Genomic DNA, 125,981 nt, shown 5'->3' with positions numbered 1-125,981 from the left:
AATAGAAAATGCAGCAGCAGGAAGGGGGAATGTTTTGTCTTGCAAAGTTCAGAGTTTGTACTCATAATTTAATTTATATTTCTTTGGGGGGAATTCACAAAAATGTTGGTAAAAATGTTTGTGCGCCGGCTTATTCACAGACCAATTTTCCGCCTCTACTGACAATTTTCAAAAAATGTCTTTTAAAAGTGGATGTAGCTATTATATACAACCCTTTTTGAGAATTAGTTGTAGCCACTTTTTTACAGAAATTTTATACACCAAAATATCTCCCCCATAACAAAAATTTCAGGGAAAAAATGTTGATTTGGCTTAAGTCTGTATAAAGAAAATGTATTGGTGCACAAACTACAGAGCACAATAAAAATTTTTAACCATGTATACATCACTTTTTAAAATTTGGCTGCATTACAACAAATACTTTCTGCGAATTTGCCGTGCTTACAACATTTTTACAGTTTGGCAACCGACAATTTGGGGGGAATTCCCAAAAAGTGGTGGTCTTTTAGATCACATTTTACTGACATTTTTTATGAATTTGTCTTTAGCTCTTATTAAATCTGTTGTTCTGCCATCAAACCCAGTCCCACATCTACATGAGCCTCGCAATATGACTGATTTAGAAATCTACATGTTTCATGAATGTGCCAATTCCAAATATGTATAGTCTTATTGAGATTTCTGACTTGTATGTATCAGAACTCAGTACACTACCAAAACCTTAAAGCACCACCACAGAAATAGGCATCCTGTACTGCAGATTCCAAGGCCAAAAATTCTCTAACAGTAGGTTCACCACAGGAAACCATATATTTTTGCCACCGCACTACATCTCTACTGCCACTAATTACTGGCCAACAACAATTGGCCCCAACATGCCCAGTGAAAAGAGGGCCCAACAGTTTTTTGTCAGTGCCCTGTTGGGCCAGTCCAACCTTGAATTTACAGTACCCCAATATCCCAGTTTGGGTGCCAGTGTGGATGCGCTGCTTGCTGATCACCAAGATGGCGGCTGGGAACAGAGGTGACAAAGCTAAAGGTGGGGTGGGGAGGTTATGCTGTCAAGGAACTTTGTAGTTCCGGACATGCTATGGGGCACGGATAAGTTTGGGCAAGTGTCAGTGAAGTGATTAAAGAGGTGATAATGCCCCTACAAGAGGTGTCACATGAAGACAGTGTAAAGCAGCGCAAAACAAGCACTTAGAATTGATCTGACAGAGATAATCTTCTGTCCTTCCATCCATCTATTTTTCAGGGAGGGGGCCGCATTGCACTAGAAGAGCCAAAATTCCGTTTTATTTGACCGACCATGCAAAAGCATGAGATTTTGTAGGATCCAATAAAATCTGATCTCCAATAGGCTGTAATGTAATGTCTTATCAGATAAAGTTGTCAATCTGAGATGCTCCAACAAAATCCCCTGTGAAGTTTAGCGTTTAAGGCAAATGTATGCAACATTTTACATTGTTCTGTCATTATTACCACTCTCAGTCGCTTCATTTTTAGTTTTAGTCTCCATAACTCCAATCATTTCACCTCAATACAAATAATGGGAAATCCAAAAATATTGGTCTTTTGGGGAGCATTTCATTTAACTCAGATCTACCCAAGAAAGCTACCACATTTTTTATTTCCACAAGTTTTATTTATTTATTTTTTTTGCGCCCCCCCCCCCACCCCCATTTGGGACTTTTTTTTAAAGTTATTTTAGGTAACTGATCTGGCAACACAATGCTTTTTATTCTCAGGAACTGACTTTGGGGAAATCTTTGGTGACCTCTGGTGGGGGAAAACTGGTTGACAAGAGCAGATAGAGCTGATGTTGGGAATGGACTAATGCAGAATACCTGCTTGTATGTACTTTGTTGTGAAGTCAAACATTTCACGCATCACAGGCACTTTTTCCAAGGCCCCATATTTTGTTGAGATTGCCGGTCCCATGCTGGTAATGAATTGCCGCTTTGTACTGCTGTGCTGTCAGTAGATATACCTGACTTCTGTGACATAATTAATGTATAGTTTGATTTCTAAATGCCTGGGGGTAACATCAGGTTCAAAATCATTTTAAGCACAGACACATGCATATTTCTGCCACCAGCATTGCCCTGACTCTTCTTTATAGAACCATATTGTATTGTATGTTCCTTGTCCATATGAATAATGTGGCAGAGGACCAGCGGCAAAGGGCTGTGGGTGATGAGGTTTTATAGAAATTTGAAACAAAAATATACCTTTTGAAAATATTAACCCAAAAAAAATATCACCTTTTTTGTCAGTAAGGCAAACTAAAGGGAAGCTATGACCATAATTCATGAGAAATAACTCTAATGGTGGAGCCCACCCTACAGTGAGAATACAGTGGGATCCACACAGATGTGCATAAGAACCTTTCCACCCAGAAGTCAAAGGGAGCCATGGGAAGTATCTGGAGGCAGAGCCAGATTTAAGCTAATGCCAGACGAGGCATAGGGTGGATATTTTCGGCAAGTGGAAAAGTGCTTGCCAAAAATACCGCTCTACGTCTCGTACATGTGCCTGCACCCAAACGAATGGAATACGCTCAGGTGCAGGCACATGTAGCTGAAATACGCATAAAAACACAAGACTTTCAAACTCTTGCGTTTTTATGCGTATTTCTGCTACATGTGCCTGCACCCAAGCGTATCTCATTCATTCGGATGCAGGCACATGTAGGAGGCGTAGAGCGGAATTTTCAGCAAGCGTTTTTCCGCTTGCCAAAAATATCCGCCCTACGCCTCGTCTGACATCAGCCTAAGACTTAATTGGGCCCTAGGCATTGTACTGCTTTTGGGGTGCTCACCTTACACCAGCTGAGTGCCCAACCGCAGGACCACAGTCCTTGCTGCTACAGTGTAGCTGGTAGAGATATGCAAGCAGTGCAGGCTAGGCACACCCTGGAGAGGGGGTGGTCTCTAAAAATTGATTAAAACTACATGATCAGATCCAATCACATCCATATTCTGACATGCAGAAATTGTGTGCCTAACATTTGGTACCCCCAATGATTTTACGTTTCCTTGTCCTTTAAAGGACATGTAAACCCCACACACAAAAATCAGTGAACAGCCTCTTTGAAATCTTTCAATACCTGCCACACTGGTTGTCCAGAGGTTAATAGTAAGGCTGCAACATCTACTTAATCACTTAGATTTCCTTCTCCTCCTGTAACCCACTTGGCCCCCTCCCTCAGAAATTTGCTTTGACTTCTGGCTTGTGGGCATGCTCAGTTGTTCTAAACTCAGATTACTAAACACGCCCTTCAGTCTAGCAGCCAGTAAAGAGATGGTATTGTTGATTCTCATAGAAACTCAGCTATAGCTGTCTGCTTCAATTTTTTCCTCCTGAGCTCCGCTCAAACAAAGCAGAACTTTTATCAGACAGTTCTGCCTGTGTGAGCCTGTATTCTTGATGAAATATATGCTGAATAAGGGTCTGTGTGTATGCTGTTTGCAGATTTAAATGTATCCAATTATGTATCAGAGGAAAATGGCCAACAGGTGAAAGCTGCTATTTGCTTTAGGAAAATGTGATGGTGCTGGCAAGCGGAGGGGATATATGCAGTACAAATGATGCCATTTGGGTGGGGGAGATGTGCCCAACTGATATACATTGTAGGCAAATGTAGGCTTTACATGTCCTTTAAGGCAGTGTTTTTCAACCTTTTTTGGGCAAAGGCACACTTGTTTCATGAAAAAAATCACGAGGCACACCACCATTAGAAAATGTTAAAAAATTTAACTCTGTGCCCAGCAGCAGTGCCCCCCTAGTACACTGGTGCCCAGCAGCAGTGCCCCCCTAGTACATTGGTGCCCAGCAGCAGTGCCCCCCTAGTACATTGGTGCCCAGCAGCAGTGCCCCCCTAGTACATTGGTGCCAAGAGCAGTGCCCCCCTAGTACACTGGTGCCCAGCAGCAGTGCCCCCCTAGTACATTGGTGCCAAGAGCAGTGCCCCCCTAGTACATTGGTGCCCAGCAGCAGTGCCCCCTAGTACATTGGTGCCAATAGCAGCGCCCCCCTAGTACATTGGTGCCCAGCAGCAGTGCCCCCCAGTACATTGGTGCCAAGAGCCAGCCCCCCTAGTACATTGGTGCCCAGCAGCCGTGCCCCCATAAGTCAGTGTGCCCCGTGGCCCTCCCTAATACATTGGTGCCCAGCAGCATTTTACTCTTCGGCGGCTTCAGCAGCATCTTCCCCTCACGCGCGCCGCCTCTGCACTTCTGCCTACACGCGACCGCACACAGGCCCTTTTATAACGTTGCGCTCCGTGCGTACTGACGTCACCCGTACACACGGGGCGCAACCAATGACAGGGCCCAGATTTATTTATTTTTTTTTTTTTTGAAAGTAAAAATTGCGGCCCTGCCTACGGCACACCAGGCAACATCTAGTGTGCCGCGGAACAGCGGTTGAAAAACGCTGCTTTAAGGTAATGAATCCATAGTCTTTATTATTGATCTGTTTTGTTTCTCTACCTTACAATTCATAACTTGTGGATTGTATGGTAGAGAGGAGGTCCCGATAATAACCTCCTTTTGAGAGCAACGCTGGCTCCTAGTCTTCAATTGTTTGTATGTAGAAGAAATACGATACTTAGGTGTTAAACGAAGACCTTGTGTGTGCCACAGTGTTAGTATCTAGAGCCCAATTGTGTTCTCTGCACTAAAATAGATGAATTTTATCCCCTTAAGTTACCATGGGTGGCTGTTGCTAACCGTGGTCAAGTGCCACATGATGCAAAGTTACCTCTTTAAATTGCATAAATTCTGGACAGTGAGGAGAGCCCAAAACCACTTCTTGTACCATGGGGCTTAAAGCCGTGCCGTTAGAAATTGAAAATGCAAAAGAAAACCAGGGAACATTAATTTTAATTTGTATTATCACATTTGAGATTTCTTGTGTTTATCCCTTGTGCCATATATAGGTTTAAGTTTGCTTGCCAATGCAGATTTGTTAACCTTTTAAGAGCCAATTTTATTTGCACACGGTGCTATTTTTTTTCTTGAATATCTCTTTAAAGGCATTTTATGGGAAGATTTATTTTACCCAGGAAACCTACATATTGTTTTTGTGTAACTTTACTTATGTTACAAGATATAAGGCTCAAAATACCTATATGATATGGCATATGTCTTATGACAGACATATATTGTGAACATGTATTTAATATGTGACAAATACAGCCGACTTTGAAATCCCCATCTGTCCTGAATTTTCAATAATATGTATTGTTTTATGGAGATACCTCCCAAACACTGCTCCAGAAATTAGCATACTTTGGATTTCAAGGCCAAAAACACCATTACATTTAGCCCAGAAAACAGTGTATTTTTTTCTACATGCAAAGTATCTAAAATGGGTATATATGTATTTCGGCTCCAAACCATTAAAAACCATACATTTTAGCAAACTTAATAGAAATGTATAAAATTGCTTCACACCTACTAAGATGAAAACCATTTTATGAATGACAGGAGTCTTCTAATCAGAGCTCTATTGGGCAGGGCTCTCTTCACCTCTTGTATCGGTTATTGGTTGCTTTATATGTTACTCTGTCTGTCCATGTATGTAACCCACTTATTGTACAGCGCTGCGGAATATGTTGCCACTTTATAAATAAATGTTAATAATAATAATCAGATGTCTATAGTTACCCAAGTGGACTGCTGGTAGAGACCCCCATACAAAAATATTGCATAAAGTTTTCAAGGCTTACACTTTGGCTGCTGCAAAATAAGCACCCTACTTGTGTTTTGAAAGTCATAAAGGACAAGGTCTTAAAGGACAAGTAAACCTTAAAAACTTTAAATTCAGTGTTCTATAGCTCAGGTTGCTTTTCCAAGCACTTTTTTTTTGCAATTTACATTCATCATCAATTTCAGCACACCACCTGCTGGTCAGTTCCTGTAACTGTACAAAGACAAAAGATATACGCCAGAGGGAAAACAGGGAAAAGTGTTCTGATGTTGCTCTGCTCAGTAAGGAGATGGGAAAGGGCTTCTGAGGCTTCTAATCTAATTTCTAAGCAGAGCAACATAAGAACATTTCTCAGCTTTCCTTCTGAGTGTATATCTTTGTATTTGTTACTGGAAATGACCAAGTAGGTGGTTACAAAATTCACTATATTAGCAGTTAATATTTTTATAAATAAATATTTCACACACAATGTTCCCTTTTATGTCTGTGCTCATGCACACAAGAATTTTTTTTTTTTTTTGCAGAAACACATTCTGACCTGCCCAAATCTTTGCCCAGTTTTTTTTTTTTTTTTTTTTTTTTTTTTTTTTAAGGTGGCCATACATGCTACCATTTCAATCTTTTCCACGACCATTGGTCATAGGAAAGATTGGTCATCCACTCTAATTTTACGAGCTAAATCGTTAGATATGCAGTAAAAACAATTCTTTACACCTATCGGACCATTCAGCATTAACGTTACAATATTCGGGCACCTTAAAGATACACACAATCAAAATTTTTAGGCCTGCCCGATTGATGCGATGACTGATGCTGGTGCGTGTATGGCCCAAATTAAGCCTTCACACACATCTTAAAAAGAGATGGAGGAATGATGGTGTGGCTTTAAAAGCTGTCCCTCTGCTTCCCAAATCAGAACTGAGTGTTTTTAGATATTTTAGAAAAGCTGCTAGCAAAGCTTCGGTAAAATGTGTACTTTCCATAAATGTAGTTTTCTGAATTCAGCTTACTTGTACAGTCTGCTATACACCTAAAATGCATGATGTGTTGGTTCTGCAGCAGATAAAGTATCAGCCATGAAAATTCTTGCCACATACTTTCTATGGATACCAGTACTCAAACTGTTTAGAAGACCCCCAGACATTCATATATGTTGTATCCTCTCTCCTGATATATATGAGAAATACAATGCTGGAATGCAAAAGATTATAAAAATTTTGGAATTTAGCCATTAAACAAGCAAATGTAGATTTGCAGTTTGGTTGCTTGGAATGTCCAAAAATATATGGTTTTCTAAAGTCAATAAAACATTTGCAGAGAGCAGGACTTTTTTTTGCCTATTTATGTATATATTTTAACTGTGAATGGCCTAAAATGCAGTCTACCTGCTTTGCACCCAATAAAAATCAATATATTGTTCCATTAGTTTAACAGGAATTCACACATTATGTCTTGCTGTATTTTACAAATAGTTTTACAGTGTAGGATAAAGGCAAGTTCCTATACAGAAGAATATGGTCTGACATATTCTTAAAAGGCATTTTGCGTATTAAGTTTTAACTATTCTGCCAAGCTTCTTTGAAGGCATGTTCCATGTTGACTTGCATAATCTTATTACGAGAAGTCACTGTAGATATGACCGGGCAGGCAAGAGGTGAGGCGAGATAACAGATGTAGCTAGCAAAACTCGATGGTAAATTGCAGGGCAACTTTTTTTCCAATCGCGTTAATGTACTGTGCAAGACTTATATATTAAAACACACTAGTGTGGCCAATGCCACACAGGGCCGTTGTTTGGCCTGTGTATAAGCCCAGGCAAAGAAAACAGCCCCATCTCCTATTCGCAGGACCCTGTCTACCCCTAGAACCCTTACTTCGGCCCGGGTGCTACACAAAGCAGATTTTGGCAGCAAAATGCTTACGCACGCCACGTGTGTGTACCCGGTCAACACAGCAGCTCTGGGTGCAGACAGAGATGGAGCTGAAATGTAAGATTTAAGTGTAACCATAGAACAACCCAAAATCCCTGTAAAAGTGTACAGTGTTTAAAAAACAAAAAAAAAACCAAACAGTACTTTCATTAACTATATTATATCTCTAGGGCTGTAAACTAGCGGATGTGGAAAAAAACGAGAGATGTGGCATTTGCTGCAGGTCATGACTTTAATGTGTAACTACAGAAACCATACATACATGTGGGAGAAACTGGAGGCCCAGATAAAAACTAGAAAGCCTACAAAATACAACACAGGACCAATACATTTACAAAACATTCAAAATTCTTACAAAAATGGCCTGTATTGGTCCAGAAGATTGTGAATTATTATTTTTACTACAAACTCAAGGCTGGGAATGAAAGGGCAGCAGCTCATACCTCTCGTGGACTATTTCCTGGATAAATTATTTACAAGTGTCAAAAATAAAAGATTCTTTCTTTACAACGGTTGAAATGCCAAGGAAACAGTCTTTACATGAGAAGTTTTGCTCGGCAATGTCTTGCAAAGTATGGACTGTACACTTTCTCTAGCATTACTGTATTTAGCCACTAGAAGAATGGCAGCATCAAACTTTCCTGTAACAAGCAGATTGTAAACAAAGAGCAGAGAAATGTAAGGTAAAAATCACTTTATGTTCATAATGCTTTGCACAGACTTGAGCCGTGACCTTTCAGTAACCATGAGTTATGACAGCTGTTCCCTATCCCACCCTGCTTCCACACAAGTGCTCGGTATCCAGAAGCCCTACCCATTGTCAGACACTTCATCTGCTATTAAAGAACCAAGAATCCCACAACAGTAGCTAATACCCTTAACAGCCCACCCAGTTCAAACTGACATGTACACCAATGAAAAATACAAGGCCAGACTAGGATTTTTTTTTTTTTTTTTTTCTTTTTTTGGAGTTGCATTTCAGATCAGTATTTACAAGAGATCCAGAAAAAAATATAATATATATTCACATGTTCTTTGTGTTTTGGCCAAATGTAGAGCTGGAAAAAAAAAATCCCCAAAATTTGCCAAATTTATGACATCTCCCTTCAAAACAAACAAGATATGTTAAAACATTATGCTCCCAGCCGGGAATTTGTGCCATGAACTGATACAGCTGTTGGGCAAGAAAAAAAAAATCCAAGAGGGATTCTTCACATTGCAGAAATTGGTTCCTTGGGCTTGCTTTATAAGTATAAAGCCAGATAAAAGTCAATGATCGCTGGCTTCTTAGCTGGCTCCTGTGCCTTCCATAACTTGCTGGGCCTGTTTTTGCCCCATGCAGCACTGTGCAACAGACTGGAACAACCTGGTTACAGAAAAGCGCAGGTTAAAAGGGAATACATCTGACAACAGGAAATTGTGTAACAATTAAGAGGCCTTGGAGATATAATCAAGCCAGCCGCTAGTCTCAGTTGAATGTGTCTCAAATTTAAGTAAAAATGTACAATGCTCAATGATTAGGTGCAGTAGAACTGAAGAGATTATGTATAGGAGAACTATAATTAAAAAATAATTCAATTTACAAATTGATTTTAAACTTAAATACCACCATTTTAAAGTGATTTATCCATTCTATAATAGTGGAAGAATGCCCATGTGCTTCAACTTTAAAATCTATAGCTAATTAATGGGTTAAGATTATGTCATGCATGCAGCTGCTTCAAATTAAGCTCTCTTCCATATGTTAATTTATACTCTGGGATCCTCTTCAGTTCCACCCTTGTTCTATATCTTCAGCTTTCTATATTCTTTCCATTTTCTTGGGTATTTTGTTAACCAAAATCTATTGAAATTTTACTTGCTGGCATTTAAGTTGTAGTGTATGCTCAGTAGGGGCTAAAGCTGTAGATAATTACATTTACACAGATAATGGACGTGTAATGAACTTCTAGCAAAACAATAAGGGCAATGACACATGGGTGATTAGTCGCCGGGTGACTAATCTTCCCTGCAATGCCATCCCTCCAGCTAGAATGTAAATCGGCGGCGGGATGGCATATGTGGCGCCGCGATTTGCCGAAGTCGCCCGAAGTTTCCTCTTAAGGCAACTTCGGCAAATCGCAGCGCCGCGTATGCCATCCCACTGAGAATTTACATTCTAGCCGGTGGGATGGCATGGAGTGGAGATTAGTTGCCCAGCGACTAATCTCCTAGTGTGTCACTGCCATAACAGTGGGTGAAGGAAGGGGGTTGTGTACTGTAATCTACCTTGCAAATACTAGACATGGAGTAGCCTTAATTTCCCTGTTTACATTTTTTTTAAAAAAAATATCAGATTTGTGATTGAAAGAATAAGCAAAAAGTAGGTTTGGCACAAGAGCTGCTCAATGCTAGGTGGTACACTGCTCCTGTAATACAGACTTAATGCTGAAATAAAACATGGAGCACAGACAGCTTGAAAATTAGACCACATTTTACAAGATTGTAGTGGTTGAGGGGGAATATGATTAAAGAATAAAAATTGTGCATTTCTTTAAAGCAGACAAAACAGCTGGAAAACAAGCTAGTTTGTTAGCTAACAGTTATATATTATAGAAATAGTTGGGTCTCTGGTCACAACTGTGGTACTTACTTTTCAATTTCTGGTGCACAATGTACAAACTCATGGTTCCAGAACTTGAATGCAGGGTTTTTAATAAGCTCGATGAATGTTATGAGGAGTCCCCAAGGATGTGGTCTATTCACAATCAGTCGCTCAAGAAGAACCCTAAGTACAAAATGCAGAGATAACACTGACAATTTAGATTTCAAAGAAAAAAATGTTTACTCTCCATACACACAATTATATATATAATGCCAATGCCAGGTAGAACCCACTTAGGTATACTCTTACTCCTGGGCAAATCCGGTCTGGCACCACTACTAAAGCTTAGTGGACTCAAAATACAGGTTTTTAAAACTTAACGTTTTTCACTCCCACATAAAAGAATAATTCTTGAAACATTACCTTGTAATTTGTTCCTGTATCGCCTCAGTGTTTGCTTCAGCAAAGAGATAAAGCATTGTGCAGCTAAAGTAGTGAGTATGGCTGTTGGGATACCGTAGTTGATTGGCAATAGCATTCAAAAAGAGGTAGCGTCCTGGAAAAGGTAGACACAGTATGACATGGTTAAAGATATTCTGCAGGTCAGTTCTAAATAAAAGCAGTTTCATGTAAGTATCTGTTATTACACTAGCACATGGGTCCTGCCTCTTAGTGGAAGCTGTACCCCGCAGCTCCAAAGTCTCCCAAGGTGATGCTGGAAAAGTTTGTTTATATTAATTTAAAGAGATTTATATAAACTACATCAAATTATAAAGCACAGGAAATGGGTTATTACGTTTATTGGCTTTAAATGGCTGTATTCTTATTATAATATTTGCTTTCATCTCACCTTCAGTGTCTAAGTCCACAGCCAGGTTCTGGAAGATGTCCATATGTGCAGAGTGGGTAATGGTGCTCATGGAGGGTGTGCTACCCTTGTTGTGAATATGAGCAATAGCCTGAGTCCCCACATAGAGTACTAATGCATTAATCAACTGGATATTGTAGCGATTACCAGGCTCATTTGAAACCTAATGGTAGCCGGGGAGGGGGGAAACGAGAACAGGAAAAAAACAATTATCAGAGCCTAAAACTTATCACTTATGACTTAGAGTCATGCTTATGCAAAACTTTTTTTTTTTTTTATATAGTAGATTCAGCATATTATAAGGACTTACCTGCAAGTTGCTGCGGAGCTCTGAGAGAAATGTGACAGGTGAACGAGTCTTTAGATAAGAATCCAAATCCTTTTTGAACTGTGGAGGCATTACTCCAGTGAAATTTGTAAGAATACGGGGAGCAATGTTTATCTCACTTAACATATCCACCTGTTGATGAAATGAATTAATTGGAAACAATGTAAAATAAAGTTAGAATGGAAATGGAATCATATGTAGGACTTTCAAGGGCTAAGTGATTTATCTTCACCGGTCATATATAGCTACCACAGACAGCATGGGGAGCAATTATCTGGCTCAAGACTAAACAGTATCTAAAGGCAGATGTAAAATACAAAAAGTCCTTTGCTGATATTGGGGAAAAAAATAACTGTTGGTTAAAAGGGACCTGTCACACGAAGAAATAATTCCAAATTGTTTGTTTGTGGTCTCAAGCAAAATAAACGTTACTTACAACAAACAAGTTAATTAAATTGTGTCTATCAGTCTTGCATTTATAGAGTAGGTATAGAGGCAGGGCAGGCAATAAAGGATTGGCAGCTGGGATTTTTAAATGCCTTTATAATAAAAAAAAGGACCTTTTAATATAACTGTGTGCATCTGGGTGACAGGTCCCCTTTTAAATGCACGAAGGGCCACATGCCACTCCTGTATATGGTGGTAATTAATCCTAGATAACCAGAGAAAGGTGAGTAATTATTACTATAATGTAAAAGCTCCAGAAAGCTACACACATAGCAATTTCAGCCACACATCCAAATGCATTTTTAGTTCATATTTCCATACACATGAAGTACCTTAAGATTGGGTGTGAAGGGATCTGGCAGTCTCATATTACGTGGGAAGGCACTCAGAATCAGATTCCTCAGCTGTATGCAGTTTGGTGGAATCACGTCACAAAACCCATAATGATAATCACAAAGGAACTCTGGAAAGTCATGAAGCAAAACTAGAAGCACACGAAGCGTGCCCTGGATAGCAAACAAAGCAATTTTCATTAGACTCCTAAACATGAATTTAAGATATTTAAACATTTTTTACACAACAAAAGTGAATAAAAAAATATGATGACATAAGCTGCACAGCTGAAACCAGAAGGGAATTTTATCACAATTGATGGTGTGCATTCTCCTACTCATGGTTCAGAACCAGGAACTAAAAGTGACACAGGAAGACATGGTGGCTCTAGGAGTCTAGATACTGCAGTTAGAGACTGCTGCACTTCCCCCCCCCCCCTTAAAGGAACAGTAACACCAAAAAATGAAAGAGCTTTAAAGTAATAAAAATATAATGCACAGTTGCCCTGCACTGGTAAAACTGGTGTGTTTGCTACAGTAACACTACTATAATTTATATAATAAGCTGCTGTGTAGCCACGGGGGCAGCCATTCAAGCTGGAAAAAAGGAGAATAGGCACAGGTTACATAGCAGATAACAGATAAGTTCTGTAGAATACAATAGTGTTTTATCTGTTATCTGCTATGTGCCTGTGCCTTTTCTCCTTTGAATGGCTGCCTCCATGGCTACATAGCAGCTTATTTATATAAATTATAGTAGACTTTCTGAAGTAAACTCACAACTTTTACCAGTGCAACCAGAGAAAGCAAATGTCAGTTTTGTAGGAAAAGGTTCTAGTCTTTAAATAAGCCAACAAAAAGTAGAAAAGGGCACAGTAACTGTATAGAAGCACTTCACACAACCAGTATTACTCATAACCCTAACTCCTAATTACATTGCTATTATTAATAAACATAACAATTAACAACATCCGACAAGATCTAACGTTTGATAGATTATAGAAATAATCGTATGCTAACTTTTAAGATGCCAGGATACAGAAAATGCCATAATACAGGCGATAGCGACATCCAATGTAGTTTATACAGATATGAAGCCATTTTAATTCACAGCATAAACTCATTAACAATTTACATTTCATACATGCAACTCCAAATCACTGTATACCACCATAACATACTTTTGTCAAAGCCTCAGCCCCTGTGCCCCAAAGGAGGAGCTTGCTTGACAAAGCTAAAAGAGAACCGACTTACAGCCACTCCCCATTTTCCCGTGGTGGTTACTCATGGGATTTTAAAGCTGTACAAATTTTTAAAATTGGAATATGAAAATTAGAGTCTTTATCCAGTGTTCCCCAACCAGTGGCTCGTGAGCAACATGTTGCTCCCCAATCCCTTGGATGTATAATGCCAAACAAAACCTTATGTAGGCTGCCAGTCCACATAGGGGCTACTAAAAAGCCAATTATAGTTCTTATTTGCACCCCAGGAACATTTTTCTGCTTGTGTTGCTCCCCAACACTTTTTCCATTTAAATGTGGCTCACTGATATAAAAGGTTGGGGATATCTGATTTAGACTAACATTTTTGGTGTGTGCCACGATTCTGCCCAAGTTACCCAGCCTTCTATTTCTACATGAACTGCATGCATACTGTAGTGTAGGGTAGAAATATCAATTCTGCAGTCTTATAAATGTGGCCCCAAGTGTCTAACAGAAAATTCTAACTAACCATCTTGTACCTGTTTACAGGTAAATGCTTTTTCAAAGCTTGCAAATAAACCTACCTTGTAAAGAATCTGCATAGGTTTTGTCAATTCCACATTCCTTAAAAAAGGTGCCAAGTACTTGAAAAGATCAATTAATAGCTGTGCATACATTGGCCAGCCCTGTATTAAAAAAAAAACAAAAAAAACCAACAGCATTTAAATTTCTTCCACAAAAAACGAAAAACTAACCCAATCATAGAATGCGCATCACAGGCTGACTCACCTTTTGTTGGGGTGTGTGAGCCAACATTCGGGCAATAAATATTCGATGGGAAATCAGTTCAAGCCATGCATAGACAAAGCCTGGTGCTTTAGTTGGTCTAAGAATGTGAAAAGTATTGCTAAAGAAATATAAAAAAAAAAAAAAAAGAACAAAGTGATTCAGACTAAATATTTTGGGATTACTTGTTGAATTATTGATACAAAAACTATTTTCACATAGCAATCTCTCCCATAAGCAATAAATGGTCTAACTATTGACTTTAAACAGAAGCTTACAATAAAGCAAAATATTTAAAAACTATTGTACTATCTGTTAAAGAGAAACATACCAAAATGCTGTCAGTGTCTGAAAATTTATTGTTTCTAGCACATGTTCAGGGGCATTTAATTCCAACAACAACATAATAAAGATGCGATGGTAAGGTAACTGCTGAAACTCGCTCTGTCGCACTTCATGGTCCTGTAGAAGTACTCCAACAACAATACCAAGTACCTGCAGCAAAATACATACAGATTAACCTTTTAGAGCCGACATTCTGCAGAGCTTTACAGAGATAATACAACATTCCCCTCAGTCTTGCCCCAGTCCTTGTTGCTACTATATTCACACACACTATGATTAAACATATTAAGAGGGCTACTGGTAGATATGATTGTAAACTCAAGTAGGGCACATATTACTTTTAGTTTTAAACATGCGGTTAAAACCAATAAAATGGTGTCTGAACTGACTTGGGTAAGAACTAAAATGTGCATAATAAATTACATATTGCTTATGTAATTATATGCCATATAAAATTGCAGCGTCGCCTTTCTCTCCACAGTACCATTCCTTCCACATTTATTAGCCAAGCATTTATACATTTAGTAAAACACACATTATAATCTTTAGGAGTTAGAGGTATGAAATATGCCTAATGAAAGACATAACAGCATAACCACAGCAGAAATAACAGTTTGACTTTTTTTTTTTTTTAATTAGAATCTTAAGAGAAGGTTTGCAAGTATGAAATAAGTACCATATACATAAAATTGTTGCTCACCTTGTTCAAAAGATTTATTTTTGTCACTGTGTTTGTAGCTTCTCCAGAATGTTTGACCAACAGAGCTATAAGACGCACAAAAGCATCTAAATTGTGGTAACATTTTGCTCGAATCATTGTGGGATTTGCAGCTGGGTTGTGTTGTTGCTCAGCTTGAGCCCGGTAACTTATCTCCACACACATCTCCGTGCACAAGCGAAAGAACCGTGTGATCAGGTCATCAGTCTTCAGAATCCCTTGCTGATGCATCTAAGCACAAACAAAAGCTAATTCTTTACACAAATTACATAGTGGATGGACATAAACACACAAATGCTAAGGTCCCACAGCCTAGCAACCATGAAGTGGACTAAATACAGACTGGAAGATAGAGTCTAAATATAAGAAAAGTTTAACTACAGGTCAGCAGATATAGGACTGGCAGAAGGAAGCCTCACTTTAGCCAATCACATTCCTTCATCTTGCACCAGGACATATATGTGGGGGGAAAAAATAATCAAAATAGAAGTTTGTAAGTACAGCCCTCTTTTGAGGGATGTACTTACTTTCTGGGTTTTTCAAAGGAAGAAGCAGGGCCACCATGGTGGGGGAAAACCCGTAAGTGGAAGGTTATGATAAAGCAGAAAACCCATATTGGGTTGCTAAATGGGTGGGGCAAGAGTTTTACAGAGGGCATAAAATCTAATTATCTCTAGTCAGTGTCTGCACTCTTAAGGGCTCTGGCACACGGGGAGATTAGTCGCCCGCGACAAATCTCCCTTGTCACGGGCGACTAATCTCCAGAAATAGTCTGCGCAGTGTGCGCCATCCCACCGGCGACTTACATTTTCACCGGTGGGATGGTAGTTCGGGGAGATTAGTCGCCCGCGAACAGAGAGATTTGTCGCGGGCGACTAATCTCCCCGTGTGCCAGAGCCCTTTAACAACCTCTTGAGGTGCAAGTTCAGTTTAGTGTATGTACATCTTATAGTAAGCAACAACATTTAGGACCTTTATCAAGGATCTTGATAAAGACAAATGTAAGTATTCTAAAATAACCAATAAAAATATTGCCCCTTTATATACATAACTTATTGTTTCCAACCCCCCAGTATGACGCTGCTAAGTTGAAGCAAATCAATCTGGGAAGAAGGTAATTCTTTAGCACCACAGCGTAACCTCTGCCTAAAATGACACAGGTTTAAAAGATGGTGCAAATACACAGCAGGGTTAAGACAAACTAGTCATGGAAAGACTACTTTAGAGTTATGCAGCACTGAAAGTGTTAGGCATGCACTTCACAGAGAATGACAAAAAACCCACACAAATAAAAGGAGTACACACACTTTATGTACAGGATGCACTGGTGAGAATGAAGCCCTACTTGGTAGAAATTGGATTATAATTTGTAGCAAAACATATTTGACCTCAATGTGGCAGACTTTTATTCAAGTCCACTATATTTAAGATTTGCAATGACACTTGCCAATACTCTCAGTATTTCCCACAGTTCAAATCCATCTATACTTACTTGGCCAACAAATGCAGAGAAAGCTTTGGTACTATCACGTCCAGCAGCAGCAGAATGGTATAGATTAACCCACTCTCTTAATAGGTACTCTGCCTTCTCCCTCAGGCCAGGTGGGTCATCATACTCTGAAGCTTGGGAGATACCAGAATGCATCATGAAGTTAGGACCTCCATGTGCCCGTTCCATCATTGCATCAAAATTGGAGCGTAGAACATCCATTAGTTGAGGAAGTCTGAAAATTGGAATGTTAAGAGATGTCTAGTAAACCTATCAATTCATGCAAGCATTAATAAATAATGACCAACAAGCCTACTAAGACCAGAGTTTGCAGCTAGCTCTGAATTATGGAAGAGCCATAAACTGCATTTTAAAAATACAATGCAAATTTATAAAAAAAAAAAAAAATTTATTTTCTTCTGTAATCTATTTACACCACCTCTCTTAAATAGTGTTCTTTAGCAATGAATTTAATAGGTATGGGACCTGGCGTTTTCTGGATCTTCATTGTAATTTAGATATCCATACCTTAAGTCTACAACATGATTAAGGTATTAAACTTATTAGATCTTAGTTGGAATCAAGTACGAGGTACTAATAAGTTTAATGTCTTAATCTTTTTGTAGACTTAAGGTATGGAGATCTAAATTATAATTAAGATCCAGAAAACGCCATTGCTAACAAACTTTATTTAAGAGAGGTGGGTCATATAAATAGATACAGCGAGAAATTCAACACTCTTTAAAATTGATCTTTAAGCAGTTTTTAACTGCCACTCCACAACCAAATTTTACACATACAGGTGAGATAAAGGCCACTTAGCAACTCTTCTTGTCTGCCATTTAAAAAGGCAATATAAAACACAAGGAGCCCACCTTCCAGAAAGTGCAAGACTGGTCACCACCTCTTTGATCCTTAAGCGGGGAAAACCCCCCAGAGAGGTGTGAGTCATATAGGCCAATTTTACTGCTCTAATGTTAAACTGGCTTCATGTCCAATAAGGCAACAGATGTCAACATTAGGCTGATGTCAGACGAGGCGTAGGGGGGATATTTTCAACAAGCAGAAAACCGCTTGCCGAAAATTCTGCCCTACGCCTCCTACTTGTGCCGGCACCCGAATGAATGCTCGGGTGCAGGCACATGTAGCAGAAATCCGCATAAAAACGCGAGAGTTTGAAAGCGTTTTTCGCTTGCCAATATCCACCCTACGCCTCGTCTGACATTAGCCTAAGGCACCTGTTTACCAACCAACTAAAAAATAAGGAGATTTTGTGATAACGCACCGTTAAATCCTTTTCTCTTAGGACGTCTGTGGGACACAGGGACCATGGGGTATAGTATCTACCAGCAGGAGGCAGGACACTAGAAGAAGAAGCCCCTCCTCCCTGCTACTATACCCCCTGTAGCTTCCTTAGAGAGCCAGTTTTGTCAACAAGAAGAGACAGTATAACATAACTATATACAGAAGCATAGAACTTTCCAGAAGAACCGATTCAGGGGGGGAAGCCCTGTGTCCCACAGACGTCCTAAGAGAAAAGGATTTAACAGTGAGTTATCACAAAATCTCCTTTTCTCTTACAGGTGTCTGTGGGACACAGGGACCATGGGGACATACCAAAGCTGCCCCAATAGAACAAAGGATGGGAGAAGTGGTTCTTAGGCAACTGCGGCTTGCAGCACCTTTCTCCCGAAATGGGCATCAGATGCCGCAAAAATCTCAAGTCTGTAAAACTTAGTAAAGGAATGGATAGAGGACCAAGTAGCGGCCCTACAAACCTGCTCGGCTGAGGCCCTGTTTCTAAAGGCCCAAGAGGTGCTAATTCCCCGAGTAGAGTGAGCTCAAAGGTGAAGAGGTGGCTGTTTTCCCTTGGCAATGTATGCTCTGCGGATGGCTTCCCTAATCCAACGGGATATGGTAGCCTTGGAGAATTTTAGCGCCCGGACCAGGTCCAAGGAATGCAGGGCTACCTCCTTGGGAGAGACTGGCCGGGGGCAAAAGGACGGGATAGTAATGTCCTGGTTGATTTGAAAGGAAGAACCGACCTTAGGCACAAAGGAGGGTACAGTTCTGAGGACAGCACGGTCCGAATGGAAAACGAGGTATGGCTGGAGATGCAAAAGAGCTGAAATCTCGGACACCCTTCGTGCCGAGGAGATGGCCAGCAGAAAGACTGTCTTCCAGGTAAGCCATGCCAGAGGTATGCTGACCAGGGGCTCGAAGGGGGGCCTCTGAAGGACCGTGAGGACAAGGTTGAGATCCCAAGGAGGGATGGGATCGCGAAAGGGAGGGTGAAGCCGAGAGACTCCCTGCAGAAAAGTGGCTATGTCCGGCAGAGTGGCCAGACGGCGTTGGAAAAGAATGGACAGGGCTGAAATCTGGGATTTAAGGGATCCCAGTGAGAGGCCCTTGGAGAGTCCGGACTGCAGGAAGGAGAGGAGACGGGGTAAGGAGAAGGTCTGGAAGGGATGGCCTTCAGCGTCACACCAGTCCTTGAATATCCTCCAAACGCGGTGGTAGGTCTTAGAGGAGACCGGCCTCCGGGCTGCCATCATAGTGCGGACGACTTCGGGAGAGAAGCCCATACGCTGGAGCACTAGGGACTCAATAGCCAAGCCGTCAAACTCAGGAATGCTGGGTCCGGGTGGCGGATTGGGCCCTGGGTGAGAAGGTCGGGAGCCAAGGGAAGGCTCCAGGGCCTGCTGCCCTGAGGTAGTCATGTGGATGAGGACTTGTCGGCAGGCTTGGATTGAGGGCACCTACCCTGCCAGGAGTACCTGGACCGCGCTTGAAGCTTGGGTTTGCCCTAAGGATTCTGCGTGGCGGAGTCCCTGGAAGAGGAGACCTTGGAGCCCCTGGGGCGAAAAAAGCGTCCTCTGCGAAAGGAAGAGCAGGTCCGAGGCTGGGGGAGGAAGGTGCTCTTTCCTCCCGTAGCTTGGCTAATGATCTTTTCAAGCTCTGGCCCGAATAAGAGCTTAACCTTGAAGGGAAGAGTAGTAAGAGATTTCTTGGAGGACATGTCGGCTGACCAGAGTTTGAGCCAGAGCGGACATACGGCTGATGGCCTGAGCTGAATCCAGAGAGGCTTCGCAGAGATATTCGTTGGCATCACGAATCTGAGAGGCTAAGAGGGACAGCTCCTGTCTGGAAGAGCCCGAGGATAGGCCTTCAAGAAGGGAATTAGCGAGAGACCCAGGCCGAGGCCAAGGCCGGGCGGAGACTTTCTTCAGCGGAGGTAAACGTGGCTCTGAGGAAACCCTCCATCTTCTTATCCATTGGATCCTTAAAGGAAGAGGAGTCCGGGACAGGGAGGGCGGTGTTCTTAGATAGGCGGGACACCGGAGCGTCCACCAGCGGAGGGGTGGACCATTTCTCTAGGGTCTCTTGTGGAAAAGGATAAGAGCGCTGGAAACGTCTCTCAGGGTGATCCCACTCCGCCTGGATATGGGAGTCCAGTTGGTCATGGGAAGGAAAGACCGAGGCGGTCCTTTTCTGACGTTTGAAGAGAGGAGGAAGACTCTAGAGAGGATTCTGGAGTCTTGAGGTCAAGGCAGGTCATGACTGACGCAATGAGAGAATCAATGGCCTCAGGGGAGGCTTTAGATATGCCGTCCGGGTCGTCAGGCCCATCGGAAGAGATCTCCCCTTCGCTTAGGGAGTGATCCTCCCAAGTGGCAGAGGCGTGTAGAGACTCTGAGTCGCTATAGTCATCCAAGCGGAGTAAAGCCTGCCGCTTGAGGGATTTGGTAGGTTGTGGTTCCTCCCTATCCAGCCTGTCCATGAGTTTATCAAGACAGGCTGCAAGCTTGGGAATGCCGGACAACAGCTGGGGAGGGAGCCTGCGCTAGAGCATCCAGTGCCGGTGCTGGAGTAGGGTCCCCCCCTGTTAATTCAGAACTGGGGGGAGCTGGCACGTCCGGAGCCTGGGACTGGGTCTCAGCCGGGATTTTGGAGCAAGAGGAACAAAGAGGTTCCTTTCTGCCAGATGGGAGACGTTTGCAGCATCTGGCGCATGCTAGGTATTTTACCTTTGAGGAGCTAGAAGCCCCCCTAGAAAAGGGGCCTTCTGGAATGCCCTCTGCCATGACAGAAAAGAATATGACGGTGCAGTCTTGAACAAACAGTCAGCAGATAATAGCAAAAAAGACAGGTAGGCTTTAATGCAGGTCAATGCAAGGGAGTAAGGAATTTTCCCCTTTTTACACTTTTTTTTTTTTGTGTGTGTGTGTGTGTGTATAGGAGAATATAAAAAAAACAAGTAATGCACAATATATGTGTAATATATTACTACCCAAGCAGACAATCACCCTCGCAGTACTCAGCAAAAGAATACAGTCCCCCCAACCCTGTAAGGGGTTGCCTGATCAGACAGACCCAGCCACGCTACCAGCCCAGCTTTGCCCTTCCTAATGTTCCCCTAATAGTGCCCCCTCTGCCAAGATACTGTCCCTGTGTCCGAAGGAACCGAGGAGAGTCCCAGGATGCGACCGTTCCTTATTGGGATTCCCAAATATTCAGACACCTGCATATTGCCTACTGGGATACAGTGAAGGCCTTACTCTACCCTCCAGCGACAGTCTCTGCCTGCAACAACTCCTGCACTTTGCCAAAAAGACCATTCTATTGACTTGGAAAGCCACAGAACCACCTACGCTGGGATTCTGGATCAAGTTGGTGGATGACACTTCCACAGCAGAAACTCACCTACTTGGCAGGAGGGTGTCCTGCCAAGTTTGAGAAAATATGGAACCTTTAGCTAGCAGACCCACGAACGGCGCATTGCCATAGCCCAGTTGGTTGGCTAAGAAATCTTAGTTATGTAGCCATGTAATGCTACCTGTGAAATAAGAACACCCACCAAGCCCATTTTTCCTCTTTTCTATTCTTTCACTTCTTACTTTATTTCCTTGTTTGCATAAAATCAATTAAAAAAAAAAAGGCTATATAATCTTTGTGAAAAACATTACAGACCTCTTTCAGTTGGCTGCTAAAATGTATCTACCATTTTAATGTGATGCTTCACCAAAATGTTTATGCTCTTCTATAGCCCAAAACAGTTTTTAGCAATGTTGTGTCAGGCTGCTGCAACAACTCTTGAAGCAACATTACCCAGAAACTAAAGATCCCTTAGCTGAAATGACCAATTTTGGATGTACAATGCTGTGTGAGCATGCACAAAATTTACAAATTTTAAAGATATTGTATTTAAAATAAATATTACACATAACAATGGCAACACGTAACTCACCCTTCAGGGGCATTGCCTCTTGAGTGTGCATTAATACGCATCAGTGTCTCAATAGTGTGAAAAAATTCAGCCTCGGTCACATGGCTCACACTTCGTTCATCCACAAGCAGTATCTTAACTAACTGCATGGCAAAGGCCACAGCCATGTAATTCAAGCCATTCTCCATGGACTACAAAAACACAAGAAATAGTGTAGTCAAGCAAATAAAGAGGACACATCTCTCATTTTAAAAACATTTTCTGAATATTTGATTTGTTTATGGAAACTAAAACTAAGTAGCTTGTAAAGAAGCACATTGGGGTCATCAGCTATGCCAAAAGGCATGAAAAGTGCAAGATATGCAAACGGATAATCTACAATCTAAACATATTAAGCTGCATTACCTGAGCCAAATGGAGGTCATATTGCTGCATGTTCACCAGGTGATTTCGGATCAGAAGCTCTACAGCCTCCACATTATATTTATATTCATCGCGGCACTCTATTAAACACCTGAGCAGAATGCCCAAACAAGAAAAGATCAGTGAAATATTTTAAAATTCATATACATAACAGCTAAACAGTTTCAGCTTTTACAAACCTGGTTATTTGTTTGTTGCACCAAGGAGAACCATAGGCACGTCCATCCTGCAGAGCCTTTAATACCAGAAGGTGACATTCCCGATAACGGAGAAGAAGGTCTGCATCTGCCCCACTTGTGGCATCTAGCAGCCCTTCAACAGCCTACCCAAACATGAGAGGATCAATGTCCAATCAATAGATCAAAAGAATCACCACAGTAAATTCCTTTTTATAGTATATATTAAAAAGTTTACTTCACAACTTATTCTTGAAGCCTATTTTCTCTAGTATACCTTACTTTATATAAATCATTTCATATGCAAGAGGTAATTTAAATATAACCATGACATGTTCCTATAACTGGATAGTCTGGATAGTGGACTACCCAGGTGAGTTTAAAGGAGCATCACATGTTTGAAACAATTTTATTTATTCACAATTTTGAAAGGGTGCCAATAATTTTGTCCAGCCCATTTTTGGAGTTTTGTGTGACATTATGTCCAATTTGCTTTTTTTCCTCCCTTTTTTGTTCTGTTCCAATACACACAAAGGGAAACTGGAAATAACTTTCCAGTAAACAATACATATGTTTAATGGGTTTAAAGCTGCTCAGAATTCTAACCTTTTGCAGGAGTCCTAGTGCAGCTATGGCATCCCTTGAATTCCGGGCAACTGCTACAGCTTCCAGTAGACTTCGCAGGGCTTGGGACTGCGGATTCATGGACAGTGCTGGTGGTATTGCATGTAAATGTTGCTCTAACTCAGTTATACACTTATCATAGATCTGTGCAACGTCATCTGTGGCCCAGGCTTGTTGCTTGAAAAGAGATGGTGAAATTTTATAACACCAGTTACCCAAAAAAGCAGGGTTTTTTTGTTTTTAAATTAAAAAAAAAACAAAAAAAAAACAAACCTAGTACTAATTTTTATTACCTTCATAGGCTGTGCCAGAAATCCTGTGGGCTGCGTTAGGTCATTTGTGGGAAGGAATCCAGGAACATTACGTGCAAATTCCTCATAAACAGCCAGCTGTTTAGGGTCCACACCCCCAACCTGATGGAAAGTGACTGGTAAGTAAAGTCGACAGGTACTTGCAATAACCAACAAAGTCATGGATTACATGCATCCCTGAAGGCACAAGGGACAAACTGGCATATATGCAATATGCTAAAATGTAACAGTGGTAACTACGGGCACACATTGTCATACACACAAGGATGTAAAGATTCTCAGAAAAGCTTTTTAAATAAGGTCTTGAAGACAAACATTAGGCAACCACTGCCCACATGGATAGATTTTGAAGAGTTTCTCTTGGCCCCCATTACGATCACATCAATAGGATCACCACAATTTGGCCTGGATATTGGTGGTAAATATCTGGTGATAAGTTCTGCCTGCTGAAAGCTTTAGAGGACAGGGAAATCCTCCTTCAACAGGTGTCAATTAGTCTTTGCATTTTTGTATTTTGTTTGTCTAGCTGTTTGCAGTGTTAATGTACTGTAAAAAATGTAAAAAGCAGTATGCATATGTACAGATATTTAGTAAAAATCTTCCATCACCTAGAATACCTTTACACCACTACAATTAAACACATTACCTTACATTTTTGTCAATTAATGCAGTTCATCATATTTTTATATGTATGTGTGGGTTTTAAACAATGACAAGTTACATAAGATATGATTTCCATAATGCTTATTAAATGAAAGCTTAACAATTCACTAAGAGAAATCGTACACCTTCTATGTCAGCTGCAGTTTCCGATTCTGGCAAATAAAACTTATTACCCTATGGCATACACAATGCAGACATCACATTAATACAGTCTAAATGGGAAGGTGAGCTATTCTTAAGTCTTTCTATTCAACAGAATGGTAATTTTGAGCAACAAGAAGGCTGCACCTCAAACACCAAGGTGTTATGAAACAACAACATTCAAGTAGGTGGCACATTTTAATGGTTTCTGACCTTCAAACGTATCTGCTCTGGCATACGTTCTGCCTGGTAAGTTAATACTACAGGATCACAGTAACGTCTCCCTTCTTGCCTTGCATGCTTTCGCAGTTCAAATTCCTGTTTAAAGGAAAAAAGAAAGAACACATGAGGTTTTCTTAAACCAAAAGTCATTTTAGCTGTTAAGAAAACAGAGACATCTATAGACATGAAAGCTGCCATAAGGAACACAGATATACAAACAAAAACTTTAAAGATATGAAAACTATAAATTATTAAAAGAAAAACATACAGTTGCTAGTCTCTTGTCCATTTCAGGTCCAGCCTTTTCCACTGCAGTCTTCTGTATAAAACAGCAGGCTAATTCACAGTTGTCCTGAGCAAGCTGTGCAGCAGCCTGCTCCATCATTTCCCGCTGCTGAGGGGAAGCAGCCTTAAAAGTAACAAAAATTACCAAATTAGAGTAAGTAACTCTTATCTGTATAAAATGAATATTTATGAGAGGAGAGCATTTGTTTTGCAATTTAAATTATCAATTTATAAAATAAGCAGCATTTAACAGCTTAAAATAAAAATTCACTGAATCTTTAATTTTTCGATTTTGCCCAATAATTAACCTAATCCAAACCATACTGCAGATGCATTTTTATTAATAAAGACTACAGAAACACAGACTGCATACTAAATTTACTGAGGATGTCCTTATAACAGACTCCACATATAAATGTGTTTTGTTCTTAGTTTAAATTTAGATTTATAAGTTTTAAAGGGCCTGTTCTTTGAAAGCTTGATAAAAGCTTTCCACGTTTCAGTAATACCAGTCACATAATTCTTACCCGCATAGCTGTTGCAAAGCTATTCTTCAGGTTGGTGGCAATGCTCATGAGCAGGGGCTCACGGCATGTAATCATAGCCATACCAGCAGTCAGGTTACGCATCATATGATGAGCGGCAATTCTCATACGAGACTCTTCAGAATCTAAAGCAAAGTCTTTGCGCACAATCTGCTCACAGGTTGTCATTGCAATCTTGATGGACCGATCGACAACAGGGTGAACAAGTTCCTGTACTGCCCTCTCAATTGCCTGTCGCACACACTGCTTCAGTTGTGGGTGGGCTTGAAACAGAGGAATCTGAGGGGGAAATATGGGAATGTTTAGCATTACAAATAGCCCCCTGTGAAAATCTGCACTATGTATGGATACAAAAAAGTTAAATAAAACACCTTATTACAATAGGCACTTTTAAAATAGTAGTTCTGTTGTGCAGAGCTGAAAGATGCAAGCTATAGCATACTTTGCCTAACAGCCCTCAGCTATGCCAAGCCCAGTGTGCAGGTGCTGCAGAATGTTGCCATAAGCATGACAAAAGTCTGCCATCCATTAACATCTACTAATGTTATATTGTTAGATGGTGTATGGTGAACATCTCTATCCACTCACAATAATAATGCTAAACGCTAGAGTTTTACTGCCAGAAAATATGAACCAGAGCTTTTTCGAGCTGACAAAAACTAGTAATTGTGGTGTTTTGCGATAACCAATAAAAGGGAGGCAGCAGGCACAATGTAGGACATTTCTGTCATATCTCACTTACTGAAAGGGCAAGAGGAAAAGGGAAAGGATGGGGTCAGGGCCTGGTCCCTTACTGTTACTAGATGACAGACCTTTCATGGTCTCATATTACCACTTGAGAATTACTGCAATAAGTACATTTAATCAGCATAATTAAGTTACATGCTTTAAACAGAGAACATAAAGGCAAAAACAGGAACAAAACAAAAGGGCGTCTCCTAAAGTTAAGCGGAGACTGGCATAGAACTGAATGAAAACATCCCTTTTATGGATACACAAAACTTGGCCATGGCAAGGAATACTTAAGTTAGAAAAAAGTCCCTAGTAAAGCTGCAGACCATGCTTTAGTTAGGAGAGAGAGGTTTCAAAATGACACCTGTAAAGTAATTGGCAGGCTGGCTAAAAACAGCATTTTAATAGGAGAGGAGGACTAATACTAAAACATCACTATAACCCAGAACTGAAGGAAAAAAAAAAGTGGCAACTAAATCAGAGGCAGCCAAGGCAACCCGGCCAGCCAGCTCTCCCCCGCACCCTCCCACTCTGATGCGTGTTTGCAATGGTAAGCAGAAAGAGCGCAGGCAGACGAGGTACCCCTACCCCTAGTTCCGCCCCTGATATGGCGGTCAAAATTTTTGACCACAACCATTTTTGTGGCCACACCGACTAAATACCACTCCAATTTTACAAAGTTTGGCAGGTTATTTAAAGTATAAATACATTTCTGGGGTCTTATTTTATGTGTCATTAGAGTTCTTTTGTCCTTAAAGCTGCAAGTTTCAGTTAGCCCAAGAGACCTGTTTAGCCTAGCTTAGTTTCAATTGTATCCAAGTACAGATGTTGCCTTTTAAGTATTCTGGGCCAAAAACCTACTTATCCTGCACCAAAATGCCCCCCAAAAAAAATATATAAAGGTAAATGAGTGACTTTTTAATAAGAATCCTGTGGGCTGAGCTGAAATTGGGAAGTATGTACATATCATAAAATGATTAGAATATATGTAACTATGAAGGGGAAAATACTTGTAAATTTAACCTTGTAGCCAAAAAAAGATTATTCACACATTATGTTGACAGGTAATTATGAGCTATTAAATCAGCATACTTACTGTGGGATTAAGTGTGATATGAGGAGCAAGGCCTGCCAGTGAGTAAACATGAATATCATGGTAGCTATACTGAGGCTGTGGCGGAACAGTTGTGGTGCATGTTGTGCTTGGTGGTGGAGCAGTAGCTGTTGCTGAAAAATCAAACACATTGAGTTAGAACAGGGATCCCAAACCTTTTTTACCCATGAGCCACACAAAGCACAAAAAATTTCAATGAGGGTGCCAAATAAGGTCTGTGATTGGCTATTTGGTAGCTCCTATATGGACTGCAGCCTAAATGAGGCCAAAAACTTGCCTCCAATCCAGGAATTCATTATAGTAACCCCAAAGCAGGTGCTTATTTTTGAACAGCTGCCTCTGTGTAGAATGTAGCAATGCTCTCAGCATACCAAAAAGGTACTTTTTTTTTTTTTAACCGCATAGCTCTATTGCAGGCCTATACAGACCTTTTAAGAGCTCTTAACACTTGTATTTGATACAAGATAGCCTATATTTGGTTTTTAAAAAGTGAGTGAAATACTACCATGGGTTTTCTGATCCTGGACTTTTGTGCATTTTTACTGTTCAAATACAGAAAATTACCTGTAAAAACTGCATCAGATTCCTGCTTTTCCACTGACGCCCAAAGTTTGCCAGCAGTTCGAATGGCGTATTCGCTGGCACTAGTCATTGGAGGTAGTTCCTCCGGCTGTTTTACATCCTTTTTGGGAGCAGAAAGTTGTTCGTCCAAGCTTTTCAGTCGATCTTTGTCTTTCAATAGGGTGCCAGGCTTTAAGTCATTGATGTCCAACACCAGATTTTTACATAAGACTTCAATTTCAAACTTCAGATTTAGCTGATAAAATAATTATAATTTTAATTCATGACAGAAATACCAGACGGGACCAACATTTTCATGATCCAATAATGGCAGTTAACCCTTATACCTTTATATATAAGAGAAATTGCATATTATCAGAAAATAAACATTAGTAAGTAAACCATTAAGTAAGCAAACTAAAATAGTCCGCACTGTCAATATTTAAAATTACACAATTTACATCAAAAAGATAGACTTAATGTTATCTAACTTGCCAGTGGACAGCTGGCCAAACATACCTATACAGCTACTAAGAATATATACCTTTAAATCATGTTCTTGATGAAGCTCAGCTAACACATTCATTATGGCCATTGTCCAGGGATTTGGGGGCCGGAAAACCTGAAAACAATTACAAGTTAAAACAGAATGCCAACAGAATCAAGAATTTGCTTTCACTGTCTAGCAGCTGACTGATCAAGTAGTGATGTGCAGGCAACAAAAAGTTTGCCCCGTCTGACCCTAACCTGCCCTTTGCCAATGTAAAACCAAACCAACCCAGCATTGTTACCGATAAACCCATAAGTATATAAATAAGCAATGTTGGACAGAAAAAGGACGAATCAGACCACATAAGCACATTACTGAAAACACGTTGACCCAATTTTCTAACTTACTTGCTAATTAGAAGATTCTGTCCCAGAAACCAGCATCACACTAGACAACTGCCATACTTACCACACTTCTAACACTAGACTCCAAGACTTTGGCAACAAAAGGCACAACATAGAGAAGTTCCTGCTGTCCCTTCACATAAGCTTCTAGCAGCAACGACTTTAAATCCAAGTCCTAAGGAGTGGAAGGAGAAGGAAGAAAATCATAAGCCATAAATGTTTGACTTTTCTTTAAAATGGAACATAATGGAAGAGGAGGTTCCCCTTTGGAGAGACCCTTTATTATTTCCATACTGCCTTCTAGTCGGAAGGGTAACCCATGGGTAACGTGTCTGCCTAGGTAGGGAGAACTCCAGAAACAAGGTTTATTTTAAAGGGATACCGTCAATTTTTATGGTATACTTTATAATTTCTAAATTACACTATTTAAATAGCAAATAATTCACCCCACCATTTAAAATTAGATTCTTGAACCAACAAAAGTATATACAGTGGCTTGCAAAAGTATTCGGCCCCCTTGAACTTTTCCACATTTTGTCACATTACAGCCACAAACATGAATCAATTTTATTGGAATTCCACGTGAAAGACCAATACAAAGTGCTGTACACGTGAGAAGTGGAACGAAAATCATACATGATTCCAAACATTTTTTTACAAATAAATAACTGCAAAGTGGGGTGTGCGTAATTATTCAGCCCCCTGAGTCAATACTTTGTAGAACCACCTTTTGCTGCAATTACAGCTGCCAGTCTTTTAGGGTACGTCTCTACCAGCTTTGCACATCTAGAGACTGAAATCCTTGCCCATTCTTCTTTGCAAAACAGCTCCAGCTCAGTCAGATTAGATGGACAGCGTTTGTGAACAGCAATTTTCAAATCTTGCCACAAAGTCCAGATTTAGATCTGGACTTTGACTGGGCCATTCTAACACATGGATATGTTTTGTTTTAAACCATTCCAATGTTGCCCTGGCTTTATGTTTAGGGTTGTTGTCCTGCTGGAAGGTGAACCGCCGCCCCAGTCTCAAGTCTTTTGCAGACTCCAAGAGGTTTTCTTCCAAGATTGCCCTGTATTTGGCTCCATCCATCTTCCCATCAACTCTGACCAGGTTCCCTGCCCCTGCTGAAGAGAAGCACCCCCAGAGCATGATGCTGCCACCACCATATTTGACAGTGGGGATGGTGTGTTCATAGTGATGTGCAGTGTTAGTTTTCCTCTACACAGAGTTTTGCATTTTGGCCAAAAAGTTCCATTTTGGTCTCATCTGACCAGAGCACCTTCTTTCACATGTTTGCTGTGTCCCCCACATGGCTTGTGGCAAACTGCAAACGGGACTTCTTATGGTTTTCTGTTAACAATGGCTTTCTTCTTACACTCTTCCATAAAGGCCAACTTTGTGCAGTGCACGACTAATAGTTGTCCTATGGACAGATTCCCCCACCTGAGCTGTAGATCTCTGCAGCTCGTCCAGAGTCACCATGGGCCTCTTGGCTGCATTTCTGATCAGCGCTCTCCTTGTTCGGCCTGTGAGTTTAGGTGGACGGCCTTGTCTTGGTAGGTTTACAGATGTGCCATACTCCTTCCATTTCTGAATGATCGCTTGAACAGTGCTCCGTGGGATGTTCAAGGCTTTGGAAATCTTTTTGTAGCCTAAGCCTGCTTTAAATTTCTCAATAACTTTATCCCTGACCTGTCTGGTGTGTTCTTTGGACTTCATGGTGTTGTTGCTCCCAATATTCTCTTAGACAACCTCTGAGGCCGTCACAGAGCAGCTGTATTTGTACTGACATTAGATTACACACAGGTGCACTCTATTTAGTCATTAGCACTCATCAGGCAATGTCTATGGGCAACTGACTGATTTTCGTTCCACTTCTCACGTGTACACCACTTTGTATTGGTCTTTCACGTGGAATTCCAATAAAATTGATTCATCTGAGCCCGAAGTCAGACTTGGATTTCTTACTATTGAATTCTATTCTAATATCTACTGGGAGCTGCTATATTGCTACCTTCCCATTGTTCTGCTGATTGGCTGCTGAAATGGTGGGGGGGGGATATAAAAATAAAACTTAAAAATCTGTGTTCTTTAAAAATGGATTATAAGTTCTATTAAAGAAGGAAAGGTTAAGTCACTTGGGGTGCCAGGTAGCGCTTCTTTCCGTTGTCAAAGTCCTTGCGCCGGCGCATGCGCAGTAGAGTGAAAAGCAGACTTTTTTTGTTAAAGTTCGGCTTTTCATTCTACTGTGCAAGACCATGAAGAAGGAATAGGAGACATGCTGGGCTGGTGCAGTTTTCTCCTGATAGGAGCACCAGCCGGGGTAAAAGGGAAGCGATAAGTCACTTGGGGGTGCCTAACATTTTGGCACCCCCAAGTGACATAGCCTTTCCTTCTCCTTTAACTGATGTGTTAATAGAAAAAAATATTTTCCCATGACAGTATTCCTTTAAGAGGTGGTGTGTTAACAGCCATATTCTGCCTCATCAAAAGTTGTAGTAACATATGTCAAGGTTCACATCCTTTTTCTGCAGGAATCCCTAGTGCATCTATTGTGGAAGAGGCGTTCCTACTAAATGGCATAGTGCACGAGATTCTAGGTTTTAATTTGTTGACCTTAACTTAAGATTTACACATATTGCTTTAAAGTGTATGTCATAGGACAATTAGGTTTCCCCAGATATCATTGCCCTAACTAATAGAAATAAAATAAATAAAAATAGAAATAAAAGATAAGTGACAAATCGCTTACCTTGTACCCCGGGCTGGTGCCCCTGCACGGAGAAAACAGCACCAGCCTGGGCTACATGGAATGCATGCGCAGTAGAGTGAAAAGCCAACTTCTCTGTTAAAGTTCGGCTTTTCACTCCACTGCGCATGCGCGCACGAGCAAACCTGGAAGTAGGAAGCGCTGCAGGTACCCCGGGCTGGTGCGGCATGTGCCGCTTCTGCAGAGAGTTTTTAGCGTTGACAGCCCCCTGGGAAACGAGACAGCGGGGCTGTCATGTCGGCCCTGTGATGCGATTGGCACAGGGCCGACCCCCCAAGCAGCAGACGCGATCGCACTGCGTCTGCTGCTTGGTCTTCACCACTTCCTCCTTCCTGTTTCTCCCCCCACCACCAAGCGCCGGCCCTGGATGAAAACTGCAGCGGGAGGACCAGGACTGCGGTCCCTGCTTCAGGACAGGTAAGGTGGGGTTTTTTTGCACTTACACACACACACACACACACACACACACACACACACTTACATACATTTACACACACTTACAGCACACAATTTAGCAGTTTTTTTTTTTCATTTTGCACACTTATATACACACTGTCACACAACTTTTACACTATATTTTGACAGCATGACTATTGGATCACGTATTCTAACCACTAATCACACACTGTCTTGTGACTTATTTTGTCGTTTCACTAATTTGCACAATTTTTGCGGTTTTATTGCATTTTTATCCCTGTATTAGTATTCCTGATCTGTTTTTAGCATAGCTTTGCCATGAGTAACTTTGCTGTAGAAACATAACTTTACCTATTTTGAATTTATCAGAATGTGTACTTTCTAAAAATATATGGTTTTCTGGGGGGGGGGGGTCTCTGTATAGTTAGGGGGTGTTACAGCACATAATATGCCGACAGGGGGCTCTGTATGCAAAAACTGAGTTGGCAGGCGAGAAATCCATATGCGCTATTTTGATTTTGGGGTCGGTACATACCACAGACTTTGGTATATCAACGCATATTGGGCATCAAACTGTTCAGTAGACCGTAGGTGTTTCTATTTGGGGTGATTTGCCTCTGTATGCAAGAAACAGATTTTTGTACTCACTGTTAAATCTTTTTCTCTTGTCCTACGATTGGGGAACACAGGCACCATGGGGATGAAGATCCTGCAGCTTGGAGAATGGACACTAAAAGGTTAATGTAGCTCCTCCTGCTCAGGGCTTCATCCCCCGCCTACTCCCTCTACTTGTCAGTTTTTTACCGAAGAAGGATAAGGAAAGGACCGAGACTAGAAGAAACCCTCTTAGGAGAAGGAGCTCCCCCAAGGAGACCCCCAACCAGGTAAGATTAACTGGATTGAACTTTAACTGTAACCGTTAAACTGTAGTAACACTTATTAACAGTAAGGAGGGAGGGCCTGCGTTCCCCAATCGTAGGACAAGAGAAAGATTTAACCGAGTACAAAAATCTCTCTCGTCTACATTGGGGAACACAGGCACCATGGGGACGTCCCAAAGATTCCCATGAGGGTGGGACATTCACTTAACTCTAATGTTCAAGGAATAACCGCATGCAATACCTTCCTTCCGAAAACGGCTTCGGCCGAAGAGTATGTGTGGATCCTGTAGAACTTTGAAAAGGTATGTAACTAAGACCATACCGCGGCCCTACAAACCTGTTCAGCGGAGGCCTGATTTTGCATGGCCCACGAAGTGCTTAGTGAACGTGTAGAGTGGGCACAGACCTGAAACGGAGGCGGCTTCCCTCTGATGGCGTAGCCTCTACATATGGTATCCCTGATCCATTTGGCAACAGTGGCCTTGGAGGCCTTCAGACCTTTCTGGGGCCCTCCGGTATGACGAAGAGGTTGTCCACCCTTCTGACCTTACTTGTTGCTTCTATGTAGGACCTAAGGGAGCGTACCACGTCTAGAGTGTGCAGCTTCTTCTCCTAAAGTTTCTTGGGGTTAGGACAGAGGGAGGGCACAACTATGTCCTGATTAAGGTGGAACTCTGATACCACCTTCGGCATGAAATCCGGGGTTGTTCGCAATACTACCTTGTCAGCGTGGAAGATGGTGAACGGAGACTTGTAGGACAGTGCTGATAGCTCAGATACCCTTCTGGCCGAGGTGATTGCCAGTAGGAAAACAGTCTTGGCTGTCAGAGTTGGAAGAGGTATGGACTCCAGTGGTTCGAACGGGTTCTCCTGTAGCACAGATAGCACTAAATTCAGATCCCATGGTGGGATAGGGTGTCTATAGGGAGGGGCGATCCTCAGAGCCCCCTGTAGGAAGGTCCTTATGTTAGGTCGTAGGGCCAGCTGTTGTTGGTATAGTATGGAGAGGGCTGACACCTGTACCTTTAAGGAGCTAAGGACGAGCCCTTTTTGGAGTCCCTCTTGGAAAAAGACGAGAAGATTGCCCTCGTCCAGGGTCTGTGGGTCCCTATGGTTGGTCTCACACCAGTCTATGAATGTTCTCCATACCCTGTGGTAAATGCGGGATTCCTTGCTCGCAACATGGTTGGTATGGCTTCTTGCGGAACTCCTGCGCTGGATAGCACTAGGGCCTCAAGAGCCACGCCGTTAAAGCCCACGACTGTAAATTCGGGTGGACACAGGGAACCTGTGTTAGAAGATTCTCCCTGACTGGAAGATGGAAGGGATCTTCTGCAGACAGCTCTAACAGGTCTGTGAAACATGGGCGGCGAGGCCAGTAGGGGGCCACCAGGATGGTGCTGATGTTTTCTCTTTTTATTTTCTTTATGACTCTTGGTAGAAAGGCCAAGGGTGGGAACACAATGCTAGTTCGAAGGGCCACGGTACTACCATGGCATCTGCTGCCAGAGCTGATGGGTCCCTGCTTCTTGCTATGAATTGTGGCACCTTCCGGTTGTCTTGACGCCATCAGGTCTACTTCTGGTAGTCCCCATCTTGCCACAATTTCTTGAAAAACCTCTGGATGTAGACTCCACTCTCCCTGATCTAGAGTTTGACGACTCAGGAAGTCCGCTGTCCAGTTTTCTACTCCCGGAATGTGAACCACGGAGATTGCTGGGACAGTCTGTTCGGCCCAGAGGAGGATTCTTTGAGCCTCTGCTAAGGCTCTTTGGCTGATTGTGCCTCCTTGATGGTTTATGTAGGCCACCGCTGATTGTCTGTTTGGACTCTGATCGGGTGGCCCTGTAGGAGGTTTGTCCATGAACCAGGGAGAGGAAAATTGCCCCGAGTTCTAGGATATTCATGGGGAGAGATTGTTCTTCCTTTTTCCAAAGGCCCTGAACTGTTCAACTTGCCAGGACACCTCCCCAGCCCTGTAGGCTGGCATCTGTTGTCACCACTGTCCACTCGTGATTGGGAAGGGGTCTCCCTAACTGTAACCTGGGCAGGTGTAGCCACCAGGAGAGGGAATTCTTGACCTGTGGTGGGACTGGTATCCTTCTGTCCAGATTTAGTCGATACCGCCTCTGGTGTACGATAATCAGTCTCTGGAGTGGTCTGGTGTGTACTTGCGCGTAGGGTAACGCTGGGAAGGCTGTGACCATAGTTCCCAGAGTCTGCATGCAAATGTGTAATGGTAAGTTGTCTGCCCGCTGGATTGTAGCTATCCTGCTGCACAGGGTAGTTACTCTGTCCTGTGGCAGGAAGGCTCTCTTTGCAGCTGTGTCCAGGGTGAGACCCAGGTACTCCACCTTTGTGCTGGGGTGAGGACCGACTTCCGGTAGTTGATCAGCCATCCCAGGTGGAAGAGTGACTGGATCAGAATCGTCAGTTGATGAGTGGCTGTTGGTGCGGACGGGGCCTTCACCAACAGATCATCCAGGTATGGGATGACCCTGACACCCTGAAGTCTGAGGCTTGCCAGGGCCGCTGCCATTACCTTCGTGAAGATGCGCGGCGCGGATGAAAGGCCAAAGGGCAGGGCCAAGAACTGCCAGTGTTCCCCTGCCACACAGAATCTTAGGAAACGGTGGTGGTTGGGGTGAATAGGTACGTGTAAGTACGCGTCCTTGATGTCTACCATCGCCGTGAATTCCCCTGGTTCCAGGGACATTAAAACAGACTGCACGGACTCCATCTTGAAGTGATGTCTTTGGACAAATTGGTTGACGGCCTTCAGGTCTAACACCAGGCGATAGGAGCCGTCCCTCTTGGGTACTATAAAGAGGTTTGAATAGAACCCCCTGCCTTTTTCTGATGTGGGGACCGGGTGAACCACTCCGGAAGCAACCAGATTGCTTAAGACCTCTCTGTAGGCAGAGCGTCTGGGTTCCCATGGTGGAAGGCGCGACAGGAAGAAGCGTTGGGGGGGGGGGGGTTGGGAGAATTCGATTAGGTAGCCGTTGGATACGATTTGTGTAGACCTGGTGTAGCCACACCTCCCGAAAGTGTCTTAGGCGGCCGCCTAAGGAGATGCCTTCGGGGGTGGGCACCCCTTCAGGCGGAGGTAGACTTGTCGTGGGGGGAACTTGGTGGTGTTCTTGGTAGTAGACCATGAGGTGCCCTGCTTGGCAGGATATCTGGGTCAGAAGTTTCCCCCTGACGAAGTCTGTTGCTCCTTGGAGGATGTCTTTTGTCTTTGGCCCTGACGAAAGGGGCGAAAGAATGGTCTGCATCTGAATGTAGGTCTCTTGTGCTTGTTTTGGGGAAGTAGGGTACTCTTTCCCCCCGTGGCTTGTGAGATGATCTTTTCAAGTTCAGCGCTGAAGAAGGCTGACGAGAGATCTCTTAGATGTAAGGTCCGCTGACCGGCGGCGAAAGACTTTAGCAATGAGCTTGGCCGCATCTAATGCTACATCACAGATATATGGAGTTGGCATCCGCTATTTGTGAAAGCAGAAGCTCTGTGTGTGGGTCATCGGATCCTAACAGTTGGGAGATCTGTTCCACCCACACCTCCATGGCCTTGGACACCCATGCTGTTGCGAAGATGGGGCATAGGGCTGCCCCTGAGGCGGTAAATATGGCCTTGCAGAAGCCCTCCAGGCGCTCGTCTATGGGGTCCTTGAACGAGGCTGCGTCCGCCACCGGAATGGTGGTAGTCTTGGAAAGGCGAGAGACCAGAGGGTGTACGGTCGGTGGGGAAGCCCACGTATCAATGCATTCCTGTGGGAAGGGGTAATTCTGTGTGAATCACTTGGAGAGCTGTACTCTGTGATCCGGGGTCTTCCACTGTGCCTTAACGATTTTGTCAAGCTGTTCGTAGGCTGGGAAGATGCAGGCTTTCTTCTGGCGCAAAAGCGGCGTTCCAAAATGGCCGCCGGCGACCGGTGGAACGCAACAAGGGTGTTGCAAGATGGCCGCCGGATGTGGATGACGCGCGGCGGGTGGAACGCAAGACGGCGTTCCAAGATGGCCGCTGGAAGATGAGTGACGCGCGGCACAGCATGGCGCGACGGAAGGTGGAACGCACAGACAGCGACACAAGATGGCCGCGCGCCTGTAAGGAGAATGGCATGCGGAGATGGAAGGGGCCGGTTGGGTTAGCCCCTGCGGCGGCGGCGGGTGCGGGGGGCTGTGGGGCTCTAGAAAGTAAACATTGGCCCCAATGTAGCATGGCACTAGACCATAGTCTGCACCACTGCTCCCAGCCACTAAGTGTCCGTCCTCCTTCTGAGGACACTAAAAGAAAACGGACAAGTAGAGGGAGTAGGCGGGGGGACGAAGCCCTGAGCAGGAGGAGGAGCTACATTAACCTTTTAGTGTCCATTCTCCAATCTGCAGGATCGTGTTCCCCATGGTGCCCGTGTTCCCCATGGTGCCCGTGTTCCCCAATGTAGACAAGAGAAAAATGCAGCAAATTGTAACATTTTTAGGCGATTTTCTGAAACGTCATAAAAACCAATAAATTTAGGAAAGCTTTGCAGATTGGTACTTTGGTGTAGAAATGATTCTTTACCGATGTTAGATTTGTCAGAATGTGTACTTTCCAAAACTATATGGTTTTCTGGGTTTATCTGTATAGTTAGGGAGTGTTACAGCACATAATATGCTGTCAGGCGGCTCTGTATGCAAAAGCTGAGTTGGAGAAAGTCCTTAAGCGCTATTTTCATTTTGGGGTCAGTACATACCAGACTTTGGTATATCTATGCATATTGGGCATCAAACTGTTCAGTAGACCGTAGGTGTTTCTATTGGGGGTGATTTTCCTCTGTATGCAAGAAATTGTGTGAGATAAATGTGGCAAATTGCAACATTTTTAGGCGATTTTCTGAAATGTCATAAAAACCGGCAAACAGGAAACCTTTACGACTTGGTACTTAGGAGTAAAAAGAAATGTGTACCCATTATAGATTCAGGGGAATGTGTACTTTCCAAAAATATATGGCTTTCTGGGGTGAGTACTTTTTTTGTACCATTATCCCAGATAAAGGATATAAATGTGTTGATTTTGCAGGAGCTGAAATGACAGATCATATGGGGGTATGTTCCCATTGGGGCCCCTACATGACCTATTGGAGATAAGATACTATAGACTGGAAGCTTTGAAGTGATTTTTTAAAAGACATTTTTTTAAAATTTCACAAATTGATAAAAACCAATAACTTTAGGAAAGCATTGCGACTTAATAGTTTGAAGTAGACAGTTGTGCCTATTCTGGATTCCCCAGAATCTGTGCTTTGGAAATTTGGTAGTGTACTGCTGGGAGTTTTTGACCTATACAAGTGAGAAAACTTAAAAAAACTATATATATTCGGTATTGGCACATTCAGGAGACATGGGACTTTCCAAATCAGTTGTATTTTTGTGCATAAAATAATTTTTGTTTCTGGTATGTGTTTATATTATGGAAAATGTGATTTTTCTTAAAATTTTTTAGATGTTTAGAAGCCTATATCTTGCAACAGAATTGGAATTACACCAAAATGTCCTGAAAAAAAAACAATATATTGTTTTCCTGGGTAAACTAAAAGTGCCCCCAAGGAAAGGCCCCTAAAGTGCAAAATGTTCAAAAACTGTCTGGCAGTAGAAGTTCCGCTTTGACCAAAACGTCTAGCAGTGAAAGGGTTAAATAGGGCAAACCTCCTTCAAAATGTTGAGTAACAATGTTCTAATCATGTGAACCTGATGTGATCCACCTGTGTGCGATTTAAAGGAGACATATTGGATAAATGGGAAAAACTCTAATTTTGTAGGCAATTATGAATAATATACGGTGCTGGTTTCACTTTGTGCTAAAAATTAATCCTCTCTGTAAAAATGGCCCCTTTATTGGAGCTCCCTATAGATCGTATCGCTTCTCCGTCCAGTGTGAAATGAAGAGTGGGCGTGTCCTAACAGTACCTGCCAGAAGCACAGTAGGAGGGGGATAGCCAATCACAGCCCTGCACTCAGACAAGCAAAGACTGGCTTCAGTTCCCTATCAGGTCAGCCTAGCTGCTGGTTCCTATCCTACAGTGCAGTGTACGGAGGGCCGCCGGCTCCCCAGCTCATCCAGAGAATTCAGCCAGCAAAAAGTGGAACAGATGGGCGGGGCTAGTGAGTTTTTGTGGAATTTCTCAATAAATCAGTCTGAAACAACTTTTTTAAGCACAATCGTTCTATATCTAGGAGTATAATTCACTGGTACATTCATAATTTTTATAGGATATGTCTCCTTTAAGCCATTTCAAGTGGGACTAAATGTGGGGATGCCCTGATTTATTCCTCACCAGAAATTGCATTTTTGTAGAATTAAAGTTTACAGAAGATTTTGAAGTCTTTTCTTCAGTTTTAATTGTTTAGTTATATTACTTGAATCTCCCAGTTTTGTTAAAATTGAGTTTACCATGTCCAAGAATTTTACAAAAACCCACAGGCTTCCATAGGGTGTCCTAATTTTTTAACATGACTAAATAGGTTCACAGTAGCTGGTATTATGGAATCAGATCCTGTAAAAATACCGTATAGTGCCTTACCCAGACCTGGAGGCACCTTATAGTTAATAAAGAACATTTCTTAGTTATCATTACCCCCGTTACAGCAGCAGACCAACAGCCTGTCATAGTAAAGACAATAACCACTGAAAGGGGCTTAGGCATGCATAGACTCTGTATATTTCATCACCTCAGCATGTCTTCTATATCCAGTAAGCGATGTGTACGTTTCTTCTATGCATTTTACAATTAACAAAAAAAAACAATACAACAAAGTCTAAAGCAGGAGTCCCCAACCTTTCTTATTTGTGAGCCACAGTCAAATGTAAAAAGACTTGGAGAGCAACACAAGCACCATAAAAATTCATGGAGGTGTCAAATAAGGGCTAAGATTGGCTATTTGGCAGTCTCTATGCTCACTATCAGCTTACAGGGGATTTATTTGGTAGTAAATCTTGTTTTTATTCAACCAAAACTTGCCCCCAAGTCAGGAATTCAAAGATAACTACCCGGTTTGGGGGCACTGAGAGCAACATCCAAGGGGTTGGGGAGCAACATGTTGCCCCCAAGCCACTGGTTGGGGATCACTGGCCTAAAACATGCAAATTGTTCTCTTGATAACATACAGTTGAACTATACAGAGTATACAGAGAAATGGAAAATTTCCCAGAAAAAAAAAAAAAGCCTGTTCTGTGATCCGTGCAGGATGAAATTTTCCTGATATACCTTATTTGAAACAAGAAGTTTTATTCAATTCTGTGCTGCAAAGAAAGTCCATGTGGGCTGTCTCTAGCAATAGTCACAAGGTTGGAGAAGTAGATTATGGGATATGAAGTGAGAGTGGTTTACAAATTAACTTTGGGTACATTATCACAGCGTTTTTCAACCGCTGTTCCGAGATGTTGCCTGGTGTGCCGTAGGCAGGGCCGCAATTTTTACTTTAAAAAAAAAAAAAATCCGGGCCCTGTCATTGGTTGCGCCCCGTGTGTACGGGCGACGTCAGTACGCACGGGGCGCAACGTTATAAAAGGGCCTGTGTGCGGTCGCGTGTAGGCAGAAGTGCAGAGGCGGCGCGCGTGAGGGGAAGATGCTGCTGAAGCCGCCGAAGAGTAAAATGCTGCTGGGCACCAATGTATTAGGGGGGGCCACAGGGCACACTGACTTATGGGGGCACTGCTGCTGGGCACCAATGTACTAGGGGGGCTGGCTCTTGGCACCAATGTACCTGGGGGCACTGCTGCTGGGCACCAATGTACCTGGGGGGCACTGCTCTTGGCACCAATGTACTAGGGGGGCACTGCTCTTGGCACCAATGTACTAGGGGGGCACTGCTCTTGGCACCAATGTACTAGGGGGGCACTGCTCTTGGCACCAATGTACTAGGGGGGCACTGCTCTTGGCACCAATGTACTAGGGGGGCACTGCTCTTGGCACCAATGTACTAGGGGGGCACTGCTCTTTGCACCAATGTACTAGGGGGCACTGCTGCTGGGCACCAATGTACTAGGGGCAATGCTCTTGGCACCAATGTACTAGGGGGCAATGCTGCTGGGCACCAATGTACTAGGGGGGCACTGCTCTTGGCACCAATGTACTAGGGGGGCACTGCTCTTGGCACCAATGTACTAGGGGGGCACTGCTGCTGGGCACCAATGTACTAGGGGGGCACTGCTCTTGGCACCAATTTACTAGGGGGCACTGCTGCTGGGCACCAGTGTACTAGGGGGGCACTGCTGCTGGGCACAGAGTTACATTTTTTAACATTTTCTAATGGTGGTGTGCCTCGTGATTTTTTTCATGAAACAAGTGTGCCTTTGCCCAAAAAAGGTTGAAAAACACTGCATTATCAGATTTAAACAGACTGGGTCTGACATAGTGAAGCACCATGCAGAAAAGCTACTGTGTAGATTATACACTTCTTGACAATGGTTCAAAAATGAGTTACATACTATATAAGAAAGTGGATTCATTTTGAATGCTGCAATGGCAAACTTTTATTTGCGAGTTAAAAGTATCCTTAGGTGAAGATACGTGAAGCTACTTTGTCATGGCTACTAAATGCCAGAAAATAACTTGCATTAGTTATGTAATGCAGGGTTTGCATTTTGTTTTGATGCCTCAAAACCTTTTATCTATACTTTAAACAGGCACCCATTCATTCATTCTCAAATAATTGAAAGTTTCTCAAGATACAGAGGGCTCTAAGTATCCTTCAAGAAGCTCAACATATGGATTCAAACAAAAAAAAGCCTGACTAAATATTGCAGTACATGAACCATATACTATCTGAATAGGTAGCACGCTCCCAAACTAGGTAACTAGGTAGTTTTAATGCAGTGTACAAGAAGTCACTCACCGTGTGCAGAATTGGCTTGTTCTTTGCCAGTGTAATCATGCCTAACCAATGTCCCAAGTTCTTCAGCAAGGAGCGGTCAGAAAAATTTGCAGCAGCTTTATCGGATGTCAAAAGCACCTGGACGAAAGGCAAAATTAAAAAAAAAAAAAAAAAAACCACACACCCACACACTTGTGTCTGTTAGCACCTGTGCGCAAGTACAGTGTAAGTGTTTTTGTTTTTTTAAATTTGTGAACCCTTTTAAATACTTTTGCATAAATATGACCAAAAACATGGATTTGTTTTTAAAGAAACAGTAACACCAAAAAATGAAAGTGTTTTAAATTAATTGAAATATAACGTACTGTTGCCCTGCAATGGTAAAACCGGTGTGCGCGCGTCAGGAACACTACTATAGTTTATATAAATACACTGCTGTGTAGCCATGGGGGCAGCCATTCAAGCTGGAAAAAAGGAGAAAAGGGACAGGGTACATAGCAGATAACAGATAAGACACCATTGTATTCTACAGGGTTTATCTGTTAGCTGCTATTTAACCTGTGCCTTTTCTTTTGAATGGCTTCCCCCATGGCTACACAGCAGGGTTTATATAAACTCTAGTAATGTTTCTGAGGCAAATACACAACTTTTACCAGTGCAGGGCAGCAGTACATTATAGTTTCATTTTTTTTTAAATATATACATTTTTTGGTGTTACTGTGTTACTGTTTCTTTAACTAAAGCACTAAAACTAGATATTTTTATAAATGAACAAGCATTAACTTTATATTGCTTTAATCATTCTTTGGTAGACCAACTGGTGTGTCCTGTGCAGGCTTGTTGCATGACCCACTTTGAGCTTCAGTTCATGGACAGAAACTCTAATATTTCATGTAGAAGTTGCTGGTACAATTTAGAATTCATAGTTTAATCAATTATAGCAATCTGTCTTAGTCTAAAGGCAGCAAAACAGCCCAAACCAAGACACCACATGTTGCATTTGAAAAGCGTTACATATTGGCACCTAACTGCACACAAATTAGCTTCTAACTAGAAATTAGTTGTTTGAAGCTCCAAAACAAATGTCTAAATCTTCTGTTCAAATGAACCGAGCATTAGAGGTAAGGTACATATTAATGAAATCAAAGAATAAAATCAGCACCTTGATATTTCTGTAGGTCTCAGCTAGAACCATTTTGTTGAATTCCAAATGCTTAAGCGCGTCCAGAAAGTTGGAATACAGGCTGTGGAAATTGAGCTCGATGCTGACCCTTTTCATTACTAAATACTGCGATACCCAAGGCATGTAGTCATCCTTTACAGTCTCTTTCAGCTCCTCTACCTAAAAATACAATTACAAGTATTCTAGAGCAGGAAGTGGCAGGTATATGTTTTTTTAAACCAAAGTATTTTGCAAGGAACACTTGAATGTAAAACAAAAAATATTTGTGTAATTGGTTTTATCTTACAAAATTAGTTTACAATTCATAATATGTAACACCTTTTGAACAGTAATACTTAGCGTCCTGATTTTTCTGTATACCTTTATAACAGCGGCCTTGCAAAAAGCTGCTAGTCTGCTTTGAAAGGAAGCAGAGCCAAAATTAGTGTGCGCCACCAATAACTTGCAATAAGGACTCCCATAGGTGCTCCTGTGATTCATATGCCTTACTCTGATTTTAACGGGATACTGACACTAAAGAAACTAGACTTCAAAATATTAGTGTACATTAAGTTACCTATAGGGTCATGTTGATCTTTTTTTCACTGGTAGGCTTTTTTTGTAAGTAAGTTTAATTTCTGGTGTCAGTGTATATCTTTAATATCCAAAATCAAACACACTGTGGCACACAATGCTATATAAAACCAAATTGTGTGACCTGTAGTAACACTCGTTACTGCAGGTCACAGAAGCCAGTGACATCAGGAACATTCTGTAAAATTAGCAAACACTGCAAATTAAAATAGACTTATGTATTACATTGTCTGCCCAATAACAGTCTTTACATTCACTGTGCACCTAATGGATGGCATCCTTTGTGACAGTTTAAGTTAAAGGAGAAGGAAAGTCATTTTGGCATTTTACTGCCAATAGATTTGGCACATTAGTGCCACCTATAATGCTATATTTATTCTGCAGAAAGTTTTATCACACCTAAGTAAAAAGCCCTAGAAGCTTTCTCTGTTTGTTTAAAATTGCAGCTGCCATTTTAGCCTGGTCTTCATAGCTTCCTGCTTGCAGCTTAGCAGTTATAGCTCAGATTACGCATTCCTAAGGGTGGGGGGGGGGGGGGGGGGGGTTAAGAATTCTTAAGGGAGAGGGAAGAAAGGAGAGAACTGCTCAGACTCTGGCCCCAGGAATGAAGGATGTTTACAAAACAGCAAACAATAAATCCCGTGTTTCTTTTGACAGAGGGCTCAGTGCAGCTTTTCTGTGAGTGTTTATGGCTGTATTTACTTAGACCTTTCTGATAAAGCTTACTTAGTTTTTACATTTCCCTCTCTTTTAAAGGGGTTTATAAATCTTACCTTCTGAGTCATATTGGACTGGGACAAATTGTTAAAGATGAAAGCAATCTTCTCTTGAACGTTCTCTGGTGGTTCAACAATCTGTCCCGCAAGATCTGTAGCAACCAGGAGTGTGTCTATGTTGGTTGTGTTGATGGAAGGCTAAAAAAAAAAAAGGGATGGTGGTCCAAAGAAATCAATAGACACAGCGCAGATGTTATTCTATGACTCTAGTGCAAGGGGTATTCTGTCTTCATGTATAAACTAAAAAATATTTAGTTAAGAAGGTTAGTGCATCCATTAACATTTTCTCAATTTAGCCTCCCAAAGGCTCATTGACCATTTGCACAGGCTCAAGTTGGAATACAAAGAGCATATGCAAGTGTTAATGGCATGGAGCTACAGGAAAAAAACAACCTAAAGTATACGGTCATGATTTTTTTTTTTTAAACATTTTAAAAATGTGTGAGCAACTTTCTTAGATCATTATGCATGCTGTGCTTGCAAACAGCGAGTGCCTTAGCGATTAAATTCATATATCACCGTAGTTGCATATTGAGCAGTCCAGATAGTAAGGAGGTGTAGGGATTTTAGGGAGCCAGGACCCCTTACCTCTTACTTTGTACAATGTATTTAGGAAACTGATATTAGTAGAAGCTGTGAGGCAGATGGACAGCAGGTTAGTCAAACCCATCCCTTGTGTGGTAGCCCTTAAAGCAAACAGAATGTAGCATGGACAGAACTTGGCACTTTGAAGGTAATCCTGGAGTACCTAGGTTGTTTGTGCTTTTCTAAGCTATCCCACCCCAACATCTTTTTATGGCACCAGTCCAGTCCAAGCACCCCAATTTTTCAATTGAATGAAAGGGAAGATTTTAAACTGCTGCCACACTTACAGCTTTAAAGCCACACTCCCCAAACTCGAACGACATAATCATGGGTTCGCTACGAATGAAACAGCAACATTTGTTGGACAACCAAATGGGAGGAGCCAACAGCCAATCAAATTTCACCCTCGACTTTCAACGAGGGAAATTTAAATTGCTGCAGCTTTGAGGTTATACTCACCAAACTGAATCACAGTCATGGTGAAGGTCATCCTGAAGGAAAAGATATTTGTTGGATGTCCAACAAACAGCTGCAAACAGCCAATTAGATGTCACCCATTAACTTACAATGGGGGGATTTAACCTGCTGCAATTCTTACAGTATTAAAGCCAGGGTATCCAAATTTTTCACAGTCATTGGTGTACTCAAGGTTAGTAAAAGTGGATGGAGCCACCAACAGCCATAATGAATGCACTGAATTTTAATGTTTCACATTTAAAACATTCCCATTCCCACGCTATTTATGCCATGGTTCCCAAATTTTACAGTAGGTCACTGGGTGATTACATATTCAAGGTTAGAAAAAGTGGGCAGTGTCACCAACAGCCAATCACACTTCTTTCATTGATTTCAGTGGGAAAATTTTAACTGCTGCCATTCTTACACATTTAACATCAGGATCCCCAAACTTTGCCTAGTTTGTCGCTGGCTAACTACGGTTCAAGTTTAGAAAAGCTGCCAGAGCCAACAGTCAATTATATTTCACCTATAGACTTTCATATAAATATAATTTGCTGCCATTCTTTAAATATTAGTACTAGGGATAACACAGGAATTTTATAATTTCTATAAAGAACTCTATAAAGCACCTCCTCCGCCTGCAAAAACCAAATACGAAGCTTTCTTTCGAGACATTAATCTACCAACCCTTACCTTACCACAACATCAAATTCTCGATGCTATAACAACAGAGGAAGAGGTGGGTATAGCAATTAAGTTTCTTAAACTCCCTAAAACGCCCGGCCCTGACGGCTTTCCGGCCCTCTACTATAAGAAATTTTCCCATATTCTTATTCCACATCTGACAAATATGTTTAACCACCTCCTGACAGGTGATAAATTTCAGGCCCAAACACTAATGGCATCAATAATACCTATCCCTAAGCCAGATACAGATCTGACAGAATGTAAAAATTATCGCCCAATTTCGATTCTAAACTTAGACGTTAAGATACTGGCTAAAGTGTTAGCAAACCGTCTAAGTGTAATCTTACCAAGTTTGATCCAAAGGGACCAGGTAGGATTTGTTCGAGGGAGACCGGCAACGGACGCCATAAGGAGATTAATTCTCCTTACGGCTTGGGCCAACAAAACCAAAACTCCATCACTGCTTCTGAAATTAGATGTCAAAAAAGCTTTTGATTCCCTAGCTTGGCCTTACTTAAAATATACGTTACAAAAATGGGGAGTTGGTGCAAACTTTATGAGATGGATACAAACGTTATATGACGACCCTACAGCTAAGATCCATATTGGATCATATACATCCCCTCCGTTCACTATCAAGAGAGGCACACGACAGGGGTGCCCTCTATCCCCATTACTCTTCGACTTAGCACTAGAACCACTGGCCATAGCAATACGGAACAATCAGGATATCTGTGGCTGTAACCAAGATGACCAACATCACAAACTCAATATGTTCGCTGATGATATCACGCTATTTATCACTCGGCCACTACTATCATTACCTAATTTATACTTGATTTTACAAAACTTTGGCGTCATCTCAGGCCTCACGATAAACCACACTAAAACGGAGGCATTAAGTATCAATCTACCACACGAATTAACAAAACTGTTATCCCTTAACTTCGAATTTCAGTGGAACAAAAATCATATAACGGTTTTAGGAATTCAGTTGACTAAATCCTTTGAACAATTATATCAGGCTAATTACCCCAAGGTATATAGTAAAATAAGTAAACTCTTGGAAGACTGGGGCAAATATCATATATCATGGATAGGTAGAATAACGGCAATAAAGATGGTGTTACTTCCTAAACTTTTGTATCTATTTAGAGTGCTCCCTATTCCACTCAAACGTATAGACCTTAAAAAACTAGAAGCTAATCTCTCTGCATTTATTTGGGCTAAAAAAAAACCTAGAATACGGGTCAATATACTACAGAGGTCCAAAAGGGATGGAGGTCTGGGTCTTCCAAATCTTTGGAAATATTATATAGCAGCTCAATTGACACATATTCCTTTTTTACATATCAATAATACCTCTCCTCTATGGGTGTACCTGGAAAACAGTATGGCAGCACCTTATACAGCAGAGTCTTTGCTCTGGACGCAAATGAAACACAGACCAATTATCAATAGCCCTACGTTGAGACACACACTGGCAATTTGGGACACCTATGCGGCCCTATATAACTTGCAATCGCCCCACACTCCGGTATTGCCGATATTTAAGCACCCGCAATTCATACCAGGCCAACAAATACGCGCATTTCAATGGTGGAGGGACCAGAACCTGGGGAGAGTTGGGAACCTGCTTACAGTGAGAGGCCCCTTCACAATTGATTACCTAAAAGAGAACTATAAGCTCCCAAATTCGGAATACTTTCGGGCATCTCAGATCCTTCATTTTGTATCACAATGTTGGAAACAAAATACTACCCGATCAACAAAACAAACTTATTTTGAGAAATGGTGTGTAGATGGTATTCCCCCCTTGAAAGCTATTACGATTATATATCAATATATAAATTCCCCTAAAGACATATTAAACCTTCAATATATTAAGTCATGGAGTAAAGAACTAAATAAAACCTTAGGAGAATCTGACTGGAAGAAAATATGGGACAATACACGGAATAGCTCAAATAATACAATTCTACTGGAAGCAGGTTATAAAGTCCTTTTTAGATGGTACCTCACTCCTAAGAAACTTGCGCATATTTATCCCAACACTAACGAAAACTGCTTTAGAGGGTGCTCCATACCAGGTACTATGGGCCATATTTGGTGGACATGCCCGAAAGCAATTAGATATTGGATACGGGTATATAATATGATATTTGCGGTCTTAAATGTGAATTTACAAAAAAACCCATATGAGGCATTATTGGGAGCGCCAGTACAAGGGGTGACCAGGACACAGCAGAAATTAATCAACCAGATATTTTTAGCCGCAAGGCAAGTATTGGCGAGGTCCTGGAAGTCCCCTGCTATTAACTATAATCTACTTAAACCTAAGATCGACTGGATATTTGTAAATGAGAAGTTAACTAGTATTGCCCTAGATAAATACCCACTGTTCCTTAAAATTTGGCAACCGTGGATTGACTATAGGTTTGGAGGATTGCTTTCCACTTCGATATTATCTACCTGATTGTAGTGAAATGTTATTGAAGCGATATATGGCCAATACCATACCCCTCGGTTACTAATTACCCCCTTGTTTCCCCGGTTCTTTTCTGAAACTGAGTAATACATAAGGTTTTATATGCGTATGGAAATATATTTACACTGTTACCAATTGATGGATAATGTCTTTGCAATCTGTAATATCTAGAAGTTACTTCATATCTATAGACTATTGTAAAGAACAAAAAAGAATGCAATTTTCTGTTTAAAACGTGAACTATTGTAATGATTGCTATAAAACAATAAAAAAAAAAAAATTAATGAAAACATTAGTACTAGGGTCCCCCAAACTGTCAAATAAATTTGTCCAAGTTTTGGAAAACTGGGTGGAGCCAACAGTCAAATTTTACCTACAAACTTTCAATGGGGAAATTCAACCTGCTGCCATAGGGGACTACAGTTTTAGGTTTGAAAAAGTTGGCAGAGCCACCAACAGCCAATCATATTTCACCTTGAATTTTATTAATTTTGAATGCCGCCACTCTCATACTGTGTGTCAAGGTCTCTAAACTTTGCAGAGTATTGTCACTCTGTGACAATAATTCAAGGTTTCAAAAAAAAGTGTGTGGAGCCACCAACAGCCAATCAGAATTATCGCATTCTCACGATAGTGAGTGAATAGTTAAATCACCCACCACAAACCATTCATCTTCATAAACCATAAACCAGACAAGTGCTTCTCAGGCAGCTGGAATGCAAGTCTATGGGGGCTACCTGAAGCACCATCAGTCCAGTGTGCCATTTTCCTATAACTAAATGAGTTTCAAAACTGCAGTAGAACAGACTACGTTTTTTAAAAAGCAAAAAGTTAAACAAAATTCTCATTTTAATCTGAACACAAATATCCATATAAAAGGGAACAAGGTCACTTACTGGTACATCCTTCTTGAAGCTAACACCAGTAGGCCTAGTTATTGTGATGGTTTTCGCTGGGGTGGTAGTAGTAGGGGTTGTGACAGCACTGCTGCTAGCTGGTTTGGCAGGAGTCTGTGCTTGAGAGAGTGCAATGCTTCCTGGAGTTGTAATAGAGCCCTGCATCTTTACCGGGGGATCTCTTGATTGTTGTCCGTATTCTATATACTGAGTATTAAAGACAAAAAAAAAAATTAAAGACGGTCAGATACTGTGGTTAAGCAAGGAGCCCATAATGTACTAATGTACCAAAAATACTGCTGCCCACAGGAAACAGTTTAGCAACTTTGGGGAGGAGAAGGAAAAAAAAAAGTGGTAGAATTATCTTGAACCCATAAGCACACCTCAATTTCAGTATTCCTAAACTGTAGAAGTAACTGGATGCAGTGGCATAGTTTCCCACTCAAGCTGTTATGTTGTCATCTCCTCTCATTCTATGGTAACTTGAAAGCAGAATAAAGCTTTTCAACCTTGAAAGCAGAATAAAGGTTGGCCCACCAATGGCACTCTACAGCACAAAGAATCACAATATAGGGTCACCTCCCTAAATTACAATACCTAAAATATCCTAAAACGTCTCCCTCTATTTTAAATTTGCCAACAAATTCTGAAGTACCGTGCTCTACCAAGTAGGACACTCACCTCCTGCAAGTGATGGGGGAATTGCATAAAGTGACTAATAGAAGCCAAGTGCTGACAATACTGAGGATAATCCTTCAATCTAAAATAAAAAAAAATAGTTAAATACATGTTAATGACAATACATAACCATTACAAAATGTAATACAAAAATAGGATCAGTTATCCTTAAACCTATTATCCAGATAGCTCCGAATTACAAGAAGGCCATATCCCATAGACTCCATTTTACTTTTTCTCTGTAAGGGCTGTGGAACACGGGGAGATAAGTCGCCAGTGACAAATCTCCCTTGTCACGGGCGACTAATCTCCCTGAAATGCCATCCCACTGGCGAAAATGTAAATCGTCAGTGGAATATCATACGCGGCGCCACGATTTCCCGAAGTTGCCTTGAGAGAAAAATTCATCGATTTCGGGAAATCGCAGCGCCGTGTATGCCATCCCACCGCCGATTTACATTTTCGGCGGTGGGATGGCATTTCGGGGAGATTAGTCGCCCACGACAAGGGAGATTTATCGTGGGCAACTAATCTCCCTGTGTGTCACAGCCCTAAGAGTAAAACGGTACCTTGTGCTTGATCCAAACCAACATTGCTGAAGACAAAACAAGCCTATTGGGTTTATTTAATGTTTAAATTACTTTTTAGTAGACTTAAGGGCTCTGGCACACAGGGAGATTAGTCGCCCACAACAAATCTCCATTGTCGCGGGCTACTAATCTCCCCGAAATGCCATCCCACCGGCGAAAATGTGCCAGAGCCCTAAAAGTATGGCGATCCAAATAAAGATTTCTTATCTGGAAAACCCTAGGTCCCAAGCATTTTAGATAACAGGTACCATACTTGTATATGCATTACACATAAGATTCTCTTATATTAATTATATAGATGCCAGAGAAAAAGAAAAAAAAAAAAAGCACAAGCAAGAATGCTATATATAATGCTTTATCATACATGGGTTAACAGACCTAGAAGCTTCATCTGTTTAAGATGCAGCTGCCATTTTAGCTTGGTCTCAGAAACGTTCCTGCTGCATCTCTAAGCTGCTGGTAGCTTAGTTTACAGCAAAGTTGGGAGGGGGAGAGAGTAGCAAACTGAGCAGACAAGTCCTGAGATGCCCTGAAAGATTTTTCTGAGAGGAGGAAGTCTGACAGAGGACTCAGTGCAGCTTTTCTGTGAGTGCTTATGGATGTATTTACAGACCTTTCTGATAAGGTTTACTTTTTACCTTTCCTTCTCCTTTAAAGGACAAGGAAAGGCTAAGTCACTTGGGGGTGCTAAAATGTTAGGCACCCACTTGGCCAGGTCTTTGGAAAAGCTGAACATCCACTCCTTAACATAAAAAAAACCCCAATGGATTCAAGCAGCTTAGTTACCAAGTACAAGGTACACGTTTAAATTTATATATTAAATGTATTTTGTACCTTAGCCATAAGGAACATTTGGAGTCAGAAGCCACCATTATAAGCATAGTGGATTATAGTTGTTAACAGTAGTAGTGGAGGCTTTGGAAATAACTTTCTAATAAACTTTCTAATAAATAGTTTCATTTTTCAGCCAACTCTTTAACCAGTTCTAACATGATATATTAGTTGATACATTTCTTCAGCCCTACTGGCACTGAAGTTATAATTGATATATTTGTTAACATTATTCAGATTAATGAGCTGCCCAGACTAAAACACCAGAAAGGAACATTAAAATGTTTTCACAAAAACGGTCAAAAAAAAAAAAAAAAACAGTCAATGTGTGCTATTTGAGAACCAATTTGCTAAAAAACATGAAGAACAAGAACATGATCTGCCCCTTTAACTTCCAATAACATGCAAAAACTATAGTGAAGTACTCCCAAAATACGAATAAAATTACATGGAACGATAATTAAATTTTCACACTTACATCTTAACAAATTGCTCTTACACACAGTATTGAATACAATAACAGGGAAAAAGGTTTTCAGATAGTAATGAAAGCCAAAATATACATACCTATTTTTAAAGCGATCTAGTGCAGCTATGCCAAAGAAGTACATTTTGGATTGATAAGGTTTACGCAGTGCTTCAAGTACATAGCGTAGGGCCAAGCCAAGAGCCATGTAGGTAACCAGCCCTTTTTCAATTATGCCACCAAAAAGGCAAGCAGTTATGTGCAGTTCTTTGTCTGGGTACTGAGGAAAAAAACGATATTCTTCAAACAAATTCCTCAGCATACAGTTGAAAACTTCACGTTCCCGTTTTATGTTAGAGTCTTTGAACCTCTGCAGCATTTCCAACACCTGCAATAACAGATCACCAAAATCAATATATTGCTATATAACTATGGGAAAAAACCCATATGAATATAACCCCCCCCCTAAAAAAAACACAGACTACCAAACCAAATAAGGTACACCCTGCATGGGACAACTTTTGTCTATGCAAGTAAGCTGTTTGGTAGCCATGCAACATGCCCGCCATGTTTCTGCTTAAAGTTCTGCTCTCCACCTACCTCATCCACAGACATAGTTGGGTGTGGAGGTTGATTGTAGATGCGCTGGAAGTAGCTGTTTGCTTCATCATCTATTTCTTTACTAAAGTGCTGGTTTGCCTCTGGCCACACCTGAGACAAGTCCGCTAGTAAAGAAAAACAAACATTACACAATTTCTAAAGGTCAAAATGCAGCACACACAAGATTAGCTACGTTGTAAGTAACATTCAACAGCAGTTGCAATACTGCAATGCCTACCTGCTTGGGGTAATTTCCACCATGCTAAAATCTGGGGAAAAAAGCAGGCCAAACATGGGCAAGTCCACCAATCCACTGAACAGCAGTACAAGACATTCACAGTGGCAAAGGTGGCGGCACACAGTAGGCCAAAATATTCAAAGTGGTAGTCAACCTTACAACTACATTTTTAGGATGACGTAGCGTTTTTTGAAATTTTAACTTTTTTTTTGTTCTACAATTCTCATCTCTAGAATCGTAACTGCAATCTGGTTGCTAGGGATTATTTAACCTAGCAATCAGGCAGCAGTTTGCGAATATACAGATAGACAATGCATTTAATTCAGTTCAATAGCATAACTAGTCTTTTTGGCCAAAGCACATTTCTGAGTGAACATCTGAATGATTTTCATTAAAAAAAATTGAGAGGGGGTACCCTTGCTTCCATCTGCAGGGACCAGAGAAACAGGAGCAATAGGCCAGAACCACAACAAGCTCCTGGATCCTTGCTGGCCTGCAACCCAGATCTGTAGTGCTGATCTACACTTGGGGAGATGGCACAGGGTCACAAGACAAAAGTACAAATTGTACACTCTAAAGTGAGACAAGCTCAGCAGCCCAATTCACACCCCTGTCTCTGTTACCCTTCCTATATTGTGGAGCTGCAAGTTTCCTTCAAATTGCCTTTGTGTCCCAACATCAGCTGTGAGATCTCATTCCCGGCACTTCTGTGTATAACAGTCTTCTTTAAAGCACTAGCACAAAGTTTGTTTAATCTGAGGTTAAAAGGATTTGTTGCTAGCAGCAGGAGGGTGCTTTAATGAAGATTGTTATACCTAGTAGAAATTGAGCAACTAAAAGTGCTGGGGATGAGATGTAACAGCTGGTAATGGGGCACAATCGAACTTTAACTTCATGTAAAAAGTGCAGCTTCTCTAACTGACATGAACAAAGTTTAATCAGGCTGGGGAGAGGGAGAAACAGGTAGGTGGTTTTTTTTATTGAGAAACTGGATCTCAAAAAGGTATGCTAAAAGTGCAGTAAAGGCATTTTTAACAAGTAAAATCATATAGGGATAAGTAAAAATCAAGGTATTTGTCCCCTGAAGAAAAACTTTTTAATGTGTAAAATTTAGTTGAGCAAATTAAGACTACATAGAGGTTTTTAATTAAAAAAAAAAAAAACAAACATCTGAATAAAGAAGATTATTAATACACTTACTTTGCTGAAAAGTGGGCTGGTTAAGTCCAGATGTACTCAGTTTCCTTTGCCCAAAGGGATCACTATTCACCGTAGGAAGACTAAGTCCACCTGTTCCCATACCAGTCAAGCTACCTGTTCCAAGTCCACCTGTATGTGAAAGAGAAAAACATTTAGTGAAAGAAATGTAAAAATACAAGGAATACGATGTGTACTGAACAAAATGCTCATTCATACCAGCAGGATATTCTGACAGCATATTCTCAGTCCCGATTATTTAAAATATTAGCATGACTGTGAGCACATTTTACAAATAAATAGATTAGCCAAAAGAAGTGTTACCTGGAAGTTGTGAAGTTAACCCACCAAGGCCACTGAAAGCAGTGGATTGGTTTGGAGCAGTAAGAGGTGGGAATGCCTTTGCTGGAGACTGTGGGGTACTAAAAGCAGACCCCAAATTTGGAGGGAAAACTGGCATACTTTGAGTGTGAGGTGCAGCAGATCCACCAATGCTGAGAGAGGCCATGGCTGCAATAGGATCAATCTTTAAAAAAAAAAAAAAAAAGTTGGAACATAGTTTTGAATTAAAAAACCTTCCATGTAAACTATGCAAGGCTACCAGTATTTAGCATTTTAAATAAATACAGGTTTATCACTCCTAATACATCAAAGCTTTTGCAGGGTTATAAATGCCCCTGTAAATGAGAACTATGCTGACATCATGTTACGGCTACTGTTTGGGCACCACAAAGGGCCTACCTGAACGGCGTCTGGCCTATGATTGGCCTATGTCTGCCTCTACCCTAGGGCCAAACAACCAAATTAGCTCGATATTGCAACCTTGCCAAACGAGTGGATCACAAAATGTATGGCAACCTTAAGGAGGATGACATCAGCCAAATGATCAAATTAAAACGGTTGGCATAGGTGCCAGTGGACCACATTGGCAAGTTCCCAATCAAAGGGAAAATCAGTCGCCAGCTGAAATCTGCCCATGAATGGCCACCTTTAAAGGACATGTAAAGCCTACATTTACCTACAATGTATATCAGTTGGGCACATCTCCCTCATCCAAATGGCATCATTTGTACTGCATATATCCCCCTCCGTTTGCCAGCACCATCACATTTTCCTAAAGCAAATAGCAGCTTTCACCTGGTGGCCATTTTTCCCAATACATAGATACATTTAAATCTGCAAACAGCATACACACCCAGACCCTTATTCAGCATACATTTCATCAAGTATACAGGCTCAAAAAGGCAGAACTGTCTTTGATAAAATTTCTGCTTTGTTTGAGCCCTGTAATGGTAAAGCTGAGCTCAGGACAAAAAAAAAAAAAAAAATGCGGCAGGCAGCTAGATCTGAGTTTCTATGGGAACCAGCAATGCCATCTCTTCACTGGCTGGAAAAATTGAATATATAAATGCTCAGCCTTACTGCTCACACGGCACGATGCGTCAATCCCCAATAGCCCACCGCCTGGCTTTTTGGAATATCACAGAAAAAGAGGAGAGCACCTTCACGCAGATGAACTGCTTCAGCCTTTATTCAAACCCCAGCACACAACATGTTTCGGGCTTACACCCTTTCTCCTTCTCTCCTTCCTCTTCACTGGCTGCTAGACTGGAGGACGTGTTTAGTAATCTGAGCTTAGAACTGAGCATGCCCACAAGCCAACAGCCAAAGCAAGTTCCTGAGGGAGGAGGCCGAGTGGGTTAAAGGAGGAGAAGGAAATCTAAGTGATAAAGGGGATGCTGCAGCCTTACTATTAACCTCTGGACAACCAGTGTGGCAGGTATTGAAAGATTTCAAAGAGGCTGTTCACGGATTAAATTTGTGTGTGTGGGGTTTACATGTCCTTTAAACCATTAAATGTTTAAGAGTGCAAAATATATGTCATGATGTAACAAAAAGCCTCCACATCGTGTGTGTGATTCCCTACTCTAAGCTTAAAAGAAAACTATACCCCCTTAAACAACAGATAATTTAAATTATGTTTAGTGGCCTATTTACATGCCCTTTTACATACTTTTCCTTGAGCCACCATTTTGTGATGGTCTGTGCGCTCTCTCAGAGATCACCTGACAGGAAATAATGCAGCTAAGTGTAACAGGAAGTAGTGTGCAAGCGAGAGAGCTAACTCTGTCCATTATTTGGCTAATGTGGCCTAGCATGTATGTGTGCCTTGGCTTGTTTGTGTGCACGGTGAATCCTATGAGCCCTTAATTCTTAAAATGGCAATTTTCTATTCAGGATTACCCAATAGCATATACTACTAAAAAGTATATTTTTATGAAAGTGGTTTATTTAAATGAAGCAGGGTGTTACATATAAGCTTGTTTATGCAATATACTTTTAGAGAGACCTACATTGCTTGGAGGTATAGTTTTCCTTTAAGACATTTACAAATTAATGAGCAATTACAAGGTAAATACTACAAGTGAATGGCGGGGCGAGGGAAAATATGAGAAAAGTGCATTACCTGAACAGGTGAGATTGCATCCAGGCTGCTAGTGCTTGGAGGACGGCCTTTTGGCATAACCCCAGGAGGAGGCTGTCTTGCTTTGTTTACAACATTACTGCAGTTTGCAACCATGGTAAGTATGGTTTCCGAAAGTTCCTGAGAAACGCTTCTACATGACAAAAGACAGTAAAATTACTACACCCCCTCCTCTTTATTTATTTTGTAACCAAAGTTTATTTTTTTTTTTATACACTTCAGAAATAAAAAGGATCAATAAGAACTATAGAGAGCAACACGTTAACTATTTTGTACTGTGTGATATACATTCCTTACTGTTTATGCTCGATTTACTAACAACTGATGCTATGTGCTTAAATCACAAAACTATATTCACTTTGTATGTAGTGACTGGGAGTTATGAATAAGCTGGTATAAGATGGGACACACAAAAAAAAAAAATATATAAAAAAACTGACAATATCTGATATAATTGATGGAGAATGTGGAGGCCTACCCAGCACAGGCTTGTAAACATGCCAACATTGTTGCCAAAGTCTCAGGTGGCAGCTGGGCACTTTTAGGCTGATCTTTCTCTGGTGCAAGACCACCCAGTATAGAAGGACACCGTCTCTTTAAAAAGGTCATACAAGCCTGGATGAATGGTTCCTGAAAAAATGGGAATTAAATCATACATTTAATTTTTATTTATTTTTTTTTTTTGAGAGGTGGGAGAAAAAGAAAAATCGGCTTTACCCCATGCTCTCGTATTTTATCTGTGAGCCACTTGTCAAGTTTGAGGTACTCCCGGCGAGAGGCAAGTGCAGCAAGATCAATAACAAAGGCAAATGGAGTGCCATTTAACAGCATTGACAACGCCTAAAACAAAAAAACAAAAAACGAATGCTATACATTAGAAAAGGGAAAAATAATAGATGCTTTCGGACAATAACATACTTAACATCTACTGAAAGCAATATTTAACTTATTTGTTTGTAAAACTGTATTTATACCTCACTGGGTCTGAACTATGTCTACCATAAACCAGATGTAGCCTAGTTTAACCCTTCACCAATCAAATGCTTTAAAGACTGTGGTTGGCAGGTCCAGTTAAAACACTAATCTAAATTAATAGGAAGGCTTAAGTGCAGGAAATCATTGTTTAGCTTGATAGCCCAATTACTACTATTGGAGGAAAAGAGCAGCAACTTACCTTTAAGTCCTGGGCCACATCAAGAATACGAGAGAGCCTTGCTTGATCGTACTGCTCACCACGCATGTACCACTCTGCCATTGCATGCATGATAAGCTGCCGTATTGATGGTGACTGTCCCTATTGTGGGGAAGAAAAAAAAACCCACAAAATTTCAGGGAAGGTTTACATCCTCTTTATAACCTAATCTAGATCTAAACTAGCATTTCAAATTAAAAAAAAATAAAAAAAATTAATTCTATTTCCTCTATTCACGACTTTATGATTTTGCTACACCTGCCTCAAATGCATGTACAAACACTATAGAACATTTTTAGACTACAGTGTGGAAACTGCCAGTGCTGGTTGTTTGAAAGCCTTTCTATGCAACACAAAGGGGAGGAGGGTAGGGGGCTACTTGTGGATATTTTTTTTTTTTTTGCGAGCACTCAAATGCACAGCTAGTAAAAACAAACAGACCCCACCACATTACTAATGCTGGAGAGCAACCCAGGTGTGTCTACTGCAGCAGAACGTAGAAGAGGAGCCCACCCAATTAAAGCTGGTTATTCATGTACATATGTAATATGGAACCATAAAAAAAAATTAACAAGAAATATTGTATAAAGCGTGGTTGGACTTTTCTGAAACCATCATCAAGCTGAGTAGGCAAATGGAAGGTATACAGAGGTTTCAGTTTAAAAGAAGCCATGTTGTATTTCTACTTACTATACATCCATAATATTTTTTAAAAATGTACATTTAACCATTAAGAAAAATCTGAAACTTGTACAATATATTCCTAGTATGCCGTTTTTTTCTTAACATCCTATAAAAATGTTCACAGCCCCCTCTGTCAAACTGCTCACTATAAGCAAATATGAATTTGGGAAGCTGTGAAGTCCCTTTAGCACCACAGCGTAACCTCTGCCAACAATATGACACAGGTTTAAAAGATGGTGCAAATACATAGGGAAGAAAAAGCAAAGTATATAGACAAGCCAGCCATAGATAATATTTTAAAGACGGTCATTCCTGCAAGTTCACTGAAATTAATAATAGAAATATTTAAATTCATACAGTAATTCATTCTACTTAAGTGGGTGAATAGACCAGGTTATTATTTAATAACATCCTTCCATCAATTAGAAAGGATACAGCAGTAATAAAAAACCCTTTGACATTTTAAAGGCAAAGTAAAGGTAAAAACTTTTTCAGATGGTCAATGTAAATACAGCCATAAGCACTCACAGAAAAGCTGCACTGAGTCCTCTATAAAAAGGAAAAAACAGGATTTCTTGTCTCCTTTTTTGTAAACATGTTCGACAGTATCTGACTTCCTCTCCTGGGACACCTCCACCCCCCCCCTCCCCCCATATTGAGGAATGTGTATTCTGAGCTACCAGCCTACAGCAGGATTATAGGGGGATTATAGGTCACATGGTTGTGGCATCCTGGGAAATGAAGAATATGGCTAGGCCCTTGTGAAATAAAAAAAAAAAAAAAAAATAGATTTCAATGCAGAATTCTGCTGGAAAAGCTCTATAAACTGATGCGTTTTGAAAAAAACATGTTTTCCCATGACAGTATTAGTTTAAGACACCTTCTTTTAATGTGGTTGTTCCTTTAAATGTAATGTAAAGTCACCCCAGTATTTAAGGGTCATGGCAGACGGGGAGATTAGTCGCCGCGCAACAAAGGGAGATTTATGTACTTACGGTTAAATCCTTTTCTCTCCAGTCGTAAGGGGGACACAGGAACAGTGGGGTAAAGGGCCCCTCCCACCAGGAGGCAGGACACTGTAGTGATGTAAGAATTGCAGCCACCCCTTCTCCCTTTATCCCTCCTTGCTTAGCGAGCAGCATTCAGTTAGTAACAAACTCAAACAGGAACATAACTTAGTAAACTATGCTACAGATACGGCTGAAAGTTTGAACATAAGAGTTCCGGGTGGGGAGTCCTGTGTCCCCCTTACAACTGAAGAGAAAAGGATTTAACCGTAAGTACATAAATCTCCCTTTTTCTCATGTCTAAGGGGGACACAGGAACAGTGGGGACATACCAAAAGATGCTCCAGGCAAGGGAGGGAGGAACTCCTTAGGAAATTACCGCTTGGAGGATTTTTCGGCCTAAGGATGCCTCTGCGGAAAGCTAGGTATTGAATTGATAAAATTGTGTAAAAGTATGTAAGGAGGACCAGGTAGCCGCTTTGCAAATCTGGTCAGCTGATGCAAAATTTCTATGAGCCCAAGAAGCTCCTAAGGCTCTGGTCGAGTGAGCTCGCAGTCTTAAGGGTGGCGTTCTCTTTTGAGCCAGATTGGACCGCCTAACTGTCTCTTTGATCCAGCGAGCTAGTGTGGTTTTGGTAGCAGAAAGCCCTTTTCTAGGGCCTGAAGGTAAAACGAATAGAGGCTCGGTTTTCCTGAATGATTTGGTGCGGGAGGTATAGATTTTTAGAGCTCTCACCACGTCCAAACGGTGGAGTTTCAACTCTGTCGTTCTGAGGGTTTCTGCGTTAATGTGGAATGATGATGTCACCTTGGGGAAAAACTGGGAACTGTGCGTAAAACTGCTCTATCTTCCTGAAAGATTAGGAATGGCGGGGAGCAAGACAATGCGCCTAGTTCTGAAACACGTCTAATGGAGGCTATCGCCACCAATAATATGGTCTTCCACGTGAGAAAGTGAAGCTCAACCGACTCCAGTGGTTCAAATGGAGGCTCCAGGAGGGCCTTGAGGACCAGGTTGAGGTCCCAGGGGGGAATAGGATGTCGAAAGGGAGGGACCACCCGAGAAACCCCCTGGAGAAAGATGCGAATATCTTCCTGAAGGGCCAAAGTTCCTGGAACAGGATGGAAAGGGCAGATACCTGTGCCTTCAGAGATCCTAAGCGGAGTCCCTTGGCCAGTCCCGCTTGTAGAAAGTCTAGGACCGTCAGAATGTCGCATTCCCTAAATTCTAGATTCTGTTGGTCACACCAGGAGTGGTAACAATCCCATGTTCTATGGTAGGCCTTGGATGTTGATGGTTTTCGTGCTTTCAGCATGGTCAGAATTACTTCTTCGGATAATCCTTTCTCCATTAGAATTGTGGCTTCAAGAGCCATCCCGTTAAGGCGAATAGATGAGGGTTCCGATGACGAATGGGACCTTGAGAGAGAAGATCGTCCCGTCGTGGAAGCGGTAACGGAGGTTCCAGGGAGAGGCTCAGAAGATCTGAGTACCAGGATCTCCTTGGCCAGCATGGGGCGACCACGATGACCAGGGCCTTTTCCCTGCGAATCTTTGAGAACTCGAGGAAGCATCGGAAGAGGTGGGAAGAGGTAAACCAGGTGGAAGCGCCAGGGTATTGTCATGGCATCTATCCTGTCTGCCAGAGGATCTAGACACCTTGCAAAGAATTTGGCCACCTTGCGATTGTGCCTTGTGGCCATCAGATCCACCTGGGGTTCCCCCCACTTGCGAACTAGCAGTTGAAAGGCGTCTTGTTGCAGTTCCCATTCCCCGGGATCCACTCTGTGCCTGCTGAGATAATCCGCTTTCCAGTTGGCTATCCCGGGAATGTGGATGGCGGAGAGCCGTGGAACGTAGTCTTCCGCCCAGTGCAGAATGGGTGTTACTTCTGTTTGCCGCCCTGATGGTTTATGTAGGCCACGGCGGTGGCGTTGTCTGTCTGGATGCGCACTGGTTTGTGTTGCAGCAGGGACTGCCAAGACTGTAGGGCTAGGCGAATTGCTCTTATTTCGAGGAGGTTGATCGGAGCTTCTTTTCGGGACCACTGACCCTGGACTGACCTCCCTTGAAAGGTCGCCCCCGCAGCCCAGTGTGCTGGAACTCGAGACGATAACCGAAGGATTGTGTGTCTAAGATCCAGGGGTCCGCGGTGTGCAGTGCCCAGGTTTCTGCAAAGAAACGAAGTCGGCCCCCCGAGAGCCTGCACCTCCAAGGTTCCCCCCTTGTAGTCAGGAAGAGATGTTTTTGGGGCTTCTTAGCCTGCCATGTGGATTTGCCCTTGTTGGGAAAACGTTGCTTGAATGAGGTAGATGCGCGAGAGGGATAACTACTCTTGAAATTGCGGAAGGTTTGGCCTCGAAAGGAGCTGCTTCTCTTAGAGCCAAAGCTGGGTTTTGGTTTGTTCTGGGGGAGTGAGATGATCTTCTCTAGCTCCTCCCCAAAAAGTCTAGATCCTTTGAAGGGAATGGAAATTAGAGATTTTTTAGAGCTAAGGTCGGCCGACCAGAGCTTGAGCCAAAGCGATCTACGGGATGTCACAGAGAGCGCTGATGAACGAGCCACTAATTTGGCCCCGTCCAAGACAGCTTCGCCTACAAAGCAATTGGCTTTAAATATGTAAGATACTAACTGAGAAATTTGGGCTGGCGTACCTTCTTCCTGTGTTAGGTGAAGAAGGGTGTTGGCCCAGGCCTCAATGGCTCTGCTAACCCAGGCAGAAGCCAGGATTGGGGAGTAGTGCTGACCCCGAAGCAGAAAATGAAGCCTTGAGAAAACCTTTAAGCTTCTTATCTGTGGGGTCTTTAAAGGCCGATGCGTCTGTGACAAGAAGGGTTGCGGCTTTTGATAACCTGGACACAGGAGCATCAACCACCGGAGGGGTGCTCCATTTGTCCACAAACTCCTTTGGGAAGGGATATTGTTTAGTGAAACGTTTGGTAGCCCAAAATCTTCTCAGGGGTCTGCCATTCATCCTGAATGACTGCTTGGAGTTGCTCGTGGGCTGGAAAAACCACCGAGACCTTACTATGTCTCTTAAATAGGCCTTTAGCTTTCCCTGCGGCAGAATCTGGTTCCTCAACCTGCAATACCTCAAGAACTGCTCTTATGAGGTGGTCTACATTAGACGTAGAGTCTGTGGAAGAATCCCCCCCTTCGGAGTCTGAATGTTCTGATGAAAATACCTCCCCTTCACTGGCCTCACCTTCAGAAAGGAGGGACTGGAGGAAAGTAGTTTTAGGGGGGCTTCCTTCCTACCAAAAATCACGCTTGCGCTTATTTGAGGTAGATGGTGCTTCAGCTAATTTGCCAAGCATTTTATCAATAGAGGAAGCAAGCTGTGGTATGGATTGTAGCGATTGAGAAAGGCAGATGGCCCAAGCTGGCGCATCAGAGGAGGCCTGTGGAGCTAGTACTCCAGACTGCAAGGAGCCCGTCTGTGATTGATCAGAGGTACCTGCTGACTGAGATTCAGGGGGCTCTGAAGTTGTGGCAACCCTAGTGCTGCAAGAAGAGCAAATGGGATTAGCCTGGGCCTCCTTGAATTTTGTAAGGCACTTGGTGCAGGCAAAAAAGGTAACTACCGTTGGGAGTTGCCTGCTTCCCCAGGTAAATAAGTCCCCCCTACCTTCAGCCATAATGTAGAGCGGATGCCAGAGAGCTAATGCGTACCGAATACTTGCTGGAGCAAGGAGGGCACAGGAGAGGGAGAAGCTGCGGACTTGCGTTCCCTGGGAGCAGAGTGATTAGGCGCGAAAGGAAGGAGGTGTGTTTTGCAGAGGCGCGCCAAGACCTGCTTGTGTGCACTCGGCGCGAACCAATGGCGTCACTCGGATTCGCACGTACGCGCGCCTACGTATGCTCGCGCGCTTGCGTCGGCGGTATACTATAAGGCTGAGGTAGTGGGTCTCGGGATGCACACTAGCTGCGGTAGCTTACCCGGTACAAGAGCTGGTGCAATACACGTGTCTTGTATGCTCCCCAAATGGGAAGCCTTCCTGCTCCATATCGCCAAGTGAGGGGGAAATCCATCGGAGGGGGCTGACACTTCGAGCACAGGCAGGAGACTGGCTCAGGTCTCACCCCAGGTGTCGGTGCTAATCACCAACCGATGTTGTCCTTTTGTAGGGCCCTCTAAGGGCCAGTCCTAACCTCCTGTGATGAGGACACAGAAAAAACTGAATGCTGCTCGCTGAGCAAGGGGTAATAAAGGGAGGAGTGGCTGCAATTCTTACATCACTACAGTGTCCTGCCTCCTGGTGGGAGGGGCCCTTAACCCCACTTTTCCTGTGTCCCCCTTAGACGTGAGAGAAATCTCCCTTGTCGCGGGCGACTAATCTACCCAATATACCTTTCCACTGGCTACAATGTAAATCGCCGGTGGGATGGCATACGCGGGCCAAAATCGCAGAAGTTTCCTCTCAAGGCAACTTTGGCAAATTGTTGCGCTGCGTATGCCATCCCACCGGCGAGATTAGTCGCCCGCGACTAATCTCACCGTCTGTCACGGCTCTAAAGGGATTCTATTTGAGTCCTTAAGGTCAGGGGTACACGGGGAGATTAGTCGCGGCCAGGCGTCACAGGCCAGGCGACTAATTTACCTGCAATGCCATCCCACCGGCTAGAATATAAATCGCCGGTGTGGTGGCAAACACGGCACCACGATTTGCCAAAGTTGCCTTGAGAGGAAACTTCGGACAACTTAGGCAAATCGCGGCGCCGCGTATGCCACCCCACCGGCGATTTACATTCTAGCTGGTTGGATGGCATTGTGGGGAGATTTGTTGCCGCGGCAACTAATCTCCCCGTGTGTCACTGCCCTAAAAAGGTTATTAATCATTTCTTGCTGTTACCAAGTTATAAAAAACAGTTTTACCCTGGCCAACTTAGGCAACCTTCCAAAGCAGAAGATATCAAAATTGGCCTCTGGGGCATTTTTCTGTATAGCAGGAGACAATTAAAACAATGTTTACATGCACCATGTACACTGTTCTCAATTCACCGAAAGTAATTTGAAAGCGTGTATCTACGGAAAAAAAACTACAACAGCATCACTTACCTGTCCATGCCAAGCATAGTGCAAAATTATGGCAGAGTTGGGGTGGTTTCCAAGGAATATTGGCATAAGTGTAGAGATTAGTTCATGGCGCAAGGTATGCCACGTGGTATTAATTTGTAGCAAGGCCAACACTAACATATCTGGGCAGTGCTTTATTGGGTAGGCAAAGAGCTGTTTTACTTGCTCATACTGTCCCAACTCGGCCAGTCGAAGCAGAGACTCAATCAAATCCAAACTCTTCCTATTTGAAGAAAAGAAACACACTTGTTTGAAAAAGATTAAAAGGGAATAATAAAGTTTTTATAATATTGAAAATACAAAGTCTAGACAAACATCGTGACAATTTATAGCTTTTAAAAATATTGCACAGTTACAAAAAGTTATGGCTAATTACTGAAGCAACCGTCAACCCTCCAGAATCTCAGGCTCCCTGGTCTGCGTCAGTGACACAGAGCAGAGTGAAAGCTAATTTGTTGTGGCATGTCATGAGGCCACAACGCTCAACGGTGCCCTGCACAGGCACATATCCCTGTATGTTGAATTGAGACACCTCTCTCTCTCTCATTCAGAGCTCTCCTGACTCCTGGCTAGGCTTTCAGTCTTCTTGATTAGCCGTCTGAGCCTAATCAATCAGTCCCATCAGGTCAGTCTGTAGCATTCACTCTGCTATAGGGATTGCTTAGCAATCTGCACAATTGGGTATGAGCTGTATATAACCTAGCTTGTAACCTATATATATCCAGTGGCGTAACTATAGATCAACAGACCCCATGGTCATGGGGGCCAGACCACAGGGTCTGCTTCCTATATAGTCACTGACTACTAGCAAGCACGTGCGTGTCTCCTGCCTACAGCAAGGGGAGCATAGTTATGCCACTGTTTATATTTCTAATGGATTTTTGTTTTCCCCTGACCTGGATGATCTGTCTTTTGTGTAAATGCTTTTTTTGAATTTGTGGTTCCCAGTTTGTTTAGAAACAGAGCTGAAAAAAGATACTTTTTAGCAAATAATAGACTATAACCCTGCCTGAAGCCAGTTCCTGTATTCTGAAAAAATGGCCATGTATTCTGCTATTGATCAGCTTGCATAAATATAAAGAGGGACTACAGTATTATTGCACAAACTGTAATGCAAGTTATTATTCCTACAACATTTATTTATAAGTTATACAAAAGGCAATTTGCAGTTTTATAGGAATGTGCAAGTTGATGCCCTAAAGATATTATTTAACTAAAACTCACAGAATTATTTGGCATGTATGCTTCAAACTGCTGAGCCTTTGCGCTAATAACTGCTGCTCAGCATTTTACAGTACAGAAGATTAAGCACTTACACACTGGTATGCATTAAAAAGAAAGAAAGTTTAAGTCACTGGGGGTGTCAAACATTAGGCACCCCCACTGACTGACCAAGGACCACAGATACAGGATCTTTTCCATTGGAAGAAACATCCTTAAAGATAATGAATCAGACTGCATCACAAGGAAGATCATGGACTGAACTGAAGACTGAAGGCTGGTGTTGATTTGTTTGGGCTGAGTGTACAACCCAGCTCCTACAGAGTTTCTATAGAGGTATGCAGACCCATCAAGGCTTCCAAAAAGGAGCCGTCAAGAACTGACCTGGATGCAAATTGGAAATGACACTAAACTTTTTTGGTCAAATGAAAAAAAAATAAAAAAAAAAAAATGTATCTCCAAATATAAGAGTGCATCTTCCTATTTCCCAATTACTAGAAAGTAATGAAACCTAATGCATAAAACATGACATTTAATTTATTGTATTAAAACTTAAATTCAAAAAGTAAATTCAGTGCAGGTTCAATTGATTCATAGTTCTTTTGCACAAGATTTAAAATAGCTCAAGTTCAAATAGTAAGAGTTAAGTTAAATCTAACTACCTAGCTAAAGCCTATTAAATGGAAAAAAATTGTAACGAGTGGCACAATGTTAATTCAGGGAGCACATCCTGCTATGAGACCAACGGGTTACATCAGCTACTAAAATTTCTTTGTGCTCACAACATTCACAGCCACCACAAATAACTATACATACCATGTAGCAATTTCACGATTATCATCTTCTGGTGGAGCCTTTAAAATATCGGTAGCAACAGCATGGCAGGCGTAGTCAGCAAAGCAAAAAACATCAGGGTTCACTAATGAGTGCTGAATAAAGGAAAGCTGTAAAAAGAAAAAGAAGGCAATACAATATTAATAATCAGAAGAGAGGGGCATACAGGTTGACTGCTATAAAACAGCACACAAATACCTGTCCCTCTGCATTTTTCCAAGGTCTATAGACGAGATCAACTGGAAACGCCTCTATACCAAGACCTCTTTGGATGCCATATACGACAGTTTGAAGACCTTTACTGTCACGGATCTGAAAACTTGGGTTATCAAGTTCATATGTCACCTCTTTGAAGTTTAGAGTGGGATTCTATTGGAAAATAAGAAAATCATAGATATGATACAGGGCATCCAGTTACAAGTTATTCTCAGAATGCCTAGATAATTTACTCCAAATTAATAAAATAATAAATAAAATTATACATACTGCCCCAAAGATTGAATAATGAGTAAATAGTTAAAAGGTAATTTTGGCATTTTACTGCTGAAAGATTCGCCACATTTGTGCCACCTAGAATGCTATATTTATGCTGCAGAAAGCTTTACCATACCTGAGTAAACAGCTCTAGAAGCTTCCTCTGTTTGCTTAAGATAGCAGCTGCCATTTTAAGTAGCTTCCTGCTGCAGCTCTAGCTATTATAGCCCAGATCACACATTCGTAAGGGAGGGGGGAGGAAGTTCTTTGCATTCTTGGGGGGGGGGGGGGGGGGGCAGAAGAGGGGAGAGAGCTGCCAGACTCTGGCCCCTGGAATTAATGAAGTTGGACACCCGAACTACATGTTTACAAAAAAAAGGAGGTGAGAAATCCTATGTTTTTTTTTGATAAAGGACTTATTGCAGATTTTCCGAGTGCTTATTGGCTGTATTAACAGACCTTTCTGATAAAGCTTACTTAGTTTTTACCATTCCTTCTCCTTTAAAGGAGAATGCAAGTCAAAATTTAAAAACTTACTGCCCAATAGTCCTCCTATTGTTAAGTAAAAGCGCCACACTTTTGGCTCACCTAATCAAATATTTACTCAGTCACTTACTTCACATTTTCTAGAACAGGCAGCCATCTCTAAAAAGGTATTCTTCCTTCCTTTCCCTCCTTGCTTCATACTGCACATGTGTTTCATTCCCTCCCCCCCTCCCCTCTGCTAGATCCGCTTCTGCTTGGCTGGTGGGCATGTGTAGCTCAGAACAGGAGACAGGATCAAGTTACACACATGCTCAGAGAATAGGAAGGCTGCCGCTGGCAGCCTACAGGAAGGGAAGAGAGATTTTAGTGATGTCACTGTAGTCTTCACACTGCTGTAGGCTGCCAGCACCATATCTCAGAGAAGCAAGCAGGGATATGGGAATTTAGATATGCAGTAAGTACTTAAAAAGAATGCCTTTAGACTTTTAATTTATATTAACCTTTCATTGTCCTTTAAGCTTTCTGCTAGACCCACTGGGCTTGATGGCTAGCACTTCTACTATGCAGTGCTGGGGTCCCGAGTTTGCTGTGTGTCCGCATCAAATTAACCATAACCCTCTAATCAAAACATTGACAGCATATCATTGTTTTGGTCCGATTTGAACAACCACAACTCAAAAACAACCCTGATCCACTTGTTCAGCCGACGGCTGATTATTAAAAATAATATTCTGCAACAATCTTGTTTAACTTACTGTTCCTAGACACATCCTTGCCCCCCCATCAGTGGTTCTCAACCTTCCTAATGCCTCGATCCTTTAATACAGTTCATGTTGTGGTGACCCCCCAACCATAAAATTATTCCTAAGACCATCGGAAAAGGAGATTTTGTGTTACTCACCGTTAAATCTCTTTCTCCTCAATGGCTTGGGGGACACAGGGACAATGGGGTATAGCTCCACCTGCAGGAGGCAGGACACTAGGGAAAAAAAAAAAAAAGGAATGCTCCTCCCTCTCCAGCTATACCCCACAGCGCAGCCAAATGTAGATCAGTTTTGTCTAACAAAGAGGTAACCAGAGTAACCAATGAACAATATAACAATGTAACATAAATAACATGGCAAAGGGCGCAGAAAGGATTCCGCTTCCGGGGAAGGGAAGCCCTGTGTCCCCCAACCCATTGAGGAGAAAGAGATTTAACGGTGAGTAACACAAAATCTCCTTTTCTCACACAATAGCTTGGGGGACACAGGGACAATGGGGACATACCAAAGCAGTCCCCTGAGCTCAATAAGAGGTGGGCAGGAAGCGGAGTTAGACTGCCGCTGCTTGCAGCACCTTGCGACCAAAGCGTGCGTCAGATGCAGCAAAGGCGTCAAATTTGTAGAACTTAACAAAAGAGTGGATGGAGGTCCACGTGGCAGCTTTGCACAGTTGCTCAGCTGAGGCCTGGTTTCTGAAAGCCCAAGAGGTACTGACAGATCTAGTGGAATGGGCCTTGATTAATTGAGGGGCCTGTTTCCCCTTGGCTATGTATGCTCTCCGAATAGTTTCTCTGAGCCACCGGGAGATGGTGGTCTTAGAGGCAGGTTGCCCAAGACGGGTGCCCGTGGGAATGACCAGGAGGGCATCAGACTTGCGGATTCCCTCCGTGCGGTGGACGTAGTATTTGAGAGCACGTACTGCATCTAATGAGTGGAGAGCGACTTCCTTTGGCGATTTAGGATTAGGGCAGAAGGAGGGAATGGTGAGTTCCTGGTTGATGTGAAACTTGGTCACCACCTTAGGAAGGAAGGACGGTACGGTACGCAGTACTGCCTTGTCCAGGTGGAAGATGAGAAAGGGGGACTTGCAGGAGAGCGCACTCAGCTCGGACACGCGTCGAGCTGATGAGATGGCCAGAAGGAAGGCTACCTTACGAGTGAGCCAAATGATGGGAATGGAGGCGAGGGGCTCAAATGGGGGCTACTGTAGTGCGCTTAGGACGATGTTCAGGTCCCACGGAGCGCAAGGATAGCGAAAGGGAGGTCTGATGTGCGTGACGCCCTGCATGAAGGTCCTGATGTCCGGCAGGAGGGCAAGGCGCTCCTGGAAGAGAACCGAAAGAGCCGAAATTTGAGCCTTGAGCGAACCCAGGGCTAGGCCCTTGTCAAGGCCAGCTTGAAGGAAGCTCAGTATGGCTGGTAGCGAAAGGGTCTGAAATGGAACATGTTCCTGGGAACACCAGTCCCGGTAGGTTCTCCAGACCCTGTGGTAGGCCTGAGAGGATACAGGCTTCCGTGCCGCTAGAAGGGTTTTGATCACGGGTTCTGAGAACCCTTTTCTTCTGAGGATCAGGGATTCAGTAGCCACGCCGTCAAATGCAGAGACCTTGGGTTTGGGTGGAGGAAGGGGCCCTGGGAAAGAATGTCCGGATCGTGAGGTAGATGCCACGGTTCTTCTTGAGACAGAGACAGAAGGTCTGAGAACCAGGTCCGGCGCGGCCAGTAGGGGGCGATGAGAATGGTCCTCACTCTTTCCCGTTTGATCTTTTTGATGACTCGGGGAAGCATGGGCAGTGGAGGAAAGATGTACGCCAGGTTGAAGGACCATGGTGTCGTCATGGCATCCGTTGCCTCGGCCCGAGGGTCCCTTGATCGCGACAGGTATCGAGGTAGTTGGTGGTTGATACGAGAGGCCATCAGGTCCACCTCTGGTGTGCCCCACCTCTGCGTGAGTGCTAGGAACACACTGGTCTTGAGTGACCACTCCCCCGGGTCCATCGTTTGCCGACTGAGGTAGTCGGCCTCCCAGTTGTCCACACCGGGAATGTAAATGGCCGAGAGGAGTGTGTGATGAAGTTCCGCCCACCTGAAGATGGCTCCTCGTCCCACCCTGGTGGTTGATGTAGGCCACTGCGGTGGCATTGTCCGTTTGGACGCGGATCGACTGCCCGTTGAGGAGAGTCTGCCAGTGTATCAGTGCAAGACGGATGGCCCGAAGTTCAAGGATATTGATGGAGAGCAGGGATTCCGACGGGACCAGGAGCCCTGGGCTATCTGTCCCTCCAGGACTGCTCCCCAGCCGGATAGGCTGGCATCGGTCGTGAGGATGCGCCAGGTAGGGTCTGCAAGTGAGCGGCCGCGTGCGAGATTGTCGGTGTTGAGCCACCACCGCAGGGAAGCCCTGGTCTTTGAGGAGAGCGGGGGTCTGCTGGGAGAGGCTCCTGTTCCTGTGCCATACCGAGAGAATATTCCACTGTAGCGGTCGGAGATGGAATTGGGCGAATGGTACGGCCTCGATGGAGGACACCATCGATCCGAGTACCTTCATGCAGAACCGGAGAGATGGTTGAGGTAGCGAAAGAAGCAGCCGAACCAGGGTCTGAATGCGAAGGACCTTCTCTTGGGGAAGGAAGAGTCTCTGCGCTCTGGTATCGAATGTCAATCCTAGAAAGGTCATCACCTGGCTCGGACGGAGAGATGATTTGGCAAGGTTTATCTTCCAGCCGAAATCCTGTAAGATGTTCATGGACAGTCGGAGGTGCTCCTCCGCTGTCTGGAAGGACGGGGCTTTTATGAGCAGGTCGTCCAAGTAGGGGGTGATCGAGATCCCCCTGGACCTGATGACTGCTGCAGTGACCGCCATGATCTTCGTGAAGACACGTGGGGCTGACGAGAGGCCGAACGGCAGAGCCGTGAATTGGAAGTGGAGGTTGCGGTAGGCAAATCGCAAGTATCTCTGATGGCGAGGGGCGATGGGGACGTGAAGATAGGCATCTTTTACGTCCAACACGGTGAGAAATTCCTGTGGTCCCATGGCCGCAATAACCGATCGCAGAGATTCCATTTTGAACTTGGTGTAACGGATTAATTTGTTTATGCCCTTGAGATCGAGAATCGGTCGGAAGGACCGGTCCTTCTTGGGAACGAGGAACAGGTTGGAATAATATCCCTGAAATCTCTCTGCCTGGGGGACCGGAGAGATTACTGCGGCCGCCAGTAGGTCTTGGATTGCCGTCTGGAAGGCCTGGAGTAGAAGAGGGTCCCCGGGAGTTCTGGACATGAAAAAGCGGTGAGGAGGGGGGGCTGTGAACTCGAGGTGGTAACCTCGTGTTATGACCTCGCAGACCCAGGAGTCTTGAGCATGAGCCTGCCAATGTGCACGGAAGTGCTGCAATCTGCCGCTGACGGGGGCTTGCAGCAACGGTACTGACGGACAGTCATGCAGAGGTGGACTTGTCCGTCTGCTTGTGAGTGGGTTTTCGGGGCTGCCAGGCGGGGCGAGGCTTGTTGTTGAATTTACCGCGGGAGGATGATGATTGTGAGGAATCGGAAGGCTTGGTGGATCTGTATCCGGAGCCACGAAAAAATCTCCCCCTGCGAAAGGAAGGCCGGGACTTGTTCTGTGGGAGGAAGGTACTCTTCCCACCTGTGGCCTGGCTTATGATTTTGTCCAATTCTGGACCGAAAAGTAACTTACCCTTGAAGGGGAGGGAAGTTAGGGATTTTTTGGAAGAGAGGTCCGCGGACCAAAGTTTTAGCCAAAGTGATCTGCGAGCGGCTACTGTAAGGGCTGAAGCCCTACAGGTTAGTTGGGCAGCATCAAGTGTTGCTTCGCAGATGAAGGAGTTAGCTTCCTTGATCTGGGAGATCATAGGGATGAGTTCCTGTCTAGGGACTCCCGAGAGGATGCTGTCCAGAAGTGTTTGGGACCAGGACTGAATTGCCCTGCTGACCCAGGCGGCGGCGAAGGTAGGACGCAAGGCTGTCCCAGAAGCCGTGAAGGCAGAGCGCAGAAAACCCTCGATTTTCTTGTCCATGGCGTCCTTAAAGGAAGACGCATCAGGGACAGGAAGGGCCGTGTTTTTGGAAAGGCGTGACACCAGAGCATCAACGACCGGAGGTGAAGACCAGGTGTCCATGGTTTCCTGCGGAAAGGGATAGAGACGTTGGAAGCGTTTGTTGGACTGTGAACGTCTCTCGGGATTATCCCATTCAGATTGCACAATATTATCTAATTGTGCGTGTGAAGGGAAGCATACAGATTGTTTCTTGTGCCTCTTGAAAAGAAGCTTGGAAGTGTCGGAAGGATTATTGGAATCCCCTAGGTTGAGAGTTTCTATTACTGAGGCAATAAGGGCCTCAATTTCCTCAGATGAAGATTTGGGTAGGTCTTCGCCTAACGTATCGGAGTCTCCAGAAAGCTCTCCCTCACTTAGGGATAGATCTGGCTGAGTGGGAGAATCTGCCGTGAAGGGATTGTCACTCTCCTCATCAGATGAAGGAGGTGCATGACGCTTGTGTGAAGAGGATTTAGGAGCGTCTAGCTTAGCCAATAACTTATTAAGGGAATCCGCGAGTCTGGGAATACCGCTAGAAAGTTGTAGGGCCCAATCAGGGGCAAACTGGTTAGTGGTAGGGGGGCCCGGCTGGGTTTGGTCTGTTGGCTGAGGGATGGCAGAGCCTGAGGGCTCAGCAGAATCCAAGGCCTGGGGCTGAGGGGCTGTAGAAGCAGATTCAGGGGGCTTACATGCCTCACAAACTGGTTCCTTGTGCCCAGAGGGCAAACGCTTTCTGCATTTGGCGCAGGCCAGGAACTTGATATTAGCCGAAGAGGCTGGGCCCCGGGGGAATAGCTGTTTGCTGCCCTCCGCCATATTAGCCTCAATATTAGGCTGAATGATGCCCCAGTAGTGCCCAGAAGTAGAAAAAATCCCCCCTGTGAAACTGCGCTGCGGGGAAAAGCAGGAGAAAAGGAGAGCCTACCTACAGGTGGAGGCACCCGCTGTCCGCAGAGCAAGTGAGGAGTCGCAAGGCCTGCGACACTGTGTTCTCCCCGAGAGCTGCGCCAGTGCAGAGCAGAAGGGCACGAAGAGAGGCGGCGAAAGTGGGCGGGCGGTATTTCGGAGGGCGCGAAACGGCTCCTGTTCCTGAGAGAGCAGGAAGTATTGGCCAATGGGAGCGCAGTATCCTGTGTGCGCCTATTTTCAAAAGCGGAAGTGGGGGCCCCCGGCACTTCAGGTTAGAGATACCCGGTTGGCCGCATGGTGAGGGGGGGGGGGGGGACGACAACCCGAGGGTCCCGCCGGCGCTGTTCCGGACCTGGGCGCCTACTTACCGTGCGGTCCGTAGCAGTGCTGAGCGCTCCTCTGGCTAGCCTTCTATCCCTCAAGAGGGTAGGAATGCGCTAGGTGGCCCGCACCGAAGTGACTTAGTGGCCCCAGGGGAATCCAGCGGTGGGGGGAGATCTGTAAGGGACCTACTTCCTGAGGTCTTCAGTCAGCCCCCGAGTATCCAGGCTAATCCTGGACTTTTAAACCTAGATGCAGGCATACTAAGCCTGGTCCTACCTCCTAACACTAGGAGAAAAAACTGATCTACATTTGGCTGCGCTGTGGGGTATAGCTGGAGAGGGAGGAGCATTTTTTTTTTCCCTAGTGTCCTGCCTCCTGCAGGTGGAGCTATACCCCATTGTCCCTGTGTCCCCCAAGCTATTGTGTGAGAAATGTGTGTTTTCCAATGGTCTTAAGCGACCCCTGTGAAAAAGGGTCCCGACCCACAGGTTGAGAACCGTTGAATTTTATTACAAAATATGAAGGAACATTACAGACCTCAACGTTTCAGTCCCCCACAGGGACTTTCGTCAGGAGGCAGAGAAAAGACAGTAAAAACAACTCTCACTCACACGACCTTTAGATTTACTCACTAAAGGTCATGTGAGTGAGAGTTGTTTGTACTGTCTTTTCTCTGCCACCTGACGAAAGTCCCTGTGGGGGACTGAAACATTGAGGTCTTTAATGTTCCTTTTTCATATTTTGTAATAAAATTTATCCTTTTTCAAATAATTTAAATCCTGTGAGTGCTGACACTTTTTTGTTAGATATCTATATATCTATATATCTATCTTCTGTCCTAAGAACTGAACATTACATTAAAGAAAAAAAATATGTTCATCAGCCTCTTAGCTTCCTTTCTTTCTTCCTGAGGTTTCTTCTTACCCACTTTGTAATCAATATCCTTTACTCATGCCTTACACCACATCAAAAACGATAAAAACAGGTAAAAATGTATATGACAAATTACCAGCTCTTTGACAACATCTATCAAAACTTCAACATTCCAGGTATGTGGCTGAACAGCATCATTTTTATCCTTCCCATCACTCCAAATTCCACTGCCAGGGGAAGTGATAGACTGCAAAAGAAGAGACAGGTTATTAAGGAATTCTCTGAAAGACTAAAAATTAGCATATGAACAGTAACAAATTTTGTACTAAAGCATTCAGCTTTACCTGTAAAGGAATGCCATCAGTTAGACCAGAGTGTGTTCGAGCCATCATCCCAAGCACTCTTGCAACTTGTACAGCTGTAACCTCTCGGACACCAAACTGAACAATTACATTGCGACATTCTTCCACACTTCATTTTTTTTTTTATGGGTGGGGTTGGGGGGGAAAAAAAAAAAAAAAACAACAAGATTAGCAAACTTATTCAGGACTTAACTTACACAGTTTAGTAGCAAGGTTACAACAGGCAAAATTCTAGGACTATACTTAATTTATATCAATGACATATGCCCATGGCCTTTTAGCTGAAAAGTGATCTGGCTTCAAAATCTAACAAAACTTATTAAACAGATTTCCACAAGAGATTTTAGAAGATTCTACTTAACGCAAACACTGGAAATTGCTAAAACAGATAAAACATCTACATTTCCCATTGCCCCTTAATGTGATGGTACATGTTTTTATACATGGAAACTTTGGAAAACCAAGTGCCATGTATGTTTTTTCCCACTGGCAATTGACTTTATTGCCAGTGGAAAAGCATTCTGGGGAGATATGATGCCTGTGGCAGCACAGATTTAATCGTGGCCAACAAATCTTCCCTTGTGCCATCATCCTTAACGGAACAGAACATCAAAATAAATAGTATTTTAAAGTAAGTTAATTCTGAAGAAAAAAAAAAAAAAAAAAAGCAAGCACAGGTAACAAAGCAAATCTGAATACAACAGGTAAAGATTTGCAAGTATAAACTAAACCCACTGTATTCTACAAAGTTTATTTGCTATTAGTCCTATTTCACCTTGGATGGCTACCCCTATGGCTACACAGCAGCTTATTTATAAAACTATACTGGTATTTCTACCAATTTTGCCATTGCAGGGCAACAGTACAGTCTCAATTTAAAATACAGATGTTGCTGTTCCTTTAACATTTGCACATCTGACTAGATACTTTATTAATATATTGTACAGTAATTTAGAATTACAATTTGTTTACTACACAAAAAAGTTTTTGCGTAGAGGACAGATGAGACAAAACCCAATATGGATTAAAGAACAAACCTGGCACAGAAGCTGTAGCCCACTTCCTGCATAAAGTCAGCCAGAGAACTATCCATCATGGTTTTGGTGATCCCTCCAGAATCAGCTAAGATTCGGTCCATTAGAATGTCCCGTTTTTCAGGATAAAGCAGTGGTGCAAGCACCACCGGGCAGCGTTCCTGTGGGAAATCTAATAAAAAAAAAATATATATTTACCATAGGTGTATTGCAGTGATCCCCAACCAGTGGCTCGGGGGCAACATGTTGCTCACCAACCCCTTGGAGGTTGCTCTCAGTGCCCCCAAACCAGGTAGTTATTTTTGAATTCCTAACTTGGTGGCAAGTTTTGGTTTAATATAAACAAGATTTACTACCAAATAAAGCCTCCTGTAAGCTGATAGTGTGCATAGAGGCTACTTAATAGCCAATCTTAGTCCTTATTTGGCACCTCCATGAACTTTTATGATGCTTGTATTGCTCTCCAAGTCTTTTTACATTTGACTGTAGCTCACGAGTAAGAAAGGTTAGGGACCCCTGGTGTATTGAAACATCTACCACTAACAGAAACATTATACATTTAGCATCAGTACAATTCGCTGGAAAATAAATCCTTACCTCTGCGTAGAGTCTTGAGAAATGCTACAATCTGCTCCTGTCCCACCCCAAAAGCTCCTTTCTGGCCAAAAAGGAGGTTGGAGAGGAGGAGGTGCAGGACCTCTATGGCAATGTCCTGGAATCCACCTTCTTGACTGCCACTAACGTCCACGTCAACGTAAGAACGCAGTAGGTCCGGAAGTTTTTGTTTCACAAACTGGGCAGCTTGAAAGAAAAATCAATATTCTTAACCATCAAATGTAAGGTGTGTATATCTATATATTACATAACCTGGAACAGTAAGCAACAGGCCCTATATGTTTAGTGACAACATCATGGATTATCACCATTTTAGTAACCATTCAAATAGCAAATAAAAGAAATAAACCCAAAAGTCTTGTGGGGTCCAAAGTCCAGACACAAGACAGATTTTAATAAAGGAATATCTACCCCCTTTGCAAAAAAACATTTAGAATGCTGATGCTTCACTTTCTTTAGCAAGGGATAAAACCAGTAGGTTCGAAGTTTTTAAATCCCATATTTTATTAAGCAAATTATGTCTAGCATATGTCTCAGGTATGTCAGATCCATATTAGTGTTATAAACTTAGTTTTATATTTTAATCGTAACATAACACTTGGACTTAGGGCAAAACAACTGGTTTGATAAAGGTCCAAAACCATTGCCACTTATGTGCATATGTATATGTGCTACACAAAAACCTTTTACACCAAGCAATCTACTGGTGTGCTACTGGATTTTCTCTACTAGTGTTACTGGCCACTCTGCAAGAGAATGGTCTTCTGGATAACCACCTAAAACTTAAAATTGTATGCTATTCGATGTGTTGAGCTCTCAGTCATAAAAGAACCAACAGACTGTTAATTTGATCAAGTGCAGCAGTGTCAGCAACAACTCTAAGCCCCTGCATGTACTTTTAACTGCCTGCATTTAAATGTTCAAAGAGCATAAGAATAACAATTTCTTACCAAATCCCCGTAGTTCACAGCTAGAAGAGTTAAGAAGGGCAAGGCCAAAGATAACCTAAAATAAAACATATGAATACTTAAATTGTTAAGTAATTGAAACTTAGCAAAATATATTTAAAAGTTAAAATCATGTAATAATGCTGATATTCTTACCTCTTGAACCTTGCTAAGCTTCAGAACTTTACTTAGCTGGGCAAAAAGATGGGGAGAAGGCTTCAGACTCTAAAGAAGAAAGGAGAGATGCATAAGAAATTAAAGAATATATGTACCCAAGTTACAATGTTGCAAATGTCAGTCTCCTCCAGCAAGACAGGTCTGTGAACCTGCTGGCTTTTGTTACATTGTTTCAAGAGTCAGAGCCACCAAGGCAGAGAATTGAAAAGGACAAACACTGCTTTTAATAGCAGTTATTTATAAAAATAACTCAAAATCCATTACAGATTTGTAATTAATGTTTATTGCAAAATTGGTTAGAATTGTTTTTTTATATTAGGAAAAAAAATATTTTCTGGGTTGGCTTGTCCTTTAATCGGGACCTGTTACAGCAAACCGCAAAATTTCACTTCTGCACTTCCTTGATGTAACTGCCCTTCTTATATTTCCCCTCCCCCTCACTGAATTACTGGGTAGCCTACATATAGGCAGGTGCATCAGTACCACTTTCTGGCATATAGTAGATTTTGGGATGACCCAAAGCCTAGCTTGAAAACATTTTCCACAAAATGGTGCCCATGTGTTCTGTATATTCCAAAGGATGTATATCAAAGGAAACAAGATTTAAAATATTTAGTGTAATTAGATTTTATTTTACTTTGATTAACATAATAGTATTTGGAATTGCTTTTTAGGAAACTGGTCTTCTTTAACTAAAGTAATTTTCAACACTTCGTGTTCACAAATAGTATCTGCAAAAGTAGCAGACTACTGTTGCAAATCAACAGTAGAGATATAAACAGTGAGATATAAGGATTGCAATATGCCTAATTTCTTTGCTTTTCCTAAGATTTCTCCTGGTTGGCTTTTCAAAAGATATTCTGTTCACCACTGACAGGTCAAAAATGCATTAAGTAAAAGCAAAGATACAGAAAGGAAACTAAGGAAAGTAAACTAATGGTAATGTGCATTTTATAAAATCGGCAATGCTGTCAATTGTGTCTTCTTGCTGACCGATCTCCGTTTAGTGTAGCAGCACTCAGGCCGACACTGTCAGTGTAGCTATAGAGAGCTGCGACCCTATGCAACATATGAGTTTGCTTTTAGTGCTACAGAAAATGCTATTGTTTCATTCTTACTTTAATACTTAAGTGATGTGAGATTTCAAGAAAAAAAGTCAGTTTTTAATTAAATGTCTTTGTACAAAACTACTTTAAGAACGGCCATTGTTATTTGGTGAAACTGATATTTGGTAAAACTTGCTATTTGTTAAGACTCTGTAGAATAACCTGTGCCAATTGGTATTCTAAAATGTAAACTCGCCCCCCATTATTTTCTCCATCTAAACTTGCTGACATACCTTTTGGTAGTGCAAAGGATTGTCAATGGCATATGACAGTGTAGAGATGAAATTCGGCTTGGTGATCAGAGATGCACACTCCTGAATTAAAAACTGTGTCTGGTGGGAAAAATAAGATGTTTTTAAAAAATAAATTGCTTTAAGCCAGAAATAGTTTAAAATACCAATCAAGCATGCTAGTAGCAAGATGCACATCTACATATTTTCTAAGAGGGTATGCCCCCACTAAGTTAGATTGCCCAAGAATCTTACACACAATACCCCATCCAATCACCCACAAGAACACTCCTGCCCTTCAGAGTCTTTCAGGGCAATGGCACACAGATATTAGTCACCAATGGCTGCAGAGATTTAACCACTTCCCTCTCACCCTTAGGACAAACCTTTTTACAGTTAAAATCTCTCTACAATGGTATTATACCAGTTTATAAGCACTACAGAAAATCAAGCTGCACCTGGCTTCTACTAGCACTAATCAGACAAACCCCTAGTTAGGGCTATAATTTTTTTTAAAATTTTTTTAATTGTCTTGAAAGAAATACCTGATGAAAATCCTTGCCACTGCTTTTACCATCTCCACTGAAATCCACATGTGAGAATAGACAGCGTAACAAGTGCCTGTCTGCCTCAGGACCGTGTCGATTCACAATCTAGGAATGAAAGACAAAAAAAAGAAAAAGTTTTGTTTTGGTGTTGTGTTGGATTTAGGTTTACCAACTCAAACATAGCCACATATTTGAAGAAAAGAAAAAAAATTTTTTTTTTTAATGGTAAGGCCAGTGACACGTGGCAGATTCTCAGCCTGCAGATAAATGCAGGCCGAGATTCTGCCCTACACTCAAAACAACCCTTTTGGTTGCACCTGCTCCCAAAGCCATTTTGTTAGCCCAGGTGCAGGCACAGAATTTAGCACGAAACTGCACGAGAGCAGTTTTGTACCAAATTTTGCTGTGTGTCCGCATGCATCCTGGCCAACAATGGCTCCGTGTGCAACACAAGCAAAAGGTTTTGGGGGTTTTTTTGTTTGCTTTTTGTTCGAGGGTAGAGAAGGATTCTCTGCCTGCGTTTATCCATGTGGCACTGGCCTAAACTATGATTCAATTTGCTCTAACTAGACTACAGATACTTTTCACGCCTTTTTTTTTTTTTATGAGTTAGGGAAACATCAACCACCAGAGGTTAAGGGTACAAAAGACATTCTGTGCATATTTAAGAATGGCGACATTTGACTGATATTTGGCTTGAAGGGGAAGGCAAGCACTTTTTTAAGCAGCCACTTTAGCTCATATAGAGAAAACACTGCTGACATAGCCATTTAGCTGCCTTACTTCAAGAACATTAGGTCGACCATGTTACACCCTACAGGTTTCCCAATCTTTAGAACTGTAGTGATTATACCAGCACTACTGAAGAAGCCACAATAAAGAGTGTTCTTTTCAGGTATTATTATTAACATTTATTTATAAAGCGCCAACATTCCACAGTGCTCTACAATAAGTAGGTTTCATACATTGGACATACAGAGTAACATATAAAGCAATCAATAACCGATACAAGAGGTAAAAGAGGTATGAGCATTAAGTTACCATCTCTCCCTTTTGCAGGCACCCAGGAAAGTCATTACACCACTGGGCACTAGATAATTATCTAGAAATTCTGACTTTAACTCTGCTTAAAAACAGTTAGGATGTCCAGAGAAACCCCTTAAAGGAGAACGAAAGGCTAATGAAGAGTTAATCTCAAGCTGCAGAGATACCTTCAGTTGTCTCAATAGCGCCCTTAAAGGACATGTAAACCCCACATGCAAAAATGTAATCAGTGAACAGCCTCTTTGAAATCTTTCAATACCTGCCACACTGGTTGTCCTTAATCACTTAGATTGCCTACTCCTCCTGTAACCCACTCATCCCACTCCCTCAGGAATTTGCTTTGGCTGTTGGCTTAAGAGCATGCTCGGTTGATCTAAGCTTAGATTACTAAACATCTAGCAGCCAGTGAAGAGATGGCATTGCTGGTTCCCATAGAAATTCAGCTCTAGCTGTCTGCTTCAATTTTTTTCCCCTTTCTCTCCTGAGCTCAACTCAAACAAAGCAGAACTTTAATCAAAGACAGTTCTGCTTGTTTGAGCCTCTATTCTTGATGAAACATATGCTGAATAGAGCTTACTTAGTTTTTACCTTTCCTTCTCCTTTAAAGCTATAGCACACATTTTGCCCATCATCAGATTAGAACATTAGAATATACTACGTGTGACATTAGCCTAAAGATCTGCGTCCCTGTGCAGGAGACAGATCAACTTGATTATTGCATTTTCTAAAGTGATTTTTCATCAAGTGGCAAAGTACCGTTACCTACAATTTAAGTGAACCAACATATTCCAGAGATATAACTTTATGTGGATTCAATAACTTTAGAATTGGGAAACAGCAGAGATTCTTTGGTTAAACACCTAATTAAAACTGAAGGGTAACGGGAAGCCTTGTGTTTCTCTGTTGGCTGGCTTATTAGGGAACATAGTTACATAGTTCAGTTATGCAAACCCATACTGATCTATCTATACTCCCTTATATAAACTATACTAAATTGTAATGCAATTGTTAGGCTATAACCCATAACACTAAGGTAACTGTGTCCAGCAACCATAGAGGATTGACTATGAAACTATTATTAGAAGAGAAAGGCAAATAATGATCAAGAATAAATAACGAAGACCAACTCAACTCCCCAGGAAAAGAACACCACACTTAAATGTGAACCACTCCAATAAAGCATTTAATGCACTGTTAATTTCAGTCATTATCTGTTATTTCAGACATTTAAAGGAGAAAGAAAGGTAAAAATCCCTGGGGGGTGCCAAAATTTTAGGTACCCCACCCAGTGAGTATTCACTTACTATATAACATCGGTTAGGAGATAACTACACCAGCCCCGAGTAGCTGCAAGAGTGCAATCCTCTTCGTCCGTCTTCTTTATCTATGATTGAAGGGCCAACGAATGAATGCTTTTTTGATAAAGTTCGGCTTTTCACTTTACTGCTCATACGCAAGCAGTGAAGACAGAAGGAAGAGGATTGTGCTCTCGCAGCTACCCAGGGCTGGTGCAGTCTTCTCCTAACAGGAGCACCAGCCAAGGGTATAAGGTAAATAAATCAGCAACAGATAAATACAATGACACTCCCTGATCTGTTGCAGCCTGTTTAGACTGTGGTCTACTACTGCAGATTCACTTACATGTTGTATTTCCAGCTGGCTGGCTCTGTAGTTTTTCTTCGTCAAATTGTCCACAAGGTAGCTGATTTGAGACAAGGCCAGCGAGAGCGAGTCAAGATTCATTGCTGGTCGGGGCGGAAGCAGGCGGCCGGGCCCGGCGCAAAATCACCATTATTCCCCTTTAGTCACCTCAGAGACAGGTTAATTTATTTAAAGTTAGCCTATTATGAGATGCTTACAGATTCTTCAGTCACCTTTCTTGTCAAGGAACATGGTACCTGAAAGAAAGGAAGTAAAAAGTTTAGTGTAGAGTGCAAAAAGTCCATGTCTTACTTTTATCCGTAGTGATTTTTCTTTTTGCTTTTTTTTTTTTTTTAATTTTGCATTTTTACAAAACAAAAATCAGAAAACCAAACAACCAAATTTGGCACTTACATCACAATTGGATAGTATTTACATCACATAATCAGTGACAGTTTCAGATTAAACAATGTAACATCTAGTTATTAGAGTGTACATAAAATTATATTCAGGGTTTAATCATCCAGTAAAGATACACTGGAGTTGGCATCTAGCCATGGTTCCCATGTGTACCTCAAGCATTTTATGTCAATTTGATCACGGATAATACACCCAGGAATGGGGCTAATCCACTTCATTATTACTAACTTTTTTTTTTGCATAGAGCATGACAGAGCATAACAATGCTCTTGATTTTGGTAGAGGCACTATGTAGTCTATTATGCATGGTGAGAAAGCGTCAGGAGACCTAATGCCAGGGAGAAATAAGCATTAATGTTGTCAGTGAATTCTGTCCAGTACGTTTTTCCTCTAGTGGGGGCAATCCAAAATCAAGTCCCACATTTTACCCCTACAAATCTTCTCATGTACTTAAGTCTAAAGGGCATGATTCTGTAGTGATCGTTTATGTACTAGAAGTGATCTACCTTAAAATCAGGAAGAAATGCGAAGATTAAGGCAGATAGCTAGCAAATAGTTTACAACTGCCAATAATTGCCCTTATAGCTACAATACACAGAAGATGTCAACCACATTGTGGGTCAGATTTTATCTAATGTTGGAGTTGTATGCAAATGCAGCAGCTCCTTCCAACAAGAACGTCCCGTTGGATGGCAAACCATTCATGTAGTTTACACATCAGATTTTTCTCTGTCCCATTATTTTTTTAACCCAGGCAACTACTTCTGACTTGTAGGATGCAATATGTTGATTCAACACCATACTACAAAATCTCCCTACATGATAGGGAGGAGTAAACTAATCCTTGTGGGGATACAGGATAGGATAGCGGGAGAAAAAAATATTACAGAAAAACAAGTGTTGCAAGGCAGTTGGCTGGTAGAACCTCAATCCTAATTAGCATATGCTAATTACATCATGGAAGGGTTAAAAGGTACGCACCTGGCAAAAAAATATTCAACTTCTGTGTTTACATGACAAAACATCACGTGATTTTTAGGATGTGGATTCTGTTCCCCAGAAGCATGGATTTGGGCACACCCGAATCCTGCCAACAAAGGTTGAATTTTGGCCTAATCCCAAACCAAATCCTGGATTTGGGGCATCACAATTTTGCACTGGGGTTACAAATTCACATGAGAATCCTTAGAATATTACTGTCCTATTTATAAAAAGGTGTGCAGAATATTTTACACCTAATCATGTAAAAAGTGGTGTGAAATAAACAGCGCTGGATTTCTAATCGGGGCACCCCCCACCACCCGCAAGCGCAAACAGATACCACTCCTCCTCCCCCCCTCCCTCGTACACTCGCATACGGAGCAGTGGGGAGATGTTCCAATTGCTCTATATGGGAGCAAAATGTCAACACTTTGGTGCCGCCCTAGGCCCGGGGCTTTCCACAAATCCAGGGCTGGAAATAAATGGCATGTTTATAAAGATCCATGATTGCCTTATAGGTTGAACGTCATACACCACAGTCTAATTTTGTAACCTTTTCCAACCAAAGGTCGCACGTAAGATCGTTCCCACCCTCCACTGACGGTGAGGGCTGAATCATCAGATATGGAGGTAGAAATAATAGGGAGTCTACCTCTATCTAACAATTCAGCCCTAAACGCAGATTTTGCTTGGGCGCCATCAACAGAGCCTGATAAAAATCATTTGTCTGACAAGATGACCGATTCGAGGCTTTTGCGATATCAGCCGTCGGACATACAATGTTTATGTATTTTTAACGGGTTATTCCTGTGGCAGTCAAGATACCAGTCACATATTTCAACGGAAAAAAAAGTCACAAGAAACAATTTGCTAAGTCAGAAACCACTCAAGAACACTCTAGACTCTAAGCAGTTTACCTGTTGGTCAGTGCCACACAGATTTAAAGATCAAGATATTTTTCTCTATTTTCAGCATTTCATCAATACGTCCCTAAACATTATATACAAGCTTAGGAACAGCAAAACATTCCTCTGGCCAGCTCTATTTGATAAGTGGTCTAGGCGACAGGGCATACTTATGTAAAATTGCCATTTGCTACTTGTCTGCAACAGTGAATATAAGGAATACCATACCATCGCTAATACAGTGGTTGCATGACACAGTTGAGCTTAAACCCTATTGCACATGATAATTAAAGTAATGACTTTCAAGTCAACAACAGTAAGCTATGAGCACAGCTGAGTGCACAGGCTGAGAGATAAATACTAACTACCAGGCAGCTGGAAATATGGATCAATAATGAGCGAGAGTGGTTGTGTTCAGAGCCCTATGCCTTTTATACCATTTCAGTTGTGCTTTCAAAGAAAGTACACAAATTGCTTCCTGCGCCCTAGCTCATCTGCTCAGATGTGCTGAGGTTCCCTCAACGGTAATAAAACTTTTTATTGTAGGTGGATGAGCCTAAATTCTTCTAAATACATACTCTGTCTAGCACATTCAATGTATGATGAAAAAAAAAAAAAACAAGATAAATGTTTAATAAGCACCAGTTTTAAAGGTGGACCTGTCACCCTAAGAAATAATTCCAAATTGTTTTCTATTGCGTTTGTCAAGCAAAATAAATTTCACTTACACTACAGAAATTATTTGAATATTATTTTCTGCAGCCTTGGAATTCACAATTGCAGCAAGCAGGCAGGCGCCATTTTGTGAACACTGTTAATAAGGAAAGCTCTGCATCCTACCAAAATCTTGTTTCTGTGCCAGTATGGGGGGACCTAATACTCAAGTCCATGCACTTGTTACAAAATTAGATGGTGAGGAGGGAGGGGAAATGTAAGGAGTGCAGCAACATCCAAGACGTTCTGAATTGAAAGTGAAAGTAACTGTTTGACCCACCTCTGTGCCTACGACATAGAGGCAACATATGATTGACAGTTGAGATTTTTAAAAGTTTTCATAATGGGTATTTATGTATTAAAAAAAAAATAAGTTTGGGTGTCATGTTTTATTTGAAAAAGGCTTTTATTATAAAGGGTTTTTTATGTGTGGATGACAGATCCACATTGAGAAGCTGCTTGTATACAAGAGCATAAGGGCTGTGGCACACAGGGAGATGAGTTGCCCACAACAAAATGTCCCTTGTCGCGGGCGACTAGTCTCCCCGAAATACCATCCCACCGGCGAGTATGTAAATCGCCACTGGGATGGCACACGCAGCGCTGCAATTTCACCGGCGCCGTGTATGCCATCCCACCAGCGATTTACATTTTCGCCAGTGGGATGGCATTTCGGGGAGATTAGCTTGATTTGTTTTAGTGAAGGTAGCAATTCTTAACCCCAGGGTTGGGACCCAAAATTGTGCCTCCATGCTCATTAATGTGGTTTGCCATAATACCCATTAACACAGCGAAATTTCCTTATACAACATATTACAGTAATTAACATAATTCTACACTAAGGGGCTGATTTACTAATCCATGAATCCAAATCCCAAACGAACATTTTGCGACTTTTTCGTATTTTTTGCGATTTTTTCATCAACGTCGCAACTTTTTCGTAGTTGTTACGACTTGCAAGAATTGTCGCGACTTTTGCATAGCCATTACGACTTTCGCGAATTGTCGCGACTTTTTCGTATTGAGCTCGAAAAAGTCTCAAAATACCGATCACTACGAAAAAAACGCATTTGGACGTTCGTGGATTAGTAAATGTGCCCCTAAATCTTGGGTCCTTATTGAAAATCACAAAATCATGAGGGTCCTATTCTAAAAAGGTTAAACTACGAGTTGTACCCACGTGGGGGTCTGTGATCAAAATTACCATTTTTGAAGGAAATTTCACAGAATCTCTCTGGTTGCACTTAATCTTTGAGATAAGGTTAACCCTAAAAATGTAATCTATAAGGCTGTAGTAAACAGATGGATAATTGAATAGTCAGAACACAACGTCTCTCTAACCTGTTAGTCAGGCAGTGACTTTTGTCAACATGGATTATGACCACCTTGATCAATGTTTCGGGGGGGATACACCCTCCCTTCGTCAGGATGCATATGTTTGTGTGTGCAGCTCTGTTACAGAAACAGTTCGATAGAGGATGAGGACCTGTCAGTCCTGCGGAAGGCTTGCACCACTATTGCAGTGAGTATAGCAATGCGCCTTTAACAAGTGTTTTTGTCAACATGGGACATAACTATTTAGTTAGTTTGCATTTGATCCTGTGCACTCCGGATCAAATCTGGGTAAACTAATGTAAGCCTCTATGTAGACCAGCAGCACATGGGTACTTTAGTTCAAGTGGTAATCTAAATGGCCAAGCTCAGACAGCTGCTTTCGATTCATTTAAGAGAAAAGCGTTGCCTATGGCGATACTGCTGCTAACAGGTGGGGGAATAGCCACTGACAGCTGGCTTAAATAATCTCAAGCTTTCACTATAAACTGAACGTATGCCACACACATATATGGGAATCAGGCTCCAGCAGGCGCATTCATTTATATCTAATTTTTGCTTGAAGGACTGATTACAGATTTTAAATTGCTTTTGTTGGTATATTAGCCATGCATACTGCAAAGGTGGATTTGGGCCATCAAAAGCCTTTTACTCTTAAGGCAAGTATGCATTACTATAACTGAAGAAAAGGCATACTACGGTGCCGAAATGGTTGATCCTATTACATGTCCTTAGCACTGAAAAAAAAAAATTTTTCATTATCACCATAACTTGCTTACTTATAACACAACTGTGATTGAAAATACACTTTTAAAAAGGTATTTTTCTCAATTTTAATTTTACATGGTAAAAGAACATTGCATTTTCAATAGAAAGCCCAGAACCAACGCCTAAAATAGGATATTCAGAAATGAATACTATTTTCCTAGACAAAACCTAAAGGACCAGGGAAATTAACTTCAAAACTAGTTATACAAGCGCCAATACTTGCAAACGCAGCAGTTCAGTGGCCCAAATGACAGTATGTTAAAGGAACAGTAACACCAAAAAATGAAAGAGCTTTAAAGTAACTAAAATATAATGCACTGTTGCCCTGCACTGGTAAAACTCGTGTGTTTGCTACAGTAACACTACTATAATTTATATAATAAGCTGCTGTGTAGCCATGGGGGCAGCCATTCAAGCTGGAAAAAAAGGAGAAAAGGCACAGGTTACATAGCAGATAACAGATAAGTTCTGTAGAATACAATAGTGTTTTATCTGTTATCTGCTATGTGCCTGTGCCTTGTCTCCTTTGAATGGCTGCCTCCATGGCTACATAGCAGCTTATTTATATAAATTATAGTAGACTTTCTGAAGTAAACACATGAGTTTTACCAGTGCAGGGCAGCAGCACATTATATTTTAGTTACTTTTATACACTTTCATTTTTTGGTGTTACTGTTCCTTTAAACAGATTTTTGGCTGATTTAGATCAGGCAGATATGAAAAGTCCATCTGCTCAATTACTGTAATGCACAGATCTGCTACTCTGGCTCAGGGACAAACACTAGCAGCCCTGGTTACCAAACTGGACAAAGATTCATTAGGTTGGCGATCTCTGCAAAGAGAAACGCATGTCCAAATGGGGTTTAGTATGGTCCTCCACACCAGGTTCTCCCATCTCAACTTTGGATTTTTCCAGTTCCTTCAACTGCCACTTGTTTAATTCTCATTGTCCCATCACTGAATTTTGGCAAGACATCATTTTCTTAGCAGAATATTACAGTTGTGCCATTGTTTTAAATTATATATTTAACAGTGCTCTAGTTATTTTCTTAGACTTAAGGTGCCCATACACGGGCCGACTATAGCTGCCGATATCGGTCCCTTGGACCGATTCGGCAGCTAATCGGCCCGTGTATGGGCAGAACAGAGCTGCCTGGCCGACCGATATCTGGCCTGAAATTGGCCAGATCTCGATCGGCCAGGTTAGAAAATCCGGTCGGATTGGGGACCGCATCGGCTCGTTGATGCGGCCCCCCAACCGACTGCCCCATAAACTCAAATGTATTTTTTTTTTTTTAAAGCAGCTTGCTACCCGATATCGCCCACCCGTAGGTGGGGATATCGGGCGAAGATCCGCTCGCTTGGCGACATCGCCAAGCGAGCGGATCTTATAGTGTATGGGCACCTTTAGAATTTAAATAAACACAACCCTTACTGGTGCTTTTCTAAAAGCTCCTAAATTTGTTTTGATCTTCATGTCACCCTTTGTTTAGCTATATTCTCTAGAACGCTTAGGCCTTCCAAAAATAAGTGTACAATATGAAATTTGAGCTCATGCAACACAACTTGCACAAAAGGTGGACTCCAACTATATTTGACATCTGACTAAAATTATATGCTCCAAAGTCTTAATGTACAGAGAAGGAAAGGCCTTTTTGTGTCAATCTACTCTGCCTTCAGCAGTCCGATATACTATAATAGTCCTGTCCTGGCAGGAGTAATTTTACTTTTAAAATACTTAACACCACGTAAAATGTAAAAAAAAAAAAAAAAAAAAATATGGCTAGATTAAATGAAAAATCAGTTAAGTGTCATTTCCTCATTGTACTGTTGCCATGTGACCAGAATAAGCTTTATTTACACTCAGGACAATGGTATTAACACGGACACCATCACAGCTATAGGTGATGGGTGTAGAAGAAGGCAAGGGAATCACCTGCCTTTGTTATTCTGCTTAAATTCGACAGTTTATTGACTCTTCAAACCTGATGCTCTGTAATATTTAGTATTCAGAAATTGTTACAACCTCTGACCCCAGATCTGTTCTAAAGTTCCTGTTCGCGGAAAACAGCAAAACATAATTAGCTCCATGCAATTTTCACATAAGCTCATAAGGGCAAACTATGTATGGCAGCTACAACTTGCATCCTCACTTCATGCATAGAGGGCTGCGCACAATAAGCCTGAATATGAGGGAGTAAATAATGCTTACTAATGCGATACTAGCCACAGGACTGCCTAACATACAGACACATACATGTGGCCTCCGTTTGGCGTAAGAAACAGAAACAAAAGAAAATGTAAATAAGTGCATTTAAGTACGAGTGCCAAGAACGCAATGCACACTACAAGCTAAATGTATAGAAAGCAGAGACGTAAAATGGCACGGGTATTTTATTAAAGTAGTTCAAAGAACCAAACCAAACCACAGGCCGCACAGAACAGTATCTCACCTTCCACTGCTGTCACAGCGTCCGACCGCCTGGTTCTTCGTCCAATTAATAATCGCAGCAGTCGTCTCCCGACTGCGCTGCTATCCTAGTCGACTCGCGGTCCCTCTCCCGATTTTCTTCCTCCTCTACTCCGCACTTCTGCCTATTTGTTTCCCAACAAAATGGCGCCCGAGGTCGCTCGTTCCCGTCGCGGCCTTCTCTTTCCCACTCCTATTTCACCCGCTCCCCATATCCCGCCCACGTAGCCGGCGCAATTGTGCTTCCCTTTACTCTGACCAATGAAAAGCCAGAGAAAGACGCAACGTGACGAGTCCCCTCGGATCACGTGGTGAGACGCGCGCGGTCCCGATCGTCGAAAGAATCAGCCAATAAAAAAAAGAAGCTGTGGTGCGCACCATTATGCTGTGTGTTACTGTGTCAGTCGTACCCACAAGTAACAGCAGCTAAGTAACCCAGGGCATTAGCGTGCATAGCTAAAAAGTGTACGTATTATAGTGTTCTAAATTCTTTTTACGTATTTTAAACGTATTGCACAAAGTAACAAATATAACACAATAGGGTACAAGATCCATTCATTGTTCCAGGTTAAAAAAAAAAAAAAAAAAAAGTATGATCTGTGGCTGGGTGTCACTGTCTTATAAATGGAAGCTGTCCTAGCAATGAAGCAGATTCAGGGATTTTCATAGTAGATTTTTCGGTGTCAACATATTCCACCTAGAACAGGGGTCTCCGACCTTTCTTAAGGTGGCCATACGTGTAGCGATTTGCGATCTTTCGTGCAACCAATGGTCGCATTAAAGATCGTTCCCACCCTCCACAGACGTTTAGGGCTGAATTGTCTAATATCAAAGTAGAAACAATACAAATTCTACCTCCTTCTGCCAATTCAGCCCTGAACGTAGATTTTTCACCGATCGGCCAAGTTAAAAGATTTTGATAGGGTGCCTATCAAAATCTTTTAACCTGGGCAATCGGCAAGTCGACCGATATCCGAAGCCTTTTTCGATATCGGTCGGCTCGTTGAGCCGCCATACATGCACCGAATATTGTACGAAACAAGTATTCGTACGATATCATTGGTGCGTGTATGGCCAGCTTTACTCGTGAGCCACAGTTAAATGTAAAAAGACTTGGAGAGCAACACACGCATCATAAAAGTTCATGAAGGTGCCCAATAAGGGCTAAGATTGGCTATTAGGTAGCCTTTAGGCTTACAGAAGGCTTTATTTGGTAGTAAATCTTGTTTTTATTCAACCAAAACTTGCCCCCAAGTCAGGAATTCAAAAATAACTACCTGGTTTGGGGGCACTGAGAGCAACATCCAAGGGGTTGGGCAGCAACATGTTGCTCATGAGCCACAGGTTGGCGATCACTGACCTAGAGTATTGATCCCTGATGCTAATGTTATTAATAGGGGAAAAGGTTAAAAATGTAGTGAGGTTGGTATCCCCCACACTATGCAAGAACTGGGGGAAATTCAAACAGAAATAAACCAGTTGCAAACGTGAGAACAAGCAACACAAAAATGTAAGATAAATGATAAAAGTAGGGTTGTCATCTTTTCTAGAATCAATGTTGACATCAGGCATCATTTTATTTAGCCAGGCTGGTAAAATATTGGTCGAGTGGTAACCCTAGGTAATGATGGCCATAGGGGGTAATTAGCTGTGGACTTGCCCCCTCCATAATGGGTTAATAATTGGTCCTATACTGGAGCAAACCAAGGAGTCGGACAGGTATCTGGCAAGGGATCAGGAAGATATCTATCAGGCAGGTTTTAAAATCACATTGTGCAAGGACCGTAGTAGACTAGCCAAACAAGCCAATTTTAGGGGTATATACCTTAAAGGACATGTAAACCCCACACACACAAAAAAAAAAAAATAAGTGAACAGTCTCTTTGAAATCTTTCAATACCTGCCACACTGTTTGTCCAGAGATTAATAGTAAGGCTGCAACATCTCCTTAATCACTTAGATTTCCTACTCTTCCTGTAACCCACTCGGCCCCTCCCTCAGGAATTTGCCTTGGCTTTTGGCTTGTGGGCATGCTCAGTTGTTCTAAGCTCAGATTACTAAACAAGCCCTCCAGTCTAGCAGCCAGTAAAGAGATGGCATTGCTGGTACCCATAGAAACTCTGCTCTAGCTGTCTGCTTCAATTTTTTCCTCCTGAGCTCAGCTCAAACAAAGCAGAACTATAATCAAAGACAGTTCTGCCTGTGTGAGCCTGCTTTCTTGATGAAATGTGTGCTGAATAAGGGTCTGTGTGTGTATGCTGTTTGCAGATTTAAATGTATCTGATTATGTATCGGGGAAAATGGCCACTGGGTGAAAGCTGCTATTTGCTTTAGGAAAATGTGATGGTGCTGGCAAGCGGAGGGGATATATGCAGTACAAATGATGCCATTTGGGTGGGGGAAACGTGCCCAACTGATATACATTGTAGGCAAATGTAGGTGTCAGGAGCAGCCACAGGTGGGTGGCTGGCAGGTAGGAGCTTATATGCCTAATATGGATAAAGGGGGTACTGCGCTTGTTGATAGGCAGGAAACAAGTTATGTTGCTGAAACATGATTTATTAAGTGAGCAATAAGAAATATGGATGTCCTTACAACAGGCCAGTGGTCAGAGGCAGGCAGAAGACAAAACAAATCCGTAAAGCAGGCAGGGGGTCTGGACTGGCAGCAAACAAGGAGGGTCCGGAATAACAGGCAGTGGTCAGGGGCAGGCTGAAGACAGGGAAAGTCCAATAATCAGGCCGAGGTCAAAACCGGGAGATCAAACAGAGGTCAGGAACAGGAGTTGTAGAACAGGGTAAGGTGAACGGAATCAGGCAGGTACGCGGGCAGGAGTCAGGCAGGAACAGGGACTGGAACAAGCAGGTAAGGACACTGGATCGCAAAAGGGCTCAATGATCAAGCAACCAGGGGTTGCTTGTAACAGGCTTATAAGGCCCGTTAATTGTCTGATTACAACCACCTGGGCTAATTAAGGGAGGAGAAGGTGAACATAAACACAGAAGCAAAGAAGAGGGGTTAACAGAATGTTTAGGGCTGGATGCCCAAGGTCTCCAGTGGCTCAGTGAGGTAATGCAGAACCTGCCTAAAATAGAGTCCAGAGTTCCAGTACAGGCAGGTCCTGACATTAACCCCCCCCCTTGGATCAGGTGGACATCTTTCAAACATTTTCTTAACAAAAATGTTCTTAAGGCTTAAAAACATAAATTAAACCAAAGGAAAAAACTTCTTAGAAAAAGTCCCAAACAAGGTGGATGCCATAATAGGTGGTTCATCAGAAACAGCGGCCAAAACAGAAGAGTAACCAAGTCCAGGAACCACAGCAACGGAGATGCCAGGGACTGGAGCCAGAACATAGGAGTGACTAGGGTCAGGAGCCAGAGCAAAAAGTTGCCAGAGCTGGAAACTAGAACAGGAGTGTCGCCAGAGTCAGGAGCCAGAGTGGATGAAATGCCAGGGTACAGCGCTGCGGAATATGTTGGCGCTTTATAAGTAAATGTTAATGTAATGTCAGGAGCCACAGCAGAGTTGTTGCCAGGGTCAGGAGCCACAGCGGAGTCGTTGCCAGGGTCAGGAGCCACAGCGGAGTCGTTGCCACACAAAACACCCACTACAGGTGGAAGAGAGACGCCCAGGGAAACAACAAGACCACCAAACACTGCAACAGAACTGGCAGAGTCTGGGACACCAGAACTACCAGATCCAGTAGCAGGGAAGGCAGGTCCGGAAGCAGTTTTGTCCTCAGAGGCAGGAGCAGGCACAACCGCTGGCACCGAGGCAGGAGCAGGCACAACCGCTGGCACCGAGGCAGGAGCAGGCACAGAAGCCGGCACCGAGGCAGGAGCAGGCACAGAAGCCGGCACCGAGGCAGGAGCAGGCACAGAAGCCGGCACCGAGGCAGGAGCAGGCACAGAAGCCGGCACCGAGGCAGGAGCAGGCACCGAAGCCGAGGGTTGCAGTTCAGGCACCGAAGCTGAGGCAGGACAAGGCCGCTGTCTGGGTGCTGGAACTGGACAAGGCCGCTGTTGCTGGGGCACTGGCACAGAGGCTGGAGCAGGAGACTGAAGCGCTGGCACAGAGGCTGGAGCAGGAGACTGAAACGCTGACACAGAGGCTGGAGCAGGAGACTGAAACGCTGGCACAGAGGCTGGAGCAGGAGACTGAAGCGCTGGCACAGAGGCTGGAGCAAGAGACTGAAGCGCTGGCACAGAGGCTGGAGCAGGTGACTGAAGCACTGGCACAGAGGCTGGAGCAGGTGACAGCAGAGGTGCAGGCACAGGAGCTGGAGACGGCAGAGATGCCTTGGTTATATTCGATAAACAAACAAATTGAGGTTCAGGCCTGAGATCTTGAGGGGCTGATACAGCAGGAAAAGAAACAGACAGAGGAATAGAAGAGTTCTTGGAGATAGACCGGCCTTTAAACCTAGTGGTAAATGCCGTAGGTATTTCTTCCTCATCTGAATCCAAATCTTCCCATTCTTTGTCGTCAAAAATATCTTGCCAATCTTCCTCATCAGGTGAATCTTCACAAACCTCTTCCTCAGAAAATTCTTCTACCTCAGAAAACTCACTGAAAGAAGTTGAAGCAGGTTTGCAGTTTTTGGGCCTTGGTGAATACCTTGGAACCAGAGGAGTGACTTGGAAAGTTCTGGGCCGTACAGCAGAAGGATTTGAGGTGGAGGAAAATATATCTGAAACTGACCATAAATCTCCTGTAAGTGTTGCCTTTAAAAATGAAAGAAAAGAACAGGGGTCTTCTAAAAAATGTGCTTCTTCATCAATGCAGGTTTTAGCCCACTCTGCGGCCTCACCGCCCAAAAGGAAAAGAATAATTAACTTGCTCTTTATATTATCAGGAGCTTCTTTGAAAAATGGAACTGTAGAAAACTTTTTACATAAATCAAGTAAATAATTGAAGTCTTGAATAAGAAATATGGATGTCCATACAACAGGCCAGTGGTCAGAGGCAGGCAGAAGACGAAACAAATCCGTAAAGCAGGCAGGGGGTCTGGACTGGCAGCAAACAAGGAGGGTCCGGAATAACAGGCAGTGGTCAGGGGCAGGCTGAAGACAGGGAAAGTCCAATAATCAGGCCGAGGTCAAAACCGGGAGATCAAACGGAGGTCAGGAACAGGAGTTGTAGAACAGGGTAAGGTGAACGGAATCAGGCAGGTACGCGGGCAGGAGTCAGGCAGGAACAGGGACTGGAACAAGCAGGTAAGGACACTGGATCGCAAAAGGGCTCAATGATCAAGCAACCAGGGGTTGCTTGTAACAGGCTTATAAGGCCCGTTAATTGTCTGATTACAACCACCTGGGCTAATTAAGGGAGGAGAAGGTGAACATAAACACAGAAGCAAAGAAGAGGGGTTAACAGAATGTTTAGGGCTGGATGCCCAAGGTCTCCAGTGGCTCAGTGAGGTAATGCAGAACCTGCCTAAAATAGAGTCCAGAGTTCCAGTACAGGCAGGTCCTGACAGAAGCTTTACATGTCCTTTAAGAGGATCCTGCATGTAAATCTGCATGCAATCTAATGGAGTGAAATGCTGGTGTAGCCATTTTCTCTGTACTATCATCATGTGACTACACAGAAAAGAAGAAAAAAGATTCTGCATACAAGGTTCACTAAAGTGCACCATGTGCAATGAATGTGTTTAAAACTGCTATAATTCAAACTGTAGATGTTTCAGTAGCTTCCTTCTTTCTATGTCATAGTATGTTATGAGGAGCAGGAAGCTCCCAAAACATCTGCTGCTTATATTTCACCTCCATTAAATAGTGTCTTGTGAGTTTTACCAAACATTTTTGTAAAGAACACATTCGGACGGATCCAGAATGGGTAAATATGTTTTACTACTCCAAACTATCCAACTGCAATACTTTCCTCAAATTAGTGGTGTTTATAACAAAATTTCTGAAATGTTTGAATAATATTTTAATTTGCAGCTTCTCTCCCACATATCATTAGGTATCAAGATAAATCATCGTAAATATGAACATCCGGGGTCTTCTGAATTGTTTGATGTGCATTGGTTTACATAAGTATTTGGCATGTAGGGGCCCCAAAATGAAAATACTCATAGTGATCAATCATTTGTCATTTCAGCTGCTGCAAAATCAACAAATTTACTGCATTTGATGAGGGATAAAGCCACAAAAAAGAAAGTTCACCCTAGAAAGCAATATCTTTTTGGAAAGAACACATTCTCCCAAATTCAAATTGGTTAAATATATCTTCTGCTCCAAACTATCAAACTGCAAAGCTTTCATAAAGGTGGCAGTTTTCATGATACTTCTGAAAATCACCTCAAAGCTTCCACTTTGCAGCATCTTATCTACTATATATCATTAGGTACAAGATAAAACATCCTTAATATAAATGCCAGGGTTCCATTGAACAGTTTGATACTCAATATGCATAGGTTTGCCCTGCATGAGTTTTAGATTTCATAAAAGCCTCTAAGAGTATGCAGATTCCTAAAAATCATATTTTTTTTAGAAAGTATACATTCTGACCAATCCAAAACAGTAAAAGTAAAAATGTCTTTCTATGTGAAACTACTGAACTGCAAAGCTTTGATAAAGGCAGTGACATTTCTGTAAATCCACATTTATCTTGCACATCTTCTTACATACAAGGATAAAACATCATAAACATGAATGCCACGGGTCTAATGAAAAGTTTGATGCCCAAAATGTGTAGATTTACCAAAGTATACAGAATGAGGACTTTAAAATAAAAATGATGCTTATGAATTTTCTCAGCTGCCAATTCACCTTCTGTGACAACATTCACTGCCTGTGTATTGGGTGTCATAAGACCCCAAACAGTACAAACCCTTAAAAATATATATCTGGAAAGGACATTTTATCAAATACAGAGTTGGTTAAAATGTCTTTCTAATACCAAACTGCAAAGCTATGCTAAAAAAAAAAAAAAAAGAACAACATAGCAAAGATAAAACACAAAAATCAAATATAATTAGACAAATTAAATGGCAATACCTGAATACCTGATGCAATAATCACACTGTAAAGTAAAGAATTTTTTAGGGAAAAAGAAAAACTGATAAAATTAAGAACTAAGAACTGTGTATTTGTGTATGCATGTGGGTACACTTCCAAAAGTTGTGTGTATGTAAATATGTGGAAAAGTGTGCAAAAAGAAAAAAGTGTTTTGTGCATGTGTGTAAATGCATGGATTGGATTTGTGTCTAAATGTGTATATGTGTGTAATGAAAGGCCACTTACTATTTTTGTATGCAAGATGGTCTGTGTCAGCAATGGAGGGTTTGAGGATCACAGAGTCTTTGCAGCATGAAGTGAGCAGGCAGGCACAGGGGGCTGAAAGGCGCATCCCAAACAACAGACACATGATCAGTCATGTCTGCTGTTTCGGGACCAGTCCTGCAATGAGACGTGACAGCCCCCTTAGCTAGTTGCTTAGGGGGTTGAGGGCGCCTCTGACTCTCTGCAAAAGCCGCCAGTGCAGAGAGAAACCTGTAACTGCAAAGCATGTAGGTACTACCTGCTTGGTAGTTAGAGCCATTACCTGCAAGAATGTAGTACCTATATGCTTGGCAGGCAAAGAGTTAAAGTGGATTCAGTGGATAGAAAGATTGGGCGTCCTTTCATGCATGCATATCCTGCAGCTTCTGCACAGTGTAAAGCAGCTATTGCAGCTTCTAGTGTCAGTCACTGTATACAATTTTAGTTAAAAAAAAACTACACAAAGACATTAAAGATAAAGTTCTTCCGGAAGATCTCTTACAGTTGCTTGCTCATAAAAGAAAAGCAACCAATTTTGTCTGTGATGCATCTGCAGAAAATATAAATGGGGAAATTTTATAAAACTTATTGGAAAATATATTTGCAATGTGAACATTTATGCCTTTACATCAACAAATCTTTCTTTGTGTTAATTAAATATAGCTTTTGCATACGACAAAACTGTTCAGCAACCATTTCTGCGAGTAAAAGGAAGATTGTGTGAATTTTATAGTTTGCATCAGGGCGCAGTGAATGTATTAAAAAAAGTTGTTTTTGCCTTCAAGCTCGTCTTAAAAGTGTGATATACACAATGAAAATTTGTAGAAGAAGAATAATTGCAAACTGCAAATTTTTATTCGTTTGTCCAATTTTTTTTTTCCTTTTACTACTTTTATTACATTTCCCATTATAGTTATTAGCAAAAACTATGGTTCTATCCACTTCTAGCAACTGAAGATCTGGTTTTCTGCCGTAACTTTAAAAACATTTTAACTAGGTCATCACTTGGATAAGTTACTAAAATTCTTCCTGATCAAATTCAAGAATCAATATTCAGTATAATTCTACAAGAAAGTGGAGAAATAACTTAAAATCTTAAAGATCTACACCTTAAAGGAAAGAGACCTCTTCTTCTACTAAAGATTGAGGAAGATCAGAAAATGTTATTCCTTTTGGAACTTCAAGTCACCTTCTAGAAATGAATAAAAATAAAAGTAGACCTTTTAACTTTTAATTTCTGACACAAGAAGTTTCTTGCCTGTGGGGTGACTGTCCAGCTTTTTGTTCCAGAATGGCACTATCTGGGTATTTCAGACCATATAAAATTGTTACAAAATCAAATTTTCTTCTCACCTACCTAAAAAATTCATTTAACTCCATCACTGGTAGTCAGCTTGAGAAGAAACCTTTAAAGAACGTGTTTCTAGTACACAAATCAAACAGAAATTTTATCATGTCCAGTTCAGGGTACTACCCTTCGGAATAAGAATTTACTGTAGCAGCAATTGTCAGGGCAAAAGGGATTTTAATAATTCCTTATCAGCTGGCTGATTGTGGCAGTTCCAGCATCCTTATTTTAAAAACCATATTTGAGATCAAGACAATGTACTTGAAAATCAACTCAGAAGGTGGGTTAAACTAGGGAAATCGTTATTAGACCAGACAGTTTTTCAGAGAATTGTCAATTTTTGGGGGAGACGTCATATAGATCTAATAGAAACCAGAAACAACCACAAGGTAGAGTTGTTCTGCACTGTGAGCAGATCAAGCAGATTACTTGAATGCAGAGTTCTTCAGATGGTACTTTCCACTGATCTCTATATATATTTTACAAATACCAATGATACCCTGGATTATTTTGAAGATCAGAGGGGAAACGAGTCTCTACAACAGTGATCCCCCAACCAGTGGCTCATGAGCAACATGTTGCTCCCCAACCCCTTGGATGTTGCTCTCAGTGCCCCCAAACCAGGTAGTTATTATTAAATTCCTGACTTGGTGGCAAGTTTTGGTTAAATAAAAACAAGATTTACTACCAAATAAAACCTCCTGTAAGCTGACAGTGTGCATTGAGGCATCTAATAGCCAATCTTAGCCCTTATTTGACACCTCCATGAACTTTTATGATGCTTGCGTTGCTCCCCAAGTCTTTTTACATTTGACTGTGGCTCACGAGTAAGAAAGGTTGGGGACTCCTGCTGTACAGTATTAAATGTTCACACACTTCTGGCCCAAGAGAAGTTGGTTTTCTATTCTAACAAAGATGTCCAGTAAGACCTTTCTGATCTTTCCCCAATATCCAGCTTTTCTCAGTGGGAGATGTTTTGACAGGGTTTGACCAGACTGAAACCAATGGCATGGAACTTGACCGGCTCCTTTTAGTGAAGCAAAGATTTTCTCCAGAAGCAATTAATATTCTCCTCCAATCAAGAAAATCCTGCACTAATTTATTCATGAGTCTGGAGACTTTTTCGAGAGGTTTATTGAAAAACAGAGTGAAGAAAGTCAAGTACGTTAAATAAATGTCATCTTGAAAGTTCTACAAGTAGTATTTGATAAAGGATTGGCAATAAATACATTAAATGTCCAAATCTCAGTGCTGTCAGCCCTAATAGGCGAGTCTTAAATTCTTAATAAACCGTGTGACAGCCTCTTTGAGCCATCGGAAGAATGCCCTTTGAAATGTCTAGTGCTGTTTCTGGTTGCAGAACTGTCAGCCAGTAGATGTTATGAGGGTCAGTTTTTTTTACCATTTTTCGCGGGGAGAGGGGTTACACATCTCTCGGTTTTCCTATTGGAACCATGATGCTAATGATGTTGCCAAATGTACTTTCTGCTGCACCTAGGCAAGCTAATGAACAGTTATGGAAGTGCTCCTCCATACCGATGCTTATAAAACAGAAAATGAAGACTTCAGTTAAATCCTGAACCAATTCCTGGATTTGGTGCTTGCTTAACTTATTTGCTTCCTTTAACTAAATGTTAACATCAACATGTTCAATAAAAGATTTAAACATAAAGAATTTCCTTAGCAACTGAATAGTGCACACACATCTTAAAACAAGATTTCCTTTATTGATTGAAAATTGTACTAACATGTTGAAACAAAGTGAAAACACAGTAAAATAAAAAAAATCTATGAGCACTTGGTCCCTAAGTGTAGATTACTGAATAATCCAAGATATACATTAAATATTAAACCACAATATTGTACCCACCTGCTTTCTCAAAAAAGACATTAATAGCTCCACACTAATACATTAATTCCCTGGACCCATTTGACAGAATCTACATTGACTTCCAAGCATGCATGCTACTGAATGTCACTTTTATTTTCTGAGAAGGGCTAGAAGAAATCTAATCAAGCCAGAAGAAAACTGCTGATATGCTGCTGTTGAAGCAAACCTAGATAAACTGCCAGTGACATGGTTCGGTTTCGGCCAAATCCACGGTCCCAGCCAAAACGTATCATAATTAGCATATGCTAATTAGCAGTCGTAACGGGTTAAATGTTAGGGGGGTAAATTTTGCAGTGTGCGCCACATTTTAACCCTTCCCTATCGTAATTAGCATGTGCTAATTAGGATTTGGATTCGGTTTGGGATCCGGCAGAATCCGTCAGGGTGGGTTCAGTGCATCCCTATTAAACAGGCCTGTTATTTGTGTCTGAAATCCTGCCACAAGTCACAAAACAGCAAACATGTGAAAACAACCACACGGTTCAATTTATGTCCCCATGTCAGATATGTTTAGAGGCTCTGATACTACATAATGCAATACAGAAGTCAGTCCACAGCTGCATCTTCTATACAGTTGCTTTTGTCAGGTATTTAAGTGATACTGACACCAAATTTTTTTTTTATAAAAATATGAACCTACTTCCAAACCCACCTATAGGTCATGTTGACTGTTTTTTTCCTAAAAGTCCTGTTTCTCTACATAAATCCTACTGAAGATCCTGAACCCGACTGTAGCTTCTCGATCTGTCAAAAGGACTACATCATAAACTGGGAGGATTCAGTTTGCTTTAAAGAGTTCCCCCTCCCTCTCTCCCTCCCTCGCATAGCATCGCATGGCGTTGTGAACTAGATAGCAGGCAGGCTTGATCTTTCCGTTGCCTGCCTACTTCAAAGGGCTGTCCCCCCTTTCTGCTCTTCGCACAAAGAATTTAAATAGCCTGTGTGCTTCTAAGGGCTCTCCCTCCCCCCTCCCCATTACACATAGACAACGGAGCTGAGCTTGTCACACACCGGCTGAAAGCAGTAGGGGGGTTGCAGGTTTGTGATTGGGCATATTTATTCTCTTGGGGAACAAACATGGCTGCTCCGTGGGTCTGTAATTCGTGCTACCATAATTATGAAGCGAAAAAACTTTGCAGATTTAGTTTATAAGGAATTTAAAGCTGATACAAATTAAAATACAACAGCAGGTGATGGCTGTCAGTATCACTTTAAAAAAGGGGGACTTGCACACACTACTGTGCCACAGAAGATCTTACCCCATTTCTTCAAGCCACCTGTGCACCACAAACGTTTCAATGGGTAGTCCCTCTCTTTGTCACTGACAGAGAGTTAAGTGTGGCTCAGCAGAAGCAGATCAGAATTAATTTACACTTTCTAAAACAAGTACTAAGATGTTTCCTGGAACTAAGTAAATACAAAATTGAGTAAAGCATCTTTTTATGTATTTTAAAACATGTTTTTTGTTACACAAAGAAAAAAAGTGGTTAATGCAAAATAGATATAACTAATGAAGACCTGCAATGTGATATAGACATGTCATTCAAGTTAAGCACTTCATGACAAAAAGGCACTTTTAGGAATAAAAAAAATTTAATTTGTACAAATGGTGTGCATTTTTTTTATGGATTAGCATTGTTCTACAGAGACATTTCAGTCAAACGTGAAATAGGTTTGTAAACAAAGAGATTTTTTTATTCAAGTCTACAGATAATTTCAACAACAAAATGGGGAAAAAGCAACAGAAGACTATAAAACAAATAAAGGTTATCATGTCAGCAGCAGTAGCAGCATTATCTGAGCATTTAGAGTATGTTAGGTGGACTCTAGGCTCAGTTTTATCCAAGACTTGTGAATAAAAATAGGCCAGCCCCATTTACATCACATCCTTTAGAACCTTAGGAATAAGTGGAGGAGAAGAGCTAAAAAGGAGTGCAGACTAAGCCTACATTTTGTAATTTCACATTTCAACTATGACATTTCAGTTAGATACATAGGAATTACTTTTTGCACTAAGCAGTCTTATAGATTAATGAAACTATAGTGTACAGTGCTTGCAGCTTAATGCTCTGAACTTTAAAAGTGTCTTAAAAGAATCATCATGAAAATAAAACAGTCCCTGTAAACTGAAAACTGTAGTGTAGAATGTAAACCCTGAAACAAAATGTCTAAAACGTCCGAGTAACTTTCTCAGTCACACAGAGGTGTGAGCCATAGGGCCTTTAAGCCAGAGTGATTAACATTTTCCAATTCAATATGCTAACCAAAATTTGCAGTGATGAACCTGCGGATGGGCTGTGATTACTAGCCCACCAACTGTAGCAACCCCTTAGTGCCCTTACAAGGTGAAAACAATATTCTAACATTTTTTAATACTGCTGTATGACATGGCATTTAGCTAAATCATTCTGAGCATAAAAGATTACTAAATAAAACACAAATACAAATAAAAATCAGAATGTTTTAAAAATTGGAAGTATAGCAGATAAAAAAAAACTCATGGGTAAAAAAAAAAGTTATAAAATATATTCCCCAATAATATGTGTGCCTTTTTTAACCTTAAAGGAACAGTTCAGCGTAAAAATGAAACTGGGTAAAACGGATAGACTGAGCAAAATAAAAAAAATATTTGAAATATAGTTGGGCAAAAATATAATCTATAAAGCTGGAGTGGACAGATGTCTAATGTAATAGCCATAACACTACTTTCGGCTCTCTAACCTCTAAGTTAGTCAGTGACTAATTGTAGGGGGCCACATGGGACACAACTGTTCAGTTAGTGTGTGAGCAAGCAGGTCAGATTCAAATTCAAACTAACTGAAGTTATGTCCAATATGCCCCCCCCCCCAAAGTCACTGATTGGTTACTGGCTGCTAACAGCTTAGAGAGCTGTTAAGCAGGAAGTAGTGCTCTGGCCATTATGTTAGACATCTGCCCGCTCCAGCCTTATAGATTACATTTTTGCCTTCATAACTATATTAAAAACATTTTTTTTTTTTTTGCGAAGTCTACCTATTTTACACTGAACTGCTCCTTTAAAGAATTAGCCCCTACAGAAGAAGTGACCTCTATGAAGTAGTGGTTTGGAGGGATGCCAGTTACAGGGCATTCGAGAAAAACAAACCTATTCTCTAATCCCAACCTGTTGTCCCCAGGTTACAGGACACCATTATCCAAAAAGGTATCACATTTGTGGCCCACAGAGCATAATTGTTAAAAATCAAATGATAACATAGTGGCACACATTTCTTGGGATCCTAGTAAAGCTATGAACTAAATTATTATGAGGTTAAATGGATTTCCTTCATGGCTGTATAAAAATTGTAAATGCTGAATTTGACACCACTTATTATTAATTATATAGTTAATTAACATAAGGCTAAATGCTGAATTTTAAGTCTTATTAGCAATGAACTCTACATATAAGCTTAACATGATTGCTTAGTGCTATTTCTATATGACATTATATATAAATTCATGTATATTTGCATGCAAAAACTTGTTTTTTATTGTTTTGATTGGTGGTGTTTACCTATTAAAAAGTAGCATCTTCTGTTGGTCTAAATAGCCTAAGAATCAGTACCCTTATTGTGCACAGGCCATGTATTTGGTACAACTCATGCTTCAATAAATTAGCCTCTTTTGTGTGCTTGTTCATGTGATCTTCCTGCCAATAAGCTCAATATACTAAGGTGGACATGTGACTTAGACAAAAAAAAATTAAAATAGAACTTAAAATGTTGCAATGGAGAAACTAATATTTGAACAAGCCGTTTTTACAGAGATTATGGGGAACGCAGGAGTATATTGCTGTTCAATGAACCATGTTCCTAGCAGATAGGGGGATGCACTTTGCTCTATGCTGTAGTAAACATTTAAATAAAAAATACAGATATTCCATTTGGTTTTCTATTCATACAAGAACAAATCCCTTTCAAAACATGCTATTGCACATTAACAAGAAAAAAAAAAAAGATGGTTCCCAGAATATCAGAGAACCTAACCTTGAACACAATAGGCTGCACCAAAATGTCTGGGTATCAGAAATCTGGAATACACACTTCACATAAAATAACTGTCCATGTCTTGCTTTTTTTAAATATATATTCAGACCAGCATTTGGGGTATCTAAATGATTGGCTGTGGGCCAAATTTGAACTGATAAGTCTATAACTCTGCAAACACGAATTTATATTCCACCTAGTTAATAACACATTGAAAATCAACTCAAGGCAGCTCAACATTGGTCAAGCAACTGTGATTTCATCACACAAAATTTTATGGCTTTATAGAAATGAGCTAGACACACCGGCCATGATACTGACTGACTATAGAAATAGCCACTTTCATAAGGAAGTAAATATTTAAGATATAGTGACATGTTTTGGACTTTAACAGGAGTGTGTCACTATTTGCCTATAAACCAATGTATTATAAACTTTCATAGTGCACCTACAGTTATGTGATTTTGTTGAATATTTAGTTTTTAACAGTAAACCTGGTAAGAAATGATTCCCAAACCATCTCTAGATAATGTAATGCTTTTTGTTTGCTTACACATTCCTCACTGGGTTTATACAGAAAATGGCTATCCAACAACATTTAATCCTCTGAATTATTTCTATAACTGAACCCAAATATATACAGTAAAGTGTGCATTGATCATAACATGAGATTGTTTTGTTTTCTGACAATCAAGACAATCTTCTTATTTAGACCTTAACATATATATTAAAATTGTTCTTCTCAGAAGTGTTGCTGTAGCAAATGTATATCTCTGTAGTTGGTCCTGTGTCCTAATTAAATAATTATTTGTTAATTATACAGTGATTAATGCTTGGCATGTATAAGCATAATTTTTGGTTTGCTTACATTAGCAAATCAAAAAAACTTGTTTGCAGTGCATTTTTAGAACTGTGTCTGAGTAATGCCTTGCAGAACACCAAAAAAAAGGAATCATGTGAGATGTCCAGTATTCAAGTAATGCCTTACAGTTCCTTTAACCTCTTGTATCAAAGTTCATAGATTATCCCAGTAGATCCACAAAGATGGCTTTGGTAGTGGTCTGGCCAAAGATAAATGTTCCAATGGTGACCATGCTAACACCGTAACTCAGCAGTGCCCACCAACTACAAAAGCAAAAGGCAGAGAGAATAAGACCATTAGTACCAAGAGAATAATTAATGCATCACTGGGTGGGTTTCACAGTAAAGCCTGTAACAAAAGGGTATACAAATATACAGTACTAATTATGTCCTCATAAAATGCATTCTAAGTATCTTCTAGTATTCCTACAGTTCTTAAAGGTGTTTTTTCACAGTTTGGTTTTTAAAGTGCACAAGTAGTATTTCTGCACTGCAGCATTGGGGTCCTGAGTTCTATATCAGCTTGGGCACTATCTGTGCACAGTTTGTATGTTCTTGCTGTTTCTGTGTGGGTTTGCCCTGGGTACTACAGCTTCCTCCTATACTCCAATAACATGGCTTCTTATAAAATTGACTCTGTTGTGTATGAATGTGATAGGGAAATTGGTCTGTAAGATCTACTGTGGAAGGGACTGATGTGAATCATGTATAATCTCAGTACAGCTCTGCCTAAACGTGTTGGTGCTATATATACATAAGATATATAAATAACAGATAAATAAAATTTAAAAGATGCTATTAAAAGCAGTTTCTGAATGTTTTGCATGTTTGTTTCTTACTCGTAAAACAATTTTGTAAACCAGCTGATTAAAGGGGTTGTTCACCTTTGAGTTAACTTTTAGTATAATGTAGAGCAGGGGTCCCCAACCTTTTTAGCACCACGGCCTGGTAGGAGGCAAAAAATTGTTTCCACGGACCGGAGGCAGAGGGGGGCGGGGTGCAACACATGCAACGCGCTGGGGGGGGGGGGGCGCTGCGGCCAACTGCCATGCCGTCCACGGCCCAGAACTGGTCCGCGGCCCGGCGGCTGGGGACCCCTGATGTAGAGAGTGATATTTACTAGAATTCTTCTGGTTTCTATGCAACTTTCTTCTCTATTTAAAAAAAGCTGGCTTTTTCACCGCAGGATACTGTTATAAAGTGAAGAAGAAAATCCTATGATTGATACCTGCTGAAACTATATCATGTGACACTCTGAAAAGGCACGTGAACCAAAATGAAGGTAATGGTTACCTTTTGCTCTTATGCTCATGGATCTCAGATAGCTTAAGATGAATGAGGCAGAGACCTGTTCAAGAAAGAAACATGAGATACAACTAATTTTCTATCAATATTTTTCACTGCATCTTCTAGAATTGTAAACTCTTTTAAAGGAAAAAGAAAGGTAAAGTCACTTGGGGGTGCCAAAATGTTAGGCACCCCCAAGTGACTTTAACCGCCTACCTTTTACCCCAGGCTGGTGCCGCTGTCAGGAGAAAACAGCACCAGCCCGGGGTAGCTGCCGGCGCTTCCTCCTTCCGGCTTCGCTGTGCGCGCATGCGCAGTAGAGTGAAAAGCCGAACTTATAACATTTAAGTCGGCTTTTTCGCTCTACTGTGCATGCCCGGCCACCGGCAGTTTAGGAAGTGGAAGGCGGAAGGAGGAAGCGCTGCGCTACAGGTGCCCCGGGCTGGTGCTATTTTCTCCTAACAGGGGCACCAGCCCGGGGTACAAGGTAAGCGGTTAAAGTCATTTGGGGGTGCTTAACATTTTGGCACCCCCAAGTGACTTTGCCTTTCCTTCCCCTTTAAGCAGGGATCTGTTTACTTTCTGTCAGTATCAGTAGCATGTTCAATGTCTTTAACCTGTTGTACTACACTGTTGCTTTATAAATACATGTTGGTAATAAATCCACTTTTTTTTTGTGGGTTTTTGTTTTTTTTTCTTTTTTTAAAGAAAAAGGTGAGAGTAAGGAGAAGGCACATGGCAGTATTACAGTGTCCATTACACCTGCCGATATATGCACATTATTCATACAAAAATTCCTATATGTTAAGTTTTCCCCCGATAACTCCTTATCAAGATTGGTAATCCACAGGGAAATAAAACTTGAATATGATGTCCAACAACTTCCACAAAGTGTGCCAAATATCTAATTATGCATATGGAACAGGGGTGAATTATATTGAAATAATGTATTTTACAAAAAGGGAGTGGTGCATTTATACTATCTTTTGGGACATAAAGAAAATCCCCTGGAAGGATTAAGTGACAGGATTCCAGACAACCATTAGAAAAGAGAATACATGTAGCAAAAATATGTCCACAGGTGTCAGCATTTTTAATGCACAGCTGCTACTCATGACCTTACTATTTTGTACAAGGTATTTGATTTGTTTTTCGTGTAGAGGTTTACTGCCTTTACTATACCTGCCCTTGACTCCTGTACAATTACACAAGAGCAATCTCAGGCATACAAAAAGTATCAAGTGACTACAAATTTGTGAAAATCAAACTCAATCTCTTTTCACTACTCAATTTAAACATACATTCAATTTTATTACTTTTTCTTAACACACTTAATAAACCATTACACAAAATCCTCAGAAATACTAATGCAAATGAAATGTAAATATTAGAGACAATCACTAACCTGGAAATATAAATATGAAGCAGGCAGCAAGCCCTCCAATAAGAGATATAACCCTCCCAATATCAGGGATAAAGAGAGCAAGTAGCAGAGTTAGTAGGAACCAAATCACAGTCTGCAAGACCCTGCGGCGCCTTTCTTTACTGGGCTCCTCACCAGGCTCCTGTGAAGTGAAACGAAGCCACAAGCCTTCCAAAACTGCTCTGCAAGAAAAGGCCAGATAAAATATATTTCATTAATTCTCGCATATTGTGAATAAATCAGTGCTGCTTATTTCCAAGCTAAGGTAACTACTGGGGACTTTATTCTGTCTTTGTTTTTTCTGCGACCACTGTTAATGTGATAACTTCTCCACACAGACACATTTATGGGCACATTCATCAATGTACGATTGAGTCCAAATGCAAAAATTTTTTATTTTTTCTAAGTTTTAGAACTGTGCGTATTTTCTACAAAATATTCGTTAATTTGTGCAACTTTTTCGTACTTTGGCAACAAAATCGTATTTCTCGCAACGAATACCAAAGTTTTGGAATTCATTCAAGCTTCAGTATCGTGGCTTTCTTTTGGCCAGGTTGGAGCTGCAAAGTGCCATTGAGTCCTTTGGAAAGCTTCCCACATCATGCATTGAAATGTCAAAGTCAGAAAGGGTTTTGCGCTGTTTACGATCGTTGGGATACGAAAATCGGATCGCCATTCGCAAACGAAAAAAATTTCTGAACTTTTAGATCGTAAGTACGAAATTTTCTTATTTAAACGAAAAGAATTTTCGTGACATTTGCGATCATCAGAAATGATCGGATTATGTGATTCGGATTCATACATTAGTGAATTACTGTATAGAAAAGTAAGACACTTCCAGCTTTACAAGAATTACATAACTTGGCATGTTAGCAAGAAAATATTTAAAGGTACAAAGCAGAAATGCAAAAGGAATTGTAACCCTTTCTTGGCACACTCACTTTTTTGGGCTGTATACTTGATTAACAGGAGATTTTTTTAGTTCTCTTTGCAAATGTGAAAGATACTGGAAACTGGGATTTTAGTGCAGTGCCTCCAGCTAGTCGAACACTGAGGAGGACACCTCAAGGGGATTTCCACTAGGAAAATTAATTAGCACACACTTTGCAGCATGGATAACTTTATATAACCGTTGAAATAGTATAAACATGGATGAAATTGATAGCTGATTATCCTGCCCTGAGGAACCCATGCAGTCTATCCACTCCTGGCACAGTCTCTGTAGGTGCCCAGTCCCAACTTTGGATCCAGATAGACCACAACCCTTTTTATTCAGTTCAGTTCCTACCCCAAGAGCTCTTAAGCCCCCCAGGTATCGCTACCTGCACCAAAGTACCTTCCCCTTTGGAAAGGTGGCTGCTCCCACGTAGCAAGCACGCAAACAATACCTGTCCTCACCAGGGGACACGCTTTGTAATCACCAGCAGCCCAACAGACTTTTCTTTTTGCAGTCTGAACATACAACATCTAGTTCTGGCTACTCACTCTGGATCTCAATTCCAAAAGCTGCCAACAGTGCACTGGGGCATCCAGCCAATCCGGTTTCTCCCCAGTCTGTAGCTGGGCTGGATGATGTCACAGACAGAAAAACAGGGGAAAAGAGTTGTCTGATCCCCTACAGAATCTTTAAAAACAAGAAAAAAACTACTCACCTGCCACAATAATGTAGAATTGGGTAAGATGTCAGAACACACAGAATAATAAATGCCCGAGCTACAGCTACAGCAATATCATCTGAGGGAAAGGATAGAAGAACATCCTGGTTCACATCAGAGCCAAAGAGGAGGAATCCACAGACCCCTAAAAAAGAATTAAACAGCTCATTAAGCTGCTATAGCAATGGTAGGGTCAACTTAAAATAAAGCATATATCAACTACAGAACTGCATCGTTAATGCAACAGATGATCTAGGAGTACTAAAGAATTGTCCTAACACAAGTCCATCTCTGACTTTACAAGCTGATTTTATAAAGTTACAGATACAGAGACCTAGGTTTAAGTAAACAAAGGAATGAAATCATAGTGTGTAAAATAAGTCATCCAATAAACATACATGTAAGAAGATAGATTTGCAAGCTACAACAAAACAAATATTTCTTTGTCAACAATACTTTTACAAGCTGCCAGTTATTGAAGCATATATGCAATATGCATTATATGAAAAAAAAACATTTTAACAGTTTTCTTTATGAAATAGAGTATGTTAAACTCAAGCCTAACTGGCAGTTTATACTTTATTGGGCCAAGTGAAACATTCTGATGTGTCAGGTGTTTGTAAATGTAAGCAAAACCATAAAATCATAGGGAATATTTAACATCTCAGTTACTTGGCAAAATTTCCTTTTAAGCACCTGACAGGACCAAAGTTACAACATGCTAGCTCTCTTGTGGTTCTCAAAGTGTATAAAGACACTTCCAACTGGAAAGCACAGCTGTGTCTCCAGGAAACCTTTTGTAGGTGGACCCTTTATTTAAGGAGGATGGCGCAATGGGATAACACTCATTATACGCTAAAATGTTATGTATTTTGCACCTGGTATTAAGCTGTACTCCAACAAATGTCCATATTTGTACCAAGCATTCCAGATAAGACTGGTGTGGATGCAAGTGATCTCTGAACACAATACATTCCCCCATAGAGAAATACAATTTTATTTATCTCTTTCAAGATTACTAAAGGCATTCATTTCCCTAGGGTTTGTGCTTACCTGTGCCAGTGTAAACACAAAGAGCTATGAACATAGCAACTGTCACTATACAACCCCAGCGCTTAATGTCCTGTTGCTGCATACTTCCATAAACAGGAACACTGCTAACATGGCACTGCAAAGGAAAACAAAAATAGATTTCTCAAAAAGTGATGGCGAAAAGAAGAAGAAAAAAAAAAAAAAACAAAAAACAAGCAAATGAGCTAGAAAAAAAAAAAAACTAAAAACTGTAAATAAGCACAACACAAAATATAAATCATAATATAGTACCTGGTAACCAAAGCAGATTGTAGGCACAGCATTAAACACTGCAAGCCACGATGATGGGCTGAAGATCAAACAAGAGAGCAAGTTAGAAGCAAGTGAAGAAACATATAGGGAAGTGTGAAAAAGAATGTGGAAATATAAAAGGGTTGTAAGCTCAACCAACAAATTTGAGAGAATTTTTAGAATTGAGAGTTTTAGAATCCCTTAAAATTTGCAACTCTGTATTAGGGACCAATTATCTCACAGCCTGTGGCACCCCTACCCATATCCAACAGCCCCCTCTCTGATGTCCAGAAATTAAAATTGGATGGCAGCTTCTCCATCTTCTCTCTGCAGCACAAGCACATGAAAACTTAGGCCAAACATATTGTTGAAAATTAATTTCCACTGCAGAGATAAGACAGTATGATGAACTTCAGAGCTGGAAGCACCAAAGTTATAGTTACGTATGGATCAAATTAAAAAATCAATACAAAATAAAGTTGCACTAGGATCTGTTTGCTTTTGGTGGTTTGCTTTTACAAACGCAGGGCTGTCCAACTGGCAGCCCGCAGCCAACCTCTGTGTGGCCCCCCACCTGTCTGGCTGCTGTGACTGTTTACATTTGTGTAAGATTTAAATGGTATCAGTACTTAGATTAACTGCCCCCCTGCATGGCTGTGGACCCCTGTATTGTTTAAACATGTAATCCCCTGTATTGTTTTTACCTTTTAATCCCTACATTGTTCACACTTCAGCCTCAGACTGTAAGCACCCGCATTGTTCACCTGTTCACACCTCAGACTAGGAGAAGTGCCAGCATTGTGTCACTATATGCTGCCTGTGTGTGCCATACTCTGCCTGCCCTATGCTGCCTGTGTGCCATGCACACAGGCAGCATAGGGCAGGCAGAGTATGGCACACACAGGCACAGTAGTGCAGGCAGAGTATGGCACACACAGGCACAGTAGTGCAGGCCGATTATGGCACACACAGGCACAGTAGTGCAGGCCGATTATGGCACACACAGGCACAGTAGTACAGGCCGATTATGGCACACACAGGCACAGTAGTGCAGGCCGATTATGGCACACACAGGCACAGTAGTGCAGGCCGATTATGGCACACACAGGAAGCATAGGGCAGGCAAAGTATGGCGCACACACAGGTAGGGAATGCAGAGTATGGCACATACAGGCAGCATAAGGCAGGAGCCCTATGGCACACACAGGCAGCATAGGGCAGGCAGAGTATGGCACACACAAGTAGCATAGGGCATATAAATGAAGGGTGATACCCCTACACCAACCATTTGGGTTTTTGTTGTGCTACCACCATTAATATGGGTATGGTCTGAAAAGCTCTTGTGATAACATGGGTGTGGTTTAAAGTGGGTGCGGTTTTAAAAACAAAGGGAGTGGTCAAAACTGCCTTCCATTATTGGCCCTCCACCATGTAGGCCAGAAAAAATTTGGCCCTTGGTGCCACAGAAGTTGGACAGCACTGCTTTAACAGATAAGGATAACCAAAAAAAAATTACTCCACAGCAAAATTCTTAGGTTCCTGAAGTGTATCTTTGTTGTGCATCAGCTAAACACTGCCCATAATCGACACACCAAAAAGAGGGAGTTCCCTCTGCCAATACACTCTACTGAACACCTGTACCTAGTTTAAGTAAGTGTAAAAATGTAAATATACAGCCAAACTTTAGTTTGAAAATGATACAGTAAAATCCAGAGGAATCTAGTAGGACACAGAGGAGAGCTTTGGCTGTTTTAGCACCTCTTAATAACAGTGCTGGAATGGAAAGATACAGATATAGTTTAAATATACTAAAACATTTCTGTTTTTGTCCAAAGGCAAGATTAGTATGGTATCCTTGACAGAACAAACTTCCTATATATGCTGCACACTGAAGAAAACCTCATGATGAATCAGCAACCACTTCATTACTTATCAAATCTGTATTTCATGAAAGGCATGGACAAAAGGTTACACTGTGTAGGCATACAATCTCTCATTTAAGCAATTATTAAAAGTGTAATTTTATTTTTGTTTTTTATAATAATGTGTAATAGGTAATCAGGGTACCTGGATGGAATATCATGAGAGGGGATCGTAGTGTCTGGCCAGATACATCGGACGATGACAATGACAGTCACATAACATGTTCCAAGAACACTGAGGAAGCTGTGGGAAAGACAGTAAGCCAACACTGGGAAATCTGTATTCTGGTACAAGGAAGAGAAACTAAAAAACACTACAGAATGCTAACAGTGTAAAACAAACAAGAATAAGGTCAAAATGCAAACATGAAACAGACAAACTAAGAGAGGCAAAAAGGAGAATATCTAATTTGAGAAATGCATTATTGGTAGAGAAGGTAAAGTTATGCTTTGTTTGCAGAACTACAATCTCCAGAAGCCATCTACAGCCTAAACTCCAGACCACAGTACTGTATCCACTCACGCAGCTCCATGAAGCTGCACTGATAGTGCAACTAAAAAGAGCAGAGATCTTGCATCCTTTCACATGGAGTGGAGAAGAGCCCAAAAAATGCTAATGTGAATTAGAGTGGATCTAGAATATTACAAACTTAGCAAAAAAATCATGCAAGCATTTTATTCATTTGTACCCTATACCTGTGCAGTTTCTTACCTGGCATATTTTTGTACACTGATCTCACGAGGTAGTGACAAAGGCAGGATGAGTAAAATGCCAGTAACAGATATAGTGAATTTTCGGTCTGCATACCATGGCAAAGGGCTTTCTGCTTTAGTGTGCATCATTGCTCCCAGAACTGTTCATAACATTAAACAAAAAGGCATTTAAAAGCAAAGTTAATATTTAATTTTCCAAATAACATGACGTTTACAGAACAAATGTGCATAGATTAAGGACTAAACCAGTCAACATAAAATCTTGGAAAACAATGTGCAATGTGCAAGCTAGTACCAGGTGACTGAGAGTTATATATATCCTCATAGACTGCACAAAAAACATGCAAAAACCCTCTCATCTCAGGAATACCAAATTTGTATGGTGTGATAGGGGAGGACTCCCTGAAGAGCATTTATCCCAGGATATGGGGTATAGAGGCTTCATTGGCAAGGTCTTTAAGTGAGGGTTTACTGGCCTTTTAAGCAAAACAGATGGCTACTTTTAACTGCAATTGTGGGTGAGATCACACGTGCATAACAGAACTTAGCTGAGGCAGGTACTGATACCTCTGCAGGTCTTTTGTATATCCAGGTCCATGGTCTTTCAAATATTACCACAGCAATGAAACAGAACCACAGAACGTGTTTAACCCAACATGTTGCATATTCTGCTGGTGTTTTTAGGGGTCATACTGAAAGCTAAGAGAATAACACTATTGGACATTGGTAGGGATCAGGGCTATCTTTAGTGTGCAACAATATTAATCCCAACAATAGCAATGATAACATGATATTGCATAAAGGAATACAATATAAAATAAAAATTGTTGGTGAACTTTGTATGAAGTACTTGTGAAGGAAAGCTTTAGCTTCTAGTTGCTGCTCTGTGCTGCAACCAAATACAATTGTAAAAACCAAAAAGATAGGAAAAAAGTTTCAGCAGGTCTGCTGCAAAACATTTATTGTGGGTAGTGGTTACCTGCAGACCTGCTAAAGCTTTTTTTCCTATTTTTGGGGTTTTACAAAGGAATACAATATAATAGCAGCACCTGAAAGGTTTATAATATTTTTGCATATACACACACTCTCCTATACTGAAAGGAACAAGGGTTACTTACGCTTATCTAGCTGGTCCCCAATTATGATGAAGAAAGCAATGCAGGTGCCAAAGGTGTACACTGCAATAAGTACCTCACAGAACACACCAGCTGTGCGTCCGCATACACCCCGTACCACCTCCTGGTATGTACGCTCGCTGCATGCATCTGCACAGTGTGCAAGGATCACCAGCCCACTGATAATGAACAGTAAAAGAACCTAAGAAAAAGAGACACATGAGATTCAAGTAGGACATAATAGTTTTATTTTAGGTTTTGAGACACAACATGTAAGAACTGCAAAGGTGATGAAGTAAAGTTATAAAATCAAATTACTGCTTTGGGATATACCTCTCACTCACCAGTTGCAGTGATATGCTTGCAGTTATACCCCCAGCTGCACTGAACGCTGCAGGAAAATTTAGCAGCCCTGCTCCAAGCGCAGCATTAACCACTATGAACACAGCTCCAGCAGGCGATGTTCCTCCAGCCGATCTACGCAACTCTGGGGTTGCGACACTGGGACTCTGCAGGAGACGGGCACGCTCCCCAGCATCCCATGAATAGTCCGCATTGATACCCACATTCCCAAGGGACATTGTAATTGTTCAGTAGGTCACAGCATCGGTCTTCAGAATTTACCACTGCAGAAAAAAAGGAAGACATTACTATATGCAAGTGGAAACATTTGCAGAAAAATGATAAACTCATAAGTAGTTAAAGCATAATTAAACTCTAGGCCTACAGGGATTAAAAAAAAAAGTTAATATTACTCTTTTATGGGTAGCTATATAGCATAGCATTCTGATGGTACCTCAGAGATTTTTTCCTGTAAAAACTGAAGTTAACTTAATCATTAGCCAAATGTTTAGCCAAAGGCTAATGCCTAAAAATGGCATCCCAACAAAATCTATGGGCAAGCTGGCTGGTATGAGCACAAGGCTTTTTTTATGCACTGCACATGCAGTATATTTAGACATGTCAGGGATAGCTTAAAGGACAAGAAAATGTGGATTCACTGGGGGTGCCAATATGTTAGAAGGCCCCCAACAAATCCAAATGCACTGGCCCTGGGAAAAAAACTTAATTCAATAGGAGTTGCATAACATATTGCCATCCACAGTGAGGGCTTTGTTAGCCTGTACCTCAATGAGGGAAAGACATTTTCTGTTATAGGTTCTCTATAAGGATATAAAACAAATGACTTATATTGTGCTTTGGCAAAAATTAAGATATGGCTTTATCATAATAGATGCCCTTTAAGGCTTATGGAAAAATAGACATTTAAGGCTTTTTTCCCAATGGATTTGTTACCTGCTCAAAATGTAGCATTACTTGATGCTAACCTAATGGCTTCCTATACACAGTAATGTAGGATAGAATATTATGCATTTCTTATGACATATTCAAAAACTAAGGAACTACTAACATTGATCCCTTACCCTGCCACTCTCATAAAACTGACACCTACATACATGAACATTTTATCAGCCAAAAAGACACAGCTTCTTAATCCCTTACCCTCTTACCGATTTTTTAAAGAAGAAGCAGAAGCACATTTTTACTCTTTCAAACAGGAAGCAACTCAAAATTGGAAACTACTGACCAAGCAGACTCTAGTATGGGTAGGATTAACTATTTCTCTCCCTGCAGCAGCTGCACTGGCTGATAAAATAGTCTCTAGAAATGGTAGGCTGCCACTGTAGCACACTTAAGCTTGTGCTGTGAACAGGATATAGCTTTCCTACAAAATGAGATTTTGGCTTACTCCTATTTATTAACTTTCTTTCTATTTATTAACTTTCTTTCTAATTTAAAATGCCAAAAACCTAAAAGGAAACTTGTGCCCTTTTAAATGGAATGATGACAGATTATCTAGCATTAATGCTATTAGTAGGACCGCCATTGAGGAAGGATGTTCAGTACTGTTGTAGGAGGCCTGGCAAATTTTCTTTATGAGGAAATTTTTGTGCCCTGAAGCCTCACCCTCCTAAGCACTAAAAACAATATCTGGAACTCAGAGTTATTTAAAATGAGTGCCTTAAACTGGCAAAGGGGACCAAACATTTAGCTGTATGGGATTATTTTTGGTGGTCCTGGCTACTGCCACTGTACAACAGCTTTACCAGCAGAAAGTAACTATGCCATACTTATAGCCTTGAAACCTATATTTCAAGAGATGAAAGAGAATTAATTGCCTTAGACATTAAGTCTGATCTATACTGTGGTATTTTAAGACAATTTGCACCTGATATTCAACTTTTGTCAGTTTGTATGTGACATTGTTCCTGTTTGGAACATAAACTGTTATCTAGTTGCCAGGGTTCAACTGACAGTAGCAACCAGGAACCATTTTGAATGACAAACTGGAGATGTTGTTCATAGCTTATTTACCCCTGTTTACATAGTACCTCTATTATACATGTTTATCATCAATGACCTTAACTTTTAAATTTTAAGATACTATTCAATAGAAAAAACAGATTGTAAGCTCAAAGAAGAACAAAACATATGCCCAGTACCATCCCACAACAAGGTAGAAGAAACCAGAATGGCAGATGATGTGTTTCCATTTTTTCCCCAAGAAATCTCATTACCTCTAGAGCTAGTTAGTAAAGAAGAGCTCATGCTATCAATATGCTCATGAAGGCAGCTACAGCTGTATCAAGATCACAGCAATGTCTACAATATTAGATGGGTTTAGGCCTCCTCACCAGTTGGTGGTCCTAAACTAATGCCAAGATGGCAGGCTAGTTTCCATTAATCAAAAATAAACTCTCTTCTTACCTTCATTTGCAGTGTCTACTTATCCAGTGCATTTGATGGGCTGCTCCTTGTGACCTTGTGACCTTTACCACCAAATTCTGGGAGTTTTAATGCCTTGCAGAAGCTTTCCTTTCTGTTTCTGCTCCTATGGGAGACTTCATGGTAGAATACAGTAGTTTGAAAAAGACCCTCCCTATAGAATCTATCAATGACCCCACTTAACACAGATAAGTCTTGTATAGAGTGCTTAATGACTGACTGTCCAAGACAGCCCATTTTACATTGTGGACAAAAATGGAGTGGTTTATGAGATCACACTTTGCTCCTGCTACAGCTCTCTACATACAGTGCATTGCATATTTAGAGCTACTGTATGGATTAGATTTTTCATTTGAACTTAATTTGAATTTTACATCACTAATCAAAGTAGTCTTTAATGTCAAAGTGGAAAAGAAATCTATCTACGTAGTTTATAAAACTATATAAAACCATTTTGATGTGAAACCCATAAATAAGATTGTGCAACCAAGTGACACACAGAAGTCATACAATCCATTGAATAGAATTTACCTATGTGCAATTAAAATATCACATGACAACCCAAGCATTCCACATAATAGATACCATACCTATACTGAACAGGGTTGGGTTATAAAAATCATAATTAAACTGTAAACATCCTTTTAACACATTTAATCTATGATTAAAAATGGAGCAAATATGGTACGACTGTAACACTAACTAGAGAAGGCCGTCCACCAAAATCCAGGGACCAGGTAAGGAAGGCATTGAGAAACAACCCAGTATAACACAAAGGGAACCAAAGACAGCCAAAGCTGAGATAGGAGAAACTGGTAACGGGTTAGCTATCATATAAATGCTCTTGAAAGCTTGGTGTTATGAGAAAGGTGAGAAGAAAGCAATTGCTGAAAAAACCCATGCCAGAGCCAGCTTGGAGTCTGCCAAAACATGTACGACACAGCTAATATGTGATATCCTGATGTGACAATCAGAAAGCCAACCCTGCTCATCATCCTGAGAGTACCCCATAGTGATGCATGGTTGTGATCAGGTCCGGAGTGGGATTCAAAATAGGCCCTGGCATTTCAACTACACAAAGGCCAAACAAGCCCCACACCAGCCCAATAAATATTTACTCCCTATGGCAGTGGTTCTCAACCTTCCTAGCGCAGCGACCCTTTAATACAGTTCCTCATGTTGTGGTGACCCCCAACCATAAAATGATTCCCAAGACCATTGGAAATCTTAGTTTTCCGATGGTCTTAGGTGACCCCTGTGAAAGGGTTGTTCGACCCCCAAAGGGGTCCCGACCCACAGGTTGAGAACCACTGGCCTATGGCATCTTACAGCAGCCCTGTACAAGTCTTAACTCCCCCCAGCAGCAGCCCTATATAAAGTAACGCTGCACTCCCCCAGCAGTAGCCCTGTACAAATCACTCTGAAGCAGCCCTATAAACATCACCTTGCTAGCACTGTCACCTTTTGTAGAAAAAGAAATACTGCCCTTCTTAAATGTTATTAATTACATTGGCATCAAGCATAATTAACATTAGCAAGCTGGCAACCTACACACTGCAAACCACTGATTACAGACAGGTACTCCAGCACTTGCTTTTAGTTTCAGCGGCCACCTGAGCCAGCAAGTTAGAACAATGCTTTGTCCCAGACATGCAAGGAACTGCATGGAACAGCATACCCCCTACAGCACAGACAATACAAACCCCTTTCTGTCCCCCTGCAGCGTTTACCCCCACCATTTCCCACTCACAGCAGCCCTCACCTCTGGAGAAGCCTTTCTTGTGTACCGCTGCTCCACCACGATTCCTGATTCGAATCTCTCGTTCCCTTCCCTAGCAGAGCCACAGCAGCACTATAGAAACCTTAAGGAAGTCTTGTTGTCACAGTCATGTGATCATGATGTGGGCGGGGCAGCGTGCTGTCGCTGTGTTTAGTTCCTGTCTAGGAGAGTCCAAAAAAATCAATGGCTGCTAACTCATTTGACTGAATTTTATTGCCGGACAGCTGCTGTATTAGGCAAGGAAGGGTTTGCAAGTAGTGAGGAGGGCTGCTGAATATGGTTTTGTGCTGTTTTTTATCCGTATTTTCATAAGTGGACACTGTTGTGCAAGTACTTAGCAGCTAGAAAAGTGTCATATATATATGACACTATGGGGCACATTTACTTACCCACGAACGGGCCGAATGCGTCCGATTGCGTTTTTTTCTTAATGATCGGTATTTGGCGATTTTTCGGAAAATGATCGCGACTTTTTCTTTGCCATTCCGAATGTTGCGCAAAATCTGGTGATTTTTTCGTAGCGTTAAAACTTGCGCAAAAAGTCGCGCCTTTTTCGTAGCCATTCCGAAAGTTGCGCAAAATGTTGCGATTTTTTCGTAGTGTTCGGATTCATTCAAGCTTCAGTATGGTGACTTTTCTTGGGCCAGGACTTCTTGAAGCTGCAGGGTGCCATTGAGTCCTATGGGAGGCTTCCAAAATCATGCTAAGTCTGAAAGTTTCGCCCGCCGCTTACGAGCGCTCAATACGAAAAAGTCGCGACAAGATACGAGCGAATCGTAATGGCTACGAAAAGTCGTAAAGGCGCCGAAAAAATCTCAAAAAATACGAAAAAGTCACAAAATGTTCGTTTTCCAATCGGAATTTTTCCAATTCGGATTCGAATTCGTGTCTTAGTAAATCAGCCCCTATATATATATTTTTTTTTTTTTAATTTTTTTTTTTTTTACAAATGAAAAAACAAATAATACAAATTAATGTACGGGCATAGCAGCAAGTGTAAGAAAATCAAGGAACAATAAGAAGACAATATATGTGTTATTAGTATATACACATATAGAACACACAGGACCCATACATATCCTGTAAATTATGTCTTTATAAATGATGTAATATCTGTCACATGACTCACTGAAACTTGTTTATTATAATAAGTAATATACCCTCTGTAAAATGTTAGGATATTAGAAGTCGCCTCAGCGTTCCATGACCTGTATAAAAGCTTGGCTTTCGGCCTCGGGCCTTAATATGATCATAGAACTCTTCAGGGACAACAGTGAGTACATTATTCACTATATATGTAACATGTATGGGGTCATTTACTTAGGCTCTGGATGCAGGTGCATCTGGCCATAGCCGTGCACTGCGCTTTGAAAGACATTTAGCTCCAAGGTCGAAGACACACAGGGCTACTTAGTAGCAACTTCTTGTCACAGCTAACTAAATGCCAGAAATTACCCTCCCATAGACAAAACTGAGAACGCTTCTGCTAAAATACATGTAAAGACAATTATCAGTATATGATTAGTATTGTTTTTTTTTTGTTCGTTTTTTTTTGTAGCCATGATAAGTGGCTGCTACTAGTAGTTCTGTGTGTCTATTGTCTACACCACAGGCTGTACACCTGGTAGCCGGTGGACCAAATGTAGCCCTCCAAAGGATTTTTATGGACCCAGTCTGCTCAGAGACTCCAGCCTGACACAGAGAACTTACCAACACAGTTACTACACCATCCTAACACACACAACATACCAACACACACCTCTGCTCTCACATGAGGTTAATTAGACCCTCAAAACTTTGATTCTTTGTAATGTGATCATCGCTACTCATGTGAATCTAAGACTTCTGTGTGCAAGTGATTTCCTGTGTTTTTGACCTTCAGCCTGATTATCTACTCTGCCTGCATTGACACTCTGCTTGTCATAACTTTGTATTTTTCCTGCTAATTTGAATTTGACGCTTGAATACTTTCAGCTAATCCTCCACTGGCCGCAGTTCTGCCTCAGTGATTGTGGTAGGAGAGGCTTTCCTATGCACACACTCCAATCAAGGTAACAGCTGCTTCAATTAGGCTGATGCACATCTTAGTGTACACTAATGCATTTGCAATTTTAGGTGAAGATGCAATATATAGAGCAACTCTCAAACTACCAAGATAGGCAGTTGCTTTAGAACAGGAAGGGGGTGGAGTAACTTAGCCTGATGCAATGTAGGGGAGGATACATGATACAGCTGCCCTACCCTTCCTTCCGCTACTTTCCCTTTTAACTGTAACAAACTTGTCTCATGCAGAAATATATCTTAAAAGGGTATCAGTAGTAGGATTTTCATTTTCAGGGTGGGCTGTCCTGGCAGGTGAAATGCAAGTCTGTTTATCTATATAATGTACTATTGAAGTATAGGAGATGAAACAAGTTATCTTGAGAAAGGTCCTAATTTGTGACAGTAACGTTGATTTTTGCACATTAAAGAATATTTAGTTTTTTCACCTAGACCTGCGAGTGCTGAGTCCTCTGTTCTCTGTATTTCTCACATATATAACAATATATACATATACCTATACTAAATTAACTGTAGATCTTGATACTGACACTAAAAAACTACTCTTAAAAATATGAATGTACATAAAAGGTCATGTTGATCATTTTTTGCTGATAGGGCTGTTTTTGTAATTAATTGTTACTTGAAGTTTCTAAACCTGACTGTTTTGCCAACCTGACTGTTCCTTCTCAACCTGTCAGTTACAGCTTCTAATGCTAACAGACTCCTGGAGCACAAATATGGCAGCCCGCTCATAGAGGAACATGGGGGATGTTAAATCATCAGGCAAATACCTTTATGGTAAAATTATAAATAGCATCAAAACAATGTTAGGATAGATGTGAAAAAGGTTTAATTTCTGGTGCCAGTATCTCTTTAAGATCACTATAGCCTCACCTTATCCTTGTTATGCTTATCTTTAGGGTTCAAACTTGGCTGAGAGTATGCTGTGATGATCAGGTGTGAGGCCATTATAACAGAGGGCTTACAGAAGATGATACAGTTCAGAGATTCTATTTATCCTGTTTTTGTTATTTAACCCCCACATTCAGCCACTGAGAGCTGAGGCAGAACTACAGCCAGTGGAGGATTGCCAAAAGTGCTGAAAGTGTCAAATCCAAATTAGCAAGCAGAGGGTCAGTGCAAGCAGAGTAGATAATCAGGGTGAAGGTCAAAACCCAGGAAATCACTTGTAAACTCTGTTAAGTAAATAGGCATAATAGGGATTGAGAGCAATTGTTACCTCTTAACCTACAGCCTATTCTGCACACTGTGAAGCTGAAACTTTAGGTCTGGTCTTGACTACCATTAAGAGTTTGGTGGAGAATAAAAATGATCAAATATTTTAATATATATATATATATATATATATAAATGTCCACACGACAGCACCACACTCCGAAAATTGCTACAATGTAGCTGCCCCTGTGCACGGAATACCATGTTTGATTTGAGATATATATATATATATATATACTCCCCCAAAACCCACACACAATATAACAAGCGCCTGCTGTTTGAATCACTCCTGCCTCATCTCATACCTAACTACCAACATTGCAACAAAGGAGATCTTACCTGTCAATAATTGTTCAAAATCAAAAGATGTGACATCCCCGCTACCATAATCCACAGCTTCTGTTACAGAGACAGCTTCCTCTGCTTTTAAAAAGGATATGACATTAACTCAAGGGGCTCTCTAGCATGAAAGGATTTTCAGTACTGTTAGTCTCATTTACAAAAGTACAAGGAAGGAGTGCAGAATCATGCTCTTGTCCTGCAGCTTGAAAAGTGCAAGGGGCTCCCTGTGCCCTCTGATTGGGCAGAGCTATGCCCACAAGAACAGATGCAGCTCACTGAGAGAAAGTTGCACCTCACTACAAAAATGGGGAATTTCAGTGGTGCAAGGTGCAAAAAACATGGCAGCCATTCATAAGTGGGAAGTAAAGAAGATTTAGGGAAGCTTAATTTTTCATAGCTAAACAGTTCAGATCATACCTGTTAATGCTTCTGTTGCTAGAAGAGTTGTAACTAGTAAATCCTTATAATCTTCCTCATCTGTCCCTGCTTTGAAAAATACACCCATTTAAGATCAAAGGGGACTTTGTAGCAAGGATACTCTTTAAACACTGTTTCCTTTACTGGTATTGGACCTGTTATCCAGAATGCTCGGGACTTGGGGTTTTTAGGATCTCTCGGATCACTTAATTTTGAACTGTAATTAAACCCAAAAGGATTGTTTTGGCTCCAATAAGGATTCATTATGTGTTAGTTGGGATCAAGTACAAGGTACTGTCTTATCATAACAGAGAAAAAGGAAATTTTTAAAAATGTGAATTATTTGGTTAAAATGGAGCCTATGGGACATAGCCACTCTGTAATTTGGAACTTTTTGGATTTCTGGGTTGCTTGTCCCTTAACATTATGGTTGTTTTACCTGCCAGTGACAGGTTAATCATCATTAACATAATCTTTGTCATCTATTAATGGACAATCTGTACCTCCCTACCATGGGTTGACTGTGGGAGGCTGATTTACAAATTTTCAGAAATTGGATTGTGAATATCGCACAAGCTCAAAAAAACTCAATCTCCGCAAAAATCATTCATTTATAAAAAAAAAAGTGAATTTAAAAAAGAAAAAACTTGAATGATAAAATACTGGAATATTGAAAATATACCTGCCTGTAAAAGCTTTTCAAGTACTAGCTGCCAGATCTTATCTATCAAATAAAGGTCCCCATACACGTTAAGATTCGCTTGCTTGGCGAGATCGGCAATGTATTTATCAATATATTATATCAATATTAGACCTCGAAAAACTGTAATATGCACTTGTACAGAAGTGCAGCATATTGTCATTCCATTAGCACTTAGTCCTTTTAGCCATACATTGTTTAAAATTAGTGGTAAATTGTTCCTTCAAAAAATGGACGTAAAGGAAGAGATGGAAGTACATTTTATAGAATATTAGAAATACCTGTTATGCTATAGCAGATTGCTGAAAATATAATGATTAACCACAAAATACACCAGCTGGTTCTTCTGTCTTTCTTCATTGCAAATCAAAACAGATGCTTTTCGCAAACTCTTGCATTGAGGAGTAACAGTCACGCGTACAAAACTCTTTGTAAATCTATTTTGTAGCAAAATAGGGTTGGCTGCTTGACAGTGTCTTAATACTCTTTGTAATTTGATTATTTGTTCGAGATACAGAGGTTGAAGGCTTTGCAGTATCCTACAGGAAATGCTGAAAAGAAGACGATAGGGAAAAGTATTTTGTTGTATTTCTTCTCCCTTTATTCAGTACAGTAAGGGGTATAATTATCATGCTGTGTAAAAAGTGGAGTAAAACATTACCTTTGATGTTGCTCATATCAGCCAATCAGATGCTTCGCTTTGGTTTTCTAAGTGTTGAAATCTAATTGCTGATTGGTTGCCCTGGGCAACATCACCGGTAATGCTTCACTCCACTTTTGACACCACATGATAAATTTACCCCTAAGTGTAGATGAAGAGTACAAAATAATATCCAGTGACAAGGAGGCCAAAGCCCATGGAGAATTATGACATGGAAACTATGAATTTACTAAGGTGATACATTTCACCAGTGCAGTTGCCAATGACAACTGATGTGAACTGCACATTCATTTTTTTTTTTTTTTAATGGTAGTTGCCTTAATGGTGATTGTGGGTAGCTGCACTGGTGTAAGATAGCATCTATGCTTATAACTGAGCCCCTACTTGTTCTGTGTTACACAAATCAATCTCCTTTAAAAACAGCATAGAACATGGAAAAAGGCTTGAGACTCATATATGAATGCAAGCACAAGGGCAAAATAGCAAATTCATTTTGTGTACACTTAAGTGCTATTCATGTGCACCTAGTTCATAGGCTAATGTGGTTATAGAAGCAATATGCATCAACACTTCAAAACTGGCACCATGCATACACAAAGTGACTACAATAAGTACCTTTATAACAGGTGTAGATGTAAAAAAAAGTTTTGGCTTTATATTTATGCTTATGTCTATAACTGTTGTTCACAGAAAAAAAAAAGGCTCCCATGTTCAGGGCTGTTTTTTGGTCAGGTGCTTCCATAGGCACCAAACCGCAGATGTACCCCTCGGCAGACGTGACATCATTGCACAACATGCTGCACAACATACCCCCCCCCCCCCCACCGGATTTCATAGGAAAAGATCTAGTGGCAGTGGAAAGGGTTATTGGGGGGTTTTTTCAGTAAAAAAAAAAAAAAGTATTTACCATATCAACCGCCCCCCTAAAGCTGCTGCCCTAGACACAGGCCCTCAAGTGCCTATATGGTAAATACGTCCCTGCCGATGTTGACAATCCCTTCCGATCAGTGCACGGACAGGTCCTAAAATAGACAGGGGAGGGCTCGATTGGTTGATGTCTAGCTAGCACTGCTTCATTAGTTTTCTCTTGGTAACCTGATTTGCAATTTTGTTTAAATTACCTATACCTGTGGTGGTGCTTACAGAGATTACAGCCTGATATAATTAGAAAAACTCTTCATTGGGTACCACTCTTTAAAATTTAAACGGTACTAAATTGTTCAAGGGCAGTTTACAATAGCTACTAATCTGCAATTCTCTTTGAAAAGAGTAGAAAGAAGTAAATATCCGATTGTTAGTTATATCTAAAAGAGTCCTGCCAGTTTTCCTAATTTGTAAAACCAGGCTGTCCAGGTAAAACTGGCCAGGTGGCATCCCTATTTGTAAATTAGCCCCACAGCTTTCTCTTGGGCTAATATAAAAAAAAAATCCTTATAAATGGTATTAAGGATTTAAAATATGTAGCACTAATTTTGTAAGTACCAGACGGATGATATGTTTTTTTCTCAAACTGACAAGACCAGACCTCTGCTGCTCCTTCTGTAGCCCCCATACATGGAAGTTTTTTTTTTTGGGGGGGGGGGGAGGTGCTGAGCTCAAAATTAATGCAGCCATAATAATAATAATAAAAAAAGCAAACACAGATTCCAAGACTGATTTTATTGAATCTAAATACATTCATGGCTCCT

General features: G+C 41.5%; 2 protein-coding genes across 3 annotated transcripts; both read right to left on the bottom strand.

The window, feature by feature from the left end:
* Positions 1-8,606: 8,606 nt before the first annotated feature.
* Positions 8,607-89,683, bottom strand: cnot1 (CCR4-NOT transcription complex subunit 1). The gene is given in 49 exon segments (NM_001097189.1): positions 8,607-9,012; positions 10,279-10,413; positions 10,654-10,786; positions 11,081-11,261; positions 11,409-11,558; positions 12,206-12,379; positions 13,992-14,093; positions 14,197-14,314; positions 14,525-14,688; positions 15,239-15,487; positions 16,749-16,980; positions 21,994-22,163; positions 22,378-22,486; positions 22,575-22,717; positions 23,178-23,372; positions 23,489-23,608; positions 24,524-24,628; positions 24,801-24,941; positions 25,345-25,641; positions 27,191-27,321; positions 27,773-28,025; positions 28,314-28,391; positions 28,728-28,838; positions 41,606-41,722; positions 42,747-42,926; positions 44,114-44,254; positions 49,232-49,438; positions 49,913-49,991; positions 51,898-52,184; positions 52,397-52,521; positions 53,835-53,963; positions 54,156-54,357; positions 56,299-56,449; positions 56,795-56,946; positions 57,034-57,156; positions 57,491-57,610; positions 64,259-64,499; positions 66,314-66,441; positions 66,530-66,700; positions 74,356-74,466; positions 74,564-74,690; positions 75,619-75,787; positions 76,213-76,416; positions 77,181-77,235; positions 77,334-77,402; positions 78,694-78,792; positions 79,236-79,343; positions 81,924-82,180; positions 89,497-89,683. Coding segments are annotated over 48 exon segments (7,167 nt in total). The 5' UTR covers positions 82,026-82,180; positions 89,497-89,683; the 3' UTR covers positions 8,607-8,933.
* Positions 89,684-103,082: 13,399 nt separating this feature from the next.
* Positions 103,083-119,051, bottom strand: slc38a7 (solute carrier family 38 member 7). 2 transcript variants are annotated; one of them, XM_002931658.5, is made up of 12 exons: positions 118,877-119,050; positions 117,097-117,220; positions 114,672-114,953; positions 114,331-114,529; positions 113,211-113,352; positions 112,644-112,742; positions 110,577-110,634; positions 110,307-110,421; positions 109,251-109,398; positions 107,581-107,780; positions 106,182-106,236; positions 103,083-105,152 (listed from the first exon to the last, which is right to left on the bottom strand). In XM_002931658.5, exons 3-12 carry the CDS (start codon positions 114,906-114,908, stop codon positions 105,050-105,052), a joined length of 1,356 nt encoding a protein of 451 aa, XP_002931704.1. In that variant the 5' UTR covers positions 114,909-114,953; positions 117,097-117,220; positions 118,877-119,050; the 3' UTR covers positions 103,083-105,049. The 2 variants fall into 2 exon arrangements, with proteins under 2 accessions (XP_002931704.1, XP_012817092.1); XM_012961638.3 differs by lacking the exon at positions 117,097-117,220 and having other exon boundaries at positions 118,877-119,051.
* Positions 119,052-125,981: the final 6,930 nt, after the last annotated feature.

The sequence above is a fragment of the Xenopus tropicalis genome, chromosome 4 (genome assembly GCF_000004195.4).
Source record: "Xenopus tropicalis strain Nigerian chromosome 4, UCB_Xtro_10.0, whole genome shotgun sequence".
Classification (NCBI taxonomy): Eukaryota; Metazoa; Chordata; class Amphibia; order Anura; family Pipidae; genus Xenopus; species Xenopus tropicalis.
This window is presented reverse-complemented; position numbering and strand designations above follow the sequence as displayed.

What these genes read in the sequence shown, in the direction of transcription:
- slc38a7 (XM_012961638.3), bottom strand. Translation starts at nt 114,908, where the DNA reads ATGTCCCTTGGGAATGTGGGTATCAATGCGGACTATTCATGGGATGCT. An exon ending in TCTCATGATATTCCATCCAG is followed by an intron (nt 110,635 to 112,643) that starts GTACCCTGATTA and finishes TTTGATCTTCAG; the next exon opens with CCCATCATCGTGGCTTGCAG. An exon ending in CAATCTGCTTTGGTTACCAG is followed by an intron (nt 110,422 to 110,576) that starts GTACTATATTAT and finishes TTTCCTTTGCAG; the next exon opens with TGCCATGTTAGCAGTGTTCC.